This window comes from Hippoglossus stenolepis, chromosome 14 (genome assembly GCF_022539355.2).
Source record: "Hippoglossus stenolepis isolate QCI-W04-F060 chromosome 14, HSTE1.2, whole genome shotgun sequence".
NCBI classification, from domain to species: Eukaryota; Metazoa; Chordata; class Actinopteri; order Pleuronectiformes; family Pleuronectidae; genus Hippoglossus; species Hippoglossus stenolepis.
The window spans coordinates 18,522,963-18,667,141 of NC_061496.1; the positions used below are offsets into that span (position 1 = coordinate 18,522,963).

At 41.3% G+C, this 144,179-nt stretch overlaps 6 protein-coding genes across 12 annotated transcripts; 1 reads left to right on the forward strand and 5 right to left on the reverse strand.

Moving 5' to 3' along the window:
- Window positions 1-468: 468 nt before the first annotated feature.
- Window positions 469-44,337, reverse strand: hcn2b (hyperpolarization activated cyclic nucleotide-gated potassium channel 2b). Its single transcript, XM_047343312.1, has 8 exons — window positions 43,357-44,337; window positions 41,745-42,168; window positions 36,707-36,868; window positions 27,571-27,789; window positions 16,801-16,947; window positions 15,516-15,756; window positions 10,449-10,613; window positions 469-6,077 (listed from the first exon to the last, which is right to left on the reverse strand). The coding sequence occupies exons 1-8, from the start codon at window positions 44,196-44,198 to the stop codon at window positions 5,107-5,109; spliced, it is 3,171 nt and encodes a 1,056-aa protein (XP_047199268.1). The 5' UTR covers window positions 44,199-44,337; the 3' UTR covers window positions 469-5,106.
- Window positions 44,338-45,980: 1,643 nt separating this feature from the next.
- Window positions 45,981-59,778, reverse strand: bsg (basigin). Of its 3 annotated transcripts, none has more exons than XM_047342940.1 (9): window positions 59,525-59,778; window positions 53,824-54,174; window positions 52,302-52,470; window positions 51,282-51,370; window positions 50,539-50,675; window positions 50,046-50,322; window positions 48,191-48,203; window positions 48,024-48,096; window positions 45,981-47,143 (listed from the first exon to the last, which is right to left on the reverse strand). In XM_047342940.1, exons 1-8 carry the CDS (start codon window positions 59,586-59,588, stop codon window positions 48,036-48,038), a joined length of 1,161 nt encoding a protein of 386 aa, XP_047198896.1. In that variant the 5' UTR covers window positions 59,589-59,778; the 3' UTR covers window positions 45,981-47,143; window positions 48,024-48,035. The 3 variants fall into 3 exon arrangements, with proteins under 3 accessions (XP_047198896.1, XP_047198895.1, XP_047198897.1); XM_047342939.1 differs by having other exon boundaries at window positions 48,191-48,215; XM_047342941.1 differs by lacking the exon at window positions 53,824-54,174 and having other exon boundaries at window positions 48,191-48,215; window positions 59,525-59,774.
- Window positions 59,779-61,684: 1,906 nt separating this feature from the next.
- LOC124854811 (E3 ubiquitin-protein ligase RNF126-like) lies at window positions 61,685-67,857 on the reverse strand. The gene is made up of 9 exons (XM_047343240.1): window positions 67,710-67,857; window positions 66,277-66,335; window positions 65,362-65,422; window positions 64,499-64,734; window positions 64,283-64,351; window positions 64,101-64,170; window positions 63,814-63,907; window positions 62,863-62,978; window positions 61,685-62,723 (listed from the first exon to the last, which is right to left on the reverse strand). Exons 1-9 carry the CDS (start codon window positions 67,782-67,784, stop codon window positions 62,553-62,555), a joined length of 951 nt encoding a protein of 316 aa, XP_047199196.1. The 5' UTR covers window positions 67,785-67,857; the 3' UTR covers window positions 61,685-62,552.
- A 9,954-nt stretch (window positions 67,858-77,811) lies between these two features.
- On the reverse strand, window positions 77,812-82,257 carry fstl3 (follistatin-like 3 (secreted glycoprotein)). Its single transcript, XM_047343232.1, has 5 exons — window positions 82,032-82,257; window positions 81,486-81,665; window positions 79,605-79,820; window positions 79,268-79,495; window positions 77,812-79,173 (listed from the first exon to the last, which is right to left on the reverse strand). The coding sequence occupies exons 1-5, from the start codon at window positions 82,099-82,101 to the stop codon at window positions 79,121-79,123; spliced, it is 747 nt and encodes a 248-aa protein (XP_047199188.1). The 5' UTR covers window positions 82,102-82,257; the 3' UTR covers window positions 77,812-79,120.
- A 26,644-nt stretch (window positions 82,258-108,901) lies between these two features.
- cbarpb (CACN subunit beta associated regulatory protein b) lies at window positions 108,902-125,603 on the reverse strand. 4 transcript variants are annotated; one of them, XM_047343279.1, is made up of 10 exons: window positions 125,466-125,603; window positions 123,197-123,269; window positions 121,205-121,353; window positions 119,340-119,401; window positions 117,409-117,571; window positions 116,845-117,016; window positions 116,365-116,517; window positions 115,672-115,918; window positions 114,924-115,113; window positions 108,902-113,910 (listed from the first exon to the last, which is right to left on the reverse strand). In XM_047343279.1, exons 2-10 carry the CDS (start codon window positions 123,242-123,244, stop codon window positions 112,401-112,403), a joined length of 2,694 nt encoding a protein of 897 aa, XP_047199235.1. In that variant the 5' UTR covers window positions 123,245-123,269; window positions 125,466-125,603; the 3' UTR covers window positions 108,902-112,400. The 4 variants fall into 4 exon arrangements, with proteins under 4 accessions (XP_047199235.1, XP_047199238.1, XP_047199237.1 ...); XM_047343282.1 differs by having other exon boundaries at window positions 125,470-125,546; XM_047343281.1 differs by lacking the exon at window positions 125,466-125,603 and adding an exon at window positions 123,951-124,290.
- A 1,079-nt stretch (window positions 125,604-126,682) lies between these two features.
- Window positions 126,683-132,169, forward strand: atp5f1d (ATP synthase F1 subunit delta). Of its 2 annotated transcripts, XM_047343186.1 has the most exons (5): window positions 126,683-126,929; window positions 127,968-128,121; window positions 129,089-129,177; window positions 131,770-131,899; window positions 132,039-132,169. In XM_047343186.1, exons 1-4 carry the CDS (start codon window positions 126,813-126,815, stop codon window positions 131,890-131,892), a joined length of 483 nt encoding a protein of 160 aa, XP_047199142.1. In that variant the 5' UTR covers window positions 126,683-126,812; the 3' UTR covers window positions 131,893-131,899; window positions 132,039-132,169. The 2 variants fall into 2 exon arrangements, with proteins under 2 accessions (XP_047199142.1, XP_047199141.1); XM_047343185.1 differs by having other exon boundaries at window positions 131,770-132,169.
- Window positions 132,170-144,179: the final 12,010 nt, after the last annotated feature.

Consider the following 144,179-nt stretch of genomic DNA (forward strand, 5'->3'; position numbering starts at 1 on the left):
CACTAATTTCCCAGGGAATAATTCATACATGCTTGGATCCTGATGAAATAAATCTAGTATATTTAGGGGACTTATATCTACGAGTTATTTGGTGCATTCAGTTATTCAACATATGAATCAATTTTATCCAATTTCACACTATTAAAATTAAAATCATTGTATTTAATGTGTTTTGAAAACCACCAGGCAGAAAAATAACACTGAACCAGTAAAAAGATCCAGAGAGCATCGTAACCTTGACACATGACAGCAGGCGGAGCTTTCACCATCACAAGCCTTTCACAAGTTCTGCTTCTGTGAAGAATGTGTAGGTTTAATAAGTGAAGAAGTTTTGGTGCTTTTCAACCAGCTCACACAAAAGTAAACAACCTTAGCATAAAGCAGTGGAATCACACTGTATTCAAATACAGTTTATTGGTTTTCCTCTGTACATGTATTGCAGTGGGATATAACCAACAGTGGTGTTTGCATTGTGGAGGAGCTTGCATTTATTTTGTACAGCCACACACACACAGAGAGTATAGTACATGTATGTGGAGTCTACGATATGCTAGGCACTATAGGAAACAGTACATTATAATGGGAGGTGACAGGTGTGGAGCGGCTCGATAAAAGAAAATCAGGTCCCTGACCCAGAAACACTCGCGCTGCAGCGTCTGCTCTGAGCGCCTGTGATCGTCTGTTTGCTTCTGGGGGATTCATGGTCAGTGGTGAAGAACTCAGTGTATGTTCCCTGCGCACATTCGTCTGTAGTGTTAAGGTATTGATTGCTTTCGGTCTCTGCTTTTTTACCCTCATCATTGAATGCCATTACTCACACCAACATGTCTGGGATCGAAGAATGTACAAAACAAATAAATAAATGCGGACTGCAGTTTGGTATTGACTCATACTGTATTATATTCTGTAAAATACATAAACAACTAGTATAAAAAGTGCATTATATATTGTTTTAGTGTTGGTGTTCCTCATTATTGGCCAATGGAATAGAAAAGAATCTGAACTCATGAGCATCAATGTACATTTGTGAGATAGAGACACACAATCACATCCTCGCTCAGTTCGAATGAACAGCCCTTGTAAGTAAACATTTGAAGCACTTCCATGTTTTTACTGCCATTGATGAACCCAAAGACACGTGTGAATGAAACATTGGAAAATAGCGTTAAACCCGGAGAAGCTGTGGCATTGAAGACAGGAAGAAAAATGAATGAGTCTTTTGAAAACTTGGCGAACACAGATGTTTGTGTTGACCCTGCTGTGTGTGTGTGTGTGTGTGTGTGTGTGTGTGTGTGTGTGTGTGTGTGTGTGTGTGTGTGTGTGTGTGGCACAGATGTCATCCTCACCAAAGCCTGCAGGGCGAACAGCTGAGTTGTTTGTAGCATTTACATAATATGTTTGTAACGTTGCAGAAAAAACAGGGAAAACGTGTTTACAGAGTTCTGTGCAACATGCTATTCAGGTGGTAACGGCAGAGAGAGAAAAAAAATATCAGTGAGCAGCATTGGTCAAAGGTACAGGATTTTCAGGAGGTGTGAGATCCGAAGTGTGAGATCCGAAAGAAAAGAAAACCCAAACAAGAGAAGAAACCGTGCAGACCTCACAGCAACTGGCACAGGACCTGACACAGACTGCGGGTGGTACTGTGAGTCACTGTGGAGAAAGAAGAAGTGAGACATCCTCTGTAATACAAATAGTTTCGCTCTGATTCAATTCCTACGCTCAAGAAATATGGGTTCATTCGAGATGATAATATCCATTTTGTTAAAGATTAAAAAGATTTTTTGCAAACTTGTGTTTGAGTGTGTCTCTGTAGTGACAGTAAATCAATGTAGTCCGATGTCAGCATGGCGATCATGTATTTAAAACTGGATACACGCTCGTACTCTTCCAGACTTTGAACAGATTCTCGTTAAAGTTTGAGAACTCCGTCCATGACGTGAAATATTGCATCTCCATCAACACCTCAAGAGAAAATCATTGCATATAGTGACCACACTCTTCAGCTATTGCTTTGTGTGCCTGTGTGTTCAACTTCACTCTCAGACTGTCGGAATGATTTAAGGGTATTACTCTATAATTTGTATGTTAGACACAGTGAATAGTTCAGTCTGTGACATGTTGTTTGTGTCTTAACATCCTGAAATATTTGTATCCATGAAAATCCCAGGCCTTGAAACTTTGGTATCATTGGGTTCATTTGTCATTTTGTATCGTTGATCTTTAAATCTAGGGTTGGTAATCTTGGAAAAGCAAGCGAGAACAGGCTACACTTTGGAAATCTGCAACTGATACATCCCGCCCCCTCGCATCAGCAAAGCTACGCCGCCAAAACACGTGAACGTGAATGCCTGACAAATGCTACAAGTCAACTTCTCTGTTACAGACACCGGCCTTTTTTTCAGATCACTTTATTTATTAATGGCGAGAAGATTTCAACACATGGGATAAAAAGAGTTTCGGGAAACAAGTGACCAACCCTACCTCTAAGTTATTAATATCTGATTGTAATTTGACTGAGGTTATTGACCAATTTCTATCCCGTCTTCCTCCTTCTCACCATCTTCTTCTTCTGTGAGCGACATTAAAAGTTTGTAGACTAATTTTTTGTCGTTAAATCCATTTGTGCCCTGAGACAGTTCCTTTCAGGAGACAACGTGGAGTTCAGCGAAACACTATTCTCATAACAAGCCTCTGTATTAATTATATGTTCCATGATAAGTTCCAAAGGGCATCATTTGGGCAGAAAGAGCAGACCTCAAAAACACCGTATAAAAATACTCATAAGCTTTCGACTTTGTCCCATTTGGAATCTGAACCGAAACAGAACACAATGAAAATGCAAAAACGATCATGCGAGAGGATTATTGGCACAGTATAATGAAATCCAATGGAAGGGGAATGGTAACAGTCCCAAACAGACCAGAGAAATTCCAATTTCCACTCTCATTATGCAGTAATGGCTCAGGCATTAGTGAAATGAGGTGAATAGAATGTCAGGTCCGGGAGAAAAGGTCCTCTCCCAAATGCGTTTGGACGCAACTCAGCGGCATCTGATGAACTGTTACTGGGGCATTAATGATAGAGGCACACTGAAAGATGCATCCTGCAAAGTATCTGCACTGTCCTTGGCTGTTGATCAAAACTTTAGCGTTTATAGTGAGGTCGAGCTTTGTAGGAGTTTCATTATCTCTACGAATTGGCTTTGGCAATCGCGACTGCCGCTGCCAGAAATGTGACATTCAGAGTTAGAAAAGAATGGATTTACATTTTGATTGTGTGACTTCGAATGAGTTTACATTTAGACTGGTATAAAATTTCTTGTAATTAACTGGCAGTATATTATTATTTCTACGAAGTAATACTTTCACAAAGTGTGAGATATAACTAATCTATTCAGAAAACATTTCTGCTGTTAAGACGAGGTGTCGTTTACTCAGGTATAGCTGTTGAATTTTAAAGCTACATTAATATATATTCACCCACTTGGAGGCAGAACTCCAAAACAAACAGAGACACAGCTCTGACAATGAGATTAAAAGCAAAGTCGATGCAAAGAAGCGATACGAGTTTCAATCCTCTCACGTCACAGCCGCGCAAAATTTGCATCGTTCACTTCATCCTCTTGAGTTGAGATATTTGAACTGAGTAAGATTTGCACGACACGATGTTGCTAAAGCCAATCAGTGACGTTAACTGTAATGGTAACATTATTTGCTTGCTTGATAGCTTACAATTAGTTTCATGTTTTTATCCAAGACAGTCTGAGTTTAGGCAAGTACGATAGCTATTAAACCAAAGGGTGCAACGTGTCTCTGTGTGTCTGGGACAGACACAGAGACGTCTCACTGTTTATCAAGCAGTTCAGTCAACTCTGTCGCCACTAAGAGTCTTTTGGGTTGACTTACCAATGCAAAATCATAAACTATCAATTAAGTACAAATGAACGAATGAATACAGAATTGTTACCACTTCTCCTCCTTGTTAGTTTACTGTACGCTATACAATGTAAACTACGACTTTGACTTTTCTATTTGCAGATTGACATAGTTTAATGTTTCCTGTTTGTTTGTGATGTTCCTCCCTCACCACTTGTCTTCTCTGTCCAATTTTATTGGAAAATTCCCTTTGAATTATAATTATAATGTAGCAAAGCATAGACTCAATTTGGGATGGTCCACATTCAGAATAGCTTAGATCGTATTTCGGGATGTTCTTTATGGTGAGAATAGTTTAAAGCCCCCGACGCTAGAGTAATTGTGGGTCTTAAAACCAAATGAGCTATATGAGGCTATAAATAAGCAGATTTGAGTGATCACTCGCATTGCACTCATTTGACTAACTGTTACTATAAAAAAATATTGATTAATGCAGTTTTAAATAAAAAAAATAGACATTTCCTTTTGAAATCGATGGCTTGGCTGGAACAAAACATCTTGTCCCACAGATGTAATTTCAGTTTGAAGGATATTCATCGTATATATATATATATAAATAGTTCACTTTTGTGCTTACATTTGCTCTGATGTTCTATTTGAGTTGAGAGTCAATAACAGTAAAACACACCTATTTTAATATCAAAATTGTTCATGACTTTTTATGAAGCCATGGATTATTATGCTTTGTGAGGAGAATAATGTGGTAGATACAGTAGTTAAGACACTTTAAAGTGCCAACTTCTGTTATCAGGTCCCTGATTTTCTTTTAGTCCCATCTGGCCCCAGATTTCCATTAAATGAGCGGAATGAAATGGACGGTGAAGCAGATATACCCATTTGGTTTTAACTACTTACTGAAATACAATAAATAAAGGAGGGGGATATCAGCAGATGCTACGTTACCACTACTGTTATGTGCATCTACTATTTGTGTGAGTAGAAATGTCTTGATGCTGCAGATTCACAAGTCACCATACAGGCTTTATTATATTAGAACAGTCATCTCTAAGATTATCCTCGCAGCCACTCAGTCAACATTCATACATTCGGAGAGTCAAACTGGGGTGAGTAGAGAGAAGAGGAACTGTAGGGGGGAGAACAGAAATCCTCCCATGTTCGTGCAGGGATGCCCCCTAACTGAGTCCCTCCTGCAAGAGTTTGATTAACATCACAAGTTTGATGACAGCCTGGATCTAACTTTGATGTGGTCTGTCTCAGGAAGGCTCACAACAGAGTCCTTCTTGGGTCGTCCCGAGTCCCCCAGACCTGTTCCCACACCCCCGACCGCCAGTCCTGCAACAGCCCCAAAACTCTGTGCAGAACCAGGCAGCGATGCTACAGGGAACGCCCCCACAGACATTTGGTGGGGCAGTACCACCCTGTGTGGTATAGCGCTGCGAACCCCTGTGTGACCTGATGGGGTCTGAGGGGGTCCAATGGAAGTAGAGGAGACTCGTGTAGAATGGGGTGGACTAGGGGCACCTGGTTGTGCCCCCTCATGAGGCAGTGAGGGCTGAGACACTGACAGTGCTCTGGCGTCTTGGCTCAGACTGGCCATTTGCAAGGAATGGGTGCTCTTATGTGTGCTGAGCCGGTGTGCAGGGCTGGCTATGTGCTGCTGGGCCAGTGAAAGCTGAGAGCCTGAGGCGGGACCAGCCAGTGCACTGGACCCATAATGGAATGACCGTCCTCCAACAGCCAGCGGGCTCTGGACAGGGGGGCTGGTCAGGACCGGAGCAAAGGCACCAGAAGCAAGGAGCTGAGCCTGCAGGGGAGAGGCTGAGACAGGGCTGGACACACTTTGCACCACCTGGAATCTCCTCACCATCCTTGGGGACTGAAGGTTCCCTGCTCCCACTGAGTTCCCCTGCATTGGGGCACAAAAGTTCATGGCGACTGCCTGCTGCAAAGTGGCAATTGCTGAATTTTGAAGCTGGTTGGAGGAACCCGGAGGAGAAAAGATCCCACTATTTAGAGAAGGTGTCATGGACATGGCCCGTGGTCGTGGTACATCCACCTGTTGAACCATCTCCCGATCATATTTAACTATCTCCTGGATCATCTCATTCTCATGGTTGTTGAAAACACCCGAGTTCAGATCATGTTGAACTTTGTGCATCAGGATCGAGTTCTTCTTGCCTGCAATGAGACAGAGACAGAAAAGAGCACTGTTGCTGAAGTAGATACTAATGGTGCTGAAAAACTTTGCTCCTGCCTTTTTTGCTAGAAACAGAAATAACAACTTTATCATTTACCGTTATCTATTTCATTCTATTCCTGGTGATACCGCACACAGTGCCCTACACATAACCTATACTTTCCCTGTCATGGGGACAGGGAGTCAGTGTTTTTGTAGACTTACCTCAGCAATGACATTGTGACAAGGAGTATGTGCTTCTACATATGAAACAGCTGATTCGGTGATGCATTTGTGTGTGTCTGTGTATATGTACTCAGATACTCTGCATGCACTGGCCCTCTAGGAGAAAATAGAAGTTACCTTGGTGTAATTCTAGCTCTATAGGTATGTGTGTAGCTGTGACCGTCCGTGTGCTAGAACAGTTGCAGTATTTGAATTTGATGGCGTGAGAGTTACTAGATTACCAGCATCACATGGGCTCCCCTAACCCCCCTGTCTCCACACACTCAAAAATCAGAGAAGAAGTACAGCAGATTGTGTAGAATTCTGATACAACAAGAATTGCACAAACCCGTGGATATACAAAGAACCCAATAAAGGTCAAGGAAGAACCCCTTTTTTTTTTAACTCCTCTTGTATGGATTCAGCAGTCTATGGCATAGTGATGTCCCCTCCCAGGCATTTTCAGTTCACTTCACACTTAAAATCAGGTGACTGATGATCTCTCATGACAGCCACACCACCTTAACAAGTTAAAAATGACCTTGACAACTCTCGTGTGGCATCAAGCTGTGAATGACGCATACAGATTTAATTGACTGTGACTTTTCACCAGTAAGTGAGACTGACGAGGAGGAGGAGGAGGTTTGTTGAATACCCTTGAATGCAGATGACCGATCATCGACCTGCAGAATGCTGCAGAGTTTAGGAATACCTACAGTCACACCATCAAAATGTAAATCAATGCAGCATCGATAAAGTTGTGCAGAGATCCGGACTCATGAGAAGGGGCATAGCCATTAGCAATAAAACATACTGCTGTACCCACTACACGAGTCATGATTGAGACATAACAGAAGGAAAGAGTGTGAGAGAGTCTTCACATCTGTCCTCACATGGTTTATCACTGACCGTGGCTGTGCCAGCAGAAGCATGAAGAGCTGAAATTCCATCTTTACTGCTGACAGGAAAGTAAGACGAGTTTGCTGAACATTTTTGTGTCTTAAATCTGCTGAGTTCCTGCTCTCTGCAATGATGCAGGAGGTAAACAGAGACATATCTCTTCTTGATGAACAGAGACAGGAGAAGCCTATTTGGCAAAGGAGTCTTTCTAAAGAGTGAATTACTTGCTTTGACACGTGAAGAAAGGCAACTAATGACAAATTGAGGCAGACAAACCCTCGTTATGCAGCTTTCTTTTATTCAGTTAAGGAGAAAAGTAGAAAATACAAACCAGGTGATTCTCTGTGATAAACACAAATAAGATCCCCACTACTGAATCAGATGTTTCCGATGATGGATCAGGATGCATTCATTTGTTGGACAACACCTCCTTTTGTCCATTTTTCTCTGGACTTTTTAAAGGATGGATGGGCTGAAATGTTGGTATATCCGGAGCACCCAGCCATTGATAATGATGTTAATGCTAAATGAGCCACAGGGTCAATTCCTGCTCAACAAATGCTGCTCTGGAACAAGTTTGGGACCAAAGACAAAAGAATTCTGCTGCTCCCCACAACATCTGTTGTACCTTAGGGACAGGGAGGGACTTGAACATGTCGAGACATGTGCATGGGCCTGTGGGAAATTGAAGTAGTGCATATAGCTATTTTCCGCACCACCGTCACTAGCAGTAAACTTGGTTCTCCAATGCAGCAGGTGGGCTACAGAGTCAGCCTGAGTGATACCTACTTAAGGAAAAGGTCACCAGGAGGAGAGGGATGGGAGGAGGCAGATGTTGACTGTGATGACTCTTCTGCCCTCCTGTTGCATTGATTCCAGCTGTGCCAAATATACAGAGACTACAGCATGGGCTTCACATGGGAGGAGCCAGAAGAATAACTAAGACTAGGTCTTCATCATAATTATGGTCTGGCTCGTTCTTGGTATACCTCCTGGGGAATGGTCAGTAGCAAACATATGGTACGAGCAACACCTAAGGGTGACACTAACTCGTTGATGGAGCTTGAGGGTGGGCTGAAAGAAAAGGGAACAGGGCATCCACATAGGAAGATAGGAACACGAGTTGTCCCAGGTGCCACTAGACGTTATAAGTCCTTTATAGATCAGAGCCCATAAGATACCAAAGTAGTTGATAAGCTGAAGCTGCCACTGTAGCAGACATAAGCAAACACAGGTACAACACATCCACTATAATTCCAATGAAAGACCTCTGTAAACCCTCAAATCACTGGTATCCTGTTTCCTGTACTGATCTTAGGTGACACTGTGTTTACAAGCATCTTCATAACTGTACGAAATAATGACAAAGAATCCTCCAGCTTCTTCTTCTTCTTCTGTATATGAGTAAGGTAATATTATTTAATGTTTTATAGGGTATGGCTGATGTAGGAAGCCTGGTTTCATAAATAACATGTGTAATCATGCATCAGTCTGAACTGGTCCAAAATGTGATATGCAACAAAAAACTCTTGTCAAACATGACAGAACTTTAAGATAAATTTTAGAGGAAGATAATGTTGGAAGCGTTGGAATAAATTGAATTTTAAAATGAGGATCTCGTCAAGTTGCATCCATCTCTGTTTACAGTTCAAACGATATGTTGCGTCATTATTTTAGAGTGTGTCATTAGATTTTATATTCTTACCATGACTTCTGATAACCCCCACTGTGTTTGATCCTTTTTTCTGACGGAGAGTTAATTAAGATCCCGTTAGTAGTCATTAATATGTATTAAGTACACATGGAGTCAAGTGGGGATATTTAGTTGGTGGTTACCTCTTGAAGCAGAGAGGTCAGTCTCCCCCCGAATACGTGATCTGACTGACTGAAGGCTGCTCATGTGTGGAATCTGGCTGCTATGGCAACAGCTGGCAGCTGGCAGATGCAGGGCTTTTGTTAACATGTGAAGTGTGGTCATGTGACAGGCGGATGTGACATCAGCTGCATTGCTGACCTTGGGGGGGCATAATGTCAGAGGACAAAAAAAAAATAGCACGTTTTGTTTACTCCCTTACAATGAGCTCCCAAGGCTCCAGTAAGACAGCCGTGTGTGTGTGTGTGTGTGTGTGTTGTGTGTGTGTGTGTGTGTGTGTGTGTGTGTGTGTGTGTGTGTGTGTGTGTGTGTGTGTGTGTGTGTGTGTGCGTGTGTGTGCAAATACAAAGCGAGGATTGTCACTGCTGAGCATTCATTCGATCAAATTAGTAAATGCATCTACAGAGGGATTACAGAGGTACAGTAACACAGGTGATCTTTCTCAGCACATTCTGTCATATTTCAGGTGTCACACACACAGTTTGTTAAGTAACTGTTTTCCACAGGGAACATTCGGTTCTCTTACACAAATAAACCCAATATACTCTGATTCACAGCCATGAATACACTTTTACACGCTTCCTTTTCTCCGCCCCACACATCGTCCCTGTCAGCACCATTCATACATCACACCACAGCTGTCAGACACAGACATCATGCTAATGAATGGACACATTCTCCTTATGCTTCACTTCATCATATGAATGAATCATCCATACCTGGGGGTTGTATCTGGGAGATATGATGCTAATTTTCCAGGAATTAATCTCTTTTTTTAAATGTTTATACGTATATATATATTTATAAAAATACAAAAAAGGACTTAAAAATAAATGCTTTATGGGCTCGTGAGCTGGTTGACTGGACAATAATTTGACAAATTTCATGCCAGTGTTTTGTCGGAGTAAAAATATATCTGACATTATGTTGGATGGGCAAAAAATAAAATTGAAGTAATGAGGTAATTCTACACAATCTGAGAATAATAATATAACTCAGTGAGCACCTGAGTTTAAAAGATGCTGTGAAAGACATCTGCCCAAAAAAGGGCTGGACGATATGGACAAAATTTTAATTTTTATAGACTGATTTTTGCTCCGATGTAAAGGTTGTTGTTTTAAACTTTTCTTCATGAACAGAGAATTACAAGCGAAAAGCATTGAACAGATCTGATTCAGTTGATCAATTGTGTGTTTTATCTCCTGCTGACACAATATATCAGCATTATGTCAATATATATTGTACTTCTATTATATTGCTAATGATGAAAATTGTATTGCGCTAATTTATGATATTGTTTTATTGCCAAGCTCTAGCCCAAATTCAAAAGACACTAATCAGCAGTGTTTACAAATACGTCTCCGGGTGATCTTACCTATTCTGTCCAGTCTGTCAATGGCCACCGTCTCAAAGGCCCTCCTCATCATGGGATACTCCTCCAGCACCTCGTTGAAATTGTCCACCGAGAGGGAGTAGAGGCGACAGTATGTGTCCGCTCGCACGCTGGCCGTCCGTCTACCTCGGGTCAGCAGGCAGATCTCTGGTGGGGTGAAAATAAACAAGACGAGGGGCTGTTGGTCAGATTTTAAAAAAAGGCCAGGCCACAACACTTTATATTGTAACAACACTGTTACAATAAAAAAAAATAGAGCTTAAAATATGTGTGGGTTGTACAAAACTATGTGCAAATGTGCGATCATAGTGAAAATGGTTAATGCAGGCAGTCGCTGTGTGGAGTCAGGATGACGCACTGACAGTAACACTGAGTATTTCCTCCAGCACTGTACAGTTATGTTAAGGAACCACACTATATTTGGAGATGTGCAGCTAAGCTTCATTACATTCAGTTGTTCTCTCTCTCCCTCCCTCTAGTATTTTAGCTTTCCTCATCTATGGGCTGGGGATGACTGTTGTCTTGACAACCATATGCCCTCCTTTCACCTCGCCTAAAAAGGTCGACCTCTCCTCACTCTCTGGGGGGGGGGGGAAGAGGGAAGGAAATGCAAGGAGACTCCACTAGAACGTGCATGGTGGCACTGGACTGAAATAGTCTGTTCATGACTATCTGTAGCAGCAGAGCAGAGAAGAGGTTTCTACTTGCAAATATACAAACCCTAATTCAAATTACAGAATGCAAAAATTACAAGCATTAGAGGGATAGTTTGAGACTTTGGAGAATATGCATATTTGCTTTTTTGTCGCGAGTTAGATTAGATTGATAGCATTGTAACTATTCAATATGCTACTGCTACCAGCTAGCTTAGCACAAAGACTGTAAAAGGATGGAATTAGCTAACCTGACTCTATCAAAATCAAAATCAAATAGCTTCAAAGTTGACAAAACCTCAGTTATTATGAGTAGTTATGTAATTAACTATTTCTTGACCAGGTACAGTCTCTTCAGGCGATCTCCACTGGTTGCCTGGCCAACTCACAGTGATGAAAAGACTCAAATTTTATATTTTTGAACTTAAGTGCTTTGGACAGGCTAGTTCTCTGTAGTCTTTATGCTAAGCTAAGCTAACTTGCCTCTGGTTCAAAGGATTCATTTATGCTACAGACTACTATCTTCTTGTCTAATTTTCAGCAAGAAAGTTTGTCATCAACTGTGTGGGCCTCGTCAACATATATTTGGCAGTGTTTGGTTGTATTTGCCATTTCTTTTTGAATAAAGTCATAAAAAACAAGTTATCTTTCTGTTTGAATGGAATGACACAGAACGGTTTGTTAATTTTGTCTCTTCTAATAATATGGTTTTACTACCAACAAAATGGAATGTCCTCCTGGTTGAAAAGTTTTTTTGTTCAAGTTGAAGACTACAAGCGGTCCTGCGAGTCACGTCCAGGTCGGACTGAATTCAGACCCACCGTGGTCCAAGTAACTTTCACACCTGTTATTTTGGTTTGGACTAAACTCAAAAGGTGGTGCAGAAAAAAACAAGATAGTGTCTTTCATATGTCAAAATGTTTTTCTTTCTTTAATTTAAGTTTAGTGATAGGATCCAGGCCATGGCCTATTAATCATACAGTACATTCACATAAACCACATACACTCAAGACTCAGTAGCTTTTTATTCAGAGGTTTTTTTTAAGTGCGACCTTGAGTGTGACTATGTTTTCCGCATATCTAATAAAAGATTTATATTTCCCTGGTATATTAATGATTAATAGCTTACACAGAGAGACGTCACTGTGCTTACAGGACATGAGTGGTTAGACGTCTTATGGTCAACTGCGGTAATGAAAGTATAAGCTGTGGGATGTACTGTACAAAGACAGAGCTGTGACATGCAGTCAAAACATCAGTCTGTCTGTTGATAAACAGCTTATTCATTACGTATAATCTGGTCAAAATAGCTGAGATGTCAGTGGACAGACATCTTGACCAAACCAAACTCAGTCATGTTTGGAAGGCTAACATTTCATATGTTCCAGTTTTGTGAGAATTGTGGAAAAACTCTCCATAAAATGCCCAAGACGTCCTTTCATAAAGTGTCTCTTGGGATTTTCCTGGTTACGCATAACACAGGCATTTGCATATTTCCAGCATCATTACAGTGGAAGCGCTGGGAGAGGATGATAATCTGTATGAAGCCGCTGGGGCTGAATTAAAAAGCTGTTTAACACCACGGGATAACCATTTGCAGCTTGTGGATAGGGCAGCTGTCATTCTCAAATATCATGAAAAATGCAGAGAAATCAATGATGGGTGAAATTTATTCTAGCATTTATTTGAATAGTCCCTGCATTATGGGATCATGACTGCAATCATCTTTTTCCTCCAGTCCAGGCACTGATTCCTGCCCCTATAGTTTTAATATATGAAATCATCCTTTAATGGTCTATTGCCTGATATGTTTACAGGAAAACTCCTTCTGTTTTAGTACCAATATTGACATGTTCTTTCCTTGATCCTTCCTTGGTACTTAGCATGGCATAGAACAAAAGCTGTCTATGTTGCGTGTCCCAATTGAAACTGTGATCATTGTCGTGATGACCATCATGGCAGCACCAAGTCTCCGACCCGCCCACCATCAATTGTAAACAAAATGCATAGGTGTGAGTCCAGTATTACAAGCCCCACAATTTGATGTAACACAGCCTTCTGATGGAGAGCTCTTTAACCTCAATCAGTGCTTGCACCTGCTTTAACTAATTCAAATTCTAAGAAAAAACTGACTTTAAGGCAACATATTGTGAGAGCATGGTCTTCACCATAAATCAATTCAGATTCATTAACTACTCTACTGCACAAAACTCAATACAAAATTTTACCACACATCCATTTTAGGATTACAGACTTATTCTATGAGAAAAACGTGGAAGGACAAATGAGGCATTGTTCTAAATGTTATAGAATTACCGCACTGCGGTTGTATGCCTCTGCCGACCAGGGCAGTTTCCATGTACATACGTATTTCTGTATTTTTTCCGATTCATATGAGATCAGTGTGACCTTTGACCACTGAAATGTAATCACTTCATCTTTGAGTGCGACAACAAAAGTTGAAGAAATTCCCTCAGGCAGTCTTTTAATATCACATTCAAGAGGCCAACAACATGTTTTTATGGCCACTTTCGACAAAAGAAATCTAATCATTGAGTCCAAGTGAGCATGCGTCAAGTTCCCTTTAGAGGTTCCAGGGATATTACATTAAAAAGGAAAAACATGTGTTTGACTGGTCACGGTGACCTTTGACCTCCAAAGTCTAATCAGGTCATCCATGAGTCCAAGTGAATTGTGCCAGATGTAATGAAATTCCTTACGGGCGGTCCTGATATATCACATTCGCAGGGATGTGAGGTCACTGTGACCTTGACCTTTGAACTTTGGCTACCAAAATCAAGTGATTTAGTTTTTGATTCCAAGTGAATGTCTGGCCAAATGTGAAATGTTTCCTTAATGGCATCTCCGAGATATAATTTTAAGGCCAAAAATGTGCTTTGTGAGGTCACTGTGACCTTTGACCATCAAAATCTAATCAGTTCATCCTTGAGTCCAACTGAATATTTCTGCCAAATGTGAAGAAACTCCCTCAAGGCATTCTTGAGATATCTGGCATTAAAACAGATCCATTCAAGCCAAGTTTTACAAGTGAAAAATGAGTATAAAATGTGGAATTCTATGATCTTAGTACTGAAATATGATGGGGGAGATGATGCCTATTGAACCATATGATCTTACTCAGCCTGTCTGACAGGAAGTCCTAATGTCAATCTGTAACATGCAGTCCACAACCACAAGTGTAAGAATAGCAAAATCCTATAAAGAATTTAGTGCATGTTTGGCTTGATACGACTATTTGCTGTTACTTACTTATTCAAGGATTTTACCACAGACACTCTGCTGCAGTTAAAGTCAGCTGTCCCTCCAATCCAAGCTCACCGCTAGTTTTATGTATGAAGAGAGACCTGCGATTCCCTCCCTGGTGGCAGGGGTGACATTATAAATGACCCCGTCCTCACTGTTCTGCGCTGCTAATTAGCTGTTATTAATTGGCTGTGTGATTTGTGTGCCATGCGTCCCTGCCACTGCAACTTCACCCCGGGCTGCCGGCACATCAGCGCTGCTGTCAGTGAACTTTGGTCAACTGCAGAGGGCGAACGGATGTTAAAAACCCCACATAACTTAAAGTTGCAGTGTGTAGAATTTAGTGACATAAAGTGGTGAAGCTGCATGCTGCAGCTGAACACCCCTCACCTCCTCACCCTCCCCTTCCAAACATGGAAGAGAACCTGTGGTAACCTTCAGTTTGTAAATATAAAGTATTTCAATATAAAGGGCCCATTCTAGGGTAAATAAAACAACAAACAACGGCACCATGTTTCTAAACATCCACAGAGGAACAACAACATGGCAAAGTGGGACATAAGTGGCTGTGAGGCAAAAAGTCAAATGTCAGGGTGCTGTTTTTTTCTCTTTATGTGCTTGTTGCTACAAATAATATTAAACAATAAACATAAGTTATAACTGAATTGAGATTTATGAGGTAATTAACATTTGCATAGTATTATAGAATAGAACAGAAAACAACAGAGTAGAGCAGAATAGAAGAGGAGCTGATGATCCTACACTGTAAAGAATGCACTGTTGTTATGGTTGACATTGACAACCATGATTAAGCAATTTGTCTCGTAAGGATATCACTAGATCTTTTGAAAGATTAATTTCGAGGCTGAGTGCTTTAGTTGTATAATATAATTCTTCTTATTGTCAGTGGTTTGAATGGCACTTTGAAATAAATAAATAAATTATGAGTAAAAAAATATCATGAGGAATAATCTTTCTCTATTGTGCCTACTTTGTTTATTTTGGCAATAAAACTCTATATTCTAACAAAAAAAAGACTAAATTGTTTTACCTACCTTTTTCAATGCAATCGGTTTCCTATATTTTTTAAGTAAAACTAACTTGTCAGATTTTACAGTAAACAGCAACAAACCTCCAAAGTAGGATCCGTCCATCAGCTTCATCCCAATGTTTCCTTTGGTCAGGATGCTGACCACGCCGTGCTGGATGAAGTACATCTTCTTACCGATGGTGCCCTCTCTGACGATGTAGTCTCCGGGCTGGAAGACTTCAAATCTCAGTTTGGTCAACATGGCGGTCACAAAGTTGGGATCGGCGTTGGCAAACAGCGGCATGGACGCCACCAGTTTACGACAGTTGAAGTTGACGATTTCCTACGTTATGACAAAAGACGTTGTTTTTTTGCTTCAGCATTTGAAGAAGCACAGCTAATGATGCAACCATGGATGATGTGGGTATCTTGAGTGTGAACTACATGTGTGATAGGTAGAGTTCATTCTTTTATGTAAATAAGATTTGGCTCTTTAATTTGAATATTTTGAAAAATCCATTAAAAGAAGCTCCATTTTAAGAACAAGCTTTACAGGATAAACATGTTTTAAATTACCCTGAGAGACCCTGGCACAGTGTGAGTACTCTGCCTAGTTTTCTCTTTATTCTCTGATACAGGAGGTGCACTCTGAGCTGCTCTTGAAGGGAAATAATTTACTGTGAACTCATGTGGGCAGCAGGAAAAACATTTTTTGGGTGAGTAGGAGAATAAAGTCAGTGTGAAAATTACCTTAAAATTGGGTAATTTTCGGTGAAGACTGGTATAAGCTTCAGGTGACTAAACTGAATAACTAGAATGTGAGTAAATTAAGAATAATTAATATGTAAATCCATATTGGAGAGGCTGAGAATTATGATTTTTTTAACTTCTAAGGGCGTTTTCACATGTGAAAAGCTGGATCAAGGTTCATGTCTTTATGTATTATTTACATTTGATCCAGTTGGTTTTGAATTCACCACGTAATTTATGGAGCAGACTGTCGACCTATACTTGACATGATTGGTTTGTTGACAGGCGTGCATCTGATTTCAGCATCTTGTCAAATATGCTATTCTATTAGCAATTTATAAGTTCCAACTATGCAGAAAATGTTTTCACGCTGCAAACCGAGACCACCTGTTTTGGTCGGACAAAGTTTTTGTCCGTTGGTCTGGATCTGGACCTTCACACCTGTTACTTTCATTGAACTGACTAATCTGAAGCTCTTGACCAAACAAGGTAGGTTTGAAAGTACTCAAGTGTCCATAGATGAACTTTGTTATGAATTTATTCTGATCCGCTCAGTGGAGGGTTGAGAGCTGTGTGTCTTTGTGAGTAACTGATCACATTATAGTAGGTGCTGGGTGTTGGATGGGTGTTGTCATACCTCTCGCAGAGGCTCATTGAGCTCCTCCAGGATGCTCTCCTCATCAAACATCTTGCCCTGGTATCTGTGCTCGTAGTAGTCGTGGATTTTCTGTCGGAAGTCGGCCGGAAGTTTGTGGAAGGACATGTACTGCTCCACTTGTTTGTACTAAAGGATAGAAGAGAGAGGCGTGAGGGATTGTGAGTATTGGTGGCAACAGTTTCACAGCATCATGCTTTCACCTGAGATAAAACACTGAAACCATCCCGAAGCATCGTGGGGATTTCTCATTTCCCACTCACTGTTGTTTTCAGACCGTCTTATCACAGGCTGCTAATCAGCTATCAGTGAGAATGAATCTGTGCAGTCATTGAGATGTACACAGAGATGCTGTAGGTTCTACCTGTAGCTATGGGAAAAAAGCTGTGATGAAGCTATTAAGGAAACATGAGAGCTCCTGAGGATTCTAGTGTCTTTAGAGAAGCAAGATGCTTCTATTGTACATCTTAACCACAGCCAGTGTCTGTCACGTCATTATTTGTCATTTTTCATCATGAAACAACTCATCTGATCTGTTAAGTCTGTCATAAAGAACCAAAAGAAAGACACAGGTAAATAATTAAAAGGAACCAGTGAGCATTTATGTTCCTGAGCACTATTCTGAGAAAGGAGGATGTTTGATATTTATATTGGAATTGATAAATATGTAATATATGTAGCTAGAAAAAAGGAGTTGCAGTAGATGGAGTAGATGTTGGCTGCAGCACATTGATTGTTCACTGGAGGATCAAACTGAAGAGATTCACACCATCACATATCCACATATTCACCACAGTTATGCTTAACTACATCACATGCAGCCTGACTGTCCTCTTCTCACGACTCATTACGACGCTCCATAACACAGTTAATGTTTGGATTCCCTGGAAAATTGAAGAACTGCTATAAGATAGAATAGCATTGCCCTCTGCCGATTGGGGAATAAATCTTCGCTGTACACAAATGGCTTTTGGCTTTTCTTTATAGGAGGATGGGGGGGCATTCTGTATACATTCACGCATCACCACCTTTCTGTTACATCAGCAACCAACGTCCTAACACTCTGGAGAGATGCAGAAGGAAGAAACAACCTGCAACTAAAAAAGCCAAAGTAATTTGGTTCAAAAAAATCATAAGAGCAGGAAGAGGGGGATGAATCAGCTTTTCGTCTACACTTAGACAGAAACGCTGATTCAGTGATTAAAGCTTGTGCGAGAAATGTAACAAATCCATGTTGGAGTTGCTTTAAATTGTATATAAGGCATTTGTCGCTCCCAAGTGTGTGTGTGTGTGTGTGTGTGTGTGTGTGTGTGTGTGTGTGTGTGTGTGTGTGTGTGTGTGTGTGTGTGTGTGTGTGTGTGTGTGTGTGTGTGTGTGTGTGTGTGTGTGTGTGTGTGTGTGTGTGTGTTAAACAGTATGAGTCATCCCTCTGTGGAGTAAACTGACAATTGGATGAGTAGTAGATTTCAAGTTAAAGGTCAAGGGAGAACCTCCGCTGTCCGACACCACACTTGAAAAATACAACAAGACACATCTCAAATCTTCCACAGAGTTCAAATATGTTTACTTGGTGAGGATTGATCGTTGATAAAAAGCCTCGGATTGTAAACAATTTGAATCTTTATCGTGACATCCATCGTGTTTTAATTCCCTTGACTTCCAAGAAGAGAAGTTATAGCTCATCTGTTCTCATAGTTCTAACTTCTACCTTGATCACTCTGTAGTGTTTGTCAGCAGCAGACCCCATATGCTAAAGGTCTGTGCACACCAAATCTGTGTTTTTCATCTGAAATTGTCTCATTTAAAAAAAAAAAATTATACGACCTCACATAGTCTCAATCACGTTTATACACCGACTCTGAAACCTTTGTCCCTCAGAGATGTTTGAAATGTTCAAGATCACAGAAATGTGTTTTCTCAATTTAATCTCAGTGGCAGCAGCTTATCAAACTAGACCACTGACATCATGAAATAGACTTGATCTGGATCATTTCACATCTCTTTGATCAGAAGATTAAATCATCTTTAGTTGTCGCTGACAGCTTCTCGGGATTGGATGGACCCAAGGTTTTTCTTTTTTTACCAAGTGAGAGGAACACAAAATAATCCTCACTGCTCGACTCCATTGTATCTGCAGCAAATTCTCAGAACGAACAGAATAAAACATCACACTTAGGGCCTGATCTACTAAAGGTTTCCGCGTGTAAAAACGTGTGCAAACTTGATTTCACCTGCAAAAAAACATGCAAGCTGATCTACTAACGGTGAGCACTGGGGATTGCGAGCAGAATAACAGGCGCTGTCCATTTAGTCTGTTTGCCTTAATGAATATGCATTATCGGGCATTTCTACCCGAGTGCGGGTAGAAACATATTGGGAGGAGTATATGCAAATACTTTGATTTAGCAAAAGGATTGTGATTTACAAAGCCTGAAAATAATTGCAGTGATTGTGACGGCATCTTTATTTAATACGTTTGAAAGGTAGCTGCTAATCGGCACAACGTTGGAGCCTCAGATGGCTGCAGTTATTTTGGTGAGGAGGAGACGGCAGGAAGTAGATGGACCCCCACAGGTTTTATTCACCAAGGTTTTATTATGAGCTAATTTTTCTTTTGTTCTTCTTCTAATGTCCTGCCATCTTTTCTTAATTTCATCGGTTGTTCTTTTTGTTTTACCCACAGCATTTACTTTCTAATAAAATACTCTATATCCTCTATATAGGATGATATCCTGAAATTAAGACTCTCAATAAAATAAAAAGTGTTTTTTCATTTAACTTGTGTTTTGACTTTTGGACCCACTGAACATTCAGAGAAATCAAATGCTTTAATCATGGAGAGTGTTGATATCTTTCTGCCCTAAGAGTCCATGTCCTGAACCGACACAATCATGATTTATGATGACACGCCTTGTACGGGGGCGCAGCACAGGCATGGCCCGTGACCTTGCCTGTAACATTTGATGACTCGCATGAGGTGGGATGGCACACTGTCTAGGAAATTACATTTTGTCACACTATACGGTGACATATGGGTTAGAGAGAAAATGGAGGCTTGACCCTAAGGGCCGGGCTGACACGGCAAATCACAATACCCTTAATACGGCACATACTGGCTGTCATGGGAGGATGATATTAATATTGGTTCTGTACAGGAGGATTTTCTCTTCATATATAAAGCGCTGAGTGGTTCTTATGAAAGGGAAAACCTTGGGCTTATATAAGAACTCCAACGGTTGTGGATAAGAATGACATTTGTCCCTATTTTCAGAAATTTAAAGGCATTTGTTGATGTTCATTTCTTAATTTCTATTTAAACTAAATCTACATGTTCTCCTATAATCCCCTTCTGCACACTCTTTCTTTGTCTTTCTCTTTCAGGCTCTTTTGCCCAATTATTATCTAGTAGCATACGGTTCTCCAGCGTGACATACATCCTGAGGAAACAGATCCTTACATACATAACACACACATACATAAGAGCGTGACCTTATACATGACAACACGATGATCAGACTGGATCACGTACTTTAATGAACCACATAATTAAATTACATGTGCGAATACAATTTAACGCATCTTTTTCTTACTTACGTAAACCAATTTGAATCTAAACATCATTCAGTCCTAATTAATTGCCTCGGGTCATGGTTCATTTAGCGTGAACAGTCACAGCATAGCTCTGAATGAGGATGTCTTCCTCAGCCATCTTTTCAAAACTCTAACACGTCTGGCAGTTTTCATTTCAAATTATAAAGACGATGTTTGTTTCGGATGTTTAAGGGTATCTCCCCCCCCCCAATAATCTGTGCTACCCACACATTTGTAGTACAAAAAAACAGGATTAAAGTTCTCTCACTTTAACTTGATAACAACCCTTCACCATTTTCTGTCAGGGACAATAAAGACGCAGCTGACTTCCAGAGTATCCAGCTCATTCAATCAAGCATGAGGATAAACTGGAAGGCTCCCATTAAGTGTTTCCTGCCTGAGGATTCAGTGTGTGACAGTCTCAATTAAACTGAAATGACATCTCTCTCTCTCTCTCTCTCTCTCTCTCTCTCTCCCTCTCTCTCTCTCTCTCACACACACTCTCTCTCTCTCTCACACACATCTCTCTCTCTCTCTCTCTCTCTCTCTCTCTCACACTCTCTCTCTCTCTCTCTCTCTCTCTCTCTCTCTCTCTCTCTCTCTCTCTCTCTCTCTCTCTCTCGTTCTCCTTTAACTCTTCTTGGTGAAGGAGACAAGTTTTATTGACTTTCTGATTTTCTCTGCATTAGCCGTGGATTAGTGTCAGTCAAAGTCAGCGGAGAGGGACTGAGACCTAAAATTGTCTCATACTTGCAAAGTGAAATAATATTAAATAATCTGCAACTGCAGTCTGAACTACAAAATACACAGTCCTACACAGTTGTCCCATATACAATTTGGTTTGGAAGTGCATAATGCACTGGAAACACTGGATAGATATTCTATCTACATTTCCAGTTTACTATCCAGGTTTTCAGAAAAAAAAGTCCATTTATTTTGTTTGAAAGTCCCCACAGAAGCAAATCCGTTCACATTCGGTTGACATAATGCAGGGTTTCTCTTATAGAATCAAACGTTATGGCCAGGAATGCAGTTAAGCCTGGACTTAGATCCTCCGGCCGTATTTGTATACAACTAACAAATGCATTACATTTATGAAATCCAATCTATTCCTTTTAGCCATTGGACTTAGTTAACATGGAGCCAAAACAGCACAGAGGTTTTTTATAGGACGTAAAGCCCCAAGTTGGTGGCTTGTGCACATGATGCATGGTTGTCACTGTAAGCTGCCACAGAGGGAGAGGAGAAATTGAATTGGCCGATCCTACTAATGGGCTGTGCCAGGATGTGACAAGTCTCATGCTGTATCTGTGTGTGTGTGCTTATGTGTTGATGTGCTGTTGTGAGGGTGTAAAACCCAAGTTGACATCAGCTGAAGCTTTAGCTCTCGAAGTGAAGACAGAGAAATAAACACTCACAATCAAATATGCACTCACACACTCGCAGCTCACTGTGTGACGTGTGTGTGCAGAGTCTGAAAGGTTAACGCCACAGCATTTGATGTCCTTGATTAAATAATGCATGATCACAACAGCAGATATGAAAAGGTTGTGATGTTTATGTCGTAAAATGAGTGATGTGAGTCAGCTTTTTCTAAACTTGGATCCATGATGTCATTATGATCAATTTATTCCTAAAATTAGAAAAACACTTCCTCTTTTCATGAAGTGCACTAATGACATGAATCCAGATAAAAAACATCTTGTATTGATTTCTCAATTAAATATAAATATCACAAAAAGGGGAAATAGGGTGAGAGAAAGAGAAATATGGATTTAGGAAAAGGCTAAAGGAAGGAAATATTAGTCAGTGGATTTTAAAGTGGCACTCTACTAATCATCAAGGTCAGGTTACGCCTGTGAAATACTGTTGTGTCATGTCTTTTGTGGCTCTGGAGGAATACCTCCAAAGTCTAACAAAGATTATTTTCATTGTTTGACCTTGGAGACCTTACATTTTTCAGAAAAAGAAGGCAGGGTCGGTGAGATGTACGCAATTGGTAGTCAGGGACCGCCTAACCAAATACATTATCCACTAACGGGGATAATGTGGGAAATGTTTGATGCAGATTATTTGGTATTTGACCGATGTTAGTCAGGATATGTTAGCCTCAGCTACGTCAAATTTGACCATTCTCCTAACGTTATGGCAATACTTAATCCTTGGAGTAACCCTATAGCTATAAGAAGAACTATCTGAACACTGAGAATTAATGAGCTGCAAGCAACACCTACACTTCATTTCCACCATTTTTTCTAAAAACTCAAACTCAAACCTATTGAAATAATTTGAAAGTAACTGTACTTGTACCTGTTGCATAAAGAGGAAATTTGATAATTGGATTGTCTTAACAATTGAAGAGAACAACCCTGATTCAAATAGATTTCAGATCAAACAAAGCATTCTTGACCTTGAAAATAAATTAAATCCATTTCTGACTCTCGGGGATGGATTGTGGTTATGAGCTCCTCAAAGAGCAAGTAACTTAAGTCAACCTTGAGTGAAATTCTATTTGTTGTCAAACTCCAGGTGAGGTGTGTCTGAGACTCAGGTCAGGCCTTATTGAAAATGAGCAGTTCCTCAAGTCGCTGCTTGATGTGTCAAGGCTGAGTGGAACAGTGGCCATCACCGAGGGGCCCAGGGGTCACGTCTCCCTCGTCTCACAGCTATTCGGACATGCTGCTCTGTTGCTCTTGAGGGGATGGGAGTGCAGTTACATAATGGCTAATGTGTGGCGTCCGCTGGCAGATGGTGTATTGCTCAACAGTCAAGGGCGAAAGGATGGAGGGTGAGATGAGATGGAAAGTGTTGTGTAGAAATATGGGATTACCTCAATGTGAGGGGGAGTGGTAGGTTGTCACCACCGTGTCATCATTTTTACTGTAGTACTATTTGTAAAGACTGTGTGAAAAGCATAGACTGTATATGACGATGGAAAATGTATCTCCACTTCCCCCCACTATCCAGAAACAAAGCCAAAACACCCTGGATATGAGCGCCGCCATCCTGTGCATTTGGAGTTAATGCAGTATCGATTGGACGATGGCGCCGCGTGAGCGCACTCAACGAGCCGTGTGTCAATCTCAGCTGTCAATCAAGACGTATCACCTCATTCTATAGCATTAAAATGTATAATGAAAACCTTACCGTGGAAAATAAACACTTGAAGAAACACCAGTATGACAAGAACTACCTAAAATGGTAGAAACCTCATTGAAACAAAATATTAGACTTTGGTCCATGTCCCATCCACTAACATGGAAGAGGCAGCGTTAAGGACCTTTGCTGCAGTCAGCCACCAGGTGGCGATCAAGATGCTTTGGCTTGATTTTTAGGGAGCTGGCATGTTAAAACTAGTTAGCTAAAAGAAGTGATACATGATTTATATAGCTAGTTAAAAGAGAATAAGACAACTACCTATAATTAAAGTATAAACATGCTAATTAGCTAAATGGATTCATTGTTTGAATAGCCAAAAAGTAAAGGAGGGTAAATAATTGGGTAAAAGGATAAACAGTTAAAAAAAATTGCTAAAAGTGACATCAGATGAAAGAGTGAAAAGTAACTGATAAATGTTTAAAACGGGTAGATAGTTCTATAATAAAGAAAATAGCATAAAGTGAAACATGTCAATATTAGATAAAACTAATCAATGAATTGTTGAACGTCGAGCCGCTGACACTCAAAGTGGTAGTAGTGACGCAAACTCAACATTAAACATTGACACAATATTTGAACAGTAATTACCTTCTGTAGTGTTACTTTACATACAGATCATTTGAAGTGAACACATCATGATGGGTGATGCAGATGCAGAGGTAGTTAATCTGACGGGAACGTGGGGGTATATCAGCTCTACAGTGTTTGTCATTATCCCTCTGTTATCTTACATTTACTGTGTGTGTGGGTCTGTGTGTCTCTGTTTAAATCTTGTCGACAGACCTGCTAAACACACAGCTAACCAAACAACATGTGTCAATTCTGATAAGGCTGGAAAAAAAAATGGCCAAACTTTTAAACCCACAGTTAAACAGTTTGATTTCACATCTCTCTTTGGTCAGTGGGGTCGTTGCACATATGCACTCTCTGGAGAAGCTGCTTAGTGGCAGAGCTATTATGACATTTCTGTCTCAACACTGAGCACGAGGCCGGCTGTTTACTCTGTGTTGTGTCAATAAAGGTTCATGCTGTCGCGAGCAGTTGTACAAAGAATCTGTTTTGTCAGGGTGGCACGTTCCAGCCCATAGCTCTGTTTCCAGTCTGTTATCTGACGGACCTACTGCAGACGGCCGTGCAGCACGACTCAGTTCATTGGGTAATGATGAACAAACAGTCATGAAGTTCTGGATGTTGGGTCTGTTGTCTTAGTCAAGCAGGATGTTAGCACTCTGTTCATTAATTCACTGCTGCGCATCATGGAAGGAAGAGAGAAGGAGAGCAGCAGCAGGAACTGACGGCTCCAGACGTCACATCACTGACAAACTACAGCCACACGTAACTGACACAAAACAGAGACTCCAGCACAGAGTGGGCAGCTCGTTTGTCTGTTTCTGTTTGTAGCTCGTGAACTGTGCCTGCTGTAAGAAGACATACTATAGCCTGACTGACATCTGTAGGAGTGGTTAAACAGGTCTAACAGTAGTTAGGCAGAAATGGATGGCCTGTGTAGATCATCTGGCTCAAACCAAAGAAAATACAGGAAACAAGAAGTCTTCTTCTGAGTTAAGAAGTAAACTATTTATATAAACAAAAAACCTGGCTCTGGTATTATATTAAAACCCATACCAAAAAATAATCAAACCTGGATTTCATTTTCATCCCCAAATTCCACTGTAATTTTTCTGTCAAGGAGGGTGTGTTTTCGTTTGTGTTTTTGTCTGTTAGAAAGCAGGATTACTCAAACACTATCATTAAATTTGATGGAACGATGCTGGAAAGTTCAGGATAATAATCCATTCAATTTTGGTACACATCCCGATCAGGCATGTTTAGGAGAGTGATATTTATGACTGTGTGCAATTTGGTCTAGCTCCAGATATAAATCTGGATCTAGAGAATTTGAATTTGGTTTCAAAAAGGGACTGTTGAGCGTTGGCGGAGGTGTGCGCTGTCTGAGTTTAGTTTACTAGTAAGTCTGTGTGATATCTGCTGACTAACAGACAAACAGACACACACATGGGACTGATAGCAGAAGCTTTCACACAGTTAATAAGGACCATGACAAAGAGAAACACTGAAAATAGCACTTAATCAAACAAGGTTAACTACAGAAAATATTAAGAACAAGAAGGAAATAATAAAAGAAAAATGAATAAATAATGAGAAGAGCATTTGGAGACTCCATACCTCTGCCAAGGCTTGTTGTCATTTTAAAGAAAGCAAAACAAAAACAACATTCCTGGATCCACACATTTATCTGGATAACCCAATTTCTTTTTTTTTAATTTGATGGGTTATTCATTGTGGCCTTAACCAGCCCTTCACAACATTTCTAGGAAATCAGTTCAGTAGTTTTTGCATAATCCTGTTTACTAAAATACAAACTGATAAATTCCAATGAATCAGAATAATAAAAAATAGGAAAGACATCAAAATGAAGAGATTAAAATTACATTTAGGAGCAACATCCCTGATGAGAGACACTTTGAACGGCTCTTTTATGCAATACGTAGTTCTAGTCTATTGATTATCCGCAGTAACAGGTTCATTGTCTGTGTAAGAGATGTTTCTGTGAACAAAAGAAATCCTTGTGCGTCCGTAAAGTGCCTATCCACCATGTAGTTACAGTTACAGTATGGATGGTGTAGCCCAGATCCATTGATAATGAATCCACTCCCTGTTGTGTTTACCGTGCTCATAAATCTGGCACATACATACAGTAGCTTCATTACAATTTAAAGACCATCAGAAGCCTTCCCACAGGAGAACGGGTCTGCTATAAACTCAACATCATCATGGATGCTCACTGATATCACGACCTAGAAAACATAGCAAGATGATTATCTCTCCAACGTGATGCACGACTACGCCACAAGAGTCCGAAAGTAAACAGGGTAGAGCCACATGCTGACGACGACTCAGAGGAAAACATGATCTTTTTGGTAAATCACTCCGATGTGTGTGTGCGTGTCTGCATACATGTGAGTGAGTGACAGATAAGCACGAGACATCCCCACATCAGCCAGGATCTAAGGAAGATAACAAGACACAGAGCAGGGATGACACCGTGGCCTCATAAAGCAGGAGCGTGCTCCCTGGTTTGCAGACACCCGCAGCTTTGCTCTGCTGTTGTCTGGAGACGACAGACGACAGACGGGCCGAGGCCCAGCGAGCTCCAGCCATGAATATCTAGCTAATAAAACAGATGCTGTGCCTATCAAAGTGTGTTGGAATCAATTGAGAAACCCCTCTCTGTTCACATTGAATGTGATCACCTTGTCTACAGTGTTGTAAAGGACAAACACTGTAGATTAAATATCCTCATGGAGTCTCCTAGTGGCATCGGGCTCCGCTCTAGACAGTGGGGCCATCTGGGTACCAGTAAGGTAATCCTGGATCGGACAGCCTGATTTATGACGACACCGCAGAGAAATTTTGTTTTTGGTGCTGACGCCATTGAGAATTTCAAATATCAAAAACATCTTTTATCAGAAAAAAAGTGTCCCAGGACCTCGATAGAAAACACAGTACACGGTTTTCAGAGGAATTATTTCCTGCTAACAGCACATTCTGTGGATTATTTGGAGAAACCAGGACCATTACTTCTGAAAAGAGATTTATCAAAAATAATTGTTTGATATTGAGCAAATCCCTTTGTTGTTTTCTTTACTCTGTGTTGAATGAGAAGATTGATACCACGCTCATATCAGTCCATCAAGTACAAAGTCACAGCAGCAAGTTTAACAAGTGAAAGCTGTGGAAAACTGCCTGATAGAAATTGTTCTTACAAGTAAAAATACAATTTGTCATTGCTTCTTTTGTATCTGAATACAGAATAAGTAAACACAACATTCAGTGTTACTTAGTGAGCTTGAGAAGTGCTAATAGGCATGTTGCTCGCTATCTCCTTATCTGGATGCTAATCTAAACTGACTGCTGGTGTTCTGTCGGTTTGATAACTTAACATAACACTTTCATTGTAGGTGATAAACACATATTGACCTTTTCCTGGTACTGCCGCCTCGACGAGTCCAGAGACTGGATGAGCGCAGTTGCATGGCCGATGAACATGGCGTAGCAGGTGGCTCCTACGATCATACTCAGCATGGTCAGCCAGATGTCCGACATACTCTCCGGGGCTTGTCTTCCATATCCAATACACAGCATGTGGCTCATGGCCTTGAAGAGGGCGAAGGAGTAGAGCTCGCTCCATGAGTCGTTCTGTGGGAAGAGGGAAGGGGAGAGAAGGTAGGATAACAAACTATTAGGACTAAGGAAGTGAAGGTAGATGAATATCAGGGTTTTAATGGTCTCCAATCCTTTGCTCACTGCTAAATGATTATGTTTCTGGACCTGATAAGAAAAAGATGATGCAATGATGTTGCCCTGACCTGAGATAAACACTCAGCATGTTCTTTGGATGCTTCCTTTTAAGGTGGATGAATACTTTTGTCATATTACCCCTGAAACTTCACCTTGAGAAATATCTGACAGTGTTTTGCCAAAAAACTGTCACACTTGTCTGACATCAGATCCTCATCCATCATGCTGCTACCTTATGTTAAAGGTTCAGTGTGTAGAATTTAGTGACATCTAGTGGTGAAGTTGCATGTTGCAGCTGAATACCCCTCACCTCACCCTCCCCCTCCAAACATGACAGAGAACCTGTGGCAGCCTTCAGTTGTCATAAAAACTCAAAAGGTGTTTAGTTTGTCCAGTTTGGGCTACTGTAAAAAACATGGCGACCTCCGCAGAGAGGACCCGCTCCCGACGTAAAGATAAAGTTGCCCATTCTAGGGTAAAAACAACAACAATCTGTACATTTAGATGAAACACACTAGTGAAAACATCACTAGGATTATTTTATGATCAATTGGTGCTAATAGATCCCTTTCACTTAAATCTTACACACTGAACCTTTAAACTGTTTTGCATACACATGAAAGAGACATGATAAAGATAAAGACATGTGGCCAATCAACGGGCAATAATGCTGGTTTATAAATGTAGCACGGATCCACATTATTAGAGTAAACTGAGTGTAGTTGAGGATGGATTTCTTCAAGATTTGTCAAGATAAATATATAATCCTCAGAGTGCCCACTCCTATAGAATAGATTATTACTACGTATTTTTACTCTTCTGCTTCAGTGGTTTTGACCTGATGACCTGAGCCTGTCATCTCTGCCAAAGGTAGTATACTGTTAAGACACATTGCACTGAATATATGTGTGGGGATAGAAATAGTGAATTCAAGAATGAGAGGGCTAAAGTGTGTAAGACAGTCCTGAAAAATATGAAGGCCCTGTGTCTGGTGATTGTTGCAGGTTTGGTGGAGAGCCTAATCATCATCACTGTGCTGCCTCGCCTTGTCTTGGACAAGCAGAAGGAGATGAGGGATACAAGTGAGTGTTAATGAGAAGCTCGTTCATGTGCCTGCTCCAGTCTGCCTTTGATTGATGCTCAAGCACTCAGTCAACTCTAATTCCCCATGTTAGAGTCATTAGAAACTCTGCAACACAGCTGAACCTCACACCCCCCCTCAAACAGGTGTGGCTCACACACTGTCCGAAGTTCACCAATCTGTGTTTGTGAGTGTTTGTCCTTGGACGAGTGGCGTCCTCAGCCTCTGATTGACTGGTTGGGTTTTCATCTGATTTGTTTTTTTTCCAGGGTCATTTGCATTTCATTTGAGATTCAAATGTGGTTGGTTTTGGAGGAGGTGAAAGAGGGCCGCTATCAAACGAGCATTCAGAAAGAGGATTTGAAGAACCGCACAGACAAAAGAAGAGATTTTAAAGGCCCTCAGCCTTCGAGCAACAGGACAACCGCAAACTCAGTCCTGTTGTCACAATGTGAGCTTTATAGCTCAAGCCCCAAGCATGACTCATATTTACATGTCGTGTTTTGAGCTGTCAGCTGGATAAATTGTTAAGATTTGCTGGAGGAGTTAAACTCGGCCTGCTAGTCTTCGATTAAAGACAGAAGATCAGTTTGAAGCCTTTACGATTTGAAGCGCCATCATAAATCTACAGCTTTGCTGTTACAATGATGTATCCTTGCAACTGCAAGGTGACTGTATCCACAGCCCCTGAAGCCCATTATAATAAAAAATATTTCCTACAGACCCTGACAGAACATTTAAACTCTGGAGCCTCAGTCTGAGCCTCATCCCCTTTGCCCCAGGTGGTGAACAGACCTGGAGCTGAATCCCTCCAGGTAGCATCATCATGCTGGCCACATTACTGATGGATATACAGCAGGAGAAGGCCCTAACCCAGAGGCAGAGCACAGAAATAAATACCTTTTTACACATGGCTAGCTTTCTCTCACACTCACAGTGTTGATCAGGTCATAACCGCACTATTGATAAAATCACGAAATAGCCTTTAGTCTGTCTGTGATCTATACAAGACTTGATAGTAAAACAGCCTATCTACTACTGCCATATGCTATAGTGGCATTTATTGCTGTTATTATTGTTAATCTGTGGAAACCTGCAACAGGACTATCTTGTCAAAAAAACAAAGAAAGTACAACAATGCTTTGCAGATGCATGATTTTGTCTCTGTGACAAACTGCTGGTATAAAAATGTATAAATCCCTTCATCCCACTGTATTCATATAGATGTTTGTGTCTTTGTCAAGGCCTATGTTTTATACAACACAACCTTAAAGCTGCAATAGGCTGCAATTTATAACATCAAATAACTGATTAAAACCAAAGTTACTAGAAGCATGAACACTTAAACAAACATTAGTGGGATAAGACCTACCTAAAATGGCAGAAACCACCTTTGAGATGAATTTATTTGACACATACATTGACTTTTTAGACCTGGAGGAGGTGGGGTTTATGACCTATACTGCAGCCAGCCACCAAGACAGTTCGGCTTCACTTTTGAGGATCTGTCATAACGTCCATCTTTATTTTCATTCTATGATCTCACTAGGACGACAAAAATTCAAGAAACACACAATTGAGATGTCATGTGATTACTAATGAGTTCTGGAGGATCTGGTGGGTGGGGACAGAGCCAGGTTAGCTGTTTCCAACTCTTTGCAGCTAGTCTTAAGCTAAGCTAATTGGCTGCTAGCCCACGGAAAGATAAGTCAGTGGTGTTGATGTTCCAACTGCCTATCTCTCTTTGAGAAAGTACATTTTTGCATGTGACTGTATGAGCCCGACAACTCATACTGCCCAGCTACTGTTTATCTGGTCCGTACGAATTTATCTTTGAGATAATAGCTTATTAAAACTGACAGTGTACAGCTGTCTCTTACTATTGAAAATTACAACTTTCGCAGTAACACAATAAACTAATTCTTCAGAGATACCACCCTGAGTGAAGAGGGGAGAGGGAAGAGAAAACTAATGAAATCAGCTCTTGTTTTCATTTTATTTTCCATCGCTCTTCACTGAGCAGTGTGGATGATAGCTAATTGTACATAATATATTTAGCGAGGAACACAAAGGGGGCATGGGACAACTATGATGCATGATGGCGTAATTATAGAATAGTGAATGTACATGCATGCTGACACTCTGGGCATACATGGTGTTTGACTCTCAGCTTGTATTTGAGTGTGTGCGGGTTTTCACGCTGCTCAGCATCTCTCTGACAGGGTGCGGTCGCTCTCTGACTCTGTCGTCTAAATCTGACACGGGGAGTTTGGCTGATTTGAAAGTAGACCTACTGACATTTAGATGACATTGACATCTAGAATTTTAATAAGTAAAGTGCCAGAAAAGAGCTTGTTAGCAATGAATAGATTCATTATTTAGAGCCTGTGGGTTTATGTTTTTATTCATTATTTAAAACCAAGTGAGTAGGGAAAGTTGGAAGATGCTTTGGTGTCTCCCATAATTACTTAACAATGTAAATGAAGAATGCTTTTACTTTTCCTAAAACTTTGACTTTATTTATTTCAATCACATATAAAAATTCCATGTAACTTTATTACATAACTTTAATGTTAAGGTCACATTGAATGTAATGTTTTCTATCATGTTGAGTTACCTTGAATAAATCAAATAACTTGAGAGTGTTTTCATTAAATACAGTTAAACTTATACATAGATATATATGTTAAACACACCATTTCAAGTGATTTGATTTATTCAGGCTAACTCAATATGATAGAAAACACTGACAATGTCCCACATTTGAATAATGCCTGCTCAGCGGCTAGTCTTGGTTGTAGCCACACCAACATGGGCTCTGTACTTCAGACGATCCAGCATCTGTGCTGAGCCACAGCTGTAGATTTCCGACAGCCGTTGATGTGCAACCATGTGCATATGGACAGTATGTCTCTCGGATGATTGCAAGCTGCGGCCATATAACTTGAGCTGAAACCATCTGCTCTGCTCGTGACAATTAGGTGTGAGGCAAAGCTTTTGTAGTAATATTTAAAGAAGAAGAAGTTGTTTTTTTAGCCTCATTAAAAGTGGGATTCAATTGGCAATATCGATCTGTCAGTTCACCACTGAAATGCCAGGCTATTTATACACTCATTTCCCACTCAGGATCCTGCAAAACCATTGTGTGTATAAAGATGGACAACACATCTCCATTTCCTCCCATTGTACCAAAACGACGCCAAAATATCGGGTGTTGCATCTTGAGCAAAAAAAAAAAAAATCTGATAATGAACACAAACATGGACAAACATCAGTGTAATAAGAAATACAAAAAATTACAAGAAGCACCTTTACGAAAAAATTTATTCACATTTACTTTGATCCCTGTCCCATCTGGTAACATGGAGGAGGCAGAGGACCCTCAACAGCCAGTCACCAGGAAGTGATCATGATGATTTGGATTTACTTTTGGGGATCTGTCATGTCGTCCATCTTTACAGTCAAAGCTACCGTTCCATTAGCATCAGCTGTACCTTGTATTTGTCTTGTTAGCAGTAAGACTACAAATCTTAGCGTTGTAATATTGCTAAACTAAGATGATGTACGAAGTAAACATTACATATGCTAAACATCTGCCTGTTAGCAATGTAACTGTGGGCATGTTAGTATGTCAGAGTTAGCATTGAGCTTAAAGTACAGCCTCACAGAATCACCTGTATTGCTATAGACTTGAGTCTTATTAAAAAGTGAAACACGAGAATCCATAAAGTTCTCTATCCTAGAGAAACTATGGTTTATGCGTGAAATTTGATTTTAAATGTCTCTTGTATCTGTGAGTAATGTTTCTTACTTTTCACAGAGTTTATAGATGTTTTTTATTCTACTAATATAACAAGATATAAAAACAAAACTACAGAACCTTTTACCGAAAACTGCATTTGCTGCGGGCAGGAAGTATATGGTTAAATAAGACAGTACAACTTTTCTTCTGGAAGTGGGGCTGGTCTCATAGGGGCAACTTGACCCACAAAGACGACCGCTCCAACCAGATTGTGAGGCTATTTTATTTTAATCACATGGTTTAGCAAATAGCAAAAATAAATTCAGATGGAGCAAATAATAGATATACAGGTGTAACCTCAACCCTGGTTTAGTTTACATTGAATTAAAACACATTTAAAATACTGAAGAACATGTAAAATTACTGTAGGCTGCCTCAAAGTTTCAGGTCTCTGCAATAAAAAAAAACATGTGAGGCAGAATAAAACTTTCTCGCTCGGGGGTACGTGTACTGGTCTAGCTCAGGGGTACTATGTACTGATCTAGCTCAGGGGTACGTGTACTGGTCTAGCTCAGGGGTACTATGTACTGGTCTAGCTCAGGGGTCCTGTGTACTGGTCTAGCTCAGGGGTCCTGTGTACTGGTGTACTGTGGATACAGAAGCTCCTTTTCTTCTACAGAAAAATATCTAAACATTAAATACTGAGACATATTCGTACTAAAACAGAGAGAAGGTTGGGAGGAAGAAAGAGGCTTTATTCTCATGCCACTGATCCAACAGCCAATCACTCTGCGGTATAAGGGACAAAACCACCTGTCATCCACGTAACAGAGAGTCACTTACATAACAGGCCATGATCTCTCGTGATCACTGTGCTGCAGGAGCCTGATCATCCGGCGTGTAATAAACACCAGTGTCTGCTACGTGCACTTTACAAGTTACAGATACTGTGTACGAGTATTAAGACCCAGAGCTGAATACTGTTGTAGGGGGGGGGTTTGGTTATTTCAAATATTTCTCAATGGTCGGATAAAAAAGCCGACTTCACGTGCCTCTGAGCAAGTGAATGAATCATGTGTTGTTTCTATACAAAGGCAATCTGGCTGCATTTCCACAGCCTAAGTACACAGAAGATGCAAAACAGAAAAAGCAGGGTGGGGTCCAGGTTATAGTTGAGCGCAGGCCGACAGCCAGTGGTAGAAGCACGAGGAGGAGGAGGAGGATCACATAACACAGCTCACGCATCTAAAGCCATTCTAAAAAGGATCCCTGAGCGTGATTACACCGATATGGCAGCAGCACAGCACATCAGGCGGCCACGCCCACAACCCACACAGGCGCTCGCCGGAATTGTGACATCGATCTCGGAAAACAGCACACAGGAAGAAACAACACTCATCAATCTGAGACATGAGAGAGAGAAGTGAGCGTAAACACGGGGAGGAGGAAGAGGGGGAGACAAGGAACAAAACAAGTCAGGAGGAAGAAGACGGGCCGTTTGGATTCATGCATTCATGGATGAGAGCAGAGAACAATATATCTTCTCTGCATTCATTCCCTTTGGTGTTTATTAACATTACAGAAAGAAATCCCAGCCTGCTTTATAGAAACTGCTCGTGAAAACAACAACACAACATGTTGCTGTGAATTGGGGTTTAATGCTAATAAGAGACTATCAAGTATGATAGTCTGAGGTTTTCTGCATCTGTATTAGAAGTGTAGTTAAGAATTGATGGACAGCGGGGGTCTACACAGACAGGAAAGTCGTGTGTGTGTATGTGTGTGTGTGTGTGTGTGTGTGTGTGTGTTTGTGTGTGGAGAGAGAGGGAAAGTGAGAAAAAAACAAAGATGGTCAGGGATGAAGCGAGAGGAAATGGAATGAGAGAGAGCAACAGTGATGATCCCCTTGGGGTCAGTGGGTGTGAGATCCATCTGTTCCTGGAGATCTCACCCACACACATCCAAACATGCTTGTGCACGCACACCACGTGTCACAGTGTAATCAGAGGACTATTTCCGAGGTCTGAATGTCACAAATCTATGTGCCAAATTTAGAAAGTTCCTTCTCAGCATATGAAACTTTTCTCGGCGTCAGCGGCGTTAGACTTCTCAGGAAACAGCCGGCGCCTGACAAACGTATAAAGACGGAATTATCCAGTCTGCTGAACTTCCACAGAGACACAACACAAAATGTGGTGTTCCCTCCGAGAAGTAGTTTGAGCAATCTCACAAGCCAAAGTTATTTTCACCTTCTGATCGTACAGCAGTAAGAAGCAGTCAACCTCTTGGCTCTGTCACAGATTATGTTAATGTCAATCAGGAAACTGTATTTTAAAGCCATTTGTCCACGGCTTTATCCAGCTTCACATGATTATCTCTCCTGTGAATGCAACCTGTCCTCTCCAAGTCCCACACCTCATCCTGTTAGTGCAATTCTCTGTTTCTCTGGAGTCACACCCAATCTTCTCCCACAGCTGCACCCACGTTAATTAAAACCTCATTTTCACATTGTACGTGTGAAAACCTCATATGTTCTGTGTGTGTCACAGCCCATCATCAAGTTCTCATCAGACCCTCCTATGACCTCAGTTTCTTGTAATAGTTCACTGTGACCTCTGACCTTTGGCCACCAACATTCAGTTCATCTGTGAGTCGAATCGCTCGTGCCGAATTTGAAAGGAATCTCTTCAGGCATTCTTAAGATGATGCAGCTTGACTCATCTCAGTGACATGAAGGTATCAAAGGCAGATTTTAAAAGATTTATGCATAAACAGAAAAACAGACATAAAATGTATTAGGCAGGAACTGAGATTAACTCGCACTTATTTAAAGTTACAGAGAAAATGTCTAATTTAAAAATGTCTGATGTAAAAACCTTTTGTGGGACAGGGTAATAAATAGAATAGAAGGAAACGCATGATGGTCAACATGATGATGAATATTAATCTCACATGAGGAATAAATCAAACAGAGCAGCAAGTGCCCAGGGTGTGAGAAACAGCTCTGATAAAACGTCAGAATGGAGTGTTTAATAAAGTTTTTGGAGAATTTTTTTATTTTAGGGTATTTACACATGACATATAACATATGCCAAAAGATTTACTACCCCAATTATATTGTTTTTTTTATTTCAAATGTTTAGGAAAAAAGTAATAGAGCTGTAACAAAGAGATAAAGAACTGCCACCAGTTGTTGGTTTATTGAGTGTACCAGGCTTAATGCTGTGTTTCCTGAAATCCTTCTCATATTTAGCCGATGATAATTAAAACCTTGTTAAACCTATATAAACTGACAACTTAATGCATATGTGATATTATTATACAATGTGAGCTTAACTGAAAACACAATTCTCTTGTTCTGCAAAATCCTTGAAGTGTGTTATAGGCTGCAGGTCCAAAACAAATGCTTTTAATGCTGATTATTAATTAATTATCTGGCGAGATAATTGGTTTTCACGCCAGCACTTTCTCTCCAGAGAGTTCTCCTTTTCATGCCAGCAATGACTTGGGAGAAAACCTCTCCTCATGGTCTGTCTATCAGCAGACGGTCAGAAGCTACCTGTCATGACTCAGAGGAGGCAAAGGATAAATAAAGACAAGAACAAGCCACACGACATGAAGACTGAACCGAGTGGAAACAGGCTCTTTTTGTCATCCCTCGCTCCTGCTGTCTGCGCACTGCCATGTCTCCTGGGTTTTACTGGAGAGGGTTTAATTAAGGCCGTGTGTGTGTGTGTGTGTGTGTGTGTGTGTGTGTGTGTGTGTGTGTGCATGTTGTATGTCTGTGTTGTGTGTGGGTGTGTGTGCAGACTCAACTTTAAATAAATCCCTTTTCCCCATCTGCCTGCAACACACTTTGAGCTCCATGGGGGATGTGATTTGCACGCTGGTTTTGCAGTCGTTGTCTTGTTAAACACTTTTGCATACGTATGTGCATGTGATTGCAAACACACATTATGTAAACACAAAAACAGGCCAAGCGCGTCGCTTACCACCATCTTGTTGAGGGAGACCCAGCAGTCGGACGGGAAGTCCTGCAGCATGGGAACCAGGAACTGGAGACAGCCGTCCCAGTGACACAGCAGCAGCATCATACCAATCAGGTTGAATATTCGCATCACAGCGCTGGCCAGGTCATAGGTCATGTGGAAGATCTGTCAGGAGGAGAGGAGATGGGCGGACAGAGGGTTACAGACGTGGAGAGGAGGAAAGGCGAAGACAGATGTGTGAAGAGAATGACAAAGCAGTGGATACAGACTGAATCCAAATCAACACTGACTGCTTTAATCTGACTTCTTCTGAATGTCTTGTAATCAATAGTTTTACAAATACAATCAAAGGTCAATGTCAGAGATAAACCTGTTCGTGAAACTCTATAGTGAGTTTCAGGTCATTTTTAGACCGTTGTGTTCACATCTCGGTTGTTCCAGTTCACTCTCACCACTCTCACAGTTTCATTTACAGCTGTTTTTAACAAAAACTTCTATAAAAACACTGTAAACTATCTGTTAGTGGCTAGCTAGTAAACATAATGAAGCATTTAGCAGCTGAAGAGACAATTATTTCCACCAGTAGCTTTTGTGAGACCAAAAGCAAAACTAAAGGTGAGTGAATATTGGGCTTAAGTTCAACAGGTAACCAAAAACAAGAGTACAATGAGTGACAATATTGGTAAATTTGTTGCAGCTCAGACTGAGATTATATTTTTGAACATCTTAGTAACTACTTGCTAAAAATCATTCTTATTCTTATCTTATACCTCAACACCTCTTATACCAATTTTAAATCAGTATTAACTGATTTTCTTGGGAACAACACGACTCTGACATATAATCACATTATAATGTGTTAGCAAATAGTTGTCTATGTGCAGGATGCCATAGCAGAACAGGTATTCATTTGAAGTCATATTTTCCGTTGCTTTATTTTTTGTTCTGATATAAAACGTTGCCTAATGTGTCTAAATATTACACTGTGAAATTGTTGTACACCAGAGAAGTAGAGTTGAGAACCAGGACACCAGAACAATGAGCTGAAAGATGCTAAAAAGCTCTTTGAAGTTTAGAGAAACTGCGGACGCTGGTGATAATTAATACAATAAGCAACACCTCTCAAATCACGGGTAGATATTCAACCAATGGCCAAAATATCAATATGATTGATGCAGGTTTAATTAAATCAGCAGCCTGTGTGGATGAGCTGCTGGGTGGAGTGAAAAACTATAGGTTTCACAAGCTTTCTTCTGAAACGTGATCAATATCATGCCTCCTCACTCAGACTTAAATAACGAGTCTCTAAATTATAAGCAGGTGTAGAAAGTGAACCAGCACAGTCTGTGGTCTGTGCTCAGTCATGATCAGACCTCATCAGACACTGACGAAGCTTTGATCAACAGGCCGGCCGCCTCTCTCTGCTGTTTCTCAGCATCGCTCGCCTCAGGTATGAAGGCTCATTTGTGTGGAGCTGGTATTGTGGTCACAGTCTTGTAAACACCTCTCACTGTGGCTTTGCTGGCTATCAGCCAAACCTTGTTACCATTGTGTGGGTCTGTGATTGTGTGTGTGTGTGTGTGTGTGTGTAGTTTTACATGCATGTGTGTGTACTGGTGTGAAATCCTTGCTTAGCTGTATCAAATGAATGCTAAGATAAATCATAATAAACGTTGTTTTGTGTGTGTGAGTGTGTGTGAGTGTCTGTGTGTGTGTGTGTCTGTCTGTCCGTCTTTAGAATATCTATTTATGCATATTGGAAAACCGTGCTTTATGAGCCAATTTAATGATTTCTTAAATTCGAAACAAAAGCTAATTTCTCACTTGAGACATTTGTCCTACATGTGAAGCAGGCCACATTCTCCCTTTATGTGTGTGTGTGTGTGTGTGTGTGTGTGTGTGTGTGTGTGTGTCTGGAGACATGAAAGAGATGCCTCTGTTGTGATTTCACAGTTTGGGAGCAGCCGGGTCGGGACTTTCGGTGACTCATCCCGTCACCTCAGAGGCTTTGCAGCGCTCATCTCGCAGCTCACTTGAACGTCAGAACCTGCTCTCCTACTAAATCCCAGGATGCAACTATCTCTCGTTAGTTACGGTGCCAACACCAGGAGGCCGACAAGTGAAACATATCAATCCATCGCACCTGGCCAACACTCTTATTCCACTTTCCAATGTGTGTGATTGTTGTTCATAAAGCTCTGTGCCAACAATTTAGAAATGTTATCTGCTGCAGAAGAAATATCAAAGACACTACTTACTTACTTTCTGTTATAATAGCTAATGGCCTGTGCCAGTTTGTAGAAGGAGAAAGGGCAACCCACTGTGAGGTCCTGCTCTGTGATTAGGAAGCATACCCATCAAGATTAATGAGGCTCCAGGACTAATGTTCCCCCCGACACCAGAACAGCACCTTGCCATGTGTCACTGTCAGACCACAATCTGGGTCAGGGCACATTACTGAGACCACAGCTCGCTGCCTGGAAAACACAGATGGAATATGTTCTTCTCCCGTCTGCGGCACCACAGTTGACCCAGAGGATTCAGGTGAGAACATTTAGACAAAACTAGCAAACTTGATTAAACTCTATCCACCACCACCGAATCCAATGCCCACCCTCGTGCATTCACTCGCACTCATTCACCTTCATATCCTACCTCATGAAAACCACATGCCAGCAAGTGGAGAGCCTTGATACAAGCTTCCTGCCTCAGGAAATTGGTCCGGCTATTCCTGACAATGCTTATCTCTGCTGCTGTGTTGGCTGCACAACAAACACACACACGTCACTCTATTCTAACATCATGTCAAAAATACCGGACGTGCTGGTAATCAGCATCAATTTGAACAAGGTTATTGTCGACTCAGCCGTTCTACTGCTGGGCTAAACAGTGAAATCATCACAACTCTAAGATGATCTATAGGAAACCCAGCTGCAGTGAGCCGAGCTGAGCTGAGCCGAGCTGAGCTGAACCGAGCTGAGCCGAGCAGTGGGGTAAGACAGTCGGCCACATTTGGATCGAGCTGAGCAGAGCAGAGCACAGCTCATCTGAGCTGATCAGGGCAGGGGCTCAGTACAGGAGCATTGGGTTGTGTGTGTGTGTGTGTGTGTGTGTGTGTGTGTGTGTGTGTGTGTGTGTGTGTGTGTGTGTGTGTGTGTGTGTGTGTGTGTGTGTGTGTGAGTCAGTAATTATGGTTCTCCTCAGGCTCAAATTACCTCTCTGTAATCAGAAAAGCACCGGCTATTCTCAGAGTGAGGAAACACTGAGTTTTTTCTTAGATGACTGGTTTGTCCGAAAGAGGAATCATTGGTTTATATACAGATAAAAAGGGTTTATGTGTTGGTAAATGATGGATAATAGATTCATATTATTTTCTGCTGTGTAATGTAAAGCTTGAGTTCTTTTATTATCCACTCTGTCAGTATCCATTTAAAACTGCTTTGATTGGTTAATATGTCATAAGAAAACAATTATAAAAATGTGGAAAATGTTGGTTGTCTTGATTTATGGGAAATTCCTTTTTCAGTTTCCCACTGATGAGCACAAATTAAATTTCATTTATTATTAACTGCATTGGTTTATGATGAGCTTTTATCCAGCTATCAGACTTAGAGTGTGTCAGGAAGTGATTATACAGAGGAAGAGGAAGGATTGTTTAGAAACTGAAATTATTTGTATTTTGACATAAATCACCATGTTGAAATTCAATATTGCATTATTAATGAGAGTGTGACTGTAGTTTCTCTTTAATTATGAGCAAATATAATGCAATACTTTGTCATCATATCCAAGATGCATCTCTCTTCTACACTAAAACATCACAGACCATCAGTGTGGAGGAAGTGATGCTGATACGTCTTTTATCCTAAAATCCATCATAAGAATTCATGCATAATAAACTCCTGTGTGAACAATTTCTTCTGATCTACAAATTGCGCCACATAATAGTGAACCTGCATCCTGTCTGTCTACAAGGTAGCTTAGGATACTGCATGATGTAAAGAGAAGATATTGGCAGGAATTTAATGAGCAACAGAAGATTGAAGACAGCATGCAGTATCGTATATAGTCCCAAAATAGACTTTTACATAAAATGTATTTTGTACTCGAAATAATTCTGGTCTGTTATCAGCCAACATATACTCTGATATGATTTAGCGGCCCTTAGTCCCATCAGTCCATATATTGGTACATCCAATTCATCCGCTTTATTTATTTCTATAAACAAAAAGCAAGAGGAACATACAAAAAAGTGTTCATTTAATTTTCTGTGTCATTACTTTTTATTACTGTACATAATAAAAAGGGTTATTTTTGTAGATTTCAGTAAGACACTAAAACTATTCAAACAGCACTTTAAGTAATAGAAGAGAGGAAGATGTAATTCGAGGCTATGAAAACAGATCAATAAATGTGTTTTTACTGTGAGATACTGGCTCACCACATAGATATAATTATGCCTATATTGACACACAGTACATGATAAAATACTGATATCAACTACAGAATATAAATGTTTAAACTCTCTTTTTTTATGTTTTAGTGACCCTCGTTTTCCAAAATTTGAATAATTTCTTTGTATTTCTATTTTTATCAATGCTATTATGACTATGGTCTCACAAAATGTTGACTGTTGCAGTTAGAATTTTGTTGTTTAACGCTTAAATATATGTACATATTTTTTCAAGTCTCTAAATAGGTCAGGAGAGAGATATAAACAGCTGCACTTGTGTCGTAGTTTTTGTACGATTTACCTCTGAAATACAAAACACAACCTAAAACAGAGGTGTCCCTTGTGTTTAAGCCTCACTTGTGCATTGTGTGTTTCTCATATATCACTAATAGGATTTATACCCTATTCATTAACATGGGTTCTAGGCCCATATTCTTGTCCTACACCTCATTCGGCTGTAATCATTAAGAAAATGTCATCAGTAACTATCCAACCAAACTCTTCCGTCCTTTCATTTTCAAACTAAAGTAATCCTGAACCCTCCTTCTTTCCATGTGATTGTATGATAAATGTTAGAACTCCGCCTACCTCCTCCCACTGGTGGATGTAACGGATGAGTCTGGAGAGCCTCAGCAGTCGCAGCAGACTGAGGATCTTTGTGAAGCGGACGATGCGGAGCGCCCGGGCCGTCTTGTAAACCTCCGAGTCGATCCCTTTCTCCACGATGAGAAAGATATAATCCACAGGTATGGAGGAGACAAAGTCCACCACGAACCAGCTCTTCAGGTACTTCTTCTTGATCTTCTTGGGGTCGAGGATGATCTCCGTGTTGTCCTCAAACACGATGCCCGTCCTGAAGTTGAGAACCAGGTCCATGAGGAAGAAGGTGTCGGAAACCACATTGAAGATGATCCAGGGCGCTGTGGTCTCGTCCTTGAAGAAGGTGATGCCCACGGGGATGATGATCAGGTTGCCCACCATGAACATCAGCATGGTGAAGTCCCAGTAGAACCTGACGGGATGGAAGAAGAAAATACAAAGGGCAAAAACACATGAGAGCTGCACAGTAAATCTGAGCCAGTAAAACTGAAATGTCTAGATGGTTATAGTGTTGCTATTTTCAGTGCACATCACATTCTGATTGGGCTTGATTTATGACAAGTGGAATTTCCAGCTTGCTCTGTATCTTGAAGTAAATCACTCTCACAGGCCACTCACACACACACACACAGTCAAGAAACAGCACCACCTTTATAACCACAGTGAAAAATGGCTGAGCTTTGATGAATGCCTGCTTTTTAAAAAAAACAAGTGCCCTGTATCTGCTCCAGGTCAGATAACCAATATCATCTGACAAAAGAAACAGGGTCACACCAAGGACAGACAGAGACAAGAGTGTCACAGGAAAGACAACCTGGGTTCTGAGTTCATTTCAAATCAAAAAAACAAAGGATACAGAGACCTGTTCAGTAAACATGGCCACAGTTTAATGCTCCATCACCCAAATACCCAGTTGGTTTACCGAAACATTTATTCGTCTAAAACAGGAGTTGTACAAATGCCAGTCATGCCATACAACTGCCCTGTGACTTTATTAGTTCACATCAAAATAATTAATCAGCAACTATTTCGATAGCTGATCAATTTGTCAATGCAATCTTGTTCAGAGAGCCCAAATTACTCTGGTTTGGGATCAGTTAGAAGTGAGGAACTGAGTGAAGTGCATTGCTGAGTCATGGATCCCATAATTTATAAGCTGTGCCAGTTATGGGGCATTCAAATAATGAATAATTAATGTTATCGTTAGTAATGTTTTAATAGCAAAATTCAAATTAAGAGCTCAAATCATCAGTCCTTATACAGATCAGTGGGGGAGCTGTCCGTGGTGCTGAAACAGATGTTCAGACACATTCCAGCTCAGTGACGCAACTTTTTCAACTTATTATAACTTATTCAAATTGCACATTATCTTTCTTTAGGACAAGTTTAACCTATTTGGTCAAATTACAAGTTAAAATGTAAGCATTAATAATAACTGTCTGCTGTCTCTTGCTAAGGTGCTAAGGTGCCTTTAATGGGAAACGTTGTATTTTTTGTATTTCCTCATATAAAGTTGTATGTATGGAGAAGGGAGGTTCCACTATATCCACAGTATGAAGCAGACATCATCCGCTCTGTATCTTCTCAGTGGGGCCCCTACCTGAAGTCGCTGTACGGGTGGATAATCCAATTACCCGCTGACTTTACGCGCTCCTGCTCCTTCTCCACCGCCTTCTGGCTGCCAAACATGCGCAGGGAGAACTTGTTAACTCCGGGCTGAAGCATGGAGCTGAACTGCCGCTGCATGTACGTCTGATTCCCTCTGGAGTCCCCATCGTCCGGAACTATCTGAGAACCATCCTCGGCTTTGGAGAACGTGACAGAATGTCTCGACTGCAGACTCGGAGTCTGTCCTTTGCCGGTCGGGGCGTAGGAGAAGGAAACTCTGGAGTCCTTCTTCTCCATCGATGCCCCGGTCCTGACCTCGGCTCCGCGTCCCTGCGTCAGGGACCCCGGTGAAGTTATGGAGCCGTCCATGCTCTCAGCCTCTGGTCCTCCTGCCGCCGCTACTCCTCCATCTGCCTGCTTCTCCTGCCTGGAGATGAGGGAGGAGAGGCTCCCTGAGCTGGTCGGGTCCCTTCTACAATCTCCGTTTTTGTTGCATATCATACTGAAGCCTGCCTCTGACGCTGCGTCCCCTGCGCTCCTGTGGTCTGACTCTGAGCCACCTCCAGCAGCAGCAGCCCTGTGGCGCGGCGGAGAGGTTGCGCTGCCGCCGGCACTGAGAGGCGCAGAGTCCTCGGGGCACAGGAGCCACAGCTCGTTAATGTTGGAGTTTTTGCGCGCAACGGACGCGGCTCCGCCTCCTGGCGTGAATTTCTTCATCTCGGCTCCTCTGCCGGTGCCATGATCCGCGCGTCCGGTCGGGCTGGCGACTTGAGGTGGAAGAAGAAACAGCTGCTGGAATTTGGACTCCTCCTCGCCGTCCTCAGCCTCGTCCATCACCGGCAGACGAAGACACACACACACACCTCGAACCTGGCGAGACTGGGCGGCGGCAGAGGAGGAGGAGGAAGGTGTGAGTTCAAAGCAGCAGCTGCAGCAGCAGCAGCAGCAGCAGCAGCAGCAGCCTCCTGCTCTCCATTCACAACACTTCAGGATAATAGCGTTGCTATGGTTACAACCTGGCTTCTGTCATTTTATGCCCAGTGTGTGTGTGTGTGTGTGTGTGAGGGAGGTGGAGAGACAATACCATTATCCTTGGGCTGCAACCGTCTACAGGTAGCTCATGTTGAGTATTAAATAAAATATTGAAAAACCAACTGACTCACTCAGTCTCAGTGTTATCAGAAAACCCATAAAAATGATTCCTATATAAGGATATTGGTAAATACTAAATAAACTCATCTGACAGGAACATCAGCCACTGCTGATCTCAGGTAACTAAATCAAAGAAGCTGATCAGCCAATAATCCGCGTTGCCATGGTCAGGTGATCAATAACAAGTAGCCATTTACTAAAACTAGACTGGGCGCGTGATTCTACAGCATCTGCCTGTTGCTTTGTGTCAGTTGTAGTCTGGCCTCCGTATCTTGGTTGAAAGGCTCCACCTTGTGGACGAATGATCAGACTGCACACTCTCAGGCTTCCCAGGGGTTTCTACTGTAGAACTCAGCAGAGCCTGTAACAACACTAAGGAAACAAAGTGTTCATTGTATACTGCACTTGGCTTTCTTTTCAAAGAGAAACTGATTAGGCTTAATCCACATTTTACACTAAGGTACACACTGAGGTAAACACACATATCAAAGTGATAAAAAAAACGATGCAGCGTCCGCTTTCTGTTCAGGTTGTTGTGTATGTTTCAGTTTATAATATTTAGGTTATGTTTTCACCCCTGTCCACAAACAATGAACAGATTTCCACAAAACCTGATGTAAGGATGCTGTGTGTATGGGGCCAGGCAAGATGTCATTACATGTTGGGGCAGATCCAGATCAGGGGTGGAACCATTTAATATAGATTTCAAGGTTTTCTCTATTCTCAGAGAATAATTCATTGGGTCTAGATGAAAAAAATTTAAACTTAATGCAGCTCCATTGAATTTAAGGGGACTGTTGGGCCTTGGTGGAGGTATGTGCTCTAGTGTTATTCTGGTTCCTCCTGTTAGTCTCTCTTCTTTCCGTGATGGTGACAACGTCTTCAAGTTGGTCCGAGGTTAAAATGTGGATTAAGTGGAGTACGAGAAATAACCAAACAAAGTGGATTTCTTAAGTGTCTTTTTAGTGTGAAATTCCCACATTGTGTTACTGTCCCTCCACCACAGCTCAATAAGGCAAGAGTGAGGGAAAACACAGAGGACATTTTGTACTTTGGCAAGAACTACTTGATTTGCATTATTTGGACTGTTCAACCGTGTAGTAGCTTTGGCTTTAGAATGGAATGTATTTTTGCACCAGACGACCATGGATTCTGTCCCCATCACCTGAACAGGAAGCCCCCTACAGAGAGATATTTACAAGTCAAGCAGGGCAGGAAAGATTGTGCCAAGTGAAACCGGTTTTTCGCACCTATTGTAAGACATGTGAACTTCTTTCATAACTAAGTAAACATGTCAGTGGACACACCCTAAATGCTTTACTGCTGTTTTAAAAGTTAATGTTTGTGTTAGGCATAAAGGAGTCTATAGGAAAACAATTATTAATATTCAAAACGTATTTTGTGCAGTTTATACCTTGAAAAGTCAACATTTCATTGGAATAAAGTTAGAGAAGTAAACACAGGTAAAATCAAATACCTTTATTCAGTTTGTGCAAGTTGTTCAACAGATGGTGTTCCATGTAATTGGATGGTACAACAGTTTGCACAAATCCTGTTAGGTCTTTTTTTATTCGTTAAACTCTGAAATGGTAACATCCAATCACAACACTATTCAGGTTAAATGTATGGCTTTGAATCATCTACACAGTGAAGGGGACAGAGACAGTGGTCCGACAGTCGCACAGAAAATGATTTAGCTCAGATCACAATGAGTGAAAAAGACAAAACAACTTATTGAATGTTCATCTGCAGTTTCTTAACATTAGTGTACATCAGTATTTACGTTGCATTCAACTGAAGCAACACAATTTGCATCTCTTGCACTTGGTCCTTAAAAAGATTTTTTATTGTGGATGTGACATCGGCAACAAACACAAGAGGTGAATACAAATTTATTTTAAAATATGTGAAAATTAAAATTAAATAAAAGCATGACAAATTTATTATGGCAACAAAACCTAAAAACATTGAATCTTCACAATTTCCGCATTTTAATTTAAGCCTCACATTTTAAATTGTAACAAGTGAAAAAATGCAAAGAGGAGTGAGGAGAAACAGTGCTTGTTAAGGCAAAGTATAAAACTCTGCAGAGAAAGGTTTGTGGTGGTTTCGAGACAGATCAAAACGTGTGAATTCAAACACGCTTCAGTCGTCGCTATAAGAATGGCAGTGATGGATCAGGATCAAAAAACGTGTTTCAGATCCTCTAAACAAAACTTGTGCTGCTTTACAAGTCACCATTCCTGATCGGAGAATATAAAAAGTAAAGACTGACAACTGTGCGGTCAGTGTAGGAAGCATCAGCATGAACAGAAAAGAACCACAAACTAAGCATTCCTCACATGAACCTGCTAATGATTTCACAACAAATACACACACTTGGCTAGAACAGCGTTTAAACTCATGCAATATTTGCCCCGGAGGCCTCAAGCAGAAAATATTATTTCACACTATGTTCTCTGGTTGCACAATGTGGAGAAGAATATAGAAGAAAAGTAAATGAGAGGAAATCCTTCAGGTTCTTAAAACATCAACACCCGAGCACAAAAAGGTACTTATAATTGCAGGGTGCACAAAAGAATGTGCCAAAAAACAGCCGAGTCATGGACTGCCATCTGCGCGTCCATCTAGGAGGAGAAAAACAGAGACATGAGTGAAATACAGTGTTTGACCGTGGCGGAAAAAAACTCACTTTTCAAATGCTGGATAGAAGAGTTTGAAAATAAAATAAGATCTTATTTTTTTTAATACATATTCTATTGTTCAAGTGCATATTTGTATTTTAATGGAGACATATTATACTATTTGTTCATGTGAACTGCCCATGTTAAAAACAGTTGATGGTGAAAGCCATGGCTACTGGAAGAGCGGAGAGGCCTCTCTCTTCATTTGGGCTTCCTGAAATAAATATACTGGTGACATGACCCACACATAAGACTAATGTTTCCCACAGAACTCAGTCTTCACACAGACTAGAGTGACGGAAAAGGCAAGTGGTGCAGACAGTTCTACAATGTATCAACAGAGTAAAACGCTAACTTAGAGATCTCTTAACTTATTATAAGGAATGTGCATTTCTTTGGTCGTTATAAAACTGTGGCAGGACAAATCAGAATATGACAGGCCTCTAAATAAATGACAGCAACGAATACAATTTCTCTATTGTTCAAATTGCACTCTAACAGTTTAACAAGTAAATATTTAACATTTCAGTTAAATGTATATTTTTTTTAAAAGGTCAGCAGCTGGAAATTTTGCAAAAGTTGCCAATTATACAAGTTCTTTAATAAACAGAAAGATGGTGATCCGATTCAAACCATGAGTTCTGTGATCCGTGGTAACCCTAGTGAGCATAGACGCTGATGTCATGTGACATTTATTATGCAAATGTGGGCCATCATGATGCAAACCAAATGAAAAATTATGAACTGAAAAGTAGGTTTGAACCTGAATGAGGATTATCTGTCTCCTTTAAGTAGATGAAGTGGATCTATCTTACACACTCACCACTTTCAGCTTCTAGTTAGAATTCCTCTGCCTCACAGTCTTGTCTTTGTGGTTGTCATTAGAGTTGCTCTTCCTGAAAAACACATTATAGAACAAACATTACGTTCTGTAACAGAAGTCAAAATCCAAAGTGACGATCAAGGTAGGAAGCTGTTGAGAGCACTTACAGAGGAGCAGATCCTGAGTCGTCATCTAGAGTCGATCAGTGAAGGGAGGAAAACAAAAAGAACAGTGAGTTGATAGCAGGTTACACTTGTGACTGGTGTGAGTAGTAGTACATGCCCCCTCCCCACGGATGATGGAAGCAAATGTTATAACATAGTATCCTCTGCAACATGACTCCAATGAGGTTATGATCAAATCCAACTAAACATGAACTGAAGCATGCCCACCACCTGTTGAGTATCTGACAATGAATGAACAAAGTCCTTGGATCGATTATCAAGCACACAATCACTGTTGTGTGCTAAATGTCACGGTTTAAAAATACTTTATATAAATGGATCTCAAGTAACATTTGAAAATTGCCATTCATGGACACTTTTGTACACTGTTGAGTATCACCCCGTAGCATCACAGACGCTCATGCAAAACAAGCAGAGGACACCAAAGGAACACTGCAGAGGCCATATTGAGATAAAAGACAGTAGGCATCTAAAAACTGGCAGAGCTAACACACAACCTGGCATGTACAGTGTCCGTTTCGACACCAGAGCAGCAGCACGTAGTCACAAGGTAAGGCAGAATAGCCGATATCTGGCCAAACGGCGAATGAGTTAAATGGTATCTGGTCTGGAGAAGAGGGTTGCCTATCCTTTATCATGCATAAAGAACAAGATGCAGAAAGGCATGCAGACACAATGGTGAAACTTCTCACTTATCAACCTGTCTTATTTCAAGTCAAACCAGTACACTACACTGAGTGACCCCATATGACTCTTTCAATGGCTCAAACACTTGGATTTGATAAAAGAAACGTAGCCAGGAAATGAGGTGGAGAGAAAACAGTTGAAGCTTGCTCTGTATACATTGCCGGGCCAGTGAAAGAGTGACCTAATCTTTGAGCACATTCCTCAGGTGGCTCTGGTGAATAAGGAAAGCAGTTCATTCAGGCTCCAAGGGCATTTCTCCTTGTCGTCATCTCAGCTCAACCACTTCAGTCTGACATGCAGTTTTGTTCACTTACCAAAATGCAAAATCAGCAGCGAACAGAGAGGTAAAAATGTAAATAATAAAAAAAATAATAGTGTCTATCACAGATTGCTTAAAACAGAGGCAAACACTAAACACTGATATATAAAATGTAAATAATGACAAAACCATAAGACAATAAGGCATCATATGGAATTCATGCTACATTCCATACAGCTCGACCTAAAGAGCAATGCTTGCTTTTGATAATCTCCTTGCAACTTGAGGGCACATAATCTTCTCAGCTCAATGTTCAGTAACGAGCCCTACAGTTTGATCTATTTTTATAAGGACTTAAACAGGCTCATTTTCATTCATTTAGTCTGACATTACATCAGAGGGAAATAGTAACTAGCTACTCATGGCTTTATTTCCTACTACAGTCATTATTAAATTGGCCACTAAGTTTTTGAATATACCAACAACTGTGGCCGACTGGCAATGACAGTCCATGTGACTGTTCAGACCAAAAAATAACAGATAAAAAAGTGATATGAGACCAGAATTTTAAACCTTGGTAAAATATCACACTGATAATCCCTTCATTTTATGTTTTGATACATGTATGGCAGTCAATTAAAGTTACAAAATAATGTAAAAGGATAATGACTTTGCATGTGCTTCACTGGCAAATTAATGCCAGAGAATGTTCAACCTGTTTGTTTATGTTCTAATGGTTTTTTATATTTTCCCTGAACCCTGTGGCAACCAAACAGTAGCCGATTTGAAATAAATGAGAAGTCAGCCTATTACACCAGTACTAATGTCCGTCTGAACATGTCCTGACAGTTCAGCACATATGTTGTGTTCTAAGCAGCATGGCGTACGTACCGTCGGTGATCTCATCGGGCTTTCTCCTCTTTTCATAGATGAAGATGATGGCCACCAAGATGATGACCTCGGCCACAATGCCAAGGAAGGGCCAGAGAGCGGCCAGGCGACTGCGAACACGCAAGTGGATCTTATCGGAGGCTGTACCGAGTTCGTTGGTTCCAGAGCAGATGTAGTCTCCAATGTCGCTTTCGATACTCAGGTTATTAATGGTCAGGGTGGTCTTGTTGGGGGTGCTCTTGATCTCGTATTTGTCGCTTGTGCCGTTGACGATAGGCTGAGGGTTAATATATAAAAAAAAGACGTATGCAATCATTCTGCATCATTCCATTTTGATTTATATAATAAATATTTATTTTATTTTCATTTTAACTGCCATTACAATATTAATAATGATTGAAATCTTTAGGTTCATGTTCCTATTATAAATAATTTGAAGTGTAGATTGATGCTATTTGAATAGCAGAGCTTGAAGAGCCGGAGAGATACGTACTGTTTGCACGTCATCGACCTCTTTGGCCCAGGTCCAGTCAGTGGGCAGTGGATAGCCATGGCTATCACACACCAGCACAGCTTGGTCGTTCTCATTGCCATGCTCGGAGTGTTTGCGGGTAGAAACATGGGGGAGTGCTGCAGCAAGGAGAGAAACACGTATTCAAATGAAGAATATGAAGGTTTGTAAAAAGAATACACTAATCTTGATGTTAGGGGGTTATTGGAGGCATCTTCTATGGTTGTCATGATACCAAAATGTTATACTTCAACAAGATACTAGTAGGAAAAAACAATTCTCAATACGACTTTCGGTACCACAACAAAAAGACAAAAGGTCCCGTTATGTTGAGAACTAAGGTTGATATAATATTTTTCTTTGAAGCATATTCATTTATTTCATAAATAAATACATATAATGGGGTATCAATACTTTAGACCACCTTAGCTCCTGGCTTTTCAGTAATAAATTGCTTAATCCAATTCCAAAAGTCAAATAGATGGAATGTATTCCAAATAAATCAGGAGGGCACTGTCAATATCTTGATGTTGTGAACAAATGGATCAGACAGTCTGGACATCAAATAACATCAGAACCTACTGTTAATAAAAACATTGGATATCACATGATGCTTCCTGGAAAGTGGCTGCTAACATTTATAAGTGACCCAATCAGTAACTATAAAAAACATTTAAGTTGCAAACATTTGACGTGACCATGGACATTTAAATGACCAAACTTACTTTTGACTTCGATTGTCTGCTTCACCTCAGGCTCAGTCATGAACACACATTCATACTTCCCAGCTGATTGGTGAGTGATCTTGTGCAAACTATACAAAGACAAGAAAATTCAGGATTTGACAACACAAAGCAAAGGCCATACATAGAAATTGGACGCAATTATCTGTACGGACCTGGCAACCTAGCATATAGCAGGTAGAAAACTGTGACCACTTTAATCAAAGGGATTAGTTTTACAGTTGATTGGAGTAGAATATCTACAGTAGAACTCTGTTTATGCTCAAGGGCTGCGAGTAAAAATAGAGCTGCTTGTCCTAGCAACAAATATTTCATATTTTCCAGAGTAATAACAATCGCACTTTTGTTTGGTGCTGTTGTCTCGTGCAGTCTGGCCTGCTCTCACTAATGGGGAATTAAGGTCAGGACAAGTGAGCACACTGCTAGGGGCGCTTATCCCTGCTGCCAAGACTACCGGCAAACCTGCACATCTACACAGTCCATCTCTCTGCTAATCAAGAGCGGTGAGCGCCCCTAGCTCTGCAGCTGATGGAGGCAGCCACGGAGGAAGGGGAGAAAAATGCGAGGGAGAGAACATCAGAGGATAAAGATGGAAATGCACTGTAGTAAGAGAGCCAGAAATGGAAAGCTTAACAATCAAAGTAAAGGACAAAAGAAGGAAGATAATAAAAGCTAGAAGAAGAGAAGAAAAGCAAACAGCTCTATCTAGGCTCAGGGATTATTGAATGTCTTCTACATCAATGTTGCTCAGTGCATATTTCAGACTGTAGGTAAATCAAGAAAAATAAAAGACAACTGGGCTTTTCAATTTCTTGTATGGTTCATTCACTCAGTAGTACAACTCAGTCGATTGACAATTAACTGAGTTATTCGGCTCTACCAGTAAGATTATGCAAACACTTCCAGATAAGAACACGTATATTGCTATAAGAGGATGAATGCCAGAGAATCTGCAGCGTAGATATGCCTGTATAACACACTCTGATAGACGCAGCTACTTACTGGAGGGCCGTGAATGGAGTGGAATCTTTGGACACTGAAATATCGATGATCTTGCCGTTGTGCGTCCAGTGGGATCCCTTGATGGGAAGGCTGGACTCTGTCAAGTTGCAGCTGAGCATTGCGGCGGTCTGATTGCTGACCTCCGTAGGATCGGCAATGATGTTTGGGGCTTATGGTAAACATAGAAAAAAGAAAAGGAAATTATTATACATTCTTGTATTGAAATGAAACAAAAAATCTGCTCATTGGCATTAATCTAAATTCTTGGATTTCACAAATGTTTGTTTTAACACAGGATCTAAAATTTCTGTCTTGAAATGTACCTTTTTTTGCTACAGTCTTGATTTCCATTTTGTCTCACGGCACTCAACAGTTGCCTTAACAGAAATTATATTGATGGTCATGGACATACTGTGTACACGACAGCCCTATGCTATTACACTCTGTAATGAGCAGAGAAATAAAAGTCCCCAGGTGGTACAGGGTTGGGACACAAATATTTTTTTGTAGAAGCAACTGTTGAGTGTTGTGTTGAGAACACATTTTCCTTCTAAGTTTGAGAAAGAAAACAAATTTTATGTGACACGTGTTAGTTCTGCACTATACCACACAGAACTTTCAAAAAAGTGGAAAAAGACATAAGATCTGTCCCACCAACAGCAGAATGAAGGGAAGTAGAGGAGTTATGCCGAAAGCTAATAGATGAACTACAAAGGGTCACAGGGAAAAGATATGTTTAAAAGTTTCATGCAGAAGAAGCAACAAGGGAGGGATGTAAGGTTGTTGGCAGTTTCTCTGCCAATTCTGTGATAAAATGTAATAATTCAGTATTTTTGCTTCAATTGGGTAGAAGCGGACCAATTCTTCTAAAGTGACAAAAGTATAATACTGGACCACAGGAGAGGAACATGCCCCATGGCTGAAAATAATTGGTTGCCATCTTCTGTGCCTAAAGCTCAGTTATAAAGTCACTTTGGTTGTAAAACACAGGAAATGTGTACAAGAATGAACAATAGGGGTATTGCCAGTGTTAGTATCAATTAATGGAAATTGGTAGCAAAATGAATATCTACCAAGAAGCAACCCTAGTCAAGTAATCTGACACCCCATTTGTTTTTCTTTAAATTATTAAACATTCATGTTTTCCTTCAGTTGCCATGTGCAAATTTCCAGCCTTATGACCAGTATTAAAGCACCTTAACGTAGCATGGTGCTGCCTAAACCATGAAACCAGGCAAAAAAAGGCATCATGTCTAAGATATGTTGTGTATCAGGGAATGGGGGATTAGGGGGCGGCTTAGCCACACTGTATGACCAGGTTCATTCTCTTCTACGGGACAACTTCAGTGCTTTTGAGGAGAGGGAGAGTGGACACTGGGTGAAGCAGGATGGAGAGGGTACTGGTTTGGTAAGCATGGGAGTTTGATTGTAACAGGAGCTGAATGTCCAGGACTGAACTAATGAGGAGATAGTAGCCAAACTACGTTGACTGGCATCTCCTCATGCTTCCTCTGCCACTCACTTTCAATCACAATAATGTTTGCCTGCGAGCGGATCCACTTGATTTTGGGCGTCTTCTTCAGTTCATTGCGGTCAGGGTCGTTGGAAGCTCGGCACTCATATGTGCCCGAGTCGTCGAGGGTGAGGCTAGTGAGGTGAATGGTGCTTGTGGCATGTGCTACGTATGTTGCGTTAATTTGCACACGGTAGTCCCGTGCCCCATCAAAGAGCTGCGTGAAGGTCTCGTTGGGCTCTTCACCCTGTACAAACCACCACTGCACCTCTGGGATGGGGTTCCCTATCACCTCGCAATACAGCTCTGCACTGTCATTGATCAGCTTCATCTTAGACAGTGGAGACTTGATAAACCCAGCTGAGCCCCGGTAACAGTCGGCCCAGCAGGCAAAGGTTAAGAGAAATGTTGAATTTGGTGAGTGTAAAGAAAGACAGGTGATATCATGGATTGGTGATAAAAGGCAGTGATGGAAGAAAGACAAGCAAACAGGACAAAAAAAGAAAGAAGAAATAACGTTAATAACACACAAAATGAAATGAAAATATGAAAGTAAAGCACATAGAATAGGTTCAGATCAGAGCAACTTCTGGTACTCTGACCCACAAAGACAAAACAAAAAAATGCTACATGAAAGGTTATCAGGGGTGACTCAAGTCTACTTCAGAGCCCAAAATAAAGGCATGCACTCAGGTTCCAATTATGCCACAGCCTACAATTCTGAATGTTATAATGTTTAGTTTTATTGAAGAAAGGTGGTGATTAAATGTTATTACCTTCTTGGAGGCTGTAGTTTGTGATGCAGTTAAATTGTATGAATTAAAATCAGGAGTGGTATAAAATTTGGGTGTGTTATATGTAAAGGCTTCCATAGTATTAAGGTTAGTGACTAATAAATGTTTAGACTTATTGAGACATCCTAATGGAACAGAATGAAACAGAACAAATAAAGCAGATGTGGTTGAAATGAAAAAGAAAATTCACATAAAATCCAATTAAAAATCCATGAAAGCTTCAGAACATGCATTTAGAATTTGGGGGTTGAGAGGCTTTTCTCTGCTGTGTCGAGGGTAGTAACCCAGCAGCAGTTTTGTGTGTCAAGCCAGGCTAACACATCATGAAGACCTATTTCTAAGTACATTCCTCCACTGATTTAATGGAGGCAATGCACATGACATCAATGTACATGCGAGTCACCAAGGTCACCCTCCACTGAGCAGCAAATGCAAACATCCATATACAGCGATCAGGGCATTCACATGGAAATAAACAGACAAAAAACACTGACATGCATCTTAACAAGAGAAAAGATTGTCACACTGGTTATACAAGTGCAACTGTGATGGAAAACTTTGGCTAGGAAGCTCCTATTAATTTCCATTTCACCCCTGGCCATTATTTGGTTGGTTGGTTTGATTGTAAGCAAGATAACACAAAAACAATTAAACATCATGTGCAGATCAAAGACCAGGGGGCAGATCCAGGCATTTACTGTGAGTTCTGTGACATTGTGATATTGAGGGTTTTTCACCATATTTCCAGAGACAAATTAATTGATCTTGATGAAAAAATCGAGCACATTTAGGGCAGTGATATCTATGAGCGTGTGAAATTTGGTGCAGCTTGATTTTAAAAAAGGGGCGATTGAGCCTGGGTGGGGGCATGCATTCAACTGAATGCCATTCTAGTTTCCCGACTTTGCTTTAATGCTGAGCTTTAATGCTCCCAACCACACTGTGTGTTTTGTGTTGTGCCTTAACGTGTGTTGTCTTTCCAGTACTGGAGCTTTCTACATTCACAGCAGGTTAAGTGGATTTGTCTGGCAACTCAGTGGTGGCTGGGGTGTTATCACGATGTTGGTTCAAGGGAAGAATAACATTCTCACACCACAGGCAAAACCAGAGTGTACATACCCCACTCCCATCTTAAAAACATTCTTACCTCAACAACAAAAAAAAAGAACACCATCTTTTCTTCATTTTATTATTGAGATGTATTAAATTTTGTGGTGGATGATACATTTAAAAACACTGTCAGTCAAGCAAACAAATTGCCAGCATTTATCAATATACGGCAATATAGAGCCTTGTGAACAACAAGAGCCCCAGAGGCTACATGTCTTGTTTCTGTTTTAAAGTGGCTAACCAGCCATTCCCAAAGGTCACCTTCACAGCACATGCTGTACAAAAGTTCAAAATTAAATATAGTCTAAGCTCCAGTCCCTGCTGTGCTTAGATGCAAACCAGATGAATCTTGACAATATAAGTGACTGCTTATAACCCTCTGCGCCTTAACATAAGAGAATCGCCCGTGTGTCCACAGCCCTTGAAATGAGATTTGTTTAGCACAAAAAGAAAATAGCAAAATACCCCCAACTGTGTATACATTCTTTATCTTCTTCATTGCTGTGTTTGCTGTTTCCATTCAAATAGCTGGTTGAAAATTAACAACAGCAGTAATTTACTCTTTCGGGAAAAAAGGACACACACAGACCAAAACCTGTAAAACTCTAGTCACAGAGTACATTGACATTTTCACACTGAACAGGAAAGGCTAATACAATGTAATGCCTTTTCCAATACAAGATGGATGCCAACAGCTCCAACATGATCAAAGAGGTGAAACACTGGGAAATGATTGTATTGTTCAAAGAGGTCATTTCAGTAGGGGTGCGTGATATGAATTGTCTACGATAAAATCGTACTAGTTGTTTTAATGATGTGTGAACTGACATTTTTGAATGTGTGAAAAATGTAAAAAACAAGCCATGAGAGCCAACAGTTACTGCACCATGTAGGATGCTTGTATATGTAGGACTTTCTTAAGAACAATATATGACAAAAGCTTGAGACTTGACAGCAATAATTTATTAAGAAGTGAATAGTTTTTTTGCGGTATTTTAGATAACTTACTGTGACCTACATAGTACAACATGTTAAAAACTAGTTCTTGCTTGTATACTGTTGAAACTGTTTGTCCACCTGTTTATCCAGGTTCCAGTGTTCATGCCCTGCAGTGAAATTGTGATGAGTAATCTATTTGCCTTGGATTCATGTCTTTTGTACATTAAGGCGAATTGTCTGTTCAAAATGTTGTCATTATAACCGCTTGTGAAGGACTTTGTGTAAAATTTACTAAGCAAATCCTTTCGAAGTGGTTTATATATACTTACACACACCTTTCTTTGTATCGTTTTATTTGAAAGACTTTTATACGCAAATATTTCAAGAATGCGAAATATTGTCTATTTATTGTTAGGGACAAAATCCCAGAAAATAGAGATACAATTTTTGTCAGTATCACACACCCCTACTTGTCACCGTCAAATATACTGAATGTGACCTGATTTGTCTAATGTAATCATTCAGCTGTGGTGGATTAGCACAGATTTGTTGCTTGTATTAGAAGGATGTCAACTCCCATTTGAAAAAACAAAAAAAATTGCACTGTTTCTGCACGACTGCTGCTTTGACTGCAGGCTTTTATCATATAAGGACAATTTAAGTAAGAGCAGGTTAAGCAGCTCGACTCTCAAAATAATCATCAATAAGTAAATGAGTCTGTATTCAACACCACTTATAAAATTGGGATAGAGACGCGGAGGTGCTAAACATATGTGGAAAAACTGGCTTTTCCTGCTTCTTTTCCCCACACAGATGGAGCTGGGATCTTATTCTCACGATATAAGATCAGTCGATTTAAATCAAATAACTAGAAAATAATTTGTTGGCACATTTGTGTTTATGTAGTTTTTCCTTACGTACAAACGTTGTTTCTTATGCACAAAATGGATTTTACTTGCTCGTACAAATCATCCTGTGCCACTGCACTTTACTTATAATATTTCATACAAACCACTACAGTGAGAAGGTGTATATGATTTACATACTCAGCATTTTTATTTAATAAAAATGTATTCTCGAGTCTACCTCATTCTGACATGCCGCCTCAGTTACAACTGAATTTTCCTGATGTGTGGATTAGTAAAGTTTTATCTTAAATCAGCTCCACTGAGGAGCATTACTCCGCTGGTCAACAAGTGACTCTGCTCCTCCTCTGAACACCCACACATACAACTGATCTTTAGAAAAACCTCCTGAATTCATACTTATGTTCCTGGATAATTGGGGCGTCGCTTCTGTGCTGCAAAACACTCTGCGTCATAATCTGAGGGAAGAACTTATGCAGGAGTGTGTGTTTCTCTGTGTGTGTGTGTGTCCGCTCGTCTCTGTCCCTCCTCACACACAAACTGATAATCACATGGGATATTCACCATCTAGTCCTATATTCTAGAAAAGTTATTAATCGATGATGTCGGAGCATGACTCCGGATCGTAAAATTTCCCCTACTTAACTTTACAATGTGTTGTTAGTGCAACAACACATTAGGTGATGAAATACTGAAGTGGAAAGGACTCTGGAGTCTAGTGTATTTGTAAGTGTACCTGTAAGACTGTGCTGTGGGTGGCTCTTTTAAAGCTTTTTAAAGCAATTCCAACATTATTTTGAAATAACAAAACACACAATACATTTAAATCCTGACATGGCAGAGTACAACAACAATGGAGTCAGCAACCTGTGTGTAAATTATGTACAATGTGGGCTATTGTCATATTGTTAAGACTCCAGAGCTCAGTTGAGTGCTCATTCTCAGGCACGGCAACAACTGTTAGCTTTGTAATGTGACAGAAAATTATGGTCAGTTGCAATGCTGACATAAACAAATCAAGTAGTTAAAATATCCTTATGAATACTGCTCCCAGGGACATTTCAATTGTGACTAGTCAACGTTGCCTAAAGAAACAGCTGTTGCCACAATGCTGACAAACACATCCTGTGACACAGCCGACTGATCATGATAACTGATCACTGTAACCAAGCAAAGATCTATGGATGAATCTAGGTATGGATTCAAATGAAGACTTTGTTCAGTAACGTTTGAGTTTGGTGACCAAGGTCGATGAACCAACAGGGAGCAGAGGGGTTAGTGGTGGCTAACATATTAATGTACTATAGCACAGAGGCTGGAAAATACTGTGACACACACACACGACCTAGTGGCTCATTAAATCAGAGACATCAGATCATCGTTTCATCAGAAACAAGCCACCGACCATAGCAAGGGTGTGACGCTAATTCAGGTCCCTGTTATTAAAATCCTTCACTAAAAGAACTATGTTGAAGACTGTATAGAAGACTATGTTGGGCATAACAGTTAACGTATATAATTAATAGACAACAACCCTTAGTAGCGTTACGCAACAGCAACTTCTGATAGCACCGAACGACACAACAAGCAAACGAGTCGCTGAGCCAACACTCGTCGTAGAATAACAAGACCGATCACACGTATTAGCATTTGGCTAACGTAGAATAAATCCAAACGCGTGAAGAGATTTCATACGACGCAGATTGAAGAAAACCACATTCGACGTAAACGCCGTGTAAACCGCAGTGACGCGTCGGCCCGAGTGGCTCGTGCAAGACCGCAAATTAGCAAAGAAATGTGTCGCTAGCATCGACGCTAAGCCTGACACAGCTAATGTCATCAAGGCTGTGTGTCGCTAACATTAACAGCCTTTTGTTTTATGTTAGCAGCGTCAAAAACACACCAGTCTCAGTGTTGGGACGCAGGAATCTACATGGACATGTATAGTCAGGGCAAAGTCTACATCTTCGACCAACATGGCTGACACCGAATTCTTCTTACCTGTGGACGCATTGGCTCGCCAGCAGCTGAGCAGAAGGGCACTGACAGCCCACAGGAGCTTCATGGCGAACACAATTCACCGAGCCGTCGAGTGAACAGTAATAATGTCGGAGAGAACGAGTCTTCTTCCTCCTCCGGTCCCTCGGCTTCTTCTTCTTCTTCTTCTTCTTCTCCTGCTCGGGAACTCGCAGCGGGGATGAGGCAGCTGAATGTCCGGTCGCGCTGCTCGTCCTCTACCAGCGGCCGCGCGCACACGCCCTCGTCGTCACGTACGCGTGACGCACACGTTGGCGGGCGTGGTTACGTCAAATGTGACGTAAATGTGTCCCTATACAGTTTGTAAATGGTTGATCTTCATTTACAGCAGATTTAACTTATTCAGTGATAATGTTATTTTATAATGAGGAAAAATATTCTCTGTTTGATTGTGAAGTATTTCAAGCCAAATCAAATGAAAGTTTAGAAGTGTTCGAATTTGATTTTCAAATATATGGTCTAAAAATGATATCAAGATTGTTTGTTTAAGTCTTCCCTGTTGGCACCATCCTTTTATTAAATCAAATAACAAATTTGCTACCCTGGACTCCAACTCTAACTCATTTATTTCTTATTCCTTTCATCCATTATTTTATTCTCCATATAACTCTTTTAAAATTGTTTAAATACTTCTTATTTTATAAGACAATGTTATTTTTACAATGTTGCCATGCCTTTCATATTTCATATTAGACACTTTGAATTGCCTTGTTGAAATGTGCTATACAAATAAACATATGTATTTATTTTATTGCCTTTGTTTTATTGCTATGGATGAAATTTATACTGCAGTAATTATTGGAATGTTTTATTACCCAGCCCTACTATGGAAGTGAAAGTAAAACAAATTAAGGAAAATTAGTGATGTAACTCTTCACCGTCTTTGCTCATTTCAGATGATAAAAAAAAAGAAAGAAATGAAATTAGACGAAATTCCTGACATCCAATGTTCAAGCACAGCATTAAAACTCTGAGTGGGCAGACTTAATTGATAAACATTTTTTGTGGGATTTAGTTAAGATTATTATCCCCAATATCCTAATATTCCCTGACAATTCAAGCAGGCCTGAATAAATGTATGAGTATCTATATGGGGAAAAAAGCTCAGAATCCATTACTGCCATGCTTTCTGAAAAGATTTTACTTGCCAACCCATAAAAAATCTTTTTGTAAATTGAATGTTAGATTCACAAAAACCAAAATATTTTTTACATTCCACCTGCAACACTCACATCTACCCACCTGTACATTCAGATTGCTTAGAGCTTAAGTGGAAGCTGAACCTGCTGATCTGCAGAGACTATTTTTCAAGGTGCACATATGAAAAGATACAAATTCCATATCTGCACAATGTTAACAATAAATTATGAATACGAGGCAGCATGTCCACATTGTACAGTCAAACTAATGAGCACAAGTCACGTTGATCCATTTGTCTTTCAGCTCGACCAAGACGGAAAGTCCACAACAATGATCCCTCCAGAAAAAAGGCCTTTGAACCTAAACCTCAGAGACGTGGTACAGTGTGGAGGAAATACACCCATACGGCTGAACAATCAAAAAGGAAGCAGAATTTATTGGCTCATTGATAACATTTAGCAGGCAAGTAGCCCATTAAAGGATATAGGCTGTTTTCTATCAGCATGCCTTTGGAGCAAGAACAAAACAATCTCAACACAGCATTATGCATTGAAATCACCTCCAGCAGTGTTTGCTATGTTATTGTTCCCTGCTTGGTTGATCTAAGACCCTGCAAAACTACATTAAATGAACAAATTATGTATCTGGGACATGCATAGCAGCCCAGTTCATAGCTAATCTGTTAAATATTTTAACATAACACCATTTGGTTTATTTAGTATGAGGACAAACATGTTTGATCTGTGGTCAATTTGAACATTATCTGCTGTGCCAATGAACAAATTCAGGAGTTGTTGTTGCCTGCGTTTCTTGAACACCAATGACTAGTGGAAGGTTTCAGGTAATACACCTGTGTGGTTTTCTGCTGCGTTGTTGTTCTTGAAACGAGAGCTTAATTTGACCATGTCTCTAAATACATTTTAAGACCGCAGTTGTACACAAGACTTTGAAAGATCATATAAACACACACTGAGAATACGTCAATTGAAATTTGAGTGGCACCACCAAAACATCTTTATTTTGATTTCCAATATTCTTTATTGTACACGAACATACTGCAAATCAATCATTTTCAACTGGCAACTTTAGAAAATATTTAATTTACCTTTAAGTTAAAATGCACAAATGCAATGAAATGTAGAAGTGTGTCATCTGAAAACTTGACCCTCAATTTAGCAGATAAAAGAAAAATATCTGTGTGTGTTTGTAATGATTAGCCACATCACTATCCAAACAGCACAAAATTACGGCAATTTGACATCTTTTCTAGTGCAACCAATGGTAATTGTGCTAAAACTGATTATAGAGAATTAAAATCAAACATATTTCCAAACCATGAAAGAGCATAAGTGCCCACTTACAGTGCACTGCACATTGGGTCATTTTATCTGTCAGAAATGAATACTAATTATAAAGGAATAACTGTACATATCCTTTTTGCTGAATTGGCAAAAAGGGGTCATTTTAAATCATAGAAGTCTCGTGATTAAAAAAGAAAAAAGGACAGCAACTGTGTTGTTGTCCCAAGTTCTCTACCATTGGATTTCCTTTGCTTTCTCTTCCTTGTATGAGGTGATTCAGGCAGATCAAACCCTTTTGAAGTCTCTACATCCTCCTTGACAGAAGCTGCACTCCAGGGCCTCTGCCCTTCCTCTGTTCAGATTCCTGATGAGGGTGGGAGCATCAGGTTGAGCCTCACGTATCACTTACCCCTGAGTCAGGTGAGAGTGCTCCTGACGAGATGCACTCAGGTCTCTACCCTAGGACAGGGAGAAACTGGAGGTCACTGCTCTGAAGTAAAGCAGCCTCAGAGCTATAAACAGCTCATAGGGTGATAAGGAGAAATGTCTCTCTAGGAGTTATCAGTGGAGTTGTCATTGCTAGTCGAACTTGAGGACTGAGGGGTTGAGGAGGATGAAGAGGAGGAAGAGGAGGAGGTAAAGTTCATCCCTGATAGTTCTGGAGGGTTTGTTGCGGTGTTCTGTCCACACAAGCTTTTCCTGCACACAGGACACGTATCATGCTGGAAAAGAAAGGGAAAAAAAGGGGGCAACAATATAATTAGTCTTATTGCTGCTGTTTTTCGACTGCCACATAGTTCCACATAGCAACTGGTGAACAAGGTAAGACGATTAAATTGGTGGGGCTTAAATGACAAATACCTGTTCCAGCCAGGGTACTATGCAATCATTGTGGAACATGTGATTGCACGGGAGCTGCCTCACGTTTTCTCCAACACTGTAATCTTCTTTACACACTGGACATTCCAGCCCTGAAGCTGAAACGACAGAAAATGATGAATATCATTTGTAGAGTGGAAATAATGACATTAAGGTCTTTCAATTTTTATATTATAATGGCCAACATCCTGGTCTATACAAATTCAAAACTGGTTAAGAAACCAAAGTGGATCTTATAACTACAGTTCAATATATTATTCAGAATCAAATCATACAGGTATTTTTCCACAGCGTGGAAGAGTTTTCATGAGGTCAACATGGGAAACCTGTCCCTATACTAAGATATACATCTAGGGTGGAGCGACTCCAGCCTCCAGGCCGAATAAGGCTTACAAAACAATTCATAAATACTTAAGAGTAACTGAGAAATACAAAAAATAATCAGCAATTATTTGTTTTCTTCAAGAAAACGACATAAAACATTAGAGTAACATGCTTCACAGTGGTCCCTTGTGGCTGTGCACCTGTCAAATTTTCCAAATGAAATTTTTTTTTAATTATTCAAAGTCATCCAAAAGGGAATCCTTACAGCTGCCAATAGCTCCATTAATCTATTATCATCCTCGGCAGGCAGACAGAACTCAACATGACATTGGTAGTTTCTACTTAAGCTGTGCGCAATCCTGGGACAGTCAGACCCTGGCTTAACACAAGTCCTCTTCTGTGTACCTGTCACTCAGGTGCCCATGAAAGTGTGGCAATCATAATAATCAACCCTCATTGGTCTGATATAGCCCAGCCCCTGTGTAGAGCTACCTCCACAAGTAGAATCTAATTTTGTGGGAAACCCTGAAACAAACAAGCAATTTTGAAGAAAATTATACTACTTCACAATCATTACAGCAGTTGTGACTATTATGTATTCTAACTTACCAACATGCACATCTGTAATTTGTACTGTAGGAAGATTTTTTATTTTATCTCTATCAGCAGGCGGGGGTCCCGTATTCTCAAACTGGTTTAATAACTAAAGAGAGAAAAAGGGAAAGAAAATAGGAAGAAAATTGTGAGATAGATTTTGCATTATATGTATCACATATACTCAATATCCCCAATATGTAATTTAAAGTGTAATATATATATTTATCAATTTCAGAATGAGCAAAAAAAAACAAACACAAAAAAACCCTTCAGAAACAAGTTGAAAGTCTTTACAGTACCTGTGTTATAATTGCATCTAGTCCATTAGCTCCCCAGGCATAATCCATGGGATTTGAATGAAGAACACCCCTTAAAAAAAAAAAACATAAAAAACAATGAAACATCAATCCAGCTAGAAGGAAACCAAGGGTAAATTGTGGAGAAGTTGCTACAATTTTACAACTCTGCTCCAGATACTCACCATGGCCCAACACCTATATTTGGCATTGCAGTAGGTGCAATTATTCCATTCACTAGCTGCTGAATGATTCTACAAAAGAGAAAATACAGGTATAGTACAGATATTGTGATGGAACATTTTAATTAGGTTCTGCATATCAAGACATTTAGCTATTACAGAAGACAAAACACCATAAAACAAGTGCAAGTGGGACTTGTCACAGAATATATTTCTTACCCTTCTAAAGTGGGTACTCCCTCGTGCCTCCCAGCTTGCCGCCTCGAGCCATGACGACTCCTTGGTTGCCTAGCACCATATCGTTGCCGTGATGCTGTTTCCCTTTCCCTCCTGTTTTCAACATCCCGGTTGTCCTCTGTTCCCAGTCCAGCCCCAAAGTCAAAACTGTCGTCAAAGACACCCAGGGCAAACTGACCATAGCCCGACGGGAATGTGAACAAGTGCTGGTCTGGAGTCTGTGAGGCAAAGATAAAAATAAAAGACACCAGAATAACCCAGGTGTCCTGATGCTGGCGGTGGAAATCAGTACAGCTCAGTGGTTTTTCCAAAGTAAATCATCAAGCTAACAACAAATATCTGGGGTCAACACAACACAACAAACCTGAAGTGAAGTTTGTTTTACTATTATGTAAATCATAGAATATTACAGAATATGTGTTAACATACAGTATTTCCATGAAATATTAATAATTGTGGGTTTTCAGAAAGCACTGACTTGAACTACACATCAGGCTAAGGGTGATAGCTAAGGGTGAGCACAGTAAAAAACAAACAACCAAATCACCCAATAACATATGACAGTAAAAGGTATAGACTGTAGTTGAAAAAGCAGAAGTTAAAGAGAAATGTCCATTACTTCTAGTCCCAGATCAACAAAACGTCAATGCAATAATACTAAGAAATGCTGCCGTAGGGCAACTGTATAGAAGACCAGAGGGACATTATGTGAGAGAGAGAGAGAGAGAGAGAGAGAGAGAGAGAGAGAGAGAGAGAGAGAGAGAGAGAGAGAGAGAGAGAGAGAGAGAGAGAGAGAGAGAGAGAGAGAGAGAGAGAGAGAGAGAGAGAGAGTGTAACTTAGAAACCTCAAATGGTTGCTGGTTCTGGGGCCCGCTGGAGAGGGTAGACATGGAGCCATTGTCCGCACTAAACAGGGAACAGAATGTTGACAGTTTGTGTCGACTTTATGATGTCAAAGGAAATTTTATATTTTTCATCCTTCCGAACTATTACCCTGTTTCACTGGGTCCTTTTTCTTCTACCTATACTTGCCCCTGCATCTTTTGACTTCTCGTGTTTTGGCTGATTTCACATGCAGTCATATAAAATGATTGTGTTCCCAATTTTAATTGTCACATCTTATGATGATGTGAAAAAAGGTTTTTTAAAAAAAGGATGACAGCCAGTGAAGCAATGCTAATCAAAACCAAGAGAGGCCCTTAATGCCCCTGTTGTAGAATAGTGTAGAGGCATTAATGAATTTTCCTTTTTTCAATGACACTTCAAATGACAAACAGGGTCTGTTCTACACAAATCAATGCATAAGACCGACATAACATACTCACAATATAAACCACTTATTTGAGAGCCAAAATAAAGACAAATGTTTTAAGTTGTCGCTAAAACAGTTCATTCAATAAGGGACAGAGGCCAAGATGATGATAAATGGAGGCATAGAAAGCATTATTTGATTCAATGTATTACAGAAAGGAGTCAAAGCCTGTGTTGCTTGCTCTTACAGGTGTTGGTACAAAGCTGAGTGTGTGAATCCTAAATGTGGTTAGTGAGGGATGTAACTGTTTGGAATGATGGCCAAACATAGATGATAAGTCCCAGGTTTTAAAAAACAATGAAAACTTTTCTCTATGGAGATAAAAAAAGACTGCTGCCATAATAAATGGTAGCAGTTTGTGTGAGTTTCTAAATTATACAGAAAACTTTGAATGAATAAGTAAGTAGATGGTCCCTGTGATGAGGTAAAGTAGGGTTGATATACACACCTTCTCTCCTCTAGCAGCTCCTCAATAAACCCGGAGTCACATCTCGGACACGTATAGTCCTGTTAAAGAAAAACAAAAAGCAGCTTAGGGATGGACTTTGGGATAAAGAAGACAGAACATGCTTATACCTTTTTACCTTTTCAGGTTCACACACACACACACACACACACACACACACACACACACACACACACACACACAAACAAAATATATATAAACATGAATCTGAAAATAAAGACGAACACCAGATTTTTTGGAGTGCAGATCACTGATGATCTCTGAGGACTCAGGAGAGAGTGTTCTACAAACAAAGACTTTCCCTCCCCCAACAAAACCCTGTTCTAGTGAAACTGTTGAAAGTGTCATAACCAGCTGTGTCACTTTCTGGTGTGGGAACCGTGTGTCCATAGGCCCTTTTGGCAAACACTGAGGATAACTGACATCTCTCTTCTCTACCTCCATGACGTCAATCAAGAATTCTTTGTACAAAAAGCCTCCAGCACATTAGAGGATAGAAACCCTGCCGATAGCTCAAAACGCAAATAATGAGGAACAGCTTCTTCCTCCAGGGTGGAAGACACCTTACACTAACCCATCAGTCAACAGAGAGCGAAGATACAAACACAAACCTTATTGCCTCATATATGTTATTAAACCTTCACGTGATTGTATCAATATTTTACTCACATTTAGCTATTTTTCCACTCAGATGCATTTCTATAGGAGAAGAGTAGCTCCTCTTATCAATAAAACCAGTAGTGAGAGAGTTGTGAGGTGTAGCTGCCACCACCAGTCAGTACCAGCACCCTACACACACACCTATGGCTGATCGCTCACATTGTGACGGCCACATGCAGACAGATCATTCTAGCCTGTGACAGACGCTCACTTACTGAATGGCAGGACAAGAAAAGCACGGAGTGGTATTGTTGCCACCGGATCATTCACACGTGTTATCACAGGTCTGGTGCACGAAGTCTTAAGTGAGACGACAGCTCTGCATTAGTAAAAATGAGAAGCTGGAGTCGATAGTTCCCGTAAGATGCGCTGACAGTGTTGCTGGTGAATATAGCTAACACTCCAGGCTATATAGAAGCGTATTATTGTCCCAACTGTTAGCTATGTTAACTAGCAAACCATAATTACAAACGCAGGCTACTGCTACGCCTCGTTACAGCGCATGTGGCAGAAGAAGCAGCCCCGTGATCGTACGTGTTTGCGCACTGACAGGTCCAGCACCCAGATAACAAGCTAACTGACACTGAGCTCCGTTAGCGCGATATACGGGAACTCAGAGGGGCCGGCTAACGCTGTTAGCATGCTAACAGTTGACTCCGCGCTTACTACGATTTCTATTAAGAGAAACAACAACGCCGCCTTGTTTTTTATTCGCCCATCAGTCTCTACCTTGACTCTGTGTCTGTGTTACTTACGGGAAGCCGGGGGCTGATCTCTGCAGAGCATCTGTGACAGAAGAAGCGACTGGGCCATAGGGGAGCTTCAGCCATCTTTAGCCACTGAGCAGGGAGAGAGCGGAAGGACTACGGAGCACCGCGAAGGACAATAATGTCAACATCCCCGAAACCACGACGACAGCGTCATGGCTGCATTGCATCATATATAATATTTAAAATGGAGAGAAACAATTATGCACTTGTTTGGTCACTGTCCCTACTCTTCATCTTTTGGGAATACACATATATTTTTTCCCCCTTTACAATGAGACTGGTCAATCTGTAACAATTATACCTCAAGATATGATGATTAAATTGAGATGTAATAAAAAGTTACATTTTATTGCATGTAGAAATTAACCCTTATCAAAAACAAAAAAGTGAGCGCAGACTTTTTCACTTTGAATATAATATTACCTGTGACCCTGGATTAACATTTTTAAGTATCATATCACAGGTAGTTCATTTATTTTTTTCGTTAATTTAACATGGTTATTTTTATGTTATTTGATTTATATTTAAATAATAATAAATTCAGTTTTATTACAATTGTATTTGATTGATCTTGCATTTAATTATTGGACTGTTTATGTATATCTACATATTCTGTATGTTTTTTTACTTAAGTGACTAATTAAACATGGATATAGATAAAAGCAATGTGAGCTTCACTTGAAAAGGAGGAGAACAACTGAATGAATAATAAATAATATATTGGGCTGTAAAATTACAGACTAAGATTAATTTGAACATTTAAAATGTTTTTTGTGCATTAAGTAACTGTGTTACAAATGGTTTAAATATGAAGAAACATAAAAACAGCTTAAATAATCACTATTAACCTTTCTTCATTTGAAAACCACTATCAACAATGTGTCTTATAAAATACTGCCACATGGTGGTGCTTTTGTGTATCAAGTGTTGAGGGGTGTCACACTATTTCACTTTGTAGCCACTGGCTGAAGATACAATTCACTTATGCTTAGTTTCCAGGGGAATTTATAAAATCTTCAGGTGAAAGCTGGGTTAAGATGTCTTCAGTTCACAATGCAAAAGCCACACATCAAGTCAAGACCTCGATAACTCCCCGAACAAATCTGTATCATGTACCACCAAGCTGAGTCTCCACTGGACTCATGTGTTATCCTGCAGGTTCAGCGCCCCCCCTCAACTGCATAGAGATGTGTTTTTGTAATTTGGCATCCGACTGGATTTATTTTTGACACGTTACTTTTCCATTGGATTCCTGTCAACCACCTCTCGAGCCCAACAGGCGTCCAGCAAAGTCGTGCAGCATCTGTTTTTGAGCATCACAACCTGTCAAAGGTGGATTTGTCCTTGATTGTTGGATGGTGGTTTTTGGAAGCATTTTAATCAAGTGTCAAACAGGAGATGTGAAACAGTAAATAAGTAGCCTCGCACATGGGAAAGATGTCTTGTTTTATGTGGACACCACCAAGCTGTCATTGGCAGCCATCTGGTAGCCCTGAGATAGCAGTGAATGTCTAGGAGATCACTCACAGTTACATAAGATCTGGAGGCGAAAAACTATTTATTTTATTTTGTGTTCAGGTCTGTTTTTATTTTCATTGTCATAAATTAAAATGTCCTTATTTTTTTGACAGATATTCTCAATGTGATTACCATAACAGCAGATTGACAGCTATAAACATGTCACACAAGTAGGAGCACCTCCAGCGCTTGGCACAACATGTGGAGAGTGAGTAGGAGTTCCCATCCGACGACCTGTCAGCCAATCACATCCCTCAAGCCGTCTGGCCTGATTTTTATGCACGAATGTCCAGTTTCACGTCTGTTGATGAGAGAAGCCCTGGATGCAACCAGCTCTTGTGGTGTTTCATGGGTGTAGTGTTTTAAATAAAAATATATGGATACAGCCATACATCCACATGGTATCTAAACATGAGACATAAAGCAAACACAGTGCTCTGTATCAGTATTATACAAAATATTATTCTGTTACTTTTGTAGTACAAAAACTGCTATTTCCCAACCAGATATGATAAATAACAACAAGACTGCATGTTTCTGCACAGCAAAGCTGGGAACGTAACCCAGTTATATCCTCATGTCCTCTTTAGGCCGGTGTTGTGTCTGATGGGGCCACGTGGGAGCGGGAAAGATGCGGCTGTCCCATGGGCTGAGATTAGATAGGGTCTGATAGCACAGAGGTCTGCTATGTCTGCAAAACTGAGGTTAGCTATTGTGTCTCCGAGCCCAGTCAGAGGCGAATGCTCAATGTAGCAATGCACTCTGGGGAGTGAGTGACTGTGGGTCAGAAACAAATCAGCCCAGACCAAGATCTCCCACATCAAACCAATCTGGATATGGACTATGTTGACAAAAAAAAAATCCTACATTATTCAGCACCTCATTGCTTGTAAGGGACTTTAAGTATTAGACATTTTCTTTCTATTTCTTCTTGCCAAATAAGTACATATGCATGTATGTGCAGATGCGTGCACACATCTATGCACAGTGACTTAGATAATGGAAAGGGAAATGTCTTCTTGGCCTACTTTCACAGTTTGATTTCCATTTTGCGCCAAGAGCCAATATAGTGTTGCAGCCAAGGCAGCAGACAGATATGCTGCAAGGGACACTGCTGCTTTTGTCACTCCATAGAGTTTTTCCAGACACTCCAGTCGGGACTGCCCCACACAGGCCCTCTGGGCCCCGAAATCACACTCACATGCACACATAAACACACACATAGACACACACTCAGCAATAACAGCCGTCTGTTGGAACTTCCTGGGCCTCTTAGTCATGCGTGACTTGTTTTCAGTCCCGCCCATTGAAAACTCTGTCTCCTCCAGACACAATCTGTCTGAGGCCGTGTGTCACAAGACCTCCGCATTAGACCCACTCACATGCACACACGGGACACACAGTAAGAAGGCCGTGAAGATCAACATTAGTGACGGATGAAGCTGTCTTTAAAAAATAAACACGACACATCCATGAACATGTACAGCATATACTCATGTCTGAAGCGCAGCAGGTATCCCCGCTGTTGTGTGCAGTGTTTTTCTGCACTGCTTGTGTTCCAGAGCTCAATCCCAGGGTACTGCGTTGGTGCATACCTGTTTTGGATTACATCACTGAGCAGCTAACAAAATATAGATGTTTTTTGGACGAACATATGTGCACAATTTGCAGCCTAGTATAAGCCGTCTTTGTTGTGAGTGTTTGTGGTTGCTCAGTGGAGGGGTTTTATTGTTCACTATCTGTTTTTAATGACTCATTGCTTCAATACATTGTGGTTAAATGTAGGACAGCGTTTTTTTTGCTGATTTCACCCTTTCGTTGACTCATTGTGTTTACTACTATTATATTGCGATTGTTAGTCCAAACACATTTTAACTCTGACAATGGTGTTTCAGTCTAGATTTTTATCAGGGAGTAGGGCATACTTTCTTATACATGGTCCCCACAGTATGAAACCAACTAACTAAAGTGAACACTGATTTTCTTATTCACATTCACAAGGTCACTGCAAAAGCCTAACAACCTAAACTCAATCTGCATGTCTCTAGACTGTGGGAGTAAGCCGGAGAAAACCCTCGTAGATGTGAAAATAACATGCCAACTCCAACCAGAAAGACCCCGACCAAGCTGAGATTCAGACCAGATTCCTTCTTGTGGGAGGTGAGAGTGCTAACCACTGAGTCACCCTGCCACAAACATGATAAACAAAGATGGTAAACATTAAAATGTTAGCTTTGTCACCTTGTCACTGTTTCTGTTCCTTGACGTTTGGTTTTATTGAGTGATAAACACTATATGTCATTTTTTAATGGCATTTGAAATGTGTGCATCGTATGAATACAGTATGACCAGCTTTCAGAGTCACAAAACAGAGTGACAACATTCTAGTCAACAAAAGAACAAGTGCACAACACACAAAAGATAGCCTGCTGGAAAGATATGTGTTGTGTTATCTCTTCTACCCAGCACATCTCCCATATGAAGACCTCCCACAAACACACAGGGGCCAAGAAGAACTCTTAGATTAAAAGAAGCAAGAATTAGCTTTTCAAGAAATTACCCAGCAGGTTGCTGTGTGTGTGAAATGAGGACAATAAGGGATCATTAGGAGTTGTGTGTGTGTGTATTGTGTATATAAATTCCCTACTGGGTTGTTATTGGCCTACGATATATACACGTGTGTGTTAATGCGTGTCTGTGTGAATGAGAATGTGGGTGTAACATGGGTTCCCAAGATTTTGCGTGCATAAGGTGTATACAGTGTGTGTGACGGTCTCTGGATGTTTGTGTTGTTTCTCATGCAGTTGCACAGTATGTCTCATCGCATCCACAGTCCACTCCAAACAACACCGGAGCTCGTAACATTATGCATGGGTGCCGTTACTCCTGTTCGCTAAAACTGACCAACAGTCTGTTTACAACATGTGCAGCTCGGCAGCCTGGGTGAATAGCTACCACATGGGCCTCTTGACTTCATTAGTGATACACTGTCCCACTTCAACAAGTCGAGGATGATTTAATCAAGTGCATCCTGGTGACTATTGTAGCTGCTCAACTAAAAGAAGCTGTTGACAATGAGCAGGCAAAATCAAATGAAATCCAAACCACGGAAACAGTCCCGCTCTTATCTGTGCTGCATTTGCAGGGCATACCTTAACGCATGGCAGCCAAATATATATACTAAACCAACTTTCCATGATAAACAGTCTGCGAGCCAAGGTTCTTAAAATAAGGTATTTCAGTTTTTTTCCCTCTGTTAGAGTCACCTGAAAAGCTGATGTGAAATTACGGTCACGGCCTGGTGATCTTCCAAACCTCAAATTGCACAATTGGTCTCAATTTGAGTCAAGTTTAGGGACTAAGTGCAGCACAATTATAACACTTCATTGACTTGTTTCCCTCAGGTATGCGGCTCGATATTTCAACAAGGATTCAAACCAAAGTGGACTCAACGACATTGTGAGCGGCAACAGTCTCATATATTAAACAGACCCAGGTGCACATGTTCCCAAACACTTTTAAAAACCCTCAGACTCAAAAAGTCTCAGATTGTACATACATTTTTTCTGAATACCGTATACATATAAACTTAAAATATTAACAAAGCCTATATTTTCTAGTATTCCCTTTGTCATTAATTTTAACTTCTATTAGACTTACAACATACGAGCCAGACCACACACAGAGTGAGCAGAGAACTCGTCCGAGAGGTCACAATGAGGAAGTGAAACAATTCACCACGAATAATTGTGGACTATTAGCATTTGTAAACTTCCTACCTCGGCTGATTTGCTGGTAATGATCCGATCTCGTCCAGATAATTGACAAACACTGCTTGTGTGCTGTAAACCTGCATGGAGTTTCGAATCTTTCGTAATATAGTAAATACCCAGCCCGGCCAGATTCCCACTACAAAGATTAATCATTAGATTTGCTGTCAATGGACATTTTTTTATGTCGGCCCTTATGTCAGTCAATTGCCTGACATCCACCCTGAGGCTCTGATTATTTGGACTGGTAATTTGTGTTATGTGCCGTAACAAGAGAGCTATGGTTCAAAATTAAATATTGAATGGTTTTCCTTTTCTGTATAAAACATTGTCATCTTCATCTGGTCTATAATCTGATGAAATTAGCATTAATCTTTGAGCAACGACTGGTAGTGTGCTCCCCCTCATTACCTCAGATCAGACATCATATGAAGAAAAAAAGCATTTCTGAGAAATCCCAAAAACATTATCTGTAACAGTATACGTGATCGGAGTGTGGGCTCTTGTCTCAGTATAATAATCACCTGTCAGAATTGAAATGTCACACAGATGGAGGAAATTAAAACTCGTCATCTAAAAAAAAAAAGCAAGTCTCTGAGGCAGATGTACTCTGATGGAGTGATGGATCTGATATCTATTAGTTTCAGATGTTGGACAGAACTGTTTACAATCCAGTGGCGTGATCCAGAGAGTGGGTGGTCCCTGAAAACTCTCCACGGTGCCGGTTTTCATCAGAACATCATTTGAGATAGATGTTGGCTGTTAGCTTACTGGAAGTTGTAGAGCAAGTTGTCGGAAATGATCCCATGTGGTGGACGTTGAGAAAGAAGCGTGACATATCAGAGCGTGATGATTAGGCATCCCTGAAATGTCAGTGTGGGCGTCACATTATAACCTCATGTGTTTGCCGGGATATAAACAACTCAGCCAGAGACTGTGACGTAATGTGTGTGACTGATCCCATGCTTATTACAGGTGAGCTCCAGCAGGAGAGATGCGCCCACGTTCACACCCACGCACTCAAACATACACAGACAAACACACACACACAAGGCCACCTTCCAGTGGATGTGAGGCTCATGTGCCACACCACAAACCATAATATATAGAAAAAAGAGATGAAATATGGGGGTCAAGTGGGCAGAGAATTCCTGAGGTCTCGTGTTGAGTGTAATTACAATAGCTCTGAAATGTCTCGTAGGTTTACGCTGCGGTCGTGCCATTACTACCACTGGTGTGACAGAGGTGCATCATCTCCGACATCAGTCAGAGGCCTGTGTGGTAATGAGATACAGGTTGCTTCTGCTGAAGGTATTACGCAGTCATAATGACAAGAGCAAATGGGGTTTTATCTGTCTTGAACAACATGCATCTATTGGGACCAGTTTGTCCCGATACATGCACCAAAAATCTGCTGTCTCAACTTATTGTTTTTCACTTGTGTGTTTTACTGGAAGCATACAGCGTGAACCCCAAAGTGAGGAAAGAGTGGCGAAAGCTTTATTATAGTGGCTGTTTATTGCAAATTCCTGTGGGGTGGCCACGTTTTAAACTATGGTGAGAAACACCGGCTTGGTGAGTTTATTGTGTCAGTCCAAGAAGAATTTTTTGATGAATTGCACTCATAAAGGTATATGAATAATTCACTCAAAATACTTCTTACACAATGATGCATATTTGAAAGTTAGAGTTTTGTAGAATCCCAACAATGAAAAACTAAACTGGCGGGCCTCATTGGACGGTTGTCTACTACGGCCAATACAAGTTCAGTGGGCCACACTCTTCATGTGTTTCTCATTATTAGTCCTCTTTGTCCCTTAAGGAGTATAAGGCATTGACGACCTGTCTCAAACTTGGTCTGTCCTGGGCTACGTGTTGGACCTCTTCCCACGTCTGAACCATCTCTTTCAGTTCGGCTGTCACAGTTCGCCACCATGTTGTTTTGGGCCGACCTTGTTTGCGTTTTCCAGGTGGTCTTCTTAGGGTGGTCCTTGTTATGTGGTCCTTTCCAAGCCATTGTATGCACCAACGTCTGATCTCTAGCACTCCACTCTGGCTCTGTGGCTAAATCCACACTAATACTTTTTCATTTGAAAAAATGCATCATCTCTGCTACGTATACACTTGGTGTCAACGCCACTTTAGACTTTTAGAGCTGCTACAATGAAAAAGTTTGGAGACGCTGCTGGCACTGACAACTCCCAGGCAGACACGGAGAGGTTTGGAAAGAATGACGTTAACACTCACAACTGCCTGCTGATTGGGTCCTTTTGGTTACAGCGTGACCCTCTTCCAGAAGAATACAATCACATCAGCCTCGTCACCAGAGTAGAGCGCAACATTAATCAATTACAAGAGTTGCTGACCACGATGTCTTGGCTGACGGCTGGTGTGCACTTAAATTCGGTATTTTACAATGATACAACTGCTTACATGAGAATGAGACCTGTCCTGCCTCCAGCTGGATGCAAATTCTGTACCGTTTGCACCGGCACATGCGTACCCAGTGTACGTGTGTGGTCATGTGATATGAATTTTTCAGGCGTCTTGGTATAGACATGGATTAAAAGTAATATGGTGCCAAAACGGTCATGTGGACAGGGAAGGATGTAAAGTATGAAGGTAGCCGTAGTCTTCATTCTTCATTTGGGATCTTTTTTAGTCCAGAAGATGTGGCATATTTTCCCTCAGGTATCCATTGCTTAAGTCAAAGTTTCTCAACAAATGTCTTTGGATCATATCGGTCACATATAATTTAATGCACAAAATACAGAAAACATTTAAAGATACAACACTGAAAACTCAATTTTGTGTGTGGGCACAGCAACGTCCACTCAGTGCCATCGTTATTTGCCTTGTTTGAACTAACAAAACATCTAACTCCATTCCCAGTGTAATAAAAGGGCACTTGGACAGGAATATAAACATCTCCCTAAAGTTGAACCAGATGCTGCAGCATGACGGAGCGCAGGACCCAGAGACGGGAGAGAGAGAGAAAGACAGAAAAACAAGGGAGGCACTCTACACAGGAAAGTGAGTCAGTACCGAGGTCTCAGCTTTTTGATACGTTTGTTCCTCGGATCCCTCTGACCCATCCGGAGCAGGGGGATATCCCTGAGGGGAGACAGGGGCTTGAATTTGTTTCTCTGCCGCCCCACACATGGGCCTTTAAAGAGACCGCTCAGAGGAGGTTTAACCATCGCACACATTAAACTGAGTGGCTGGCTGCTGAAGCCTGACCCTCCACCCTAAACCCCAGCATGAGACTAACTCTGCATAATCCATGTACAGTGCAAGTATGATCTGATTGGGCTGAAAGTGGCTGTGACACGGTTTAGAAAAATTTAAATATTATAAAGTGCATGTCTGACAGTTTCACAGTTACATTATGTTTCAATTGAAACAACCAATGCGAGGTGAACAAAGATACAATAGGAAAAAACGATTTCAAAATTTACTCTGACGCTAAGTATGTTACTCTTCCACACTTTTCATTAGTCCTCTTACAGTATTTCTCACTATCCGGTTGATTAAACTCATGTAACGTGAGTAATGAAACTTGTTTAGCTGAAAACAAGTATAAAACTATGTTGACTTGAGTAACCTGTATTGCAGGGCGTTGGGGGTATAGGGGCGGAGCCTCCCTGCATGCTCGGAGACAATGTTGTGTTATTATAGATCTTACTAACTGTTGTAAAGGATTTATTTTGGTAGCATGAGTGGAGCTATGTGCACAGGTAGTAACACCCAGAACGTGCTGCGAACGGATCGGGTCCAGTCTACATCCAGGACATGGTCAAACGTTACACCCCAGCCCGTTCACTCCGCTCTGCATCTGCCAATCGGCTTGTTGCTCCCTCACTGCGAGCTAACCACTCAACAAAATCACGACTGTTTGCTGTCCTGGCTCCTAAATGGTGGAATGAGCTCCCCAACGACATCAGGACAGTGGAAAGTCTACACATCTTCCACTGCTAACTAAAAACACATCTCTTCCGACTATACCTTGAATAAAAGTTTAAACTAACAATTTAGTAGAACTTATATGGCACTTACCTATAGCACTTTGTAGTTTGGCTTTCTTGAAGAAATTGTACTTTCTTGATTCTTGTTCTGGGTTTGTACCCTCATGGTTGAATGCACTTATTGTAAGTCACTTTGGATAAAAGCGTCAGCCAAATGAAATGTAATAATGTAATGTAACAGGTGTGTGGAAAAACGAATATGGTTTTTATATGATAAAGTTCAACAATTCTCTCCACTTGAGTTCTTGCCTTTGAGAAATCCCAGCCTGTCCCAGTATCATGGGCTACTGGAGGATAATGTAATCATGGATGACAATAAAGCCATTCTCAAGCTCTTTGCTTAGTATGAATATTTGTATTTGAGTAGAGTAATAAAGACTAACTTGTTTTACTTAAAGCTAGGTTTGGTAATCTTGGAAAAGCTGGCAAGAGCAGACTACACGTGTCAAAGCTCCGCCCCAAAATCACATGAACGTGAACTGAAGCGGACTTTTCCTGACTCGTTTGCTAAAATCTGACCATCAACTCTGGTTCAGCGGTTTCTCTGTTTCTGTTTCTATCTATCTATCTATCAACCCTACCTTTAAATTGGAAGAACAAGTTAATCTCTACTTGTTATACACAATTAAGTAAACACAACTAGTTAAAATAAAATCAGCAATTATATATAAAGTAATAATAACTTAAGACTAATAGTTATATTTATTGCCTTTTCAAAGAAGTTTGAAATAAACCTGTCAAATTGCTGTTAAAAAAAGGGAAGAGGACACATTGTGACAAATATTAAACTTTATGTTATTTTGCAGTGGCAGTACAAAAATACAAAAATATGCTGATGCATTTATCATTCAGATTTCACAGTAGGTACTCAGGTAGGTACACACAAGACTGTTATTTACAGGAGAGTAATTGAAATATTCCATTATACACTAAAAAGATTATTCAAAGCATCCAGACACCTGCTTTGAGTTTGAAGATTAACTTGGACCACTGGACATTGTTTGACATCCACCAGGTTCACCAGTGTCCGTGCTGGACTGATTGACTCTTCTCCGATGACGACATAATCAGGTGCGTTCAGCTCGCCTAAATTTGAGTCCCATTCCCAGACAAATTTAATTTCCCTGTCAATCAGACGATGCTAATTGGATTTATCTGTCCAGTAAAATTCCAATCAAGTCAAAGCAGCAAAACAGCATCTGAATAAAAAGCACGACCTTCAAAAATGCACTTACAAAATAAAGCTGTGTGTTCAACGGAGGAGGTATTGCGAAAGGTTTTGTGGGGTTGTACCAACAGTCGTCTGAGACAAACACAACCAAGCTGTTACTTGTAGTGGTCGGCGGTGGCAGACAGTTTGGATCAGGTTCCACAGTAAACATGCAGAGCCGGTTTGTTTAGACTGAACCCCTTCCTCACTCACTCACTCACTCACCCCCTCCCAGACAAAGAGCTGAAGTACGTACAGTGCAGCTGTAGTTGTCTTGTTCTTGTTTGTGGTGGATTGAAACCACACTGGCGGGCTACAGAGGCGGAATCAACTTTCCAAACAAATTAGCGCTGCTTTCCATTAGCTTAAGAGGGAAAACTGTTTTGTTTGTTGGGGGAATGGAGACTACAAAAACTGTAAAAAAGTTGTGACACGCCACTGCCAGTGACCGCCAGTCTGCTTTCGTACATACACAATAAACAAAAAACACAATAAATACACTTTTTATTGCATCAGCTTTCCCATGGATATATGCAGCTGTTACCAAGATAAAGACATAAATAGAGTTAGATACCTTCTCCAATAAATAGTAGTGGTATTCTATTTACAATATGCATACATCTCCCAAAGAGCTCATGAGATATTTCTGTCTCGTGCTTTCCTCTGCCTCCGCCTTGCAGCGTCACGCAACATCAACACGGCCGAGGCAGCTACACACCTAGTGTTGAACCCCAAAAGAGGTCTTCGATATTAAAAACACATCGTCATTCTGTGTACAAGGGGGAGGGGGAGTGATTGTCAAAAAGGAGAAAAAGAGGTCATCGCGGGAAGCTAGTGGTGTGTCACTTGGAAACCGACTCTGGAATGGTCCATCTAGACTGCGTTTTCCTCGCTGCCATCGAAAACGTGAGCTTTCCGTGGGGGACCTGCACCAAAGGGAGACAGACACTTAACAAATCTAAATTCTTACATCATCACAGGAAAGAACAGGTGAGAAAATGAATGGTTTCGCAGTCTTACTGTTGCAGTGGCCGTAGTGGCGGACTCCTATGGAGCGGCCCAGGAAGCAGGTGGCCCGGCGGAGGTGGCAGGCGCTGGGGTAGGTGATGTTGTCATTGCCGCAGATCGGCTGCTCGGACAGCATGGGTATTGGGCAAGGTGTGGTGCGGCACATGACGCAGTGGGCACTGTTGGTCTGGTCCGTCACGCAGGTGTGGGTTCCTGGACACACCACGTTGGAGCACGACTCTGTGCCAGACAAGAAACGGTAAGGTCACGCATTAAAAGAGAATGTCATACTTTTGTTTATGTGCAGAGGAGCTGACATGCAAATATACATGTGTGAATTATTGCTCACTTTTGCAGTCGCCCTGGTACATGACCTCCAGGTCTGGGTGACCCATGCAGCGGGCCATCAGCATAGCGCACTCATCCATGTATGTCTTTCCATCGCTGCCGCACACAGCGTGCGTCTGGGAAACGTCAGAGCAGTCCGGAGAGCACACACACTGAGGCCTCCCCATCTTCATGCTGCAGACCTTCCCAGGGCTGCATTTCACTCCCTCACAGGTCTCTGCAAAAGCAGTGTCAGTGTAATATTACTTTATTTACAAGGCAGCAGACATCAGGTGACCCACAAGGCATTTTCATACAAAACAACCTTAAATATCTTCCCCAGACTGTACACATTTTCACCTTTTGTACAAAATTTACAATAATCACATCTCTTTATTGACCGTGACACAGGGGGTTGCCTCGCCTGGAGGAATGTAAGACTGGCCCTGTTTTCATAACAGATCTATGTGTATCGGCTGCACACAGGACGGGCCTAGCTCCCGTAGAGGGACGGAAGGGCTCAGAGGTAGAGGGAGTTCAAATAGCCGTTGGAGAAGTTTGCAGACTGTTAAATGAAGATGCCCTGGGCTCTTTCTGATGGCCCATAATGTCAGAGTACAGGAGGAGCTGTAATTCTACACAAAGCAGAGTCAATATTAGACAATGCATGCAGGTCTCTTCCCAGGACCTTTTCACAGTCTTAAGAGATGTTCTGAGTCCTGTTAACAGTCAGTGACTTATTTCCTACCTCTACCAGAGATTCAATATCCTGCTTTATTCCATATCTCTGCTTTTTGTCCACTCTCAGTTCTCTATCAGCAGCACGTTGTTTTTGTGTCTGTTGCAATAAGAGGACATCTGAAAACCATGATGATGTTGGTGTCTCTCTATGGATCGACAAGCCTTTTATTCGAATAGCATTTCAAATTATCAAGATGGTATTTATGCTTCCCAGACATCTGGGCATGTGGCAGGCTTTAATTCCAACCTGCAGGAATGTATTTACTTATTTTCTTCTTGGAAACAAGCAGGGCTCCTTATTTAACAAGCTTTGGAAAGAGTGAAGACATAATGAAGGGAGCGAAGGAGAAAAAACAAGGATGATTGTTCTGATTCATTTTCCATGTGATTTAACTGTTTTTCTCTATGTGAGTAACATTTATATGAACCTATCGATTATCATTTCAAGTGTATCTACGTACAAACCACATCTCTGTCTTTAAACAATGTGATGATGCCAGAATAACCTGGGGCTGTGTTTGGGTGTGTTTTCCTAAAAAATACAGCAGTAGCCAGGTTTTTACTGGAATGCATCAACATTGGAGAAAGTCAAATTTTTGGCCTGTGATCACATGGTGCGAGGGCTGCTTTTACGAGAACAGAATTTATCTGTTAGTGAGCCGGGGTGAACCTCGCTGAGATTCCAGGGGAGGAAACTGTCTCAGGACAGCTGGGTGGAGTGATGTGGAACGACTCTCTCCCCGATCCACGTCTGCGTTTTGTTAGAAAGCTGCATCGGGAACTCATTGTGTAAATATCTCCATTCACACATGACGTGACTCAAATTAGGTTTCCCCTACGCTCCGGGAACCACAACAGTTATTTTTATGTAACGGAAAATAACCAAATTACCAATGATGACTCCGAGATCGTATAAGATTATATGTTTAAAGTCTGCAAATGATGCCTAAGCAGTGATTAAAACTCACTCTAGCAACCAGATTCCTGTTAGATATCTTTTGTTTATTTAGAAATGGGGATTTAAAGCCTTTAAATAAAGAATCTTACTTTTGATGACTATAACTTCACCCCACATAAATAAATGACAGCAATGCACACGTAACTTTCTTGTCTATTCAATTAAAAAAAAATTACTTTTATTCGTGTTGGTTTGTTTGTTTACCTTTGCATGGTTTACAGGAGACGATCCCCAGGAAGCCCAGCAGGCTGACCTCGTTTATGGGCAGGCTGCTGTTGGACCAGGCTGTGTCCAGACGGTTCCCGGCACAGCACTCCTCTCTGTTCACCCCTCTCATCAGCACCATGTCGCACCTCTGGTCCTGCTGCAGCCAGCACATCCCAGCTAAAGGCACGGACATTTGAATAAAAACACTTCAGTCCACTCAAACATCATTAACAATTAAACACATGTAAATAAGTGTATTCCGTTTTTCAGAATCCATGTATTGTAGTATAACATTGCTTTTCCCCCCCTATTTACAATACTAATGTATAGCACCTGAATGCCAGGACGTGTTTATAGGAAGAAAAACTTGATTATTCTAATAACTAAATATACAAAGAGTGGACAACATATCTACTTTTTGGAAAACAGACAGTTGTTTAAAACAGAGAGACACACTACACTGGTAGGGCTACGTAAATATGAATACTGAAAAAAAGTGCCTCACTATAATAGCCACAGTAAAGTAAAAAGAAGTTCACTCACCACTGGTCGGATTACTCCCAATCTGATACAAAGGGAGAATCACCCCGAAAACAAAGCTGAAGTAGCTCATTGTGTTCTTTGCTTATTCAAAAAAATCTTCCTCTGAAAACTTCAATATCAGTGAGAACAAGTGAGGTTTCTCTCTGACAGAGCTCTGGAAGTAGCCGTCCCTTATGTGAATGAATGTGTTGTGGATAAGTGATGTCGTTCCCCCTCAGTATAAATATTTAGCCCAGATGGAATTATGCTGCTGGGATGGGCGATCCTCTCAGCCAGTAATAAGCCAGGGCAGGACACAGTTTGACTCTGACTCAATTTTCAGAGTCGGGAAATGATCCATGCCCCGCAGCAGCAGACGCTGGGCACTCGTGTGACCTCACCAAACATTTTCACACCATATTAGACTAATGAAAGGCTCATTAAGTCCTGGAAAAGACTGGAAGATACGTTTAGATGAGTTTTTCTCTAGTAATTAAGTTCCTTTCTTCCCATTCAGACGAGTTTCTTCATGCAGCCTATTGAATTAACTGATTGAACTTGAAATTTACCTTATCTGATTTCTAAGCCAAAGCCATTGTTTAAGCCGTGTGGTGGGTCAGAGTTGTTTTCTTCTGTATTGTCTCATCTCTCTCTTAAATGTGGCATAGCTCTGAGGTAGTTATTCTCCCCACAGTCCATACACCGTTTGATCATGAAAGTTTCCAGCTGATCTGTGTGGTTTTATTGGGTATAGAAACTGCATTCTCGCTTTTTATCTTATTATTGTTTTCAAACCATAATCCCTTTAAGTGTTGTGATCCGGCACTGACCCTTGCTTATGCCTCGATTTAACGTAAATGCAGATGAGGGAAAGTACAACTACGACAAAGTGGTTAAACTCTAAGGTTTTTTCTAAAGAATTTGGGATTTGTTATGTTAAACCAAATTAATATCAAGTGCCTGAAAGATACCCACAACTGCAACACTTGAGGACAAATGACGTCATTCGCCTCACAGACACTCTCTTACCTCCTTGTGTTGACTGTCTGGACCTTATCTATGAATCCTGATATCATAATACAGAGAAATGAAGGGAGGAGTGCTTGTGAAGGTGGTCTGCCCTTAAGCAATATGTGAAGTTTAATAAAAAGAAACCACTATGTAAGAGCTTATCAGAAACATCTACCCCATTCTTTATTACCAAACTCAGACAGCCACAGCGAGTGAGACTGAAAACACTGAGGATACAAAGACAGTATCTGTCGAGCGTAGGCACAGACGTGTTTGCTTAACGCCATCCAGTATTCACAAACAGCTCACTATAATGTGTCTGGAGGCTAATCTGTATTATCATCCTGTGTGATCAGAACATCTGCACTGCTCCTCTCTTCTCCTGCACTCATTCACCCCCTGACACCGAGAGGTATGCACTCATGCTAAAGTAATGTGAGTCTACCCATCTGTCTGTCACAGGTTTTTTTTTAATGCTCCCTTTTGATCGTTGAGGAAGGGGGGAGCCAGGGGTGAGCATATGCTGTAGTATCTGAGTCTTTGTGAATGATGTCGACTTCTTCGGCGGAGATCCCCAGGGGCCCTGCAGGAATGCTGCATGACCTAGGGAGGGGAGGAGAGACGAAAGAAGGAGAGCGGTGAGCGGCGGCTGTGGGTGGCCTGCCTCCTCACTGGGTCTCTGCAGATCCACTCAGCTCAGCTCATATGGTTTGGATCATCGCTGTCGAGCCATACAAATGGATGCAGCATGGTGGGGACTTTGGAGCGCCCCCGCTAATATATGATCCTTATTAGTGTGCAGCTTACTGTGTCCCATCTCATTGAAATATTGGTCTCTTTCAAGTGGCCGGGGTCTGTGGGGTAGCATGAAATCCAGAAGGGTGGACTGAGTGTGTGTTTCTGAGAGGGCAGGTGTGGAGCTCAGTCTGTCACAACATGTGGCTGTAGGAGAAAAGGGAGGGAAAAAACAGCACTGCCATCTAGCGGAGGAAGTGGACAATTCATAAATCCTTATGCTCCTCTGACAATGTAAGAAATTTCAAAGTTATAACATAGCCTGAGAAACACAGGAAACTTTTAACCAAAAATGCACATACACTGCTGAATTCAAGGGAAACAAAAGAACCACAGCACAAATAATTTAAGAAAAGACAAACCTTTGTTTAAGAAAGTGGTTGAATTATGTAACACATATACTATAATTACACAAAACTTAGCGTGTATATATGCAGGGTTTTAAAACATTGGTGAACCTAGAAAGCATTTGATTCCTTTCAAATCAACAGTAGACGAGTTTATCTCTTCATGTGAGAAGCCTCTGTGGTGAATGTGTGTTTTTAAAACCTTTTTGGGGACTGGGGACTTTGGATATTAGCTGGTAGCCAGTTTGCATCTGTGCTGTGAACTTCATCAAGTGAATTTCATTGGTAGAGTGCATTCCTAGCCAAGGCCCAAAAGTCCCCTTAAATTAAAACAGGTCTTGTAGCTCAGGCCACGTTACATTTCTCAGCTACTTTCTCAGCAACTGGTGATAGTTACAGGTTTCTAGCTCTGTCAGATACACATTTAAATCCACCAGATCCAGACTGGATGCACTCATTGATATCACCCCTCATAATATTTTGGATTATTAAACTCAAGATTCTCACGTAATTCTCTGGGAAATCAACGAAAAAAAAGTCCTATCTCAAATGTGAAACCAAAAAATTCCTGGTTCTGCCCCTTGATCTGTATCGACACCAAAATAGTTAACTAGTAAACACAGATGAAAACATGAAGAGAAGGTCAAAAGGACCACAGGTTTTTCCGGTGTCCTCTGAAAGAAAATGAACGTGTCCACCCAGTCACTGTGTCTACATTTCTGCCGATCGGAGCAAACATGTTTGCAGAAACGTACTATAACAGGCAAAAACAAACCCAGTGACACGCATCTGGCTTTTGTTGTCAGTGTGAAAGACTACAGTTCGTTCCCGGGTCACATGACTCCGCAGTGGTCACGCTCCATGAAACAGGCCCAACTTTGTTCATCAAAATCCATGAATCATTCACGGAGAAATCAAGGAAAATGTTGAGAAATGCTCAAAATGTTAAATCAAATATTCCTGGATCTGCCCCCTGGTTCCGGATCCACAACAAAATTGAATGGGTTCATTTTGGGGTCATGCAACACCCCTCCAAAAACAATTGTTTGCGTGCGATCCTGTTAATAAACAAACAAACACATGAAAACATGGTGGAAGTAACTTGCATGTCTAAGGTGGTTAACAGTTAGTAACTAGGTCAACAAGCTAAAACCTGTATGACCTTATAGTTTTGCTTGTGCAACATGTGACTGATACATTTCATCAATGGCTCCCTTCACCATATACAGATCAGAAGGTTTAATAACAGTTATGTATATATTGAAATATCTAGATAGGCATTATGGCTAAAATAGTACTTTTAACTACTTCTTATGTCCCTTTTTATTCACTATAGCTTCTGCTATTCATACACATCTAACATTTTTTGGTAAACCCACATGGGGCTTCTCCATACAGCAATCACCTTATGGCCGTCCACACTGTGTAGCTGCAATGAACCCAAACTCCCAGATGAGGGCGTCACTCACCCATCTTTCCTTCTCCCATTCTTTCCTTCCTTTGTCTGGTGTTTGTTACATCTCTGCTGCCTCCTTAAGTCACCATATGTCCCCACTTCATCAAAACGCCATTAGCCGTTAATTTTGGACGTCGCAGCAGTTCTGCATTTAATTTGTGCTCTTTATCTCGCAGATGCACATGTCATCCTGTAGGTACACACAGTCAGTGATGTGTGCCACAAGGCCTGCCTGCCCCTGAGGAATTACAGCTGACAAGTTAGTGTCAGTGAACTGGTTATCGTTAGTCTTTGAGGATGAGTCACTGGGTTTTCAAGTTGCAACATTTCTACTTTCTTACCTGTTCTTTCGTCATCGCTAAGATGATTGTGTGTCCAATGGGTGAACTTGGCTTTTTGGCTGATTTAATTGGGAATATGAAGGCGACAGTTTATCTCCTGTTCATTAAAGAAAAAACTAGTTCTATTGATTTCCATCTGCAGGTATCAAATGAGGAGAAAGTAGCCCTCCCACCCCACTTCTATCCACCCACTGCCCCGTCTGAAGTCACATTGTTGGTTTGTACGTCACAGAGCTATACAGGGCTCGGCGCTGGTAATTGCTCAGTGTGCCCCAGACTGACTGAAAGCAGCTGCATCATCTATCCACTCAATTTACTCCTAATGCGTGTTACTGATTGAACCGGCAATGAGGGCAGCAAAAGTGACGAGGCCGGATAGAATCACCCCCTCTGTCCCTCGGCACACAACCTTCCTCCTCCTCCTCCTCCTCCTCCTCCTCTCTGTCCCTGCTTCCTTCCTGTGCTCAGTATTGCTGATGAGAAGTCCCTCCAGCGGTTCATTAATGGGGAAGGTTAATGTGGGCCCACGCGCTGCTCATACACAAACAGCACCCCCACCTCTTTCTTCTTCACCTTTCTCCCTCCCTTCCTCTCGACCAGCCCTCCCCCTCTGCCCCATGTCACCTTTTTCCGCTCTCTCCAACTCCTCTCTTCCTCTTCTCGCTTTGCAACCAGAGCAGGACACAGCCGTTGCTGTCATGACTAAGGGTCTCCCCGAGGGTTTGAAGAGTGACTGTCATCGTGTCCTGCTCTGGATCTCTGTGCTCGCCCACAGTGGGCTGAAACAAGCCCCAGTGTCATACACTTGCGTTCTTGAAGACTTGTTAAGAACTCTCAAGTATTTTTATTCAACTTGAACAACGGCCTCTCTGATCTCATGAGCTTCATTCACTAACCCCCTACAAATTTATTTTGCTGAATTTCTCAGTTCAAAGTTAAGAAAGGTTTTTTTATCCAAACTTTTCAAGTATGCTTTCCAATATCTTCATCTAATGCAAATGTTGCTGTTGTTGCCACAATACACTGAACTTATGAACATCCATGTATCAAATATACAAATGTAATCTGTGTCAGATGGAAGATGCTTGTTCACCTCGGCCACAAACTCCCCTTCCCAGGAGAAATTGCCAGCACAACCTTGAAAACAAACCTGGTTTTCTGGTCAGAAGTTCTCAAGTGTGTCTTTGTCATTGAGCTAACAGGCCCTTGGGAGGATGCTCTGGATGAGGCACATAAACTGAGAAGGCTGAGATATGCCGACCTCGCAGGGGAAGCAGAAAACCGAGGCTGGGTGAATTGTCAAGATGCGCCCAGTTCAGGTGGGATGGAGGGGATTTGTGGTAAACTCCACAACAAAACTACAGGAGTTAGAGGAAAGGACTGGAGGGGGACAATAAAAATACTTGCAGAGACTGTTTAGTGAAGCAGACATTGGCTATGGTTGAACAGAAAGGACATCATCTGGTCCAATAATCACCATAAAATGCAACAAGAGAGGAGCTACTCCTGTAGGAACAAGAAACTACCAAGAGTCCAATAATTGGCGATGGGACACACTTCTGGGTCTGATCAGCCTGTGGTGGGCCTGCCTTACGAGAAGGGGTCTTGTGAGTGAAAGGCCGAAACAGTTATTATAATAATAATAATAATAATAATAATAATAATAATAATAATAATAATAATAATAATTAATATATTTATACAGCACCTTTCATACATAAAATGCAGCCCAAAGTGCTTTACAATAAAATCAATAAAATCAAAGACATGAAATAAGAGATCAATAAGAAAATGTTAGCAATAAAACAAAGACTTAGGAAAAAACTGATGTTGTGTTTCAAGTGAGAACCTCTGGTGGCCAACTTTTTGCCCCTCATCTGGATATCAGTGTTTATTATTAGTTATTAGTGTTTATCAACAGGGATTGTAACACCCAGTCCTAATCATCTATATCAATATTATCATACGTGGTGATGAAAGCATCTAATTTGCCTCTTTACTGCTGTTGACTGCAGCTGAGTTTGCCTCAGTCGATGGTTTTGCTCTTTGCAATATGTCTGCTGGTAATTTCTTTAACTGTGTTATGTGTTGATTGACCGCCAAGTCGGGTGGATCCAGGAAATTCCACATATTTTTCCCGAGAAAAGCTTTATTGAGTTTCGACTGTGTGTAATTACATTATTTCTGCATATCAATGATTGCTGCAGTATCTTTATTATACAATCACTGTAAACAACATAAGTGCTCAATGTCACGTTGTGTATCCTTTTGTTGGCCATTTCTGCAAGTTGTTAAATTGTTTGCAGTACTGGAACAGTGACAACAAACATATTAGGCTGAGGAATCACAGAGAGATTGCTCTGATGTCAGTATTTAGGTAAGGAGTATTGACATTGATTAATATTAATCGGATTTGAAATCATTTATGTCTTTCTACCTTACTGTATCTTGCTTTAAAGCGTCTTCATTTGTCTCTACGTTTTAGATGTTATGTTCTGTGATAGAATACAATGGTTCTATTGTCTAATTATCCAAGGCATAATATAATGAACGCTAACAACGTTGTCTATCTTATCAAGCTTCCACTTGATTATTTTACACTGTATTGTATCACTCAACCCTACCAGTTTAAATAACTTTAAGTAAATGACACCAATGTTTTTTTGGGGGGCTGACCCACAAAACAAGTGACGTGATCGTCCGTGGCTAAGTCATCGACTAAGTGAGGGATGAAGTCACATCATTGGTCGACTGGCTGAGAATAATTGGAATCTTCCCATTGGCCATTGCTTTTGGTCAGCGGGTGGATTACAGGCAATGTTGCTAACACCTTTGTTACCTCCACAGAGGAAGTTGTGCTGCTCTCTGCATTTGTTTGTTTGTTTGTTTGCAGGATTACCCAAACAACTACTCAACTGATATCCATACAACTTTGCAGAGGAGTGGGCCCTGACCCAGGGAAGAACCCATTCACATTCCGCATCAGGGGGCGGATCCAGGAATTTATTTTCACTTTCTTAGGATGATAGGGTGTTTTCAACATTTCCCTGGATTTCTCAGAGAATGATTCATGCATCTCGATGAAAAAAATATCAGGTATGTTTAGGGAACCTATATTTATGAGTCTGGGCAATATGGTGCAGGTCAGAGTAAAAGTCAGAATCGAGTGAATTAAAATGTGTTTCAATAAGGGCACTGTTAGGCCTTGGTGGAGGCAGCACTCTATTCAGTGACAATTTCATTGTTAGTTTCACAGATTTGTTTTTTTTAATGAAAGCAGTGGGCGACAAATGTTTGTAATCTTTGGTCAAACCTAGCTACTCCCTATGGCTAGAATTGCCATAAGTTTTGCACACAAATATACTCTCCCTCCATTCTTTGCATACAGTAGCTGTCACACATGTGCCTGATCTTCTAACTTTATCTCTCGGTGATTATTTTCCACGTAACTGAATTCACAGTGCAGCTGTTTTCTTTAACTTGTGTAGATGGTTTTATTTTTTCATACAACATCTCAGTGCAGAGCAGCAGCTTTGAAGTGACTCCCGGGTAACATTTGCATATTTCACACTTGTTCCATTGTCTGAAAACAGAAACTAATATTCAACTAGTTATGACTCACTTACTGTAGGCAGGCAGCGGCTGAATGTGTAGTTGCTCCCTGGATTGCAGGTGCATCAGTAAGAGACACTGCAAAATGATGTAATGTGGAGAGGGCAAAAAGTCTCAGTCACGATGATGTTTAACAAACACAGAAAGTTTATTAAAAAAGAACATGGATCACAAAGAGATTCTCTGACTGAAGGACGTTTAGAAGATACTTTCTCAACAACAACAAAAACTTTCAGTTGGAATCATTGTATAAGACAGTTTGAAAAAAAAAAAACATTTTGGAGCTCTTTGAGATGTTTATGTACTTGTGTGCAAAAGGGAGACCATCATGTTTCCAAAATACTGCTTATGAGATGAAGTATTTGTAACTGTTGAGTAATAAAGTATATCAAATAATACACATAATCCTTTCGGACCCTTATGGTCCATGCATGATGTATAATTCATCTGCAGTTGTACACGTTTTACACTTAAAAATGACACGAAAAATAACTTTACTAATTTGATTATATTGAGTGTACATATGTAAATTAATGTTGATGAGTGTGATTTTATTGTCCAATAACATTTCTGTCTAAACGCTGTTAAAGTTAGCTTTTAGCTAGTGTTGCGTCGATTAAGACGGACGATGTAATTCAGCACAAAACAGTGTCAACTTGTCCAACTTCTACTATGAAAATTGAAGAAAGAAATCTAGAGAGACGAAAACAGAGCCTTTAAAGTAAAAGTTTTGGGTTGTGAGCTGCTTTGGCTGCAGGGCTCATTACAGAGAGCTTACTAAATAAATTGAAATAATATCTGATTTATATTTCTGTCTATTTTCACAAAGCTTCTTGTGAGTAAATTGCCAATGGGCATAAACACTGGAATACAGTGATTCACATATATATTCAATGTATTTTATTAAGTTGCTTATTTATTTTGTATTAATTCATAATGATCAAGCAGAAATCAGCCTTAAATAAATGAGATCATTACTTAAAATAAGATGATTGGGTGTCACATGCTTGGCAGTCAGCATTTAGGTGAGAGAACATCATAAAAATTTAGCACATATCAAAACTGTATTTGGATTGCAGCTGTGAAAGTCTCCCATAAATACAGTGGGGTTGTGAGTCACAGGTGTACAACAGCCTCCTGCCAGTCAGCCTCATGACGACTTCATCACCAACATCAGTTTCTATTCCAGATACATTCAACCTCTCAGTGTGGAGCAGCAAAGTAAGTGGTTACTTCCCCCGAAACAAATGTAGAAGTTAATGATCTTTAACAAAACATGTGTATTGAGTGTTGCTGAAAATCAGCGTGGATAATTGAAAAGTATTGTATCATTCGACAGCAATTTAAGCAAATTCTGTTTGTTGTTTGTCACCAAAAACAGTGTCCCCCTCTCCATCAGTCCAGGATGCTTGAATGTGACCCTGCACAGAGGCTCATGATACAACATACAACAGAATGAATTATCCTGTATTCATTCTCACCCTCATACAGGCCTGAGGGAGAGGGCTTCAAAAAAATGAACAACAGCTTGAATTAGAAAAATTAAATGCAACTACGTATTTAATATGTTTTCCGCCGGCCAACACAGTAAATGGTGTCGTGTATTTGTGTGTGAGAAAGACAAAATAAAGCAATTTTGTTCTTTCATTTGCATTAAACACTGTGTTGTGGGTTCCTTTGTTTCCTCTCTATTGTGTTGAAATGACGGTTATTTACTTTGAGCCTTTCATCGTCATCTTGTTTCCCGCAAATTGCCGTCCGACCTGTTCTCATCAAACCTTGTGCTGAGATTACTCTCCGCAAAATGGGGCCGGGTGTGGAGTATCACTTAGCTCAAACATAGAAAAATGAAAATGAAACCTGCCCTTTTATCCACTGTCTAAAAATACATTTTCCACAGTGTTTGTATCAAAACACTGAAAAAGAACGAGAAACAGATTCTATTACATCTGATTCATGCATAGGTTTTCAGATCATCTGTTGTACTAACAAGAGGTGCTTCAGCAAGCTCACACCAGAAAGTGATACTCGTATTTGTTGTCAAACTGGCCGGACCTGCCGAATCGTCGCTACACCGTCCAACCTCCTGCGATTTCACAGCCTGTCTCTTCGCGAGCGAGCCCTTTAAAGACTCTTAACGGCACAAGAGCTGCTGCTTATGCCGGCAGCAGTTACCATGGCAACATGTGACTGAAGTGTATCTGTTGCCGCTGAAACAGAGATGAAAACGAAACAGAGAAGGGGAAAGTTTTGATATTTGTCTTTATAGAATTGATCGGCGTGTGACAGGTCCGAGACCATGTGACTGGGATTCAGGCTGAAAATGAGAAAATGGATCAGTCAGATGGGAAAACAGGCACATTCATGGATCAGGGATACGCACTGACTGATATTACCATTGATTACCGTGGTTTTACATTGCCGTCCCTGATGTTTGCAGCTGTTTCTTTTAGTCGCAGAAAAATGTTCGACAAACTGATTAATGAGCTTCCTCCCTGGTCATCGACGCTGATGAATTATTTCAGAGAATCAGATCAATCTCACAGCCGAACACGGGAGCTGTATTCTGACAGTCTGGCAAAAACCAGACGACAGAAGACGGGAATGGAGGGTAAGTGAAAAAAGACTGACTGCTGTATAAATATTTAAACAAGCAAAAGGGCAGATTGGCCTGTAGAATTAATTGCCCTGCTCAGTGTAAATATGAACATTAGGGGCAGCTGACAATGAGCAGAGGCACCATGCTGGAGTCTATGCAGTATTAATGACTGACGGCAAAAGGCTCCTCACCTCTTACATTATAATATGCCCACTGGACTACAGATGCAAGCAGGGATACTGCTGCTGTAAGAGGGAATGCTGTTTGAATTCATAGTATTCTTAGAGTCTCATCATTTTTATAGGTTTGTCTATACCACAACGTTTCTAAATATACTAGGGGGATAAAGTGACACAAAACTTGTACATTACAAAGCTCTATTAATAAGATATGCAATATCATAAGTTAGGAAATAGAAGATTTACAATATATTTGTAAATATATTGATAATAAAAACTCGGTCCCCTTAAATTCAATCAAGGTGCATATTAGTCCCCTAAATACGCCTGATTTTTCTATCAAGATCCATGAATTATTCCCTGGTTAAATCAGTGAAAATATAAAAAAATGAAATGATCCACACAAACCTTTTATTGGCTCTTCCCTGAGACCTGTACTGCATCCTTCCACCAAGTGTCATGGTAATCTGTCCAATTTGTGTGTAATTCTGTTAACTAGCAAACAAACAAACAAACAATGAAAACACCAGAATGTCACTTGGTAGAGCACATACCTCCGCTAAGGCACAACAGTCCACTTACATTAAGTTTCTCACTTTAACATTGGTGGCTACAGGTTTTTAGCTTTATTTGGTACCATAGAGTGTCTGAAAAAGCCTAAACCCCTCTGAAACACATTCAAATCCACTAGATCCATTTGGATCCGCAACAAATTTCACACACTCATTTATACCAGCACCGTAATTATGTCTGAATGTTTTCATCTATTAAGAGAAAAGAAAGTCCAAAAAAGGTCTGGATCCGCACCAAAATTTAATTGGTTCCGTCCTGACCCATAGTTTCATAATTTCCTCATACAACAATACTGTTAAATGGGCCAGAATGGGTTGAGAAACCCTGTTGTACAGCACGGTGACTGAAATAGTCAGATATAAAAGACGCCTAAAGCTTGAAGCCGTAGGTGCAGCATGACATAAGTCCAACAATCAACTCTTTAAAAAGCATTTCCTGCTCATTGTTGAACTTGTGGAGAGTCACACATAATTGCCTCTCTTTAAAGATTCTTTATATAACTGCAATGATGGAGGTGGCACAGTGAGATGAGCTGCTGGCGAATGGGAGTGGGTTGAGGAGCTGTTACAGTCGCAGGAAAAGGGAAGAAAAAGTCATTTCTGGACATAATGGCTTTTGATGATTGAAGGGAAGGGAAAAAAAAGGAGCGGACGATAACAAGGTAAGCAAACATGGACTGTTCATGTGACAAGGACACACAGAAGCCAATATTTCCCTCGGTGTGTGTTTCTTTACCTACAGTGTGAAGCACACACATGTACCCTCCCACGCATCACACACTTGTCAGCGCACTCACACCCTCCTCACTCGTGCCCACACATACACATACACCACTACTTCGCGGTTGGTTATAAAAATGCTCCACACATGCACACACACACACACACACACACACACACACACACACACACACACACACACACACACACACACACACACACACACACACACACACACACACACCTACCTCGTGCCCCTGTGGCTCAGCTGGCATCACTCATGCTCTGTGAGCTGTTACAAAACAAAAGGTCTTCATCCCTCCGCTGCCAAACATTACTCACCGCTCTCACAGAGAGGATGCTGTGTGTTACATGTGTGGGCCGCTCTGTTCAATATTTCTGGCGATAGGAAGAACATGCGGGCCATTTTGTGTCCCAAGCAGAACTGCTGAGGACACATCAAGTGACAGTGAATACATCATTTATAAAAACCCTCTTTAATGAGTCTCTTTTTTGTCATCGGATGAAGATGAAAGCCAAGCTGTTCATTTTTGTGTTACATTGTGTTGCTCAGGTGTAGCAATGGCAAAGTCGCCTCACAGCAAGAAGGTTAAATCCAGGTTTGGCCGGGGTCTTTCTGTTTGGAGTTTACATGTTTTTCCCGTGTTTGCGTAGGTTTTCTCCGGGTACTCCAGCTTCATCCCACAGACCAAAGACATGCAGATTGGGGTTTAAGTAAGTCGAGACTCTTAGTCTGTGGGTTTGAATGTGAGAGGGAATGGTTCTTTGTTTCTGTATGTAGGCTCATTGATGCACTGGCCTACCCCGCCTTTCACCCATTGTCAGGACAGTTATTCTCCAGCTTATATCTGTGCTGTGCTGATATCCACTGTGTCAAATAAAGGTAATTTTAAATGAACTAAACTTTAAAGGCATAATTCAACCATTGCTATAAATCTCACTGGCTTTCAAATGTAACAGAGTACATTTACCTCGCTAATGTATTTAAGTATATTCTTATGTATCTGTACTTTACTTCAGTACATTTATTATTATTATTCAGTACTTTTCACTTTTACTCCACTACATATATCGGCAATATCTGAACTTTCCATTCCTGAAATTTTCCAATACATAGCTTTACATTTTTTAAAATATATTTTTATTTACATTTAAGTAGATTTAAAATGAAGTGCTTACTGACTGATTGAAACGTGTGAAAGAGAAAGGACACATTCCATAATGAGATGACGTGAGTCACGACCCGGTATTGTGCCTGCCCAACACACACACACACACACGCACACGCACGCGCACACGCACACGCACATGCACACTTGTCGGTATGTCCTTTGTAGACGTGTTAGCTGGTTTCTTATCTGCTAACAAGCTGTCAGGGGCTTGATGTGTTGTCTTTGTTACGCCGGTTTAGTTTTGATTAATATATATATATATATAACGTCAGGAGAACACTTTGTTCTTTTACTGTTGTTTTTCCTACCACAGATTGTTTATGGTGTTGTGAGGAGGAGGAAGAGTAGGAGGAGGATGAAGAGAAGGAGGACGAGGTGGAAGACGAGCCAGTCTCTGGGAGGAGAATGATGTAATTTACCCCCAGTTAAGCATGTGCTTTATAAAGCCCTGGAGAGTAGAGGATAAGGACCTAAAGGGTGGGGGGTTCAAAGACCATGGATTGGCAAATCAGATTTAAGTCATATACTGAAAATACCACAGGTAAATTATTAACCTACCTAACAAATAAGAATAGTAACAAGGTTCTGTTCTGTGACCTATCATTACAGACTTCTAGCCAAGGTGAAGTCCTTTAACTCTACCGAAGACTAAGTTCATTCTTTTATTATCTCTTGTTAGATTTTTATAATTCTCTCCATGCTGGTGTGTAGAGCAGTCGTTTCCTCATCAGCTGCAGTTAATACAAAATGCAGCAGCAAAAACAAAGCATGATCACAATAGACCAATACTGGCTCCTCTTTACTGACGTCCTGTCAAATTCAGGTTTTCATGATTGTGGCAATTGACGATGCCCCCAGGGTCTCCCAAACACAGCCAGAGACAAACAAGTTGCTTTTCAGCATCTTTTATTCTTCATCACACAAGTGGGAAAACATAAATTCAACTAAACATAAATTGTCCGACACGTAATCTTTTCAGGTTTCTCATCTCGGCTCAGCTCAGCTCAGCTCAGCTCTGTCCTCTCCAGTCCTCTGTGTGTGCACCTGTCTTCCTCCTCTTCGGCAGCTCTGCTGCTGCCTTTTGAATATGAGGAGTAATCATCTAACAGCCCTCTGCTGCACTGATTAATCCTAGTACATTCCCACAATGATTCTAAGATTTTATTGCTGATTTTTAAAGATTTTTAATGACCTGACAACAGTTTATTTCGCTGAACCTTTGTACACCATCCCAAGCAATGAGGTTGACTAACCTGGTGCTTCTGGATGTCACCAGATCTTTTCATATCAGAACCACCATTAAACCAACATTTAAACCATCGCTTAGGAACCACTTCTTCTCACTGGCTTTTCAACTTGGGCTGAGATTGAGACCTTGACTTCACCTGCTATTGTGCAATATTATACATTCTCAAGTATTTATTTAGTTTAATATCTTGTATTTAATTTTATTTGTATTAAGTCTCTGTTATTTATCTTTTTTTATTTTCATGTTTTAAGCCTGTTCTGAACTTTTGTCCACTTTAGTTGTTTTAAATTTGCTATATCAATACATTTTTAGTTTAACTTTGAATACATACTCTTTTATATCCATTAATGAGACTGCACATGATCTGTTTCTGTGGTACACAGATTATTTTCATTATTTGTGTGGTTTTTTTGTGCTTCAATTATCCTCACAACATCGATGGGGACGGGGAATTCTCATGACGGAGACACAAATGAACATGGAGGAGAGTGACAGAGAACATCTAGTTTTAGTCATTTTATTTAATCCAAACAGGATAATTACTCCAACCAGTCAAAATAGTCCCACTCCCTAACCGCCTTGTAACACCCTTAACCTCTTTGACCACTTGTGCAAAAATCATTAATTGATTAATATCAAACACTTTTGAGAGAATCTGTGGATGACGACGTGAGAGGTTTTTGCTTCCGAGACATTACATTGTAAAGAATCATCAAAGATGGAGGGAGCTATCAGGTTATCTGCAAAGACGTGGTCCCAATTTACACAGTGAATAAAAGGACAACAATCATAAAATGGACTGATATGTGTGGTTATAGTTTTGGTTATATTGCACAGCCCTGTCAAACAGTATGATTGAAAAATTGGGAAATGCCACTTTGTCTTACAACAGTAAAACATGAATGATGAGAGAATATTTGCGGGCAATTCAAGAGGAAATGCATGCTATAGTAAATATTAACAGATTATCAAGAGCAACTGTTATACAACATGACCTCTTTTTTTCTGAATGCTGTCTAGACCTGCTGTTTGTGCCAACATTTTTCAGAAATAAATACAACAAATGAAGTCTCTCTCCAAGTGTGTGTGTGTGTGTGTGTGTGTGTGTGTGTGTGCGCGCCTTGTTCAGCAGCCTCATTTATCTTTCACTCAGCTGTTACTCACACAGCAAATAAACCTCCCCACTCCCCTTTCAGTCTTTCTTGGCTCATTTTCATTGCTCTTTTCTTGAATGTTTTATTCTCTTTTACTTCCTCCACGCACCCCTCTGCTCTGATTGAATCACCTTTTGTCCTTTTCACTGACTGAAAGGGGAGCTTCTCCAGGAAGATGTCTTTGCTCCTCGTGTGATGAGGCACTCCATCAGGGTACCACAGTATTTTCCGGTTTAATTAAAAATTTTGTAACAGATCCAGATAAACAGCCGGAAGGAGGAATTTTACTTCACTCTCTTTAACATGGCGATGTAGGGTGTAGATAGGTATGTGGTTCCTGAGAGCCCTTCTAATTGGGCAAAGAAATTGACATGACTCTGTATTGTGTCTTGTTTGCTCCAGTGATAAGTTATTGTAATGAAAAGTTCCAGCACTGGTACTGCCGTAGTGTTTTGATGAGTGCTGAGAAATGAAAACCACTAGCTTTCTATGGTGTAACAACCATTTTATAAAAAAATTTAGTTTTGGACATTTGTTTTTTAAATAATGGATAATCCATATAAACTTGAATTCACTTGAATAATGATTTGAGCTTATTTTGAGCAGATTTAGATAATTAGTTAGAAAAAGTTGTTTGCAATTTATCTTTGCTGTATATTTTAAATTGTGACAAAAAGTATTTTGTTAATTGTACACAGTGATATTTGTTTTCTTAAAGTGTGACCTGCTACAGCAGAAGATGGTGAGTGATGGTGCTCAGGAGGATACTCTGGTTGTGTCAGCAGCGATGGCCTGAAGAGGGATTTGTAGGCTGACTAACAGAAGGTGCTAGCAGCCCTCAATATGTCATTGTCTCTTGTTTGGCTAATTGCAGCATGGTGTCGGTGTCAGCCCTCCAGCAAGCCAACACACCAAAGACACACACACACACACACACACACACACACACACACACACACACACACACACACACACACACACACACACACACACACACACACACACACACACACACACACACATTTGTGCACATTTGCAGACTACATCCACATAAACACATGCATCACACTGATGATGATGATGATGATGATGATTACAACCATTTGGACTGAATCAAACATGATCAAATATTAATTTGTGTTGGCTAAGATTTGTATTCTTTTATAGAGGTTGCATGACTTTAGAGTCAGTAAACGCTGTATCATCGGCTGCATTGTGCGTACAAGCTTCAACACAACAATCGAACAATTATGTTTACGGTTTGGATTCAATTTAATGCAAAGGTTACTCAGAGATCTTGGTATATCCGCAGCATCTTAACTGAGACATTTTTTATTGAAATGGCTTTTCAGTATTTCAGTGCAAAAGTGTTTTTTTTTTGTTGAGTTTTGCTTTTTTCATTCTTATTAAATTCTGAGTCAATCAAGGTGACCAAACGCTCCAGTGTAGCAGCCTCTTCAGATCTGTTCATAATCACAGTTCATATAATTACAAACTGTCAGTGTGTTCCTGGGTGCCAGGCTATAAGGCATTATGGACAGAGGGACACCTTTTTTTCTAAATTGGGCACCTCATTCACATCCACTTCACCACACAACCACCCACCTTTAGCTCTATGGCTACATCTACACTACCATGTTTTACATTTCTGTCTGTCATCCACACCACTCCAGAGGTTTTGGTGAGTGCAAAGCGTTGCTAACATGACCTGTCACTAACAGTTCCACCTCAATGTCTGTCCAAGAAAGCAAATCCCTCGTCTTACTCTTCACCATTTCTGTTTCTCATCTGTAGTATTTTTTTGGAACATAACAACTGACTGCAGAGTAGACAGCTTCCCAGCATGCACTTGCCCAGCACATGAACGGTCATGTGATATACATTCTCAGACATGTTAATATGAGCAAAGATTATTTCTGAAACTCATCTAAAAATACTAAAGCTATTAACTTTTTCTGATGAAGTTCATACAAAGTGTTCATATGGAGGCAGCCAAACAACCAATATGGTCCATTTCAAGCAATCTCTTGGCATTAGTCAGTTGTATAGAGTACATAGTAAATTGTCATACATACCTAAATTAGGGTCAATCATAGACCTTGTATGACTTTTGCGTGAGCCCCACCTGGGCTTTGGGCCGGGGTCATCTGAAGCCTTTGACCCCCCTGGAGGTGGAGCTGGCTGTGGCAGGCAGTCGGATGTTAACGATGGGTCTTTTTTATTTTCTGTTATTACCTGTTGTCTGACCGCTGTACAGTATACAATCTACTTCTCCTGAAGTCAGACCTGTCTCTGGGCTCACGGGGGAAATTACATCTATTTATTTATTAGCCTATCTTGTTTTATTGTGTTAGTCTTTGAATTGGAACATTTATTTTTCCATAGTGGAGGTTAATGAGCTGCCTGGAACTGTGACTGTGTCCACAAAGGACCCAATTAAATTAAACATGAGGACTATAATTCTTCTCAGCCCTCGCCTGTGTGTTTTGTGATTCTGCCTCCTCCAGAATGGTGGGACGTACAGAGGGGAATCATCTGATTCATTTTCTGTTGCCATTTAAAAGTTCAGTGTGTAAGATTTAGGTGAAAGGGATCTATCGGCAGAAATTTTATATAAAATAATCCTAGTGATGATTTAATTTGCATGTAATCATCTTAATTGTATGAACTGTTGTTTTCTTTACCCTCAAATGAGCAACTTTATAATAAAAACTTTATATTTACATCAGGAGCAGGTCCTCTTTACAGAGGCCGCCATGTTTTTTACAGTAGCCAAAACTGGACAAACTAAAGACCTTTTGAGTTTTTATGACAACTGAAGGCTGCCACAGGTTCTCTTTTATGTTTGGAAGGGGAGGGGATGGTGAGGGGTATTCAACTGCAACATGCAACTTCACCACTAGATGTCAATAGATTCTAAACACTGAACCTTTAATTGTGGGTAAAGTATGTCAGAGCAGACTTTTGTTTGTATGTGGAGGGAAATTAGATTAATTCTTCTTCAATCGGAAACCGAAGACACATTTTATTATAACACAACTTAGGGACTGCACACAAGTTATTAGGGGGTTGGGGTGTGTATAATAACAGTCCTGTCTACCAAAAGTCATTTTGTTTATCACTTTCCTCTGCATCATGATAATAAGTTTTAAAACTGTGTTATTTAACATTTTATAATAATTCAGCTTCAGCCTTTTGTTATATTTACCATGAAGTTAGAGATTGTCAATTCTAATTTGTGCATTGGTGGCTGAAATTGCTTACCAATAAATATATAAAACTTTAAATAAGACATAGACACCTTAGAGTTTGCTATGCTTTGCCTTTTGTGATTGATGGCTGAACAAATTATATCAAACTAGTACAATATTTTGAGATATTCAGGGGGAGTATGTCGCAGATTTGTTTGCATTGATTATGCTTTCAAAGACATTATATTTTAAAAAAATGGAAACATTGGATCAAATCACCCCTGCCAATCCTTGTGCAGTCGCTTCACTCAGCAGTTCTGTTCTTTGTGGACTTCTGTTCATCTTCTGTTTAATATTCATTATTATCACTATTTCATTTTCACAATTGTATTATTTTCATTTCAGACATCCTCAGCGTTCTCATCTGTATTTCTATTGTTATTTTGCAGCATATGCACTTGTACATTAGTCAAAATCAGGCCGGGTTGGAAATGTATCACAGGGTGATATTTATCACAGTGAGACCATATGAGTAACCAGAACAATCACAACTTTGGTTCATAATGAATTCTAAAGGGGATTTAGTTTTGTGGTGGGAGGCCAGACTTTATCCTGCATGGCTTTTACTTACCAAGGGCATTCAAGCTTAACACCCACACACATATCAGTCCACTACAGTGGAGAAGGAGAAGCCGCTGGGTTTCATACCGCAGTGCTGAGAGACACACAGAAAGGGAGGGAGGCAGAGGGAGAAAGAGAGGTGTGGTTGCAGACAAGTATTTTTCTTTTTTTTTTTGTTAATACACCTTTTTTTCGCTGGCTGTGTGTGCCCAAAACACTGCCCTCTGCAACCCCTGTTTTCTCAGTGATTTCTGGAAACGTACATTTTCTCCCTGTTAGCCGCCACTCCGCCTGCAGTCGAAACAGTACATTAGAGGAGAGCGTGTCTTTAGGTTGCCATAGCAACAGGGTGAGTCATTCTGCTGCAGTCAGTTTAGTCACACTCGCACTGAGTATTTCCCTCTCTCCCATTTTTCCACTGTCCCTCTACCTATACAAACACACACACACATAGTTGTGTCTCTATGACTTTTGAGTGACACTTCATTGACTAGCATTTATATCCTGGAGACTTACTCAAACCTAAAAATGTCTTCACCTCAACATTTAATGATTCACATTACGGGGACTTCCTTTATGTCCCCATAAGGAAGACAAGTCCCCATAATGTGACTAACAGATGGAGGTCCCCACAATGTCACTAATAACTACACAACTCTCACACAGACACACACACAGTTCTATCTCCAAGTTATTCCCAATTCTTCTTAAACTCAACATAAAGAGGGTATGTGTGTGTGGGGTGTGTGTGTGTGTGTGTGTATGCCCATGTCTATCTATAGTTATGAGGGCCAATTTTGGTTCAATACCATCATTGTTAGGGCATTTTGGCTGGTCCTCACAATTTCAATGGCTCGTTTGAGGGTCAAGACTCAGTTTAAGGGTTAAGGTTAGAAGTAGGTTTAGGCATTTAGTTGTAATGGTTAAGGTTAGGGTAAGGGGATATGAAATGGATTATGTCAATGAGTGTCCTCATAACTATAGAGAGATGTGCATGTGTGTGTGTGTGTGTGTGTGTGTGTGTGTGTGTGTGTGTGTGTGTGTGTGTGTGTGTGTGTGTGTGTGTGTGTGTGTGTGTGTGTGTGTGTGTGTGTGTGTGTGTGAACAGAGCAGGCTGATAATAAGGGCAAGTGGAATGTCGCTGCTCTTGCTTTGATTACTTATTTATGGATCAGGCTAATCAGTAAACCCACAGCTGAGAGGCACACTGTGAAGGAGGTGGGTGATTTCAGAGGAGATGAGGGAGGAAAAAAGAGGAAGGGGGCACATCACAGTAATTTTCTTCCTAAGACACTTGTTATCGCTGATTAAATGAGCACAATTTGCAGAAACTTTTTCGCTGCGATTGCCATTGTAGGAAGTTGTTTTCTGTTTTCTGTATAAGAAATAAGACTTTACAGCTTTGTATTCCAACAATCACATGCCTCATTGTCTACTAATACATAACTGTCTTAAAATTTAAAAAATGTTGACACCTTCCATCAGGATTCATTCAGACTACTACTCTCTGTGTCCGGATCTTTGTCTACAAGAGTGTTTTGGCTCTGTATCAGACGTAATCCTTGTTTATACTAGATCGCCTGAAAACACATATCACATGGGCAGGCCGGTGTAAACAGAAAGCATTCGATTGTTAGTTGCAGAAATAGATGAGCTACAAACAGGAAGTGGTAATGCCGTAAACTAAGGACAGGGATTTCTTAGCTTGGTCCGACGATTAGGTAGTAGTTGTAGTTGATTATCCAGGTTGTGTTCTACACTGGTAGCCGAGGCTAATGACGTTTTTTTTTACTTCCAGAAGGGGGTCATGTGTTAGGACCCTGACGAATCAGAGGGCTACATCATGACTGAAGACCCAATTAGCAAACAGCTGTTTTTACCCATTCAGACTAAATCACTGCCCCAGAGTTTTCAAACTAAAATGGGGCCAGCAGCGTTTCCAAACTTCTCAGTATTTGCAGCTCAAAACGCTGGAGTAGTGTGGATGTCAGGCGTAATCGTAACAGAGTTGTGGAAATGAAAGGAAAACATAGCAGTGTGGATGTAGCCTCACTGTAGTTCACTGTAATTATCCATAACTGAATGGATATGCTGTTATACTGTCCAAAAGTGAAGCCAAATCATCTTGATTGCCCCCTGGAGGCTGACTGTAGTATAGATATTTAACCAGGTCATGGACCAAACTAAAACGTACACGTAAAATACATTTTTCCGTATGTATTAGCGGGACCCTGATACCACGGCTCCATTCCCACGGTCTGTGGCACAAACAATGTCATCGGTGCAAGATAGTGCCATTCATATCTGGAATATTTTGGCTTCATATCTGGATAGTGGGAGGTGATGACAAGTGGTATAAAAATAAGAAAAAAGTTAATTTCAAGTTGTTTAATTTATTCAGCAACTCTCTCCTTCACTTCGGCCTGCATGACCTGGACAAGCATTGATATTTTCATAAGGGGAATCATTTGAGTCATAACCCTTCAGTCACATCCCTGTGGTAAAGCTGTGTTGATTTTTCAAATTTCATGTGCTAAGATGTAGTGAGTCACTCTTTGATTTACATCAGCGTCACCTATGTCTCTCCCCAGGTTCTCTCGAGGATGATTGGGATGAGCGTGATCACTGGGGTTGGGCACTCAGGAGTCTGTGTGTCACAGGTTAACAAGGTGGAGAATATCTCCGTTCTGAGGATCATAGAAATCGGAGTTTGCACTGTCAGCTGTAAGCAAACTCACAACACACAGGACAGATGACAAAATAATTCGCAATTCATATGGAGGCATTCTGTTTTATACCATTACGTTCACATGTATCATCGTTTGCATTAAACACACAGATAAAAATCACACTTTGAGTATCTAAAAGCCTGGACAGGATCTTTCACCAAGCTTTAATGAAACATCACCATACCGTTAAAGGCGATTTACAGGCTGCTGGGTGAATAAATGGTAACTCTGGTGTATGGAATAATGCCGGCATGTACATGGGTGTGCGTTTTCTCTTCCTTTGACTCATCATGAAGTGTGGCTACTGTAACATAACCCCCCAAAAGCTTCAGTCTGCATCCAATAACAAAGCTAAGCTGTGGAGAGTTCTCCATCCCCAGAGAGGGGGGAGCGGGTGGTGGTGGTGTTGGCGGTGGAGGCGCGCACACAATGAAGCGCTAGATGACGCAGCTGAGAAAAGAAGGGGGCGGAGGAGTAATGGACAGAGCAAGGAGAGGAGGAAGAGGAGGAGGTGGAGAGAGGGGTGCGTAGGCAGACATGCGTGGGCAGGAGATGCTGCATAATAAGATTTCTAGGGTTTTCTCCTGCTCTCTTTTTTCCCTTCACTTTTTTTTTAGCTCTTTTTAATTTCTACATTATACCGCCCATTTCATTTCTGTCACCCCTATATGTGTCTGCCTCGCTCTGTTGCTTTTCTCATCTTATTGTTTGTCTCTCTGTCTTAATTTGCACTCTCTTCTCTATTTTCCCTCCCCTTCTCTATGACTCATTCAGCCGAACACTTTAAAGCACTTTCAGAGACTCTCCCCTCTTTCCATTTGTTTGACAAAAGACTGAAAAATCATCTCATCTCTTTGAATATCTGCAACCAGAAGTGACTAATAGAGGAGTGTTATTGTCATTGACGTTTAAATGAACTAGAACTGCCTTTTGTATTCTGCGCAAAGCAAGTAGACAAAAACAAAAAATATAAAAATAATTTGTCTGCCTGTTATTTTACTGTGAAATTCAAAAAACACAGTCAGTGAGGCTCATTTTTAGCTCTGTCTAATACACAGCTGTGGTCTGCTGAGTCAACACTATTTCACACTTATTATCTTTTACCCTCAAATTTATTATAAGTGAGAAGCAGAATAGGCATCAAGTCGTGAGCAGCAAGGAACCCAGTGAGTCATCGGCATCTCTCGCACGTTCGAACGGCACCGTGGGCTGTTCTTTTAGAAGGCAATCTGCTTAGAGAGAGAGAGAGAGAGGCGGGGGAGGAGGGGAATGCGTGGGTGGAAGCGGGAACAGAGGAACAGGTGGTGATGGTAGTGAAAGGGAGGGAAGGGGTTTTCCTCTCAGAAACATCCCTGAATGCTGAGCGCTGCCCCGACAGTCGTCTTATGTTATGGCGGCAAAGCAGGAGGAGGAGGCGGAGGAGAGGTGCAGGGGGACTGCAGAGGCAAATATGTGTTCATTCATGTGTCTGAGGTATTAGACCTTTAAATGTGCAACGTGTGGGTGTGTGTGCATGTGTCAAAGCAAGGCACAAAAACAGGGAACACCATTGCAACCACCGTTTGTGGTTGTATGAGTAACAGTGAAGTTCTGAATTGAGCCGCCTGAGTAAATTGGTGTTTACGGAGAGGAGCGGAAAAAAAAATTGCCAAGCTGCAGCAAACTGTGATTGCTGAATAATTTCATATATAATTTTGTGGTGGTCTGTCTGCAACACTACCCCCAGTGGCAGAAAAACAACATCAGGTTTTTGTCTCAAAATGAAATTCAGAAATGTTACAAAGCAGGAATACGGGATTAGAAGTTGTACTCACTATAGCAGTTTGTTTTGGCCCAGATAAGGCCAACACCAAATACTATCATCTGGGCGACATATCGCGTGGAATGATGGCACTAGGGCGGTCCGCTCCTGTTTGCCAGGGTCTGGGCCACAAGTCAGCCATAGAAATACTGCATGTCAAACAAAGGTGCCAAAGGTGGCACAAATCAGTTTTGTGCTATTTGGGCCACAATCACCATCTACCACATGGTCCAGATCCAGATTACACCTCGCCTTGAGCACCGAATGTTTGCCAAAGTAAGACAAAAATAATTGTTTGTGTTTTTAGAAGAAGGACCTCTACTTTCTCTTGTACAATGACTATTAAATGCGTTATATTCCTAAGTTCTATTCTATTCTTTCTATTACAAGAGAGAACCTTTGACAGAGTGAAAAAAATGGCAGCATTCACAAATCTACAACTCAACAACACATAAGTTACCGACCAATGCTCTTCTAATGTCATTGTCCCATTATCTCAGCTACAATAACACTGCTGTTATCACAGACATATCTGAACTTGCCACAATACCTACTCTCGAGCTATTTGCTTTTTTTCAGCCGTGCTTTCGACCCACGACTGTCTTGGGCTTCTGGGAAATCATTTTTATTAGTAGAAAAATCCAATAAACCACAAGCAGCCATACATCCCACAGGGATCAATGTGAATACGTAGAGTAAAAAGAAAAAAATGTAAACTACATTTTGACACGAAGAAGGACAAACACAGATTCAAGACTTTTTGGGCCCAAAAGATTATATAAGATCTAAACAGTATTGAACCTAAATGTTGCAAATTCCAAGACATATCTGGATTCAATAACATAATCATAAAAATAAGTGACAAAGTGCTTCATGTCTATTGTCTGCAAAATGCAAATGTTGCCTTCATCGTAATGTAATGACTGATATGATGTGCAGAGGTTTTTTTATTCACTTCTAGTATATGGCTGAGACCTGAGCACAGATGATGTACGTACACAGCCTCAAAGGATGTTTCTCTGGGTTTGTCACAGACAATGACGTAGGTTCACATACTGAAGGAAACCCCCTCTGCAATCCCCCCAACTCGCTGACTGCTGAGGTGTCTGCCTCAGTGATTGGCTGACAGATGATAACTAGTGATGGCGGTGGGGCTCAGGATGATGTAAAAGGGTGAAACGCAGCAGAGAGAGGCTGTGTCAAACCGTGGCGGTTTGCTTCTCTTTCAGAAAAAAACCTCAGTGTCAGTTTTCCCAAACCCCCCCACACACCGTACAGTGAGTAAATGCAGCTCTCTGTTCACTCTGCAGTTCATCAGCAGCATCAAGTGCCAAGTGACAGGCTGACAGTTATTATTGAGCTCACTTGCTGTTGTGAAAATTGTGTTTTCCATGTTTTATTGGCGTGAAATGATACAGCTTGAGGCAGGGAAACAAGCAGTGCAACTCTCGAATCTGTTGATGGTCTCAGTTTGTCTCATCACTTTTATTTTATTTTTACCTGATGTTAAGGAATAGTTGGTCATAATTTATTGACTATTCTAATTTCTTTATTAATATATATCTAGCACCTTATTTTTGGACAGAAGAATATGAGAATAATGCACTTCCATGTTCAGCAGCTCTGTCACATTTTCACTTGCATGTGTTACTTTTTCTTCTGCAGCAGCGCAGCAGCAGCAGCAGCAGCAGCAGCAGTCCCTGCTCTCCTCCCTGCTGTCTCTTCCATTTCATCCACAGGCTCACTGCAGTTTGCAGTCTTTGATGTATCGTTTTGATTGGTGGGTTAGCTTTATCGCACACTTAGATTAGGCGATCTATTGCTTCCACTGTTTCCATACAGTAAGGCTTTGCATAATCTGGATCAACCTTTCTCCACCATATCCCGTCCATATGGTTGTGTTTTAGACTTATTCACAGCTGTGCCTTCAGGCAGGTCTTCTTGCATTAGCCATTCCACCCTTTATTAGGTGTTACATCTTGTGAAAGAATTTATGTCAAAGTTAATTTCTTTTTGGGAAATGCTCAATATATGTGTGGGGTAATTTACAAAGAACATAGTTTGTTTCCCAGAGAGCACTTAGCCAGTGTTGTTCTGTGGATGGCAACACTATGTTTACATAGATAGCAAGATTCCTAATCCCTTGTTCTGAATAAAACAGTATTATTATTTAGATTTAGTTTACATGTGTTGCTGATTATTCCATTCATATTCCTGTACATGTTACACAGCATAGACTGATTATCATGTCAAATTGTTGTTAACTGCAATGTCGATGTTGCAAAAGGCTACGAAAACTCCAATAGGACATTATATTGTGATTAAGACATATACAAGTCTACATTGCGTGATTAAGGTCAGAATACTCCACATCTTAATGCAATTATTGCTTATTCTGAGTATGAAAATGCTTTTTACAGGGCAGTGTCTTATTCAGACTATTGTCTTAATCTGGTTAATATCAGAATATTGCTAAAACTGTTGTTTTATTGACCCTAGAATGGGCCCTTTATATTGGGGGTCCTCTCTATGGAGGACGCCATGTTTCTTGTAGTAGCCCAGACTGGACAAACTAAACACCCTTTGAGTATTTATGAAAACTGAAGGCTACCACAGGTTCTCTTTCATGATTGGGATGGGAGGATGAAGTGTGGGTTATTCAGCTGCAACATGCAACTCCACCACTTTATGTCACTAAATTCTTCAGACTGCAACTTTAAGACTTTTGCATATGTACGTCCTGTTGTCAGCACCTTAGTGGGGTAGGTCTACCTATACATGATATTGATTGATTTGTAGAGGGGCGTGTGTCTGATGTCAGCATGTTGTCTCTATGGTGTATCAACTTCCTACAATTTGTCCTAAAATGATCCAAAAATATGTTTTTTCAATGCAAATTATCCATCATTTGGACCAAGACCCCCTCTTTTGTTCAGACCAAATTTTGGTCTATTGAACTGGACTGTTGATCCGAGGCACCGTTCCCACCCGTTATTTTGGTTGAGACTAAACTGAAAAGTCTAAAGGTCCAGACCAAACAAAGTAGTTGTGAAAGCACCCTTGGTTTATCCTAAACTATGCTTCATCACCAAACAGTCATCAATTGATGTCTTCTGTAGTAAAGGACACAAGCATTTAGCAGGATTTGACTTTTCTCTCCAATTAATTTGGAGGATGTGATAAGGAGAGGCAAGAAATCAATATGAGCCTGAGCAATAAAGAAAAATGAAATTGGATTCACGAGAGAGAAACCTACCTGCGCCCTTTTCCCACGCCTTGAACAACCATTCCCTCGGAATAAGGCAAGTTAGAATCATTATGTTTGTTTAAGTTCATTCATTTATTCACAGATTGAAAAACAACCCTAAAAGAACACCTTTTTATGACTTGGTCCCTCAAGGCTCAATAGATTTGGATCAACAAAAGCGAAGTGGTTAAGAAAGCCCGCCTTTTTTTTTTCTTTGAGAAATGAAGCATTTTACTAACAAGCAAGGAATACAGAAATATTTCTACCTTTAAAGAGATAAATCTCACAAAATCTTTTCTAGCATGACTCTTCAAAGTGGACTCCATAAAATACAAAACCTCTAGTCATACCAATGTTTCCAACTCTGCTTTAAAACAAATGGCCGTCAACTATGGACATAATGTTTTGTATAGTGAGTCCGAAAAAACATTTTTAACAAAGATTTTTACTAAAATGTCGACTCTCATGCAGACCTACACACAGCTATGCATCAAAGCATTCGACAGGCTACTGGTTAGTACACAAACACCATTTACCACAGTGTCTCCAGTTACACAGTATCTGCCTACGTCTAATGAAGGACATCGATTTAGTCTATAGGTCCTGTGACGTTGTGCTTTTATACACATCAAAGTCGAATCTTTGTACACGTGTACCGATGGATAATCGACCTTCATGGCCATTTTCTTTGACTTGTCGGGGTTGCTGTACGGTCGTCACATCCCACTGACTCAGCTCTGACTCATTTTGACTTATGATCTATAGGAAACACAGCTGTCTTCCTCTTTTCCCAGAACTGTCACATTTCGCTGAGTGATCATTATCAACAAGGAAGCATGAGGTCTGTCGTAACAGAGAGGGGGATTACTGATATTTTATTTCTTTCCTGCTGACTAGTGCCAATATAAAAAGGATGCAAATGCACAAAATTGTTCATTGTGTGTTTGAGCTGGCTACGTTAAGAGAGGACAGAGCAAAAAACCCTATCCTCTTTCTGCCTTATTTGTGTTCACCTCTTTTCATCTCAGTCATTGTTCCCCTAATGAGGAAAGCAGCTTCTGCCCTAGAGTCCACTTAGCCACAAGAGGAGACTCCTGCAACACAGCAGAGAAAGATGCAATCTGTGCAGGCTGGAGGGGCATCATCACGGCACCGTAACAAAGAGAGGAGGATAATGTTTTCTCTTCCATTTGTATTAACTCCTTTCAGTTTGCTGCATGGTAACAGCCTCAAAGATCAAGGGAGGTTGGAAAGGGGGCTTCCCTTCTCTTGTTATGATTAATATTCAACACCATCTTCTGCAGTGGCTCCCTGCTCTGAACAAGGGAGAGAGGGAAAAGCCCAACAGCCCCTCTGAGAATAGGATTTCATGACCAAAACTGGGTTACAGTCAACCTACTGCTGCTGCTGCTGCGGATGTTCTCCCCCCCCACTGAACATCAATCTGCTGATGTGGTTTTATTTGAATGCAGTAGTACCGGTTTGTTTTTAATCGCACAAGGAAGCAAGATAAGAGGGAAAAAAATAATTATTTAACTACAAATAATGTCTTTGTTCAGTTTGATTTTATAAGCTGGCAGGAAGTAAAGTCCTTGCCCCCCCCCAAGGGAGGCATCTACTGCTCTCTCAACTTTCTCAGGAATGGAAGAGGAAGAGAAGAGAAGGAAAAGACAAGAATGTCAGATGTGGACAAACAAGGCCTGTTCTGGGAGCCACATGCACAAGAAAGCATGCCTTTCTTATAAATTCAATAAACACCAAAGGTTTGTGAGGGCAGCCATCCTGTCTAATAGATTTGATTTAACTGCCCACCCCAAGGCTGGAGACTGAGCTTATTCTAGTGTCTAGTGACGCCTGGAGCTACTCTTAAGAGTAAGAGTACTATACTCATAGATTATTGTCATATCTGTTACTGATAATTAGTCATCATACAAGAGCACTAGTGCCTGTTCTTCCTGTTTTCAAAGAAATTTGTCAAACATGCCCCACTGTCAGTTTTCATTATTGTTCAAGCAATGCAGACGTACAAAAATATAGTACAACTCATGAACTCATAAAACAAATAAAAAACAAACAAGACCTTTGTCACTGCTGAGAAGCAGTTTCAGTTAAAAACAACAAACATCATGACCGGTCTCACACTCAGTGAGGAGAATCAAAAGATAGCTTCCATTTCAAAATAAGTAATACTGGGAGAAAACTCTCTGGCCTTTATTCTTGTCCAGCAATCTAAACCAGTGGTTCCTAACTTTTTGGGCTTGTGGCCCCTTTGTGACCCCCAATGACTTGCCTAATAACTGCCCACCAGCGATGGCCAAAGGCCTGGCCCTACCCTACCTTTGATTGATAATCAAAACCCTAACCCTGATTCTCTTTCAGTAACCCTAAACAATCTTCGTGCCTAAACCGACCCGACCTACTTGTCAATCAGAGGCAGGGTAGGGGCAGGGCTTTTTCCACCTGGTGTGTGAAAATAAATATGGTGTCTTAGAGCACAGTCACACATAGGCGAATGCAGAAAAATGGTGCGGTCAAACTTTATAGAAGTTAAATCTCACATAAAGCCACGCTGCGGATTTGCTTCGCTACAGGATGCAAATGTTGTATGAGCCTTGTAGCTCTCACAGATTGGAAGTGAACAGGAGGCAAAGGTTCGCCTCTGCTACATTCCCTGTATGATTGACTGTGCCCTTAGACATTGCCACTTGAAATAACTGACCTATCACAGCATTGTGTGTAGCTAACTAACTAAGTCCAGGAAAAATGTTGACAGAAGAATTCAATCACTACTGATTTAGCAGTAGATCTCAACAGAAGTTGAAGTTGATTGAAAATAATGGCCAAGAAACATATACGAAATAGAAAAATATATATAATTTTCTGTCTTATTTTTTTTAATCATCTGGTCAGCCTTTAGATACCTCCTTGGAGATTCTGACCCATGGCTTTGGAACCACTGACCTAAATAACCAGTCTGAACAGCTCTATAGAAGTCACCTGCACTATATCTGGGAATTCAGCCTCATATAGCTTTGATAAATTATAAGATAACTAATCTTTTATCATCTGATTATGATAACTTGACTCATCTTCCACTTATGTGTGATTTGTGTCCAGATCTGTAGCTTTCTTTACATCTAATAGCACCTAGTTTCACAGTGGATCAACAAGTACAGAGGCCAAACCAGCCCTCAGCTTCACTTATTGTTACTGGAGAGCAGAGGCAGGAATAACAGCAGTAGAGACGTGAAAAAAGAGACTGAATAGACAACAAACAAAAAAATGTACAGTTATTACTTAAACCATTATTTCTGATATGTTAGTTCTATATATGTAACACTGTTCTTCAATGAACTGGATGCATTTCTAGTAGATCAACTGTATCTAACATTATCTGAGGATAAGTGATTGATTATAGATTTGATTTGAAGTAAACTTTCCATTGTTTTGTTTTGGGTCTGGGTGACACCATTCAAACTGTACAGAGACATTTAAACTGAGGAAAGACAAACAGAAACAATGTGTGTATCAGCAGGAGGAGGACGACTAACGAGGAGGACGACTCTAGCTGAGCTACACAGGGCTGTGATCTGGAGAGGCGTGTGTGGCTGTCACCATCACACACTCATTGGCTGTGTCCCTTGTGCTGCGAAGGCCCCTGTACAGCCTCTCATCCAGGTTACCAGTCAGTTTGTCTGTGAGCTCTGCTGTGATGGTTTGCGGGCCGTAGCATGAGGAGTCAGGCAGCTGAGGGGGTGAGCGCTCGTCCGGAGGCTCAGGTGGGAGTCCTGACTGTTTGCTGTCCTCTTGAGGGTCAAGGGGCTCACTCAGTCCTTCATCTTTCTCTAAGACAGAGGAATGAGGAGGTGGCGGAGAAGATGAGGCGTGTTCCTCAGTGTCTCTGACAGTGGCGCCTTTGCTCCCATCCTCAGTAGTCGTAGGCTCTACCTTCAGAGTGTCGGGAGTGCTGCCCGTCCCATCGCTGGTCTCCTCGTCAGGAGCACTGACGATGCGGGGCAGGGTGCTGTGGTAGCTCGTGTCCAGCGGGTAGTTTACACTTTCTCCCCTCCGTAGGGGAGTCCGCTGTCGCTCAAAGGATGACTGGAAGTGTCTGACACCAGGGTCGCTCCACTGCTTGTGCCGCTGCCACTGCTTTCGGAGGTGGATTCGGGACCTGTGTTTCTTCAGTGGTGATTCCAGCTGATCAAACTGAGGGTCGTGGCGGAGAAACTCATGGAAGAGTGCGTCCGTCTTCTCGTCGATGCTGTAGTCTCGTCGGTGCAGGGCTGGTGGTTGTGGTGAAAGTTGCGCGGCCTCTCGCGGTGTGAGCATCTGACCATATGGAAACCAGCTCAGTGAACCGGGACCTGTTTCTATGGAAACTCCACCACTGGCTCCCAACAATGACTCATCTTCTGGCTCCTCCTCGAGATGAGACTCGAAGCTGTCACCTATAGTTCCACTTTTCCCTGCACTGGTGAAATGGTGCCTTTTCTCATGGGCTGTCCTGTCCTTCGGGCTGCTGCTGATGCTGCTGCTCCCGAACAGCCGCAGGTCTTCTGGACCTCGGGATGGAGCATCTATCGATGCATAGCCGCTATCCATCTGCAGCAGTTTACGAGTCCCTGTTTCTCCATCACTGGCCCCTCGCTCTGATTCTGTGCTTTTCCTTTTTTTACCCTCCTTTGTACCCAACCTCTCATCCACGTACATCAAAAAGCCCTTGTCATCCTCCCCACCTTCTGCCTCATCCCCTAAATCTTGGGATGTGTAGCTGGGGAGCCCTCCTCTCTCTGTCTCTGTTCGTCCACCCAGCGAACACACACTTTCCACATCGCTGCAGACAGAGCTCCTGTCATTGTTGCTGCTCTGATCAGAGGCGGCATACTGTTCCAGTGTTGCGCGAAGGGTCCAAATGTCTCTGTAAAGTGACTGGGGGTCCTGGGGAACTTGGGGCTCCAAGGGGTCTGCACCTTCCCTTTTTGCCAGGTGCAGAGCTTCGTCTTGTGGATCAGGGGATAGGCCAATCACCCCTGGTCCTCCTTGTCTGCAGCGGGGCTCCACCATCACCTCTACCTCTACCCTGTAGTGTACACACAGGGATGAGAGAGAATGAGGGGAGGGGGTGCAGACATGCAAACAAGTGTCAGTGTCAGTGCATATTACCGTTACACTTTCATCTGAGAGATGGCTGTGTTCACAGTGCACAGAATGATTTTCATGACTGGCAATGGGTGCTGTTGCATGTCCTTAAACTGAACAAAGCTGAATAATGACACCAAGTGTGTTTGAAATTCACTTTAACTTGGGAAAACAAATTTAAAGAATGCACACTGCTTGCAACATCACTGGAGAGATATCAGTGGCAAGAAACCTCCTGAAATTTCTTAGCTCACCGCAGCGTACCAGAAATTCCTTTTATTTTTAACACTAAACATCTGCAAACATGCACAGGAAATACTAATTCAATTTCATCTAACATCTAGAGAAACAAAATAGTTATATAAGTGCTTGTACTTGGGAGGTTATTTATGTTGCATAACCTAATATTCAGCAAAATCTGGATATGTAATTGCAAAATTAATATAACCAAATTGCAGTGACATTGCTCTCTTGCAGATATCATGCTATTATCCAGACCATGTCAGCGATGGATGCCAGATATGCCAGATTTATTCCCTGGGATCCAATTTTCAACTCCACCCTCCACAGAAAAAAGTATACTCTGGAAATCCCCAACATCTGGCTCGAATCATGAAATTGGGTTTTAAAGAACTCTTTCTTAAAGGAATCTTATTACATATAAATCAAACTGTGGTCAAATAGTATTTACAGTTAGTCAGCATGGACTGGTTAAATGTAATTTAATGTCATTAAACTTTGAGAGTTACGTTTTCTAGTGACCAGATCACTCAGATGTTTTTGCAATGCAGTTTGACAGAGGTTATAAAAGCACATGTTCATGTTAAGGCAGAGTGGTTGACAATCAAATTCCCCTTGTTTACCTTTACATTACATTTTCTAGCTGCTGAAAAAGAAATGAGTGCAAGGCAGCAAAGCAGTGGACAGGATGAATGGCAAGGGAATTAAAGATACCTGCCGAGGGAGGGGGGTGGTGTAGAGGGAGGCGAGAGGAGGCGTGTGGTGGGCTGGGTGCGGCCGTAGGGGACGTCCTGGGTGCGGGCGATGTACTGGATGAGGTCTATGTGGTGCGCGTCGTTGTCGTCCTGGTCCATGCTCTCACTGGCGGCACGCTGGCGCTGGAACTGTCTCCTCTTTGGCGAGCCTGGCTCATAACAAACATGTGGAGAGAGAAAAGTGTGAGTTCTGCAGGTTGGGTAACAGCAGGCAGGAGTGAAGTGACACTTAATTCGGGGAAAAGCTTTCCATCAACTGGTGAGGTCTCTGCGGGGGGATTTAGTGATCTTTTTCTTCTTCCGTTGGAATAATAGAAAACTTGAGCCTGGGGATGAGCAGGGAGAAGTGTGTGTGTATATAGGATGTAGGGGGATCGGCAGGGAGGATTCACTTAGGGGCTCAGGCTGACTTGGAAAGACCAATCTTTGCGTCACTGAGCCATCTGTCTTGTGCCTGTGTGTATCTGTGTGTATATAAGAGTCTTTGCAGCCAGGAGGCATCTCACAGGTGGTTGCTGAAGCCCCCTGCTCATTGTCTATTTACCAGGAGAGAAAACTGCCAAAAATACGAACAATGCAAATATTTAGGAAATAAAGTATGATTATGACAAAGAACCACAAATAATTACAAAAGTTTTCCCTGCACTGGCACCAGATTGGTTCTAAATATAATACAACAGAAATAAACACCATCACGGATCCATTACCTCTAGTGTCCAGACTCGAGGCCCTCTGGCTGCTGTCCAGCTTCCATTTCTTGATCTTGAAGTAGGGACTGGCCCCCTCCAAACTAGCATGACGCCGCAGTTTGGTGAAGAATTGCAGCACGGGCCCCTGGCTTCCAGTACTACCACCACCGCCACCAGCAGGATGGGCATCACTTCCCATGGTGGCCCCTTCTCCAACGCTGACACTGCTGCCTCTGCCCCGCGGTCCAGGTCCCATCATCTCGATCTGAGCAGAGACAGAAACACGGTGAGAAAGAAAACAGGCCAAGATTAGCGGCGTGTGTATAATCTACACCGACAGTGATGTTCCACACAGGCTTCCTTGTTTAGCCATCACTTGCGTTCGTCCTCCCTCAGGCTCCATGACCCTCTAATGTCCGCGTGGATGACTCACTTGTTGGCTGGTTGGTTTACTGACTTAAGAAATCTTATCACAGATGATTAACTCCAGGAACTTCGCGTTGACCTAGATACTAGATGTGCAGTGGTATGTAGGTCAATATGGAGCTCTTAAAGGTGATTTGTATGTACACTCACTACTAGGAATTTGCACTCATGTTTTCTTAATTTTCAGCAAGAAAGCCACTGCTAAATTTCTTAACCATTGTGAAAATGTAGTTATTTTTCTTGTATAAAATATTGTGTATTTGACAGTAACTGGTGGTAACTTACAGAGCTGGAGCGATTGTCTTTAGTGCTGAGTGCAACAGTGTTCTCGCTGAAGCTGGTGTCCACCACAGAGTTGAGAGCATCTCCAGGGAGGGCACAGCTGGGATTGACACTCAGGCTGGTCAGCGCTGTTTGTGGAAGGGGGCACAGCATTGGCTGTAGGAAAGAACACCCTTTTACCCCTTTTGAATCATGTGTTTGAGCATGCACATTTTCTGAAAAACCCTAGTCTGCTTTAATACAACTATTATGCTGCACTTCTAAAGTATTTTCGGTAATAGCCCATTATAAGTGATTGGACAGCCTCACCTAAAGGGGAAATCAATGTTCAATGTTGAATTGAGCAGTCGGAGTCCCCAGATTGCTCTTTGGGTACATTCGCCTGATACATTTTCTCGCTTTGGCCAGAGTGATTGATAATCTAATTGCTCCCCAATCAAGAATAGTTCAATATCAGGTCTAAAAGCAAGTCCAGACTGTCACCTGGAAGATGGAAAGTGCTGACTTAGCGACAGGGCGCATCTTCATGGTGATGGTGTTTTCGGCCGAGTCGCACTCGTGGATGGTGACTATCTTGAGGGCCGGGGGCGGGATGTGGAGGTGTGTGAGACGGGCGTTCTTCAGGTGGTGAAAGTCGCCCTCGGTCAGAGTGTACCTGGGGTGCGAAACAAAAAGCCCAATACAAATCTGCACAAGATGACACATTACACAGGAGACAAACTGCCAAGGGGAAATATCCTACTCCAAACTCATCACGGCTACCCAGGAACCTGCTTTCAGCAATATGTAATGATTTTTCTAGAAGAATTTTCAGGATCAGGGCCTTAACAGAAAATTAGGGCACTGGAATAATGAGAAATTGCGAGAGCTCGTTGTGTCCACATCATACATTATGCATTCTGGATTAATTCTTAACACTGAACAAACATATAAGTGAGATAGACACTGTCAAATACGTCAATCCTTTAATCACAGAAAGCAGTGTATGGTCATAAATGAGAGTTCATTTTTAAATGTGGGCTTCTGCTCATGAGTCGGCTTTCTGACCTGCGTCCCTTCTCCTGGGTCTTCTTGCTGTGATCGAAAAGTGCCGCCTCATTGAAGGAGACACGGCGGCCTGTGGTGCCTGTGGAGAGGAAGCGCTCTGTCTCTTGATCGGGAGAGCTGACCATTGACAGGCAGTCTGACTCATCCACCCTGATGGTGATTTCTATCCAGACAAACAAGAGGGGGAAAAACAGAAGACATGGACATTTAAGTAGATAGAGTAGATGAAGGAAGAGCAAGGGGTGATGGCAAAGAAAGATTAAAGTGCACTTTGAGTTTATTCCTGGTTCACTGGTAAGAGGTTATTTTAGGTAGGTCAATGCATTCCGAAATTTTAGCTTAGCTTACTCTGTGGCTCTTGAAATATCAAAATCTACATTAATAGGAAATGTCTCAACAACATTCGTGGTCCCCATGAATGAATCCTACAGACTTTTCCTTCCATAATCACCAGTAGGTCAAAATGTTTCACTTATCAAGGGTTAGAGTGAAACATGACAACATCTACGAAATGGTTCAGCGCATAGTTTCCAGAAGATGAATCCTTATGAATCATGATCCCCAGTCTTTTTTCTACTGCCATGAGGTTTTCATTTGTGGTTTTTCTGAAAAAATCTGGGTAAATATTTGGATGGATTACTTTTTGGTAACATGCATTTGTGTTCCTCTCATAATGAAATGTAATAACTGTTTTTAAAATGTTCCCATTACTAAACTAATGACATTCCCATCAACCTCAGCTATGATTTATTTGAGGTCTGAGGCCAAAGTCTGGCTTATGTCATTGAGAGCAATGTGTGCTGATGGGTCACTGTGTGAGAAAATGTTGACGCAAGTAAACATAGTAATGTTTTGCTGAGGGACAATCCTGAGCCACCTGAAGGTAAAGAATACAGTCAGCCATCAAAAGAGCAAGTCCTGAACCACTGCCCCAAAATCGAAAGATACTCAGTAGAGTATCAAAAATAGTGTAAACATATCGATTAGCATATATTTGAAAATAATCACTGACTCCCATTTAAGGATGAATGCTCGGGCAGGTCCCATCTTTGACCTAGGTGGATGCTACAATTATTTTCAGACGTAAATAAATGCCAAATGGTTGATTCTGTCATAAGATGACATAGATGGTGTGTTGTGCTATTTTTAACCCATGAAATTAGCATGCTAGCATACGACTGCTACAATATCTAGCCCCTAGCATAGCACTCTCAATCTTGTTAAATGGTGACATTCCAAGTAATGGCTGATGTTCCATGTGATATACTGTAGGGACTAGTACCTAGCTCAAGCAGAGGTTTTTCATTAGGCGGGGGTGTCCTATGGACTTGCAGCTCAGGGCAGTGCCCATGCATGAACCACAATGTTCCTAAGTATTCTTAAAGGACGTTTAATTGCATATCACCCTTCATCTCTTTCTACTCATTTCCTTTCATATTTGAACTGTCAAATGTGCATTAAAGACATTAAATATGCCCAAATTTCAGTATATTTAAAAAAAATCCCACATTTGCTGTACTGTATAGAGTCTGGGGTCAAACATCCGATGTTCAGACACCTTTTTGAAGGATGATTATGCTAATATGAAAAACTGCTGACTGTAAAACTAAAAACAAAAAGCCTTACAAAGGGAGTTGGATGCCAAACTGATGCTGCCTTTTAATAGATCATTTTCACTCAGTCCACTCACTGGTCCCAAAATGTCCAAATGTGTTCCAGGAATGGCACGGCTACTTAAAGAGATTGGGTCGAGATCACAATATTTTAATGGACATTACACATTTGTGCTGATGCTATAAAAATATGCCCGCTTCCATCAATTCAATCCCTCCATCTCCCAGCCTTGCTGTCTCCATTACTCCTCCCTCGTCTCTTTATCTGTTTCCTCTATCCCTACATCTCTTTTTCTCCTGAGTGCGTTTTTCTCTTACCATGGGTGGGCAGAGACTCCTCCATGTAGGTGGTGTTGGTTTTTTCAGGGTCATCGCTGGCCCTGGGGCAGGAAGAAACATTCAGATCAATGCGGTGACATGATTACACCCGAAGTCTGTCTTTTATCTATCGGATCCCGCTGATGTGGGCAGCAACACGGGCGGCCGCGGTGATCGGCAGCACTACTGTTTGATCTTTGTGTTTGGCTGGAGTTCACATACACATACAGGTCATCAGTAGTAGAATCAAGCCGTAAAAAGACATGATGGTAGAACTGAATGTTCACTGAGGCTGTATAATCAGCAATGGCCCAAATCATTGCCAGTAATTTGATAACCTCAGGGCCGAGGGACCTCTCGAAGTGATAAAGCTGGTGCTATATTGGATCGCATGTCTCCACTCATTTTTAAGGGCACAGAGAAAATTCATAGTAAAGGTCATATCGTTTAGGGGATGGATTATTCTAAAAAGTGCCTCTTATATCCCATGTCCAGCTTTTACTTGATGAGGCAGAAAAATTAAAATGAAAAGCTCTTTCCAGTCATTTTTCTCCCTCTGATTTCTTTGGGCAGAGATATGAGAGCTTTATGTGTGTGCCAGTGTGTGTGTGTTTGTGTGTGTGTGAGCGTGTGTGTGTGTGTGAAACGGTGTGAAATGACCTGAAGGATTTCTGCGTCCACCCTGATCTTCGCTTCCTCTGTCTTTCATTTCCTCTGTGGCTCCCGCTTTCCCATACCTTATATGTGAGTTTGAGCGTGAGCATGTGTGTGTGTGTGTGTGTGTGTGTGTGTGCCTCTCTGCCGTGCACTGGGTTGAGACGTGAGAATAATCAGTGCTGATGGCTGCTATGAAATCTCATTACACTCATCATTTGTACCAGTCTGCTGATTCTCCTCCGGTTCTCCCTCGCCTTTTTCTCAGCCTCTCTGCCTCCCTGTTTATCTGTATCTGTCCAGTGTGCTCTTGTACGTTTACGTGTATGTGCAGATGCACCGCTGCCGTGGAGAGGGACAAAGCAACTCAAGGGTGCCATGTTACTGCTGAATGAACACATGGTGAATCACAAATAAATGAGCATGAATATTGAATGTGCTTCCACCAAGGTGTTTTAATAAGAGCCCCACAGGGGGTGCTGACATTCAAACAGCACATCATTTTAATGAGTGAATGCACTGTGCTGCTGCTCTGACATGCTTAGCCTACATCAGGCCGGTTACATAACTGTTGCGATACAGCTCTCAGTCTTTCATTTGTTTAATGGATCACTGTATTGTGTGGCAGTGGAATCATAACAAAGACGGGTTTGGGAGTCACTTGGGTGGAGTACACAGGAAGTAGTTATCTTCATTGGAAAGTGCAGTGAGAGTTATCTGTTGTGTAACTTTCCACATTCAATATCAGTACTGGTCTGTTTAAATAGCAGTTGCAGATTAGTCAAATTTACTGTGTGTGTGCGAATGCGTGTGTGTGTGTGTGTGTGTGTGTGTGTGTGTGTGTGTGTGTGTGTGTGTGTGTGTGTGTGTGTGTGTGTGTGTGTGTGTGTGTGTGTGTGTGTGTGTGTGTGCAACCCCTGTGCACCTGGTGCTGCAGACTAAACTACCTCATGAAACCCAATATAACTTCACCACATTCAATAACCTCAATAGAGGTGAATGAACATTTTGGCCTATTTTCAAAACAACAGACATCCAAAAGTTATTATTTATGACAGGGCTCAACTGTACAGCCCTTACATCGATCCTAACTGTTGGTTCCTTTCAGTGCTGTGGACTTTATGTACTACTGGAGTCTTTACAAGTCGCTCTGCACCAGAATGTCAGGTTAAACTGCTTAATGTACAACCAAACGTTTTTTTGCGTCGCACCTGTCACAGCATTGCCCTCCATGACAGCATCGGCGGCAGGTGATGAGGAGGACCGAGATGAAGATCAACGTTCCTACCAGGAAGAATGAGAGGATCACCAGGATGAGCACGTAGCCATCCTGCTGCTCCTTGGCCTTGAATGGGATCTCCTGAGACAAAAAGATGGCAAAATAAAATCGACCTCAATCGGAAAGAGGTAGACGTCTTCCTGTGCTGAGTTTGGACAGTCTGTACGCTGGCTTAAGAGTGAGGGAGCAGCAGGAAAATCTTCCCACATAAACATTAAAGCTATGGAACCACTCACTTGTGGCACCCTCTCTTATTCCTTATATCCAGATCAGATGTGAATTAGGGAAATTTTTATTTTACTTCAGTAAAAAAAATAAAAAAGTTCATAAAAAAACTGTATTAACATACAGTGACAGACCATAAGAAAGCCATTAATTCAATTTGACCTGATGGTGGCAACTGCAGCCGGTTCAGTGTAAGTGATTCATATACATTTGCAACATGAAATGCACGACACCTAGTAATACAGTGGTCTAGGTTTGCAGCTGTTTTACGTCCAAAATAACAATAAAACATGCAGCTTCAAATATTGATCTGGCTCTACTGGTTGTTCGGCCGGCCTAAAGTGAATCTATAAATGCAACAGTGCAATTAATCAATAAGTGCCAGAGCTGTTAACCTGTCTGCAGTGCACCTTAAGCTATGGCAGAGCTCTCTCAGGGAGGACTGGAGCTGAGTAAATTAACCACCCAACGAGCACCGGTGGAGGCTGTACAGTAGCTTATCCTGCTACAGTGTGCACTTATATAGTCAAATAAAATCAGAAGACAGCTTAAAATCTCCCCCCCTTCATTAGAAAAAGACCAAAATGAAAAGTCCATATGGGCTTCCAATAAAAGAAGGTGAAAAGTTAAAACCATGCACACCTATGTAATTTGCTTTATGACCGATTTACTACCACAAAAGATACATACAAGGAGGTTATGTTTTCATTGCCTTTAGTTTGACTGTCAGCAGGATAACTCCAAAACAACTGCACCGATTTACATTAGATTTAGTCAAGGGGTGCAGCATGACCCAAGCAACAACCCATATCATTTCGGAGTAAATAGATCGATTCAGGATTTGGATCAATTTCATCAGATAGTTTGTTAGCCTTGATGGAGAAATGTGCCCTTCTGATAGTCTATGTATTCTTATAGATTTATGACTACATTGTTATCATTTTGAATGTAAAATTACAATTCAATTACAAAACAATTCTAACAACAAAATAGTGTGTAAAAAATAGTAATAGTAATAGTAAAGTAGTTTTCTGGTAGGGTCTCTATAGTACTTTTTCCCACTGCTACAGTCAACCGTACTTGAAATTTATTATTTGAACATGAAAAGACATCTTAAAATCTGTCTTCATTTAAAATAAAAACATTTCAAAAGTCCATGTTGACCTTCTAAAAAAAGCTGAAGCTTATCATTATGTAATTTGCTGCATGATTGTGATCAACTACCACACCAGATATATGGTTTTGTTCATAGTATTACCTCCACCAAATTGATTTCTTTGTGACAGTATAGGCAACAGAACACTGGCCTTGACAACTGTGTGAATAAAATGATGAACGGCAACATGGGTTGGGAGAATAGAGACGGTTATGTAAAGATAACAGACTCTGGAGATCAGAGTGATGATCTGGCAGGTGGAGTGTAACGCTGACCTCTCTGAGGGAGAACGCACAAGCAAGTGTTAATGAGCGCCGGACTCTGGCGTCACGCTGTAATTTCTCTGCGAGGGGAAATTAAAGCTGAGATTAGATCAGAGATTTGATTATTCCAGGTCCAGGTCAGGATGTTCTCTATTAGCCAGTCAATTGGTCAGAAAACAGAATATGGCAAAGTATGGTTCTGGTGCTGAGCGAGACACACACACACACACACACAGGAAGTTGGAGAATAACCCCCGTGGTGACAGGCAGGCAGACTTACTGTGGAGTTTTCTGGTAGGATGTTCCAGACGGTAGACTCATTGCTCATGGTCCAGGCCAACTAGAGAGTCCCCCTGAGAGATAACACATGCACACACACACACACAAACACACAGAGGAAATGACTGTTACTGGAGCTGTTCATCAAATCACAGAGTCCGCCACCAAAGATGCTGCAGTTTATCCAGACATTCTCTGCAAATAAAGGTGAAACAAAACTTTGCCGAATGCGTACAATGATGATTTTAGAAAGATGTCTGCTAACAGCAAATTCACATTTATATTACCCTGTGTAATGTGATAGAGAACGCACATTGCAGCAGAGGAATCTTGTGCATGTGGAGCGCTGTGTGTGTACAGAGTTTGTGCGCATGTGCTGAATCCCACAAAGGATGCAAATGTCAGTATCGTACCTGTAAATTATCACCCATGATTCCTTATCAGCCCAAAGACTCTCTATCCTACTCCCACACACACACACACACACACACACACAAACAGAAAATAGAGAGAAACACCAGCTCTCACTAACTGTGTCTCCAGTGGCTTTCAATACCATAGCTGTAGGATGCTTTCATTCCTACAGATCATAGGCAATAATTCTGCTGCTGCTGCACCAAACGCCTACTCACTCACACACACACACACACAACTCACTCACTCTCACTCTCACACACTCTCCCACACACACAACTTACATCCACATCCACACACACACACACACATGCACACACACCCTGGTTGGATCTACTCACCCAGCAGGAGAGAAGCAACATGCCAGCAGCACTCAGCACTCTGCTTGCTCGCCTGCCAGTCACTGCAGCACCTCTCAACTTCTGCACCACAACCTGTGAGCTATCGCTGAGCTCTCCGCGGCCGACTCTGCCAAAATCCCCCCCCTGCATTCACGGTCCGAGCATGCAAACTGTCAGGCTGTGACCAGAACGCTTCCCCCTCTGTACCACATCCTGCTCTCCTACCAGCCGAGTGTGCAGCTCTTACCCTGATGGAGGTTCAGCGCGCAGTAGCAGCAGTTCTGGATGTGAGTGTGTATCAGGCTGTGGCTCCGGAGTCTCCTCCTCAGCTCCCTTGCTGCATCCTCAGCACCTCAGCCCACCCAGCCCCCTCAAGTGTCCCCCCCTGTCAGGGCTGGCCCGCTGGCCTCGGAGCAACAGGATGGCAGTGCTGCATGGCTGATAACAAGCACACACACATAACAGTAGCAATGATTTGTTTAATTATTCAGTTGTTTGAGTGGATACGTTTTTATATTACATTAGTGCTTTCTGCATTCAACACATCAGAGAACAGGCTCTCCATTTGCAGTGATGATGATAGAAAGCTGCAATATTCCTCAACACAGCCTCATCACGTATTCTTTATTAAATTATTACATCAACAGGCTAATAATGAGGTAAACCTGCCTCATTGTATAAGTCATATTATATCGTATATCTGCTTGTAATGACAAGTTGCCTCATATCACAGATATCTCTATAAAGCATAAGGAAATAATAGGGGATAATGTATGAAATCAAGCCATAAAAGTATATTTATCCTGACACGACCCCTGTAGATTGCTGTATTGATGACCTGGCTGAGCAGATGGTGAGACATGGGAGTCCCAGTAATACCATATCCCGTCCTGCTCAATGAAAAAAAATCGTTATATACCAGCTGCCTCACTCATGATCATGGTGTATCACTGTCGATTCCCGATTTTTTTTACACCCAGTCCCATGCATTGATTTCCCCAGCACCTCCATACAATAGAACACAGGTCTAAGGTTTTATTACACACCTCGTAGTTAGTTGTTTTTATGGAGAAATGGCTGCACAAGAGAAAGAAAGCATCTCGGTCCTTATTGCTCGGTGCCGCAAGATTGTTTTTCTCTTCTCTGGAAGAAAATAAAGAGCATCGGCTCTGCCACTCGCAGTTGTTTCCTTATAGGGGATTGATTGGCTGATACGATCTTTGTGAGATCGCATCGTTTTATGCGACGGAATAAAGTAAAACACTATACGGGCGAGCTGCAGGTTTCATCCAGGAAAATAGAGGATAATAAATGCACCATCGTGATATTTCACTAGAGCTCCTGATCTCCATCAGTCCGCTCACACACACACACACACACTCACACAAACACACACTCACACACACACACACACTCACACACAGAGGAAGCAGGGTAGAACTCACGGTTTGAACTGGTTGCACAAACACACACGATCACGGAGCATCACGGAGCGAAGGAAGGAGCCAGACTTACCTACTTCAACCAGTCTGGTCCATGCGCAGCGGCGGCGGGGCCCGGAGCCAACAGCGTGAAACTCGTCTCCGAGCACTTTAATGTGGATTTCAAAGGCTAAGAGTATTTATGAATGAAACCCCACCGCTTAGGACACGCCCACCACCCCGAGTCACAGAGGCGCACCACGTGACGCGCAGAGCGAGGCAGGGCTGAGTGACTGAGGGGTTTCTCTGCTAACACGATCCAGATGTGGAGCCACAGCTGGACGCAGAGATGGTGCCGGTGCCAAGTGAAGCAGAGACAGGAGGAGGCTTCTTCTTCATGACCCTTTCTTTTATTGGTTTGTGTAACATTGGCTGTGTAAAATGTTAACGTTGAAGCAGTGAAGGTCTGATAAACGTGTCTGAAGAACTTGGTCCCAGACCAGACTGATGGGTCCTTGGCCATTGTGGCAACATATAACACACGCTATGGGCGCCATCTAGTGGCAGTGTGTGCACATTGGCTTCTAACTTCGAAGTAAGCTCCTCCTGTACTATTTGAGATAGAAAACTGTTCTCGGACTCAGTGGAAACAGTCTCAGCTACTAAATATTATAATTATTTCTTGGGTTCAATGTGTTGCTCACAAGTTCACAAATGCTCGCCTTAATTCACGGTATAGAATTTTTTGTTTTATTATTGCTGAAGCGACACAATAATAGTTATAGTATAAAGTTATAATTATTATAATAATAATAAGAATAAACTTTATTTAAATAGGAACCATGTTACAAAGTGTAATAAAAAATAAGTATATAGCCTAGATAGATACATAAGTAAATAAATACATTTATTACATTTATTAATTACAGTCTTTTAATGATGCATTCCAGAAAGCAGGTGGATTAATTGGAGAATAATATGGGGTGGAAAATAAACAACTTTTTTTTAAATTCCACTTCAAGTACAACATCAACAATAAAGCCATGTTATAATCAAAATGATAATAAAACAATATCAAGACTGAGCGGAGTCTTGAAAATAGACATACAACAAAGTAATAAAAAAACTGAAATGATTAAATGTAAGAAGTCCATCTGGAATTATAGTGCACAGATTATTTACGCAATTTTATGTTTTCATAGTCCGGTTACTTTGATGAACCCAAGTGAACATTGGGTTTAGCTCTGTGCTGGCTTCTGATTGGCTGTCTGTCTCTGGTGCTCAAACGACTACACTACCCTGCATCCTTTGCGACAGCGTAAAGGCTTATGGGTAGGGTACCAACGTCCTTGTCCTGCCCTGCGCACACTGACCGTCTTCACGCCGGAGCTCCGGGATCTCTGTCATTCACTCGTACTTGAACAAGAAGCGACTTTCCGACATGATGGCAGCGAGGTTTCTCCGCCGGGCTCTCCCGGTGCTCAGGCAGGCCCGGTCCTACGCAGAGGCGGCCTCCGGTGCCCCGCAGATGTCCTTCACTTTCGCCTCCCCGACACAGGTAGCTTAGCTCACGTTAACGACGAGGCTCCTCGGGCCCAGGCAGCTAGCCGGCTAACTCGCTTTTATTGTCCTCTTAAGTTCACCGTCACATTTGACATGAAACAACCATCACCTCCGTGCTCGTGTAGCAGTTTTTGCACGTATGCTAACAGTAGTTGGTGCACACATCTAGTTTTGATGCAGGCGGAGTTTGCATTGTGAGAACAGGGGCTTAGCTTAGCTGGCTAACGATAGCGAGGCTAGCTGTCATTCAATGTCTTTGCCCAGCGGTGTGTCAGTGTGCACCCACCGAAGATGTGACCTTAAAGCGCTGCTCTGTTTTGAACTTCACACACTTTAAAGTACACGCCTGCACACACCCGTGTTTGGAAGTGTGTGTCCTTGTGGATCAGTCCCAGAGTAACCGTGTTAAAAGCTGAGCTCTCTAACCTTGAGCTCCATGTCAGTGAGAAGGTCCCGTCTCACTGTGTTAGCACATCCAGTCCTGTGTGGGACTCTTATTGAAAACTAGAACATCACTCAGTAGTGTGCATTCCTCTGCCATTGCCCAATATTCGCCTTATGACATCATATTTATATTCTCCAGATTTTTATTTGGGTCTGCACCAACTTGCACACGTTTGTGAATATAATTAAATATGCCTGATTTCTTTCATCAAGATCCACGAATTGTTTTTGCAAGAAATATAAAAACAGTTCGAAAAACGCTTTATCTGGCAATGTTGAAGAAAGTGAAAACAGTAAATGGACCCGCCCCCTGATCCAGATCAAAATGAATGGGTTCTTTGCCGACCCGCCCCCCCATCTGTTCAATATTTTTGTGTAATCCTGCAAACCATTGGACAAACGGTTAAATAAGTAAAAGCTGATGAAAACATGACCTTGTCAGAAGATGCTATGCTCTAATCCTGTCTCTCCTGTTTGAAGTCTGGCAGCTGCGACTTTGAGCAGTCACTACTTTGAAGTTCAATTGTTTCATGAGTGTTTATAAATCATTAACTGCATCTCTCCATCCTGTCTCCACTTCTGTCTCCAGGTATTTTTCACCAAGGCCAGTGTGAAACAGGTTGATGTGCCCACACTCACCGGGCAATTCGGTATCCTCCCTGCCCACGTCCCCACCCTGCAGGTGCTCAGGCCCGGCGTTGTCACAGTCTACAATGACGACGGCTCCGCTGTCAAATACTTTGGTAAGACTGTGCTTCACAAAGTGAATAACTGCGTCTCAGCATGGCTGTGATATTGTTTTCCTCCTGAGCAAAATTTTCCAGTATGTATTCCCATGCGACATTAGAGTGTGAAGACTGTGCAAATAGCTTGTGATATACAGTGCATTCAGACACTTTCACTCATTCACAGCCTCATGGTAAAATTGTAGATGGTCGATATAACATTAGAGCTCATTCTATCCATGTATTGACAGACAGCACGGACAACCAATGATAATGAGAATAGCGCCACGCCGAACCAATCATTTATATCACAATATATATCGATATCGACTGATATGAAAAAAAATATTGTGATAAGGTCTTTTTCCATATTGCCGTGTGACGAAGGGCACAACCAGGACTTGTATCTTTGAATTTTCAAAGTCTCTATAAATTCAAGGTCTTGTTTTTTGGCTCATCTTTTCAATCTTTCTGCCCTCTCCACTCCATCTTTCCTCTCTTCCTCTCTTTCATCTCCCCATCTGTTCATCCCTGAGATCTATCTTCTTTCCCTTATCATTCCCATACCCATGTTTCCACACTGTCTATGTCTCTAACATGTAAAAATTACATTGTCACGTCTCTTACGTTGAGCTATAGCAATGGTGAGCAACGAGAATCAATCGAGCAAGTGGGAAACATTGTTAACTTATTATGTTGTAGTGTTGTAATAAAAGTTCGCAGTACAGTTGGTATATTTGATCAATCTATCAATGGAGACTAATCTCATTTATTTTATAAACTGTATTATAAGAAAAAAAAATTAAATATACATATCAGATCACATGCATTAACATGATAGAATTGAGACCCTGTGCTTAAATTATTGAATTGCGTGACTGCTCCCATACGTCTGACCACCGAATTCCTTCTCCACACATAGCATTGATTTTAAAACTGAAAATGACTTGTTGTTTGGATGTTTAACTCCTTTGTGTTTCCACAGTGAGCAGCGGATCAGTAACAGTCAATGCTGATTCTTCAGTGCAGCTGTTAGCTGAGGAGGCGTTTACCTTGGACCAGTTCGACGTTGCAGTAAGTATAATGGCTTTATTACTGAGCTGCATCTGCAGAAGTATGAGCATGTATACCATGTGAAAATACAAATCTTGCTTAACCTATTTGTTAACCAGTTGCAATTCTGCAAGTCAGTGAGCAGAACATTTAGAGACATTGGGTTTTCAGGATTATTCCATCAGTGTAATGAAAGCCTTAATTTTTCAACATTTGACTAATCAGACATTTCTGATGTCTGAGAAAATTGTAGTTTAATATTCTTGAAATTCCATTCACAATCTTCGGTAGCGTTTTTAAAGACAGGCGAGTGTAAGATTAGAAGTTTCATCATGTATCGAAAAGAACTGTAATACAAACGGCACCATGTAAATCACAACAAAACACTTCTGCTACTGTTAAATAATTGTTTAATTTGAAATTAGAAAAGTTGGGGGTGGAAACAACAACATGATCGTCTGTACATTATGTTGCAGATCAAAATGCATCATGACCTTCCTGACACAGTCCAAAGATACATTGATCCAAAGTTTCACAAAGGCGGGACAGTTTTGTGTAATGTCCCACAGGTTATCCTGTAATTGCATCAATTAAGTCTGTATTTGCTTTAATGATTTAGCCAGCGAATGGTGGCATTGATCTTTTTATTATCAAGTGTGTAATGGCTCTGAATGATATTATAGTACTTATTTTTAGTGAGGTATATAAATGCTAGAGGTCAGTCTTTGTGGCATCTAGTTATCCTGTGTGAATGCGCTGTTGAAGTTGAGAATGGAGATTCAAAATATTACAATAAGTTTGAATGCTCTGTATGTGTTCATCATTGTTGACAGAATACGTCATTTGCAAAATCCGTTCTACCTGTTAAATTGCAACAGCCATTTAATTTCCTTTGGTCCTTTCAATTTAAATTATAGCTCTTTGTTCAATCAGAAGCTGGTTGTCATCTCTGTCCCGACATTTTTCATCTCACTACCACGCAGTGCTTTTCTTTATACCTGTGGTGTCCTTGAGCGTTAGAAATCCTGACAGTTCTGTAGTTCCACAGTTTAGACCTCACTGTGGAGGCGGGCGAGAGAAGATTCATTTCTCCTTTATGGTTATGATGGGGTTTGTGTTTCAAGGCTGATGTCGTCATCAGCTCCAAAGGTCAGCATCAGTATCTTCGCCTCAGAGTACATGTAAAGCACATTTTTGTCTCACGCGTAATAGAAATGGAAATTGGAGAGATTCTTAGGCATTGAGTATCTGGTCGTCACAGACGCTTAGCTCAGGTTCTTGTAGCTCTTTGTTTTCTGAAATCCCAAACCTGCTTATTGGAGGAGTCTTTGTTTTACTTTGAACTCTTTAATGTCTTGCACGGACGACTCTGTCTTCTACAAATTATAACTGCAAAATGTCAGTCCAGTGCGTGTGAGTCAATTCCTCATGGATCTTTTATGTTTTAATGAGATTTGTGTGACAGGTGTCCATATCCAATTTGTTGAGGCGTGCATAATCCCTGATTGTTCTCCCTGGTTTGTCTCCCAGCAGGGACACGGTCTTTGACAGCACAGACTATTCTTTGAGCCCACACTAGATTTTCTTCCTCTCTCATTTTGATCTGCTGCGCTGATGAACACCTTCCAGCTGATAATTAGCCACCTGATCAGAGTTGCAGTCTGGTCCTTGTTTAAATGTCAGTCTTGTTAATGCTAGGCTGCATTATTATGCACTCACTGTGGAGGTGTCTCCCTTTGACCTTGGCCAGTGTCAGTGTCACTGTCAAGTTGACTTCATAGCGGTAAATTCGTTTTTTGTTTTTTTTCCGCCCCTCTCGTCATCTTCCACTCTGCAGTAACAATGCACATGGGCCCACGCTGTTAATAAGGAGAGAAAGGTCAGTCACTGTTGAGTTATAGCAGATGTGTCAAATCCCTACTGGGAGACCTTTAACTTCCAGCTATGTTTGGCATTTCTCGTTTCTAATCGCTACTGTGACAAATTGAGCTTTCACAGCAAAGAGGCAGAGGGGATTTTCTCTGCCCGTCTTTCTCTGCACTTTTCAGTCAATCTTGTGCAGCCTTACTGTTGACTTTTACATTTTGGTTGGCATCAGAGCGTTTGACGATCCATCGTAGTTGATAATCATGTTACTACTTGGACTGTGGGTTCGAGTGATAAAAATGCGGCTCGGACTGTAATTTTCTATCTGAGCCAGAGAGAAAACTTACCGATATCTCCCCAAACCCTGATGTTTTCCCTGATTACAGGCAAGTGTAGAGTAAAAAATCAAGTAGATAGCCCATCCAACATGACCCAAATGACCCAAACCCATTTCAGAATTTTTGTCTGAAACTGGCTCTGGCTTGGTTATTCACAGTCTACAAATGATTAATGGGGTGATCGGCCGGTTTAGAGACGTCATCAAATCTTATGTCGCTAATGGCTCCCACTTCAAACCTTGAGTAGAAATGAGGTTCAGAGGGGAAAATTTAACATTATCAAAATATGACCCAAAACGACGACAACATCTCTACTCCTTTAAAACAAAATCTCAATTCAGGGCTTCATCAGCCTCTGCCCTGTACTGTCTCTCCTTTTCATACTTTTCTGTTTTCTGTCCATTTTTAGGCTGCCAAGGCCAACCTGGAGAAGGCCCAGTCTGAATTGGCTGGAACATCTGACGAGGCAGGGAGGGCAGCGGTTCAGATCAGCATAGAGGCCAACGAGGCCATCGTCAAGGCTCTGGAGTAGAACTGTGGTACGACACCTCAGCTTCTGCACCATGAATAAATTATCAGTCTTTTTCTTTTGCCCAGTCCAGCACTAAATAATTACATTTACAGGAAACCAGTGGTTACGTACATATATTGAGTCTCGTTTTATTTCCGTCCCACTAGGTACTTTTTCTTTTTCTTTGGTGGAAAGCAATGGTCCATCTCTGTTTCCAGCTCAGTCACGTCAGTGTCCAGGAGATTCCATGCTTGCTTTGTACAGTGGATGAAAATAAAAATAAATTTATTTGGAATTACCAGGTGGTGAAGTTTGTGGTATTTTCTTTAACTTTCAGGTCAGCTTTCTGTGTTGTGTGTGTTTCTGCCACTTGGGGGCAGCAGATATCCGCTATATTTGCACCAGAGCACTCGTTCTCAGATTCTTATTTGACTTCAAACCACAGTTTTTGGGAAGGAACCATAATATTATTTGTCATATAACCTCTGCTGGACATAGTTTCCTCTGACAGCCCCTCAAAAGAAAGATCCTGTTTCTGAATTACAGAGCTGTGTGTCAGCTCCTGTATCTGGTCAGAGCTGAGTCACTTTTACTGTTACAGGGTTGGAGGTATTTGGACCAGTATTTGTATTCAGTCACAGCCTTAATTTTATGTTGGCAGTGCTTGTTTGTTATGAGCGATGACCTCAGGCTTGTGCGGGCCAAGCCAGGAAAGTCCTCCATTGCCCATCCTGTGGAAAAACTGGGCCTTTCTCTTATTTCATAACCACGAGCTTGAGCTTTAGACTCCGGGAGGCGCTGATCTCATTCACGTGCCGATTGAGGCAACCAGTTTATTATGTATGTCAAAATATCTCTAGGGCCTTTTAAGAAGTGGAAGTGTTTACCCAGAATCGCTCTCATTGCTAATGTGCAAACAGAAACTGCTGCTCAAATGGCTTATGAAACAAGGCTGACTTTTCTTGTCTAAACAGGAAAATTAATATATTGCTGTCATTACAGAAAGCAGACTCTATAATCAGTGAACGTAAAATGTGTTGAAATATCTTAAAGCACATGTTGTGTGGACTTGCAGAATGGGACTTAGATCAGTATCCATTAATAAAAAATATAGTTCTCCAGCTCTCTGTTCTCCCTTCCAGTCTCTTTGATCAAAACCGTCACATCCATGACACAGACACACACACACACACACACACACACACACACGGCAGTACACACTCATACTCACTCATCAGGCAGCCTCAGGGCCTGGAGACATGCGAGTGAGTAACACTTCAGACAGACGAGATGAAGCGGTCACGTCAAAACCACCACTTCTTTAAATCTAGATTTATGAAGGGGGATGTTGAAACCGAGCACTGTTCCATTCTCCTTTCTGCTCCACGCTAAGACGCCACTGTCGACCAAAGGCAAAGCATGAATTGACCATGTGTTTTCCATATGCACGCTCTCCTCTCTCAGGACCTTTCATTCTTTTTTGAGAAACGACACTGCGAATGAGGAACTGATATTTTTATCTTTACCACGATTCGTTTTAGGTGTGTTTCATTGTGTGAAGAAGCACGACTGAGTCAAAGCACGTTCATCTCTGCCTCACAGCCTGAAGAAGTAAATGTCTCACAGACAACCTGTCTGACCACAGAGCTGAAGTGCTGTACGTTGATGTAGAAGCGGTGAAGTGCCGTGCATTGCTAAAGCACGATGAGTATGCAGTGAGAGCCCTTACCCAAGAGCCACTCTGTCTCGGGGCTGATGAGGCCTGCGATAATAAGTCACTGTCTACATTTATCTCCCATGGATGACCATGTACTGTAATTATAAAGATTGAAGTGTCTGCACCTGGGAGAGAATACGATGATAAACACCGTGACGATCCATGCTGTCATCTCTGAGCGCCGAGCTTTGTGATGGCTCACTGAGCTGCACAGCTTTGACTGAGCGAAGCAGCCGGTAACAAAGGAGCAGGACCAGCCCATGTGAATCATCACATTTCCTTTTAATCCATTTGCAGTGTTTCATTTTTTGTATGGTTTTGTTTGTTTGCGTGTTATTTTTCTCTCCTTTTCTGTTTAAATAAAGGATAAATAGAGTAACATTTATTTGCATAGAAAATTTGTATTAGCTTGAAACAGCCAATCTTGTGTATACCTGTATTGTTAGATAGATATGCTATTGTGTGCACATAACACTCTTTAGTGCTAATTTGCACATGTTAGCGTGCCAAACTTGCTGAGCCATAATAGCAGGCAAAACCTGTCGTACATTTGCATGTTAGCATTTAGCTCAAAGCACAGCCTCACGGAGCTGATAGTGTGGCTAATTTCATTCTAAATGACTTCAACAATTCATTGATCCTTAAAATAGTTTTTTTTAATCTGATGACTTATTTAATCATCTAGTTGATTATTGATTTAATCCAGAGATACTGTCGATGCTCGTGCTCGACCAATAGCCACATCGCATCAAATACCTAATTAAAAGCCAAACTTGTGTCTGGTGTGAAAGGAATTACCTATTACATAATACATTTATTTGATGTGTACTTTGACCTTTGAGTCTGCTCAATATCCCATCCGCTAACATAGAGGAGGTGAGGTTTATGATCTATGAGATCCACCGGGAGGCGATCAAGACTCCTTGGCTTCACTTTTTGGAGCCGTCATGTCGTCCACAGTCAATGGAGAAAACCTTCATCAAGTCAGCAGGGCGTTGTTAGGCACATGCAGGCATCTGTCAGTACAACGGTAACACAGTTCAATCATAAAGCCAATGGAAAGAATCAAGGTGCAACGTTTTCTCCATGTGCCGTCAGAAAACCAAACATGACACTTAGGCGGATATTTTCCCCTGTGCCGTCAGAGCGTCTTGATACAGTCTTAGTCAGCAGCCGGACTGACTTACACCTCATCAAAATTGAAACACAGACGAGAGTCTCTCAGTGGGCACTCAAACCAAAACGCTCTTCATCTCTTTCATACCAAAGCTGTTATTAGCCTCATGGAATCATGGGACACACTTCACATGCACCCCAATTGACATCTCACTCCTCGTGCTAATGATAATTCATGCACCTGACAAAACTGGGAGACCTGTTAATTTATCTGGCACGGCGATGAAATAATAAAAAAACGGAGTAATGGGTGAATAATAAGGCAGATATGCATAAAATGAGGGAGGGATAGACGACACATTATGAGGTCTCTGGTGCTCTGATTTGATATGAAAAACAGTCACATGGGCCCAAATTAGTCTCTTTTGTTTGTTACATAGAGTTGCAATTGTTGGTCATTTGCAGATATAATGTCTAGCCGCAGGGTTTGGCTAAATATTCTACAAGATACTGAGAGTGAGAATTGGAGGAAGTTGAATATCCAGGGAAGGTAAATGCTGCCACCGTTCAGCCAGCTATAACTTTGGGGATTGCAATTTCTTCACATACCTGTAAGTGACATAAGTGCAACATATTACACATTTCATCCAGCATGCACAGTCATCTGCCTTGGAGCTTTAATATATTGTGGATGTCATGTGGTACAGATAGATGCATTTTAGGGGCTCCTGAAAACTACATTTGCCGCCGGTGAGATATGGTCAAACACGGTTAAGTGTGCAACAAGGGGGCGAACGGAGGCTCCGCGGCAGGCAAGAGAGAAAGAGAGGAAGCCGACTGAAGTACTGAACTTTTGGTAGGACTGTGTAAAGAGGGGGCCTGCAGACTCTCAGTCAGCTGTCAGATACTGCATCCAGCCTGGTAGTGGGAGTAGGGCCCTGACACCAGCCTCCCACCACTCTGCCCTGTTTGTGTCATCCATTCTTACAGCCTTCCATTCCACACAAACACCCACCCGTCAAACGCACACCACACACACACACACACGCAGTCAGGCACTACCACAAACACTCAACCAGACGCACAAACACAAACATATCGCAGCCTGTGCCAGCTAGGTAACATTTCTACAAATAGCAGTGTGGGCATTTGGGAGAGAATCGCAAAGCCGCAAAAACGGCCTGCTGTAGAGGTGAGATAATCAGCTTTGTGGTGAGAGCAAATGGATGCTGAGTGGCAAGGCAGGTAATCACTGCAGTGTTTTTGTGGGAGAAGGGAAGAGTGCTTTTTCCGTCCTGATGTGTGTCTACGTGTTTTCACAAAGAAATGAGCAGCTGATTCAAGGACATGCGGGTATAAACATTACCACTATAGGCACCTATGACTGCATATCTACCACCTACACTGTCTACATTAAAATAGGAAATAAAAAGACGTCAAAACATACCTCCGCCAAGGCCAAACAGTCCCTTTCAATGCACAACAAAATCCACCGAATTTCACACACTCATAAATATCAGTTCCTGAAATGTGTCTGATTTGTTTCGGTTGCCACTTGGTTTCATCAAGAAGCACAAAGGATTCCCTGGGAAAACAGTGAAACATGCCCTATCTTGCAACGTTAAAGTGGATGAAAATCCTGGATCTGCCCCCTGATCTGGATCTGCACCAAATTGTAATGGGTTCTTCCCTAATCCAAACATCATCCTTCCTCCAAAGCTGTTTCCTGACATGCACTGAACTAGGGACTGTACGTGAGAACGCAAATGTCCAAGTGAGAGGCTCTGGACTTTCTCCTGCCAGTCCCCTGGTAAAAACTCTGTTAATGTCCCAGTGAGCCCATGTGTGAACTCACCAGAAGATTCTCTGGAGGATCCATCGCAAGCAGGTGGGCACATTGATGATGTTTCTAGCATTGAGACATACGCATAACTGAAAAAAAAAAAAAGGTCACACATATCTCAAGATGAAAAAGCAGCGGCATCCATGTGGAAGACGCCGAGAAAGATGTCAAGAGAGCTTTTAATAATCATAATAATAATGATAAAATGTAATTGTATAGCACCTTTTATACACGAAATGCAGCTCAAAGTGCTTTACAAACATGCTTATAAAAATAAAAGAATGTTTAAGTGTAATGCATATAAGAGAACAGATTCTAAGTAACATAAGACCATGTTAAAATGACATTTAGAATAAAAGTAAAGAAAAAAATAAAAACAGAAAAGAAAGAAAATGATAAAAAATATAAAAGCGAAGGAGTTCAAGCAAGAAAAAGATCTTTTGGTTACGTCCTGCCTCTGCCTGCTGTACCCCCCCCCCCTTCAGGCGCCGGAGATCTCTGTGTTGTTGTGATCGTATCTCAGTGGAGAATCTCCCTCTGCACAGCTCATGTAAACTCTAGAGGAAGTTCATACTATATCTGCAAATGCCTCAAGTTTCGTGGAAGTCCGTTCAGTTGTTTTTGTGTATTCTTGCTTACCAACAAACGTAAATTAACCATATACATTCTTGCAGCCTGAAGCTGTTCTGGTTTGTGACATACTGTTTCTTCCTGTGAGCCCGGGACATACCGGCCTCTGTTGTTGTTCAGAGCTGTTCTTCCACTTCCTAGAAGCGGCACAGGTGGGGCACATTTACATAGTCAGCAAAAAGCCTGCTGCAGATTTGCTTATAAATCAAGGTTGGACTTCTTCCACATCCCCTGGTCTGTTTCCAGTTTTGATGTGCTTTGATGATCTTCACTCAATTACACATTACCAAAGAAAAACATCCACTCTTCCATTTTATTTTCAAATTCAAGGTCCTAATTAGCAGATCTAAGTGGTTTCATGCAGATTTACACAGCAATACGCATAAATGAAAACTAAAGGATGCAATAGCTGTCAACAAAAAGGCGATGTGATAGAAAATTAAATCATCCCTTCAGGATAGAGTGGAGGACTGTGTGCGTGTTTGTGAGAGAATATGAGGATGATGTGAGGCTGCGACATATGTGTAAAACATCTATCATTTCCATGTAACTGTTGACAATAGGGACGGTGGTTGTCTGGCATTCCAATGAGAGGTGTCACAAAGGGTTTAATTGAGTGCATCAGTAGGGCGGGATCCGACCTGTGTGTACATTACAAATTGAGTAGGTGTGTGTGCCTGTGTCAGGGTGCAAGCAAGATTTTAGAGACAAAGATGGTGCTGAGAGAAAGGGGAGATTTGAAAAGGAGTCACGTAATAAGGTGAGGCAACGTCAAGCCACTCATGCATATTCGCAGAGAGGACAAACCACTTAAAGAACACAGACACACACACACACAAAAGCCAATAGTCTGCTATAGCGCAAGTCTATCCAGCTGCAGCAGTGAAAGAGCAGACTTAAAGGAAGTTGAAGAAGGTTGCTCTTGGGTCAAGGTTTAGGTAAGGGTAAGGGTAAGGGTAAGGCGTGGACTGGACTCTCCCTCAAATCTCTGATGCAAATGATGGGTGTGGTTTGAACAGGGCATGATTTGAAGGGTCTTAAAGGCCGCGGCAGGACCCTTATCTTTTAACTGCCAAACTGGGACACACAACAAACCACCCCTGTTTTTGCATTGAATCAATAGCACAGTTGGGGTTCTCAACAGTTTTACCCGACCTGATGGATGAAGGGAGCAGGTGCAGTCTTTGAATAAGCAGGGAAGTGAGGGATATCAAAAAGCATCAGACACATATCAACACATTTGTCCAGGTGTCCTGGTGCGATCAGCTGACATCGTCTGGATTGAGCTGGAAGAGAAGTTGGAATATTTAGAATCTGTCGCCTGTCGGCAAGGGACTGGTTCTTGGAGCTGGAAGCCTTCTGGTTTCCGTTTCTACTTTGACCAATCTTGTTTGAGCAGGTTCTGGTTGCCTGCAGGTCAACAGTCCATGTGGAGAGAAAAGGAGGCAGACCGCATTGACCGCAATACATCGGCTATCAGCTATTTAATTTATCTGCATTCATATGCAGATAGCTGTTAATAGAGATTAGCCAAAATGTCGTCTGGACCTAAAACACTGACAAAGAGTATCACTGTTTGTGTTTTGTGTGAAGAACAATCTGACTCATGTGATAAAAGAAACTAGTGGGACTGTAAACAGTGAACGAAAAAAAGTCTTGGTCTTGAAAAATTCTTCAAAATATCGGCTGTGTCCCCCTGAAGCTAATTCGTTTGAGACTGATAAAAGTACAACCTGTTGAGAAATGTTTATTCATTCAAAGCATTTTTATCCGATTTGACGGGTGATTTATTGCATGTAGTTTTTTTTTTATGTCCAGCTAACCATTGAAAGTGCCGTCATGACTCTCCCCCCATACATTTAGATTTGGGCCTGGTCTTGTTCGCTGGAAATAACTGCAGGGGGGGGGGGGCTTTCCTGTAAAGACTTTTAGTACTGGTGTTGTTCAAGGAAGTGCGATGAGAGCAGTATGGGCTTACATGCCCCCGCTGACAGTGTGCAAAGTTCTATGTTTAGTTCTATAGTTATAATATTTTACGGCCTCCAGTGTAAACCTTAGATGTCTAGACCAAGACTTCCATTCGCCGTACACTGATGATAGTCTGAGCCCAAAAAATGTTCACACAAAACACAACTGGCAACTTTCTACTAGGTGTCATAGGTCCATTTCGCTAATCACTATTCAGAGCTATCTGCATATGAATGCTGATCAATTTAAAGCCATCAGCGGATGCATATTGGTCAATGTGTTCCTCTTATGCTCGCCACATAAACTGTGTACCTGCTACATGATTGGTCAAACTAGAAACCAAAATCTTGTCCCTACAAGATTCTGCATATTCAGGATCTGTTGAGAGTGTTTAACTGCTTGTTTTTTCCCCATTCATCATACGTTGTTTGCTCCAGATGTTAGAGACGGTTGAAGGCACAGGTAAGGGGAATAAGACGTAATTTAAAGAGATGAATAAAAGTTGGGTTTTCACTTGGTTTGAACATTGTTAGAAACATTTTGGATAATGTAAATGCACAAGTCAACCAACTATATACCACAGGTCTAATTGTTTTCAGACATTTATATGAAGAGTCATTACATATTATATCTTTAGTGGCAGTTCAAATGTAGGATTATGAATAATCAAATTAAATTTAATAAGACTAACACAGTACATGAATGTTCTTCATGTGGTTAAAAGTAATGTTTTTATAATTGCACATGAGACATTAACGTTCACATCTGAATGGAACCCTCCTGGTTTTATATGCAGTTATGATAAAGACAGTTTCTGATTCACGTCGAGCTGCACCAGGACACGCTGGGGCTGTGATGGCAGAGCAAACGCTTGGCTGCCAATGGAAAGTGTTATATTGAAGCCTCGCCTCTGATCATTAGTTATATAGATCGAGAGGTTCCTGTAAAGACTTTTAGTACTGGTGCTGTTCAAGGAAGTGCGATGAGAGCAGTATGGGCTTACATGCCCCCGCTGACAGTGTGCAAAGTTCTATGTTTAGTCATGAGACTCACCTCAGTCTGGTTTTACATTTCTCCTGAATTTCTCAGTAGGTGGTTGGTTCCTGAGTCACTAACAAAACACGATTCATGACATGAGCTGCACTAATCTGTCGCTCTGCAACAGAGATTCCCTGCCATGAGTGTTTGTACCCCTGGTGGTACCGATGCAGTCGGGGTGCGTGTAAAGATTAAAGAGTAGCTCAAGTAATTTACAAAAAAAGGAATTGTAAGTTGAATAAAATGTATGATCATATAAAGTAACACCTGAGGACAACCTTTTGTGTGCAAAGTAGTTGGGTCCAAAAATGACAATCAGTTCAAAACGTAATGGGTAAAATGCTGAAATTATTTACTTAAAATAATGGATAAGTACTCAGAAGTACTTTAAATAAAAGGTGATGTCAATGGAGGGGGATTTGAGTTCATGTGACACTGCTGCGGTGCATCTGACAAAACAGGTTGGGAAACACTGCAGCCTAATCATCACACAGTGATTGATTGCTGTGGTGGACAGGTGGTACACTTGCCACCTGTATATCAGTTCATGTTAGTGTCACGGTATGTGGGGGTTTGGGCGAGTGACAACTGTGACCCAAAGCTAACTGTCGTAACGGCTCCATGCCGCTAATCTTGGCACAGACACTTGACTCATCCCAAACAAGGGGACAAACGCTGATCCCCTCAGCGCGGATGACGTCTGATTGCTCCACTATCCTTTTGCGGGGTTAGTCATGTCCTGGATGATCGACATTTTCCTGTCCTAGAGATCGCACATTCTTTCCCGTGTTCTTATATCACTCAGGCTCCATGTGATCTGTCCATCAGGTCCAGGGTGTGGGTTTGTTATTGCCTCCTGTGACTTTTTCACACACATTTTACTGTAGTGTGTCTTCAGTTCCTAAACAACTACTGGATCTGCCTGGGCACATAAGGACAGATTGACACTTGAGTTCATGTGCAGTATAGGAACACACACTCAGCATAATTATTTGTTGCCCTTGTAATTAAATGTTGTGCATAGTTGAGGTCCTTATTGTTTGTGTGTGTGTGTGTGTGTGTGTGTGTGTGTGTGTGTGTGTGTGTGTGTGTGTGTGTGTGTGTGTGTGTGTGTGTGAGAGAGAGAGAGAGACAAAAAGCCTGGTCCTAATGAGGCCAAACGTAATTTCTGAGCTCCTGGTTGAGGTTAGTGGTAAGATGAAGATGTTAGAGTTAGGCATAAATGGGTCATAGTTAAATGGGTGGATAATGTTTTGGTTAGGTTGTTGACAATGAATGGAAGTCAATGCAGTGTCCCAATAAGGATAGCGTTTGTGTGTGCGTGTGTATGTGTGTCTGCATGTCTGTGTGTGTATGTGGTCCAAGTATTACTCATGTTGTGGGGACCAAAATCTGTTCACATATTCATATTATGGGAAAAAAAGCAATTCCACATAAAATAAATCCTCAAATTCTAAGATGAAGACATGTTTTAATGTTGAGGTTTAGGTTAAAGGTAGGTAAGGGTAAGGACAGGCGAGCAGTAACTATGGTTAAGGTTAAAATACCAAAAGAGGAATTGAGGCACAGTGTAAACTGCATCTCTGCGTTGCCTTTCCTTCCTCTTGAGCTGTGTTGAAAGCTTTGTGTCATTGTTTCTGTTCTGCCACCTGTGCTGTTTTGAAACTTTCCAACTAACACAGGATTTCTTCAGATCTCATTGACCATGTCAGAAAACGATGAGAGAAGAAATTAAGTAAGTCCATCATGATGTCACTTTCGAGAATTGTTACTGATATAACTTTAGGTACAGGCACTGTCCGATGTGAACACATGGGGCTTGGGCTGCTGGTGAGTTACAAAGCAACTTCCTCAGAAATGTCCATTCTCCCTCACTGGAAACATGAAGCCCAACTTTTTTGTGACAGAATCCAGTGCTTTTCTCACTACTGTATTATATTTAAACTCATCTAATTTGGGAAGTAAACCCCGTCTCCTTCATGTCACTGTAAACTTTAAATTAGAGAAACAAGAGAGCAAATTGTAGAAAAGAAACTACATGTGACACATGCTTTGCAAAAGGATCCGTGTAAACGTGCTCGGCTGTTAACCTTCACCAGTTCAGCTAATCCCTCTGCGCTGGGTGAGGCTCGCTTGTGTCCCCATGAGTGACTGACAGCTCACTGTGGCTTCATAGTCACAAGACTCACCGCTAAAAGCACAGTAGGAAAATATGCCCACAAGCTAGTTTCCACCAAGACTCCCAAAGCAGTGCAGACATAACTCCCTTAACACGCACCCACTGGCTCAGGCCTGAATTTCCATGTCTGGGGTCTCATGGTGGTGGGGTATGACTGGGATCAGGATGAACTAAAGAGCGTATGATGGTCAGTGAGTGTTGATGGTGACCAAACAATATATCTGACAAAGAAAAGTCTGCAAGGCTCCTACACTCATATGTCACAATAATCAAATCAAATGGTAGGTGCCACATTTTTCCAAAGGCACATTTGTATAGTAACTAAGCATAGATGACATGTTGTAATCTGTTGTTTTCTTCTGTGTCTAAGAGCAAATGCCTGAGTTCAGCCTGGGCCAGACATCCTCTGAATGCAGCGACTGACTGATTGCACATGTGGAGGTGGGGTTGTTCCATGGCTCCAAATAGAAAAGCCAAAGTACTTTCTGAATGGCTGTGAAAAGGTCAGATGGATGGATCGTAGTAACGAAGCACCTCTAGATACTATAACTATTTATGGGCATAATACTGAATCTGCGCGCAGTGTTAAAATATTAAGCAAATATTCAAAAATGAAATATTTGTCTGAGTATATGACATATTTAATATAGCCTGAGGCTATAACCATTTAACATAATGTCTCATTTGTTTAATCTGTAAGAACTCAAGTGTAAATTATGACTCAAGTTTAAAATATGTTGCGGGATTAAGGTTGTGGTCACCGCACCCCACCAAGAAATAGTTTAGCCTCAACACCCCATAAAACCAACACAGGTCGTCTTCACACAAATGAAACTCAATTTAGCTTCATGGTTGCAAGGCACACATAAGAATGACATTTCTTTTCATAATAATAAAGGCCATTTTTTAAAATAGCAAATAACTAGAATGGTACTAGAATTTCAAGATCCATGAATTATTCCCAAAGAATAAAAAAAACAGACACGAGGTAACAAGGAATCCATTTTGTAATTCTTGTGTAATCTTGCTGACAAACAAACAAAGCACTGGACAGGTGTGAAAACAATAACGTCCTTGACGGAGGTAAATTAACTAGTGGAGAGCTCAGAGAACGCATAACTCCACCAGGGCTAACGCCCTGTCTCGCCATGTTAAAAAAAGAGAGAGAAAATCCTGGATCCACGTGCTTAACTGCATCCACTCCAAAATGTATTGGGTTCTCTTGTGGGTCAGGTTCCACCCCTTCATGAAATTCGTGGAAATTGGCTGCGTAGTTTTTAGGAAATGCTTCTGAGAGACAGACAGACAAACAAACAAACATAACCTCCTTGGTGCAACTAGCAAACTTAAAAACAGGCTGTGCCATACCATAAAAGTATGTGCTCTACCATTTAGCTAATTATCAGTCTACTGTCTGCCAACAATTCGGCAGTCAGGACTCATATTTATTGTAGTTGACGTCACATTAGACATGAACAATAAAAGTGTCAGGGAGGTGGAGGGAAGCGTGCCAAAAAACTGTTTGTACACTCAGTGGCAAAGAGTCAAACTCTTGTGAAATGATCTGAACAAGGTCATACAGGTCGTTCACAAAGAGCCTGTGATCACCCTGATTACCTTCATCATATCTGAGACACATTTGATTATAATTATTTCCAAATTTACTAAACAGCTGAAGTGTAAAAAACTCTCACAATGTTGTATGAACTTTAACACGTGACCGATATTTCACATGCACAAAGATCACTCTTAACCTGACCTGCTGAAGATAATGCTTGATAAAACATTTTAAACCATAATGACACACTAGTATGTAC

What these genes read in the sequence shown, in the direction of transcription:
- atp5f1d (XM_047343185.1), top strand. Translation starts at nt 126,813, where the DNA reads ATGATGGCAGCGAGGTTTCTCCGCCGGGCTCTCCCGGTGCTCAGGCAG. An exon ending in CTTTCGCCTCCCCGACACAG is followed by an intron (nt 126,930 to 127,967) that starts GTAGCTTAGCTC and finishes TTCTGTCTCCAG; the next exon opens with GTATTTTTCACCAAGGCCAG. An exon ending in CTCCGCTGTCAAATACTTTG is followed by an intron (nt 128,122 to 129,088) that starts GTAAGACTGTGC and finishes GTGTTTCCACAG; the next exon opens with TGAGCAGCGGATCAGTAACA.
- bsg (XM_047342939.1), bottom strand. Translation starts at nt 59,588, where the DNA reads ATGAAGCTCCTGTGGGCTGTCAGTGCCCTTCTGCTCAGCTGCTGGCGA. An exon ending in GCAGACAATCGAAGTCAAAA is followed by an intron (nt 50,676 to 51,281) that starts GTAAGTTTGGTC and finishes TCCTTGCTGCAG; the next exon opens with CACTCCCCCATGTTTCTACC. An exon ending in AGGTCGATGACGTGCAAACA is followed by an intron (nt 50,323 to 50,538) that starts GTACGTATCTCT and finishes ATTAACCCTCAG; the next exon opens with CCTATCGTCAACGGCACAAG.
- hcn2b (XM_047343312.1), bottom strand. Translation starts at nt 44,198, where the DNA reads ATGGACGAGGCTGAGGACGGCGAGGAGGAGTCCAAATTCCAGCAGCTG. An exon ending in ACATCCACCAGTGGGAGGAG is followed by an intron (nt 36,869 to 41,744) that starts GTAGGCGGAGTT and finishes TCCTCCTGACAG; the next exon opens with ATCTTCCACATGACCTATGA. An exon ending in GGACGGATCCTACTTTGGAG is followed by an intron (nt 10,614 to 15,515) that starts GTTTGTTGCTGT and finishes TCACCCCACCAG; the next exon opens with AGATCTGCCTGCTGACCCGA.
- cbarpb (XM_047343279.1), bottom strand. Translation starts at nt 123,244, where the DNA reads ATGAGCAATGAGTCTACCGTCTGGAACATCCTACCAGAAAACTCCACA. An exon ending in CAGCACTTTCCATCTTCCAG is followed by an intron (nt 116,518 to 116,844) that starts GTGACAGTCTGG and finishes TCTTTCCTACAG; the next exon opens with CCAATGCTGTGCCCCCTTCC. An exon ending in CTCGAGTCTGGACACTAGAG is followed by an intron (nt 115,114 to 115,671) that starts GTAATGGATCCG and finishes GTTATGAGCCAG; the next exon opens with GCTCGCCAAAGAGGAGACAG.
- fstl3 (XM_047343232.1), bottom strand. Translation starts at nt 82,101, where the DNA reads ATGAGCTACTTCAGCTTTGTTTTCGGGGTGATTCTCCCTTTGTATCAG. An exon ending in TGGGAGTAATCCGACCAGTG is followed by an intron (nt 81,666 to 82,031) that starts GTGAGTGAACTT and finishes CCGTGCCTTTAG; the next exon opens with CTGGGATGTGCTGGCTGCAG. An exon ending in GTACCAGGGCGACTGCAAAA is followed by an intron (nt 79,496 to 79,604) that starts GTGAGCAATAAT and finishes TGTCTGGCACAG; the next exon opens with AGTCGTGCTCCAACGTGGTG.
- LOC124854811 (XM_047343240.1), bottom strand. Translation starts at nt 67,784, where the DNA reads ATGGCTGAAGCTCCCCTATGGCCCAGTCGCTTCTTCTGTCACAGATGC. An exon ending in AGATCAGCCCCCGGCTTCCC is followed by an intron (nt 66,336 to 67,709) that starts GTAAGTAACACA and finishes TTTCTTTAACAG; the next exon opens with GACTATACGTGTCCGAGATG. An exon ending in AGAACCAGCAACCATTTGAG is followed by an intron (nt 64,735 to 65,361) that starts GTTTCTAAGTTA and finishes TTTGCCTCACAG; the next exon opens with ACTCCAGACCAGCACTTGTT.